Source organism: Arvicanthis niloticus, chromosome 30 (genome assembly GCF_011762505.2).
Source record: "Arvicanthis niloticus isolate mArvNil1 chromosome 30, mArvNil1.pat.X, whole genome shotgun sequence".
Taxonomy (NCBI): domain Eukaryota; kingdom Metazoa; phylum Chordata; class Mammalia; order Rodentia; family Muridae; genus Arvicanthis; species Arvicanthis niloticus.
In genome coordinates, this window is record NC_133438.1 from 7,018,755 (window position 1) to 7,127,679 (window position 108,925).

General features: G+C 48.2%; 9 protein-coding genes and 1 long non-coding RNA gene across 26 annotated transcripts; 6 read left to right on the plus strand and 4 right to left on the minus strand.

Annotated features, from left to right (window-relative positions):
- Positions 1 to 1,655: 1,655 nt before the first annotated feature.
- On the minus strand, positions 1,656 to 9,783 carry Tsen34 (tRNA splicing endonuclease subunit 34). 4 transcript variants are annotated; one of them, XM_076927808.1, is made up of 5 exons: positions 9,652 to 9,783; positions 7,946 to 8,192; positions 7,555 to 7,804; positions 7,163 to 7,420; positions 1,656 to 2,144 (listed from the first exon to the last, which is right to left on the minus strand). In XM_076927808.1, the coding sequence occupies exons 2-5, from the start codon at positions 8,186 to 8,188 to the stop codon at positions 1,957 to 1,959; spliced, it is 939 nt and encodes a 312-aa protein (XP_076783923.1). In that variant the 5' UTR covers positions 8,189 to 8,192; positions 9,652 to 9,783; the 3' UTR covers positions 1,656 to 1,956. The 4 variants fall into 4 exon arrangements, with proteins under 4 accessions (XP_076783923.1, XP_076783921.1, XP_076783924.1 ...); XM_076927806.1 differs by lacking the exon at positions 9,652 to 9,783 and adding an exon at positions 8,863 to 9,152; XM_076927809.1 differs by lacking the exon at positions 9,652 to 9,783 and adding an exon at positions 8,887 to 9,044.
- On the plus strand, positions 9,783 to 23,839 carry Mboat7 (membrane bound acylglycerophosphatidylinositol O-acyltransferase MBOAT7). Of its 2 annotated transcripts, none has more exons than XM_076927804.1 (8): positions 9,783 to 10,066; positions 10,688 to 10,766; positions 10,871 to 11,000; positions 11,480 to 11,606; positions 14,628 to 14,787; positions 16,842 to 17,202; positions 18,979 to 19,155; positions 22,818 to 23,839. In XM_076927804.1, the coding sequence occupies exons 2-8, from the start codon at positions 10,691 to 10,693 to the stop codon at positions 23,206 to 23,208; spliced, it is 1,422 nt and encodes a 473-aa protein (XP_076783919.1). In that variant the 5' UTR covers positions 9,783 to 10,066; positions 10,688 to 10,690; the 3' UTR covers positions 23,209 to 23,839. The 2 variants fall into 2 exon arrangements, with proteins under 2 accessions (XP_076783919.1, XP_076783920.1); XM_076927805.1 differs by having other exon boundaries at positions 9,798 to 10,076.
- A 200-nt stretch (positions 23,840 to 24,039) lies between these two features.
- Tmc4 (transmembrane channel like 4) lies at positions 24,040 to 35,804 on the plus strand. The gene is made up of 15 exons (XM_076927798.1): positions 24,040 to 24,196; positions 24,858 to 25,059; positions 25,988 to 26,133; positions 26,762 to 26,994; positions 27,136 to 27,257; positions 30,435 to 30,582; positions 31,108 to 31,275; positions 31,492 to 31,655; positions 32,260 to 32,386; positions 32,625 to 32,722; positions 33,938 to 34,121; positions 34,436 to 34,566; positions 34,659 to 34,814; positions 35,392 to 35,470; positions 35,571 to 35,804. The coding sequence occupies exons 1-15, from the start codon at positions 24,127 to 24,129 to the stop codon at positions 35,637 to 35,639; spliced, it is 2,097 nt and encodes a 698-aa protein (XP_076783913.1). The 5' UTR covers positions 24,040 to 24,126; the 3' UTR covers positions 35,640 to 35,804.
- A 153-nt stretch (positions 35,805 to 35,957) lies between these two features.
- Leng1 (leukocyte receptor cluster member 1) lies at positions 35,958 to 40,020 on the plus strand. The gene is made up of 4 exons (XM_076927811.1): positions 35,958 to 36,287; positions 37,351 to 37,530; positions 38,180 to 38,430; positions 39,718 to 40,020. The coding sequence occupies exons 1-4, from the start codon at positions 36,156 to 36,158 to the stop codon at positions 39,935 to 39,937; spliced, it is 783 nt and encodes a 260-aa protein (XP_076783926.1). The 5' UTR covers positions 35,958 to 36,155; the 3' UTR covers positions 39,938 to 40,020.
- Positions 39,978 to 55,800, minus strand: Cnot3 (CCR4-NOT transcription complex subunit 3). 8 transcript variants are annotated; one of them, XM_076927794.1, is made up of 19 exons: positions 55,461 to 55,798; positions 54,987 to 55,060; positions 50,214 to 50,288; positions 50,040 to 50,107; positions 49,749 to 49,823; positions 49,518 to 49,607; positions 49,164 to 49,292; positions 48,971 to 49,066; positions 47,646 to 47,868; positions 47,422 to 47,555; positions 46,822 to 46,878; positions 45,048 to 45,429; positions 44,844 to 44,967; positions 44,023 to 44,221; positions 42,953 to 43,052; positions 42,661 to 42,859; positions 42,311 to 42,443; positions 41,575 to 41,700; positions 39,978 to 40,351 (listed from the first exon to the last, which is right to left on the minus strand). In XM_076927794.1, the coding sequence occupies exons 3-19, from the start codon at positions 50,236 to 50,238 to the stop codon at positions 40,253 to 40,255; spliced, it is 2,259 nt and encodes a 752-aa protein (XP_076783909.1). In that variant the 5' UTR covers positions 50,239 to 50,288; positions 54,987 to 55,060; positions 55,461 to 55,798; the 3' UTR covers positions 39,978 to 40,252. The 8 variants fall into 8 exon arrangements, 7 of the variants coding, with proteins under 7 accessions (XP_076783909.1, XP_076783912.1, XP_076783910.1 ...); XR_013108225.1 differs by lacking the exon at positions 54,987 to 55,060 and having other exon boundaries at positions 42,228 to 42,443; positions 55,472 to 55,799; XM_076927797.1 differs by lacking the exon at positions 54,987 to 55,060 and having other exon boundaries at positions 39,978 to 40,402; positions 55,472 to 55,800.
- Positions 55,801 to 56,447: 647 nt separating this feature from the next.
- On the plus strand, positions 56,448 to 58,942 carry LOC143440898 (uncharacterized). The gene is made up of 2 exons (XR_013108227.1): positions 56,448 to 56,826; positions 57,029 to 58,942. It is a non-coding gene; the product is annotated as an uncharacterized LOC143440898 (long non-coding RNA).
- Positions 58,943 to 60,990: 2,048 nt separating this feature from the next.
- Positions 60,991 to 72,407, minus strand: Prpf31 (pre-mRNA processing factor 31). Of its 4 annotated transcripts, none has more exons than XM_076927800.1 (14): positions 72,271 to 72,407; positions 71,582 to 71,766; positions 71,393 to 71,453; positions 69,673 to 69,756; positions 69,017 to 69,114; positions 68,204 to 68,310; positions 67,752 to 67,921; positions 66,136 to 66,293; positions 65,744 to 65,833; positions 63,289 to 63,416; positions 63,120 to 63,192; positions 62,444 to 62,572; positions 62,261 to 62,359; positions 60,991 to 61,408 (listed from the first exon to the last, which is right to left on the minus strand). In XM_076927800.1, exons 2-14 carry the CDS (start codon positions 71,756 to 71,758, stop codon positions 61,283 to 61,285), a joined length of 1,500 nt encoding a protein of 499 aa, XP_076783915.1. In that variant the 5' UTR covers positions 71,759 to 71,766; positions 72,271 to 72,407; the 3' UTR covers positions 60,991 to 61,282. The 4 variants fall into 4 exon arrangements, with proteins under 4 accessions (XP_076783915.1, XP_076783917.1, XP_076783918.1 ...); XM_076927802.1 differs by lacking the exon at positions 72,271 to 72,407 and adding an exon at positions 72,184 to 72,264; XM_076927803.1 differs by lacking the exon at positions 72,271 to 72,407 and adding an exon at positions 72,029 to 72,173.
- Positions 72,408 to 72,603: 196 nt separating this feature from the next.
- Tfpt (TCF3 fusion partner) lies at positions 72,604 to 82,964 on the plus strand. 2 transcript variants are annotated; one of them, XM_076927812.1, is made up of 6 exons: positions 72,604 to 72,765; positions 73,203 to 73,461; positions 77,771 to 77,841; positions 82,140 to 82,209; positions 82,290 to 82,526; positions 82,808 to 82,964. In XM_076927812.1, exons 1-6 carry the CDS (start codon positions 72,743 to 72,745, stop codon positions 82,925 to 82,927), a joined length of 780 nt encoding a protein of 259 aa, XP_076783927.1. In that variant the 5' UTR covers positions 72,604 to 72,742; the 3' UTR covers positions 82,928 to 82,964. The 2 variants fall into 2 exon arrangements, with proteins under 2 accessions (XP_076783927.1, XP_076783928.1); XM_076927813.1 differs by having other exon boundaries at positions 82,290 to 82,496.
- A 290-nt stretch (positions 82,965 to 83,254) lies between these two features.
- Ndufa3 (NADH:ubiquinone oxidoreductase subunit A3) lies at positions 83,255 to 86,067 on the minus strand. Of its 2 annotated transcripts, none has more exons than XM_076927816.1 (4): positions 85,922 to 86,061; positions 85,646 to 85,720; positions 83,721 to 83,798; positions 83,255 to 83,418 (listed from the first exon to the last, which is right to left on the minus strand). In XM_076927816.1, the coding sequence occupies exons 1-4, from the start codon at positions 85,929 to 85,931 to the stop codon at positions 83,327 to 83,329; spliced, it is 255 nt and encodes an 84-aa protein (XP_076783931.1). In that variant the 5' UTR covers positions 85,932 to 86,061; the 3' UTR covers positions 83,255 to 83,326. The 2 variants fall into 2 exon arrangements, with proteins under 2 accessions (XP_076783931.1, XP_076783930.1); XM_076927815.1 differs by lacking the exon at positions 83,255 to 83,418 and adding an exon at positions 83,434 to 83,586 and having other exon boundaries at positions 85,922 to 86,067.
- A 1,045-nt stretch (positions 86,068 to 87,112) lies between these two features.
- Oscar (osteoclast associated Ig-like receptor) lies at positions 87,113 to 93,238 on the plus strand. Its single transcript, XM_076927810.1, has 5 exons — positions 87,113 to 87,269; positions 87,822 to 87,854; positions 91,112 to 91,411; positions 91,659 to 91,940; positions 92,102 to 93,238. Exons 1-5 carry the CDS (start codon positions 87,233 to 87,235, stop codon positions 92,251 to 92,253), a joined length of 804 nt encoding a protein of 267 aa, XP_076783925.1. The 5' UTR covers positions 87,113 to 87,232; the 3' UTR covers positions 92,254 to 93,238.
- The last annotated feature ends 15,687 nt before the right edge of the window (positions 93,239 to 108,925 follow it).

Consider the following 108,925-nt stretch of genomic DNA (forward strand, 5'->3'; position numbering starts at 1 on the left):
CTCCTAATCTATTTATTGTTTTTGATTCAGGGTTTCCTATCAAATGACTATCAATTCTTGATCCTTCTGCCTATACCTCCCGAGTCCTGGAATTACAATCTACTTTCATGCAACTGATATTTGTTTTTTGAGACAGGATCTTTCCTCTTAGTCCTGGCTGTCCTGGAGCTTCCTAGTCAAACTCAGAGATCCGCCTGGCTCTGTCTCCCAAGAGCTGGGATTAAAGACATGCACTACCATGCCCAGCCTTGTGTATATTTCATATTTTATAATTTTTTTTATTGAGGGGAAACGGAGTCTATGAGCCCTGTCTATCCTGGAACTAAGAACTATGTAGTCAGGCTGACCTCAGACTCATAGGCATAATGTCCTTGCCTCTGTCTTTGAATAGTAGGACAGGCCTATACCACTAGGCCTAGCTCAGATATTTTTATTTTAACCAGTGTGATTGGTAAGAACTTACACTTGCATTTGCATACTCAAAGGGCAAAGATCTTGCTCATTTAGTCTGGGAAGACTGACTGATAGAGACAGGGAGTCTTATTAGCCTACTTTCTGTGTCAAACATGTGCTTTTTAATTTTTAAAAATGACTTATTTAATGTATACAAGTATTTTTCCTGTCTATATCCACACACATACCCCATATGTGTACCTAGGACCTTCAAAGGTCTTAAGGGGTTGGATGCCCAAAGACTGGAGTTGTGAGCCCTGTATGTGCTGTGAACAAAACTTAGGTCCTCTGTAAGAACACCAAGTACTCTTACCCACTGAGCCACCTCTCCAGCCCTTATTTGTTGACTTATTTGAGACAGGCCTGGAACTTGTCATGTAGACCAGGCTATCCTTGATCTCAGAGAACCCCTGCCTCTCCCACCTGAACACTGGGATTAAACGTATAAACTATCACATCAAGTTTATTTTTTAAAAGTATGTGTATGTTTGGGTGAGTATATATACTTGAGTGCAGTTGCGCTTAGAGGACAGAAGAGGGCACCAAATTCCCTGAAGGTGGAGTTGCAAGCACTTAGGAGCTGTGCTCTTATGTGTTAGGAACTGAAAGTAGCCTCTTTGGAAAAAGTCAACTGAGCCTCTACAACCCCACAAATGTAGCCCAGGCAGGCCTCAAACTCCTGATCTTCCTGCCTTCGCCTCTTCCGCATATCTTTCTGGACTGGTTTACACCACCACGACCAGCTCATGCAACACTTTAGTTATAACCTTTACATCATGCATCTAAAATAGTTTGTAGTAATCTCAAGGGACCAGTAAGATGGCTCAGCCCTTAAAGACTCTTGATAGCAAGCCTGATAACCTAAGCTCCTTCGCTGAGACCCACATGGTAAAAAGAGAACAGGCTCTCTGAAGTTGTCCTCTGACCTCCACGTAAGTCCCATGACATATGCATGCTCACATACATACACAGGTATACTTACAATAAATAAACGTCATACGAAAATATCTTCAAGGCAACCCTTAGTGCAATGCGGAAGAGGCAGATTCCTGAATCACAAAGACCAGGTATAAAGGCCCAGGACCAGTACTTGTCAATTTTGTGACCCTGGTCAAGTCATTTCCCCTTCACTTTTCACATCTGAATATAGGAATGAGAGCCTCACATTTCAAGGATTGTTGTAAGGACTCAAAATACAAACATTTATTCAACAAATTTATTGAGAACTGCTAGGACCTAAGTCCCGCAAGAAACAGAAGAACCAAACAATAACAGTCGCCATTCTCAACAAGCTCAGTTTGGAAACAAAAATACAGAACAACACAGGTAGCAATCGCCTTAAAACAGGAAAAAAACAAAACACAAACAAAGGCTGTAGTGTTCAAAACCCTGGAATCAGAACTAACCGGGCAGGGCAGGCGAGCACAAGCCTCCACGCAATGAGCTGGGGTGACATGGAGGAGGGTTCTTGCCACACACAGCACATCCCCCTCAGTCTCCAGCTCACTGCAGGCTGGCCCACTGCAGGGAAGTATAGACCACCTTCCCATCAGGCTGAGGGGAGCAGAGAAGCAGGGTCTTTCTGACACTGGTTCCCAGGCGGCCTGCAGAGACCAGGTCCTGAAGTGGGATGGGGTCCTCCGCAGACCAGCACTGAGCGATGTAGTGAGCATGGAAACGCAGCGGGTCACCTGGAAGAAAGACAGATGCATAGCAGTTCCCATCTGCAGGGGCTGGGATGGGATCTGGCATGGGATCCTGGGGCTTACTGCACTTTTGTTTCCTTTGTAGTGCTGGGTATGGAAGCCAGGGCCTTGTGTAAATAAGTATTCCACTGCCTTTTTACTTATTTATTCACTTTTTAAAGTATATGTTTTCTTCCCTGCATGTGGACCATGTGTGGCTGGTGCCTAAGTAGGCCAGAAGAGGGCATTAGGACCCATAGACCTGGGGTTACAGATGGTTGTGAGCTACCATGTGGGTGCTAGGAACCATACCTGGTCCTCTGCAAGAGCACCTAGAGCTCTTAACCATTGAGCCATCTCTCTAGCACTCTTTTTACTTTTGGAGACAGGATCTACAGTGTCCTTACTGGTCTTGAAATTGCCCTGTAGCTCACACTGACCCTAACCTTGGCATTCTCATTCTCCTGTCTTAGCCTTCTGAGTAGCGGGTATCATAGGCTACATGGACATTTCAGCTTTCGGCACACACTGAGTATTTTGAAACCCATATCCTTGGACCCAACTACTTTTTTTTTTTTTTTTTTTGAGACAGGGTCTCTGTAGCTCTGGATGCACTGAATGCTCTGGAACTCACTATATACAGCAGACTGGCCTCAAGCCTACAGAAATCTACCAGTCTCTGTTTCCTGAGTGCTAGGAGTAACAATGTATACCATTACACCTTAGACAGCTACTCTATTCCCAAGGACTGTCTATCTTCTCCTTTTCCTTTTTTGAGACAGAGATTTCATGTGGCCCAGGTTGGTTTGCATGACTCAAGATGGCTTCATAATTGCTAAGAAACAGAACAGAAAACACAGAATGATTGCTTCCATGGTACAAGATACATCTAAAAGACTAAACAATAAACAGCTATCATGATTAAAAGATGTGGTGAGATGCACTTGTACCCTCAAGCAATGAGGAGGTTTGGGGTGGGGGTGGGGGGGGGACACAACACAATAATTAAGACCAACCTGGGCACCATAAAGAAATTTTACCAAAAAAATAAAATGAAAGAAAGAAAGGAAGGAAGGAAGGAAGGAAGGAAGGAAGGAAGGAAGGAAGGAAGGAAAGAAGGCAGGCAGGCAGGCAGGCAGGCAGGCAGGCAGGCAGGCAGGCAGACAGACAGTCAAGGTTTTTTTTTGAAAGCCACAAGTACTGGGATGCCACTGACCAGTAGACCACTTATGGAGCACAAGCACAAGCAAGGTCTGATCCCCAGTACTGCAGTCATAAAACAAAAACGGAATCAGTCTGATACTCTAATAGGCTAGAGAAAGAAAAGGTTCTATACTAGGAGAGTGCAAAAATTAAAAGCCCATTGTGGTGGCAAATGTCTTTAATCCCAGCACTGGGGAGGCAGAGGTAGGCAGATCTCTGTGTGTTAAAAGTCAGCCCGGTCTACAGAGTGAGTTTAGGAACAGCTAGGACTGCTAGACAGAGAAACACTTCAGAGAGAGAGAGAGAGAGAGAGAGAGAGAGAGACAGACAGAGAGAGAGAGACAGACAGAGAGAGAGAGACAGAGAGAGAAACAAAAATAGTTTAATAGAATTTCCCAAAAAAGATCCAGATGATAAACACGGTTAGTTTTCTGGGCCATACTATACCGAGACTTGGCTCTGCCAGCCAAGCACAGCAGCCATAGGTGTTCTATAGTCAGAGACAGGGATGCCCTCTGATGACTTTAGTTATTGAACAGCTCACAGTCTGTCCCTGGAGAATCTGAACTAGCATGATAGGAAGCTGAATACAAGAGGAAAAATCACAGGCAATGGAAATTTAAAGTATAGAGCTGGAGAGGTGCCCAAACGATTAAGACCTCAGACTCTTCTTCCAGAGGGACCCAAGTGCTAAGTTCCCAGCACACATATCAGACAGCTCACAAGTGCCTGTCACTCCAGGTCTAGGGGAATCCAGTGCCATCTCCCAGTCTCCTTAAGACATACACACACACACACACACACACACACACACACACACACACACACACACACACATATACACACAGAAAACATAAAAAGAAAACAGAAACAAAATGGAAATCTTTAAGAGGGAGGGAGTGAGAATCTAAACCATGAGACTGTAGCGCTCTAACGGTTGGAACTGTTGCTATGTCCCTGCCTGGCAGCTGGGCTCTTGGCAGAGCCTAGGCAGTAACCAGGTTCTCTGGCTGTTACAGGGCTCCAGCCAGCTGAGAGGATACATCAAAATGCTTGAGAAACTAATCCTGTAACTGTTTTCCTGGCTTAGCAACTTTGAGGCTCAGGCAAAATTTAAAAATAAACTTAGAAGCATGAGAGTGATGGAGGCTTTAGACACTGTTTCAGAGGCAGGGATCCTCTAGGTGTCTGGACACTTAAGTGCCCCCTGTTTCAGAAATATTGACGTATCAGAATGAATGGGTCAGTGCCGGGCATGAATGCTTATGCATTTTAATCACCAGAGCACTGGCACGATGGAGGCCAGCCAGGGTTACATGCACCACCCTGTTAAAGGAAAGAAAAGAAGCGGGGGCTGGAGAGATGGAGAGTGGTTAAGAGCACTGACCGTTCTTCCAGAGGACCTGAGTTCAATTCCCAGCAACCACATGGTGGCTCACAACCATCTACAATGGGATCTGATGCCCTCTTTTGGTGTGTCTGAAGAGAGCAATGGTGTACTCATATACATTAGATAGATAGATAGATAGATAGATAGATAGATAGATAGATAGATAAATCTTTTTTTAAAAAAAAGGAAGAAAGAAGCAAGAAAAGAACAAATAGTTTAGCTTATGGTTCAACTTAGTCTAGATTAGAGCTGTGTATGGTGGCATATATTTGTCACCCTAGCACATAGAAGGCTGAAGCAAGAAGAATGCTTCTAACTGTGTCATGTGGGAAACTGGACACCCACAGACTGGGGATTCAATACTGAGACAGTACATTTAAAAAAAAAAAAAAAAAAAAAGGGACTGGAGAGCTGGTTCAGTGGTTAAGAGCTTAAGAGCACTGGCTGCTCTTTCAGAAGAATTCAATTCCCAACACCCACATGACAGTTCACAACTATCTGTAACTCCAGTCCAGGGGATCGAACACCTTACACAGACATATAACAGGCAATGCACAAAAAATTTAAAAAAATAAAGAAAAAAGAAAGAAGAAAGTCCTGATATGGTTACAGATACCTTTGATCCCAGCGCTCAAAGGCAGACAGGTAGATAGATCTCTGTGAGTCTGAGGCCAGTCAAGGTTACATAGTAGACCTTAACTCAAAAACTTCCCAGAACTTCCCAGAGATTCCCAGGCATGGTGGTGCAAGCCTTTAATCTGAGCACTTGGGAGACAGAGGCAGGCTCTTTGAGTTCTAGACTACTGTGATCTACATAGCAAGTTCTGGGTCAGCCAGAGGTACACAATGAGCCCCGTCTCAAAAATAAATAAACAAACAAGTAAGGTACATGATTAGGTAATTAACTGATTTCAAGTACTCATTTTAAGCCTCAGTGCCTGGAAACAGGAATCTCACCTATGTTCTATAGATTGCTTTTTAACTCCCACATCCACGAAATTCTGCTTCAGTTTCCCAAGTAGCTAGGGATACAGGCACTCATCAGTATACTCAGACCTAACTGGAACTTTGATGCTCAAGGCAACTTAAGTGGCATGTATGCATCTGCATGTCCATATTAATTAAAATATGGTCTACCATACATTTTCAACTACCTGACATTTTTTTTTTCATTTTTCTTTGTGCTTTTCACATACAGGACCCTAAAACTTTTTTTTTTTCTTTTTCTTTTTTTTTCCAGTCAGAGTCCTGATACCCAGCCCTGGCTGGCCTGAATTCATTATGTTGCTGATGCAGGTCTCAAACTTGTAACAATCCTTCTGTCTCGGATTCTCAAGTGCTAGGATTACAAATATGGCCATCAATGTGGCCATCTCTTTTATTTCTTTGTTGAGATGAGGTGTCGTGTAGTCAAAGCTAGCCTCAAACTGTCTATGTCTCCAATTATCTAGAGCTGAGATTAGAGACATGTACCACAACACCCAACTCTAATCCTGTACATTAATTCTTTGATAACTAATACTATTTCCCAGACAGCTAGTTTGTTTGGTTTGGTTTGTTTGATTTGATTTTTCGTAACAGGGTTTCTCTGTGTAGATCTGGCTGTCCTGGACATCAGGCTGGCCTCGAACTCACAGAGATCTGACTGCTTCAGCCTCCTGACTGCTGGGATTTAAAAACATATGCACCAGCCAGGCAGTGGTGGCGCACACCTTTAATCCCAGCACTTGGGAGGCAGAGGCAGGCGGATCTCTGAGTTCATCTAGGCCAGCCTGGTCTACAGAGTGAGTTCCAGGACAGCCAGGGCTATATAGAGAAACCCTGTCTCAAAAAAAAAAAAAAAAAAAAAATGCACCACTACTACCTGGCAACAATTGTTTGTTTGTTGTTGTTGTTTTCTGGCTTCTGTTTTGAGGCTGTCTCACTACGCAGCTTGGCTGGGATTAAAGGCATACACTATTTCTTCCAGCTTAATTTACTGTGTTTTCTTCCTAATTTATCAGTAATTTCCCTACTTTTAATCTTTCAATTCTCTGAAGAATCCTTCGGTGAATGCGCTCTTATGTTTTGTGCACATATGTAAGGATTTCTAAATCAATTTCTAGATCACAGACAGTATTTATGAAAAGTTACTACACTCAGCCAGGTGCTGTGACACAAGCCTGCAATTCCAGCACTTGGGAGACAGAGGAAGGAAGCCCTTGCATTCCAAGGCCAGCCTGTGCAGCATAGCAAATTCCAAGCTAATTCTGGCTATGGGATGAGAAGCTGTCTTTGACAAAACTGCTCTCCTCGAGTCTAAGAGAACTCTAGCATATTTGATATCCTGTTTTAGGTCCCCTGGGCGAAGAGGTGGGACAAAAGAGAAAATGTACAACAAATAAAGACTATCAGAAAAGGTACAGCCACCAGAGCCCCAACCCAAACTCACCAGGATAGACCAGGAAGTCACCACCAAACTTTCCAGCTGCGCTGAGGAAGAAGCCTCTCTCCCATAGGTCTCTGTAGATGCTGTAGCGCAGCTCGTGGGCGGGACGGCCAGCATGGGGCCAGTCTTTGGACTGCACACGCCAGTCCAGAGGCTTAGCTTTTACAGGCCGAGGCCTGGCAGTGGCCAGCTGGATAAGCAGGGCTGATCTGGGCAAGGGGGTTACCCCATTTGAAGGTCCTGGTTGGGGTGATGAAGCATCTGGGGTGGGGGAACGTACAGAGAAGAATTTACTGAGTCCTCACGGTCTTCTTATCCCCAGAAAAACCCAACTAAAATTCTCCAAAGCTTCCCTCCCTCCTGCCCCAAATCTTAACTCTAAATCGTACTCTCACCTGCTCCCTCCTGCTCCGCAGAAGCCTGGCCATCAATACTGGTCTCGCTCCCTTGGGCAGCTTCACTTCCACCGGCTTCTTGGCTTTCTTCATCTGCCCCTGAATCCTGTTCCAGCTTCTGCTTCTTGACAGCCTGGCCCTCTACGATCTTCTCTAGGAGCTCCTGACGCCGGGTCTCTCGGGCCTCGGCTGCCAAAGTGCTCTGATCCTGGAAACTCTGCTCTTGCTGGCGTTTGAACGATGCTAGGGCCTGAGAAGTAAACTTAGCTGGAACCCCAAGACACAGCCTTAGGAAGACAGAATCCTGACCCTGTTTACAACCTTCCAACAGCGTCTTTCTAGAACAGGCCCTCCCAGGCCTTCCCACTGTTAAGGGCCTTTTGTTTCTTACCAAGCCATGGTTGCGGGGATCCGGGCGCGGGGCGCTGACCAGGGTCACGGCGCCTATCTCGGCCAGGAGCCGGGCTTCTTCAGGCAGCAGCAGAAGCGGAAGGCCCAGGCGCGAGTTCTGGCGGGGCCCGCGGGGCAGGGCGCCCACCGTGCGTCCCCCGACTCCCAGGCGCTCCCGCAGCGCCTGCACGGCCTCGGCTCCCCACACCAGCGAGCGGCCATTAGCGACCTCCACCACCAGCATCTTCCTACGGAGTGGGGGTGCGTCGCGGTCACCCAAACAGCCCCACGAACCCGACTGAAGTCTTCCACGCCCTCAATGCAAGACCCCACCCCTGACTCCCCCCAGGGGGCGGAGCCAGGGCTGTCACCTGCACCCCAGGCCAAGATCTACCCAGGGACCAGTTAAGACCACGCCCCTCACCCAGGTCCCACTGTTTCGCTCCCCCTCAGCTCCAGGTGACCATCATCTCTGCCAACGCGTGCCACCACATCTAGTCGCCTCGGAGAGACCTCCCGCCATAGTGGTGCACCGCCCTTTTTGCAAAGTGGGCGTCTTCTTTCTGATGCGTCCGTCACGTCTCAGAACCTCAATGTAGGGGTGGAGGATTGCTCAAGCCACACCCTCTTCTAAATACTTGGAGCCCCAGCCCCTCCCCTTTCGAGTTTCCCAGATTTGCCTTTCCCGCCTGTTCTGAGTCGGACTTTAAAAGAAACCCAGTCCAGTCTTGCGCCAGCTGTTCGATGTTCCAGCATCCTAAATTCGGCTCCATCGGGAGCCCTGCCTATCCCGAACGCCTGCGGAGATCTCGGCTCAGTCGAATCAGCCATCCCCTCCCTCTAAGTGGCGAGAGGTTCGGCCTTCGAGCCTAGCCAGATCCCGTCATTCTTCCAGCTGTGGCCCCGCCCACTTCCTACCCAATTTAAGGAGTTCACGCCTACGATTGACTCCACAGTCGCACTCTGGGTGCAGTGCCCCCGTCGTGGCTCCCCTTTAATCTGTCGTTCTGTCCTCGGGCTGAGGCAATAAGTCAACCCCTAACCAACACCAACTCTCGATCAAGGCGGAGCTGGCCCTACGTAGCGCGTCCTCCGTCATCCCGTCAGGTCAGCAAAGCGGAAAAGGTGAGGGAGCCCTCACCGCCACCCATTGCACAAGTGGGACCTTGAGGGTCATTGCTCTGGCCTTGCCCCCAAATCTATGAATCATGTAGGCCCCGCCCCTTCGCCCTTCCGGTCTTCTGTGGCTCCGCCTTCCTCCCCCAAAACAAGACTGGATGTTTCGTTAAGATATTAGCTCTGTCTGTTATTAAGCCAAGTCTACTGACACTCAATTATTTCCAAAGTTAGGCCGAAACTTCTGCCCTCACTGGCATTTGACCGTGACCTGGAAAGCATTCAGCTATCTGAAATAAGTCCAAATATGTGACCCCGCCCACATCCCGCTAGTCTTTGACTCCCCCACCCTGCCTAATTCCGAGTATCTCCGAAGTAAACCGAAGCATGTGGTCCCGCCCACTTCGTGCTGCGTTCTTGAGCCCGCCTAACACTAAAAACCGAGTTTGGGACCCGATCATTTCCGAAGCAAGCCGAAACGCGTGGCCCCGCCTACATCCGGCCGAGTTTTTTTTTTTGATAGCATCTAATTCCGAACCGTGCCTTGAGAACTCGGCTATTTTCGAAGTAAGCCGAAGCTTGTGGTCCCACCTCCATGCCGTGAGCTGGAATGACCGAGTGTGCCCGAAGGAATCCGAAGCTGAAAGCCTGTGTCTTTCCGAACGCTGAGCTCCAGGTCCCTCCTCCTCAAGTCTCAACCGGACTCGGAGCTCTTGGCCCCGCCTCTCTGACCCGAAACCCCGCCCCTTCACGTACTGGCAGCTCTTTGCCCGGGGGCCTCCTAGAACCGTCGCGACAGGCTTCTTGCGGCAGACTGTTGTTCTGGGTTCCTTTCTTGCGGTGCTGTATCTCGTACAGCAGAGGCTCTCGGGGCCTGGACTGCGCAGCCCTGCTGGCGCCCTCCAGAACCGGCGGTGCGGGGGCGTGCTGAGCTGGGGAGGCGTGGCCCGAGCCGAGGCAGTCTGGAAAAGGGGCTCCGCAGTCTCCCGGTCCGCGGACGGTTCAGGTGGGCCCAGGTTAGGTTGTATGGCGGCGTCACGAAGATCGTAGGGTGTCGGGTGTCGGGGTGCGGGGACAGCGCCCATAGCGTGGCCAGGCTGGGTGGCGTAACCGCCTGTGGATCTACCGGGGCGGAATCGGATCCACGCTGGGCTTCGCTGCGCGGGGCTGGGCTACGGTGCCTGCAGATCTTACAGGGTCATTCATTGCCTTCTCTCCGAGGTACGGGGTTAGAGAGGAGCCCAGAGCTCGGAAGACCGGATGCTAAATGCTGGGTTTCTCCGAGCTGGGCGGGGGTGGGAGTACTGGGTTCTTGAGTCCTGTGAGACGCAGAGGAAATTGAGGGGTTCCTATGTACTCAGGAGTGTGGGGATGATATAGATTCCCGGGCTATCAGAGGAGTCTTGTGAAGGATTGTTTTTCTAGCCGGAAGGTGTGGGTCGTAAATGAGAGTAGAAGTACTTTTGATTTCAACATTGGCAAAGGGGTGGGGTGGGGGCTTGATTGTTGGATCCTGGAAGGAGGAGTAAGCTGGAGGCCTGGGTTCTCAAAAGTAGGGTATTGTACTGTCTTCAAAAGAGGAAGAGACTGGAATACTGGTTCTCACTGTGAGTCCTTCCTCCCCCAGACCATGACACCCGAAGAATGGACATATCTCATGGTCCTTCTTATCTCCATCCCTGTTGGCTTCCTCTTTAAGAAAGCTGGTGAGTCAGGTTCCGTGTCTAGTGGGAAATTAGGGTGAGGGAGCTGGGGTGGGGAATCAACCCTCCCGAAGGTTCTAGGCTTATATTTTACCTTTTCCTTTCAGGACCTGGGCTGAAGAAATGGGGGGCGGCAGCTGTGGGCCTGGGGCTCACCTTATTCACCTGTGGCCCCCACAGTTTGCACTCTTTGATCACCATCTTGGGAACCTGGGCCCTCATTCAAGCCCAGCCTTGGTGAGAACTAGGTGGTGAGAAAGGAAAGGCGATGCAGAGAAACAGCAACCTGTTTCCTCCTCGGGCCTTCCACTTCTTCTCCTTTTGTCTCTTGCTGTCTCCTGTTAATCTCATGTGTCTCTATGCCTTGGCCGTTTTTTCTTCCTCTCCCACCTTGTTCTATACCTTCTTGCCCCTGCATCTTTGCCCCAGTCCTCCATATCCATGTGACAGACTTTCATAACCCAGTCGTGAGCTCTGGATCTTAGAGAGGGCTGAAATACCTTCTTCGAGAAGCCTCTCTTAATGCCCCTCATTCTTTTCTAATTTCTGGCTGTGCCTCTTCTGTCTCTCTCATCCACCAGTCCTCTCACCTGTTGTTCTTTTCTGTCTGAATGGAGGGTGGGACGGGGAGTGAGATAATGAAGCCAGACTCAGGAGAAGGAAACAGAGGCTAAGGTCCCTGTACCCAACACTATGACTTCCCACCTCTGTCCTAGCTCCTGCCATGCACTGGCTCTTGCCTGGACCTTCTCCTATCTCCTCTTCTTCCGAGCCCTCAGCCTGCTGGGCCTGCCCACTCCCACGCCCTTCACCAATGCTGTCCAGCTGCTGTTGACACTGAAGGTGAGACTTGGGGAACACTCCTTCCTTTAGTCTCCCTGGGAGCTGGGGAGCCTCTTGCTTTCTCCCAGACTTTCTCAGAGTTGGGGGGTGGAGGGTATGGAGTTTTATTTTTCACAAACCCTAAGCTTGGGACTTCACTTCTCCCTGGGGACAGAATTCACCTCTCACATCCTCTGGAGCAGGTCTTCACCTTTCCACTCATTACAGGGTACGGAGATAACCTGAGTGCTCTATCACAAGCCATTTGCCACACCTAAAACACCTTTCCAGTGTGTTTGCTAACATGCTCTGCTTGAGTCTGTTGCAAACAATTCTCCAAGGAGGAAAATTATTCTGGAGAGAAGGTATCTGGCCCAAGGGCACAAAGCTGGGACAGTGCAGTTCTGGTTTCTCATTTTTGAAACAGAGACTTGTGTAGCACCCTATGTTGGCCTCAAACAAAGAAAAGATAATGTTGAACTTTTGATTCCGCCTCCAGCTCCTAAGTGCCAGGATTGTTGGCATACACTGCTGTACCTGGTTTATTATAGTTCTAGGGACTCAAACCAAGGACCTCAGCACACTAGGCAAGCACTTGACCAAATGAACTACATTCTTAACCATGGGTCTGAATCTTGATCACCTAAGAAAAGGGCAAGAAGTGACTGGTCCTCAGTCCCTAGCCTGGACCACAACTATCGTGAGCTCTTGCTATGTTCTAGGCTCCAGCAACAAAGCCATGGACAGTCCAGCCACATTGAAAACTGTTTTCTCCAGAGTTCTTTGTTCTTATGGCAAACACAATATTAGGCAGAGATTAGTCAGCTGTGCATTGGAAGAAGATCCTTTTGGGTGTGTATGGACCTGCACATGTAGATAGGAGCAGACTGGGCATTGCAAACTACGCTTGCCATGGCCACCCACTTTTTGAATAACGTGTGGTTGCATGGGCAACAGAAGCCAGGCTACAAGGGACTTTGTTGCCCATGGTAAATATGGACTTTTTCCTATAGAGGGCTGAGATCCCTCAGGAAGAAGTCTGTTTGTTTTTGACTTCTAGGCCAGGAGACAGGACACAACAAATTTGCCTCTTTGATAATAATTTGCCATGGGTGCTGAGAGAATTGAATGGAATGAAATGGGTTGAGATGGGATCCTTTTATCAAAATAACAATGGGGCCAGAGAGATGGCTTAGAGGTTTAAGAGCACTGGTCCTGAGTTCAGTTCCCAGCACCCATATGGTGGCTCATAACCATCTGTAATGTGATCTGGTGCCCCCTTCTGGTGTACAGACACAGGTGCAAGCAGAATACTATATGTAAACAATAAATAAATCTTTTTTTAAAAAAATAGTAAAGCACAGTAGCACGTGGATGTCATCCCAGCATAAAAAGATGCCTCCAAGATGAGCATGGCAGTACATGCCTTTAACCCCAGGACTTGGGACACAGAGACAGAGCTCTGTGAGTTGAGGCCAGTTTGGTATACAAAGAGAGTTCCAGGACAGCCAGGGCTATTTAGACAGACCCCGTCTCCAAAAATAAAAAGACCCCTCCCCTCAAAATCAAAAACCGGCTGGAGAGAGAAATCAGTGGTTGGGAACACAGCTCTTCCACAGGACCTAAGTTTGGATCCTGACACCCAGACTGAGTGGCTCTTAAATAACAGTAACTCCAGCTCCAGGGGATCTGACACCCTCTTCTGGCCTCTGGACATCTTCACACATAAACCATACACCCAGAGATACAAAATGAAAAGGACAAAAAACAAACAAGCGAAAAGAAAAACCCAAAAGGCTAGCGTGGTGGTGCACAGCGGTAATCCCAGCAGCACGTGGGAAGTGAAGGCTGGAGGATGAGGAGTTTGAGAATAGTTAGGATTACATAAGACCCTGTCTGGAAAAACAAAGTCTAGGTGACTCTGAAAGCAGCTTGATGTATACACACTGTGGCTATAGGCAGGTGACTCAGAGTCACGTGGGACATGGTGCTTTGAGGATGAGTAGAGGGTTTTGGTTTATGACAATGGCTTGGTGAAAAGACACGACTCTTAAAAAAAAAAATGGTGGACCAATAGGTGGGTCAACTGTATGTTGTGGAACCTAAAAGGTAAAAGTGTATTTAAAACCCCATCCTACCCCTGGAAACCATCTTGCAGGAGAAGCTCTGGCTTTGTTCTCTTGCCTCTCTCCATCTGCTGGGGCTCTGTCCACAGAGACTAACATGAAGCAGGATGACACAGATGTGGCCTTTTAAGAGTTTTGCCCCTGGCTAAAATGGGTTGAGTAGATCTGGAAAGGCAGTCGGGACATCTTGATCCCCTACCCCTGCCCAGTGGAGTCAGAAAGGAACATAATCTCAGCTCTCCTAAAGGGGAGCTGGGAGGATCAGAAGTTCAAGGCCAGCCTTAACAACTTAAGCATCTTTGTTTCAAAATATGAAAGGGGGAAGAGAGACCTGGGATGTGGCTCAGTGGTACAGCACATGCATAGCATATTCAAGGCCCTGTGTCTGAGTCCTAGTACAAGAAGGAAGGAAGGCAACCAAGCAAGCTGTAAAATTGTATGAAAGCAGAAAGGAGAGAGAGAGGGAGGAAGAAGAGGAAGAAGATGATGATGATTCTGGCAGCTCTCAGAGACTGAGCCACTATCCAAAGAGTATGCATGAGCTGGATTGAATCCCCCAGCACATAGGGCTTCCTTATCTGGCCACAGTGGGAGAGGAAGCACCTAACCCTGTAGACACTTGATGTGCTGGAGGAGGGAGGCACCCTCTTAGAGGAGAAGGGTTTGGGGTGGGGAGGGACTGGGAGAGAGGACAGTGTTTAGGATGTAAATAAATAATTTTTAAAAAGAAGAAGAAGAAAAGAAGGTCTAGAACTGAACCCTGGGGATAGCCACCAACTAAAGGTTCCTTCTACCACTCTTGATAATGCAGTGCCATCCATGAGGTAGGACCTCAGCCTTACTTATAGGCTGAAATGGATGGATGTCAAGGTGGCCTAGGGACTCCAGTCACTCTCCTTCCTCTCTCTTCCCATAGTTGGTGAGCCTGGCCAGTGAAGTCCAGGATCTGCATCTGGCCCAGAGAAAGGAAATAGCTTCTGGCTTCAGCAAGGAGCCTACCCTGGGCCTCCTGCCTGATGTCCCCTCTCTGATGGAGACACTCAGCTATAGCTACTGTTACGTGGGAATCATGACAGGTAAGTAGCCTGCCCAGCACTTCTGGGTCATCCTCTGCTTCACTCTACCCAGAGTTCTGTTCCTGTTTTATGTCCCCAGCTCTGTCTAGGCTACCTGTACTCTGTCAGCTACTGTCCTGTCAGGGCACATCTGTCTGCTGTGGGAACTGACCCTGAAGGATTGCTTTTTCTCCTGCTAGGGAGCCAATAGGAGAGTTAAAGGAGATGGGCCTATGTAAGCCTGAGGTTTCCGCCATCCATGGAGCAAATATTCACAACTCGGGATCTTTCAAGTTTCAGAAAATACATCTTTTTCTAGGGAAGTGAGTGAATGAAAGATTGAACCTAGGACCTTGTATGTGCCAGGCAAATGCTCAAGAATTGAGTTATATCCTAGCCATTTGGTTTGGTTTGGTTTGGTTTGGTTTGGTTTGGTTTGGTTTGGTTTAGGCAGGGTCTTATTATATGTCCTATGTTATTCTAAAACTATGTAGCAGGGTGACCTCAGACTCAGAGATCTGCCTACCTCTGCCTCACAAGTAAACTCTTGACCTTTTTGTTTGTTTTGTTTTGTTTCTTTTTCGAGACAGGGTTTTTCTGTATAGCCCTGGCTGTCCTGGAACTCACTCTGTAGACCAGGCTGGCCTTGGACTTACAGGGATCATGGGCCTGCCTCTGCCTCCCGAGTGCTGGGATTTAAAGGTGTACACCAACCACCATGGTCCAGCAACTTTTTTATCTTGAGACAAGATAAAAATCTCTATAGGTAGGCCTTGACCATTTGATTGTCCTACCTCAGCTTCTTGAGGAGGTGACATTACAGGGGTATACCACCTGACCTAACTCTGAAAGTCATCATGATGGGTTTATCTGGTGCTAGGAACTAATGCCAGGGCCTTGTGCATGGCAGACAAATGCTCTGCCAGCTGAGCTACCTCATAGGTGTTGGCTTTGTTCCTTTGTTTTTCATTTTTTAAAATGTTCTCTCTCTCTCTTTCTATCTATCTATCTATCTATCTATCTATCTATCTATCTATATCTCTCTGTGTGTGTGCGCGCACGCATCTGCTTGTGTCTATGTACTCCATGTCACAGTGCCCATAGAGCCTCCCAATATAGATAATCTAGGCTGGTCTTAATTAAACTCAGGACCTGGCTCAGTCTCCCAGGGTCTCAGATTTCAGAAATACACCTCCATGCCTGCCAGATTCCTTATTTGTTTCTGTTGTTGTATGTGACACTGGGATTGAACCCAGAACCTATGCATGTTAGACAAATGTGCTACCACTGACCTATATTCCTCAACCCTGTTTTTTTTTTTGTTGTTTTTTTTTTTTTTTTTTTTTTTTTTTTTTATTACAACCTTATGGGGCTGTTATTCACATGTGCATCCATTTAAAATGCCCCAACTCACTGGCTTTTATATATCCATAGACTTGTGAAACCATCACCAGTGTGTATTTGTTTGCAGAACAATCTCGTCTTTGAAAAGGAGTCACCTAACCTGTAGTCATCAGCACCAAACCTCTTCCATCCCTGCAGACCATGATTGACTTGTGTCTATAAAGATATGTAAATGGAATCACACTCGTGGTCTGTGGTGAACATGCAAGGGCTTTAGCATCCATCCTTCATTCATTCCACAGAGATGCTTCCTGGTCTATATCCCGTCATACCTCAAGAACTTCAACTATCTCCTTTCCCTGCCTGTCTCCCCTCTACCACCTCTCAGCATCCAGAAGGAGCTGGTCAGGAACCAGCTCTTCCCTGGAGGGATATCTACACTGGTTTCCTGGTCTCTGTCTCTCCCTCTCCCCCTCACCCTCACCCTTTTCCTTTCTGTGTCTCTGTCTCTCTCTCTGTCGCCCCCTCCCTTGGTCCTCGTTTACCAGCTCTCCATGTCTCCCTTTCTCTGTGGTTTTGAGCTCTTTCTGTTCGCAGACCTACTGTCCTAAACTCCTCCTGTTACTCCCCTTCCCCCATTTCCCATCTCCATCCTCCTCCCTTCATCCCCACCTCCCCAGTAGGCTCAGAAACACAGCATCCAACCACCTGCTCCTTGCCACCCTCCACAGGCCCATTCTTCCGCTACCGCACCTACCTGGATTGGCTGGAACAGCCCTTCCCTGAAGCCGTGCCCAGCCTGAGGCCCCTGCTGCGCCGCGCCTGGCCAGCCCCGCTCTTTGGCCTGCTCTTCCTGCTGTCCTCCCATCTTTTCCCACTGGAAGCTGTGCGTGAGGACGCCTTCTACGCCCGCCCGCTGCCCACCCGCCTCTTCTACATGATCCCGGTCTTCTTCGCCTTCCGCATGCGCTTCTACGTGGCCTGGATTGCGGCCGAGTGCGGTTGCATTGCCGCGGGCTTCGGGGCCTACCCTGTGGCTGCCAAAGCCCGGGCCGGGGGCGGCCCCACCCTCCAATGCCCACCCCCTAGCAGGTCAGGCGGCGGGAGGGAGGCTGCCCAAGACCCAGCAGGCCCCACCACCAAGGGTTGGCTCTGCCCTTAGTAGGGAAGGGAGCAGGGTGTAGGGCTACCAGTAATGGTTGGCAGCATATTGCCCCCCCCCCCCCCCCCCCCCCCCCCCCCCCCCGTGACTATCACCTCCCTTCCCTGGCCACTAGGGAAACTATGTGTTCCTGGTTTCTACAGATTGCCCCTTGTTGCTAGCATTTGTCACCCCTCAGTATGGCTAATTGTCCTCTTTTGCTAGGGAAAGGAAAATGGTATCTTAGCAACCACATGCCTACCCTGTATTGCCATGGAAGAGTCACCCCAAGATCCAGGCTGTTCTCAGTTGCTAGAGATATTAGCCTTTGGTAGTGGGTCCATCATCTGTTGCTAGGGAAACAGTTCCTTAGCAATTGAACACCCATCTGCTGAGGATGCGATATCCCTAGCAAACATGGTTCCTTCCTTCCTGCCGAGAGCCCTGCTGTTTGTGGCTGTGAAATCTACCCCCTGAACTGCCTGTCTTGCTTAGAACCAGCAGCTCACCATGGGATGTTCTCACACAGCATCTCCCAGTTGCCCTATTTCTAAGGAAGTTACAACTTTAGCTGCTCTCCTCCAGCTGTGGAGAGCACCACTCTCAGCAACCACAGGTTGTCTTCTCCTGATTGCTGAGGCCTTCCCTTTACCAGTAAAGCTACCCCAACCCCCAGCAACATCATTGCTTCAAAAGTCACAAACCTAGTAACTATAAGGTTCTTACTACTTAGGAAGCACCACTGCTTTTTGATAGGGAAATGTTTTCCCTAGCAACCAGTAGTGAACTGAATCTGTTTCTAGAATTCATTGTCAGCCTTCCTGCTGGGGAATGGGATTACAGCCTCTCCTAAATTGTAGACCACTCCTTGGTAGGGTTGTATCTCCCCCTGACTGTCGTAAACTGCCATCCTGTTTGTGGTAATGGCACCCCCCCCCCATATAAACTGATTACCACTGCCCTAGTAACTATGGATGGATGGACCTCCCTCTGCTAGAGAGAGGGTGTCCGACAGTGAAGTCAGGCAGAGATAAAATGCTGTTTTAAATCTACAAGTCCCACTGGTAAAGGACGCCTTCCCTCCCATGTCCAGAAGCCATTGGATGTTCACATAGGCTAGCGTCTTTCTCTGACAGTTTTGGCCAGAGATCTGGAAACCTCTGATGTTTCTGGAGGTGACACTTCTCCAACAATCACAGGGACCAGGGAAGAGGGCCATTCTGAAAAAGAATTTTCTGAACAGCCTGGGCCTTGTTGCTAAGGAATGCCTTTTCCCTAGCAACAGAGATCATTGAAAGTCACAAGGCCTAGAATATCTCCCTAGCAACCATGAACCATCTTTTTAGAGTGGATATTTTCCTGGCAGCTGCTCTGCCCCACAGTTCAGAAGGGACCATACTTGGAAACTAGTCTCAATATTACTGATCTTGGTTGCCAGTGGACCTGATAGCTTAGCAACCATAGCTCTTCAAGGATTTTTGTGGCTGTATCAGGTCCTGCTAGTTGCCGAGAGCACCCTACTGATAGTGAATTGTGCCCCACCCACCCGACTCCCTCTGGCCTGTCCTCCCCAGTGGCCCTCAAAAGTCACAGCCAGAGAGGGAGCCATCACCTGTCCAGAACCCCCTCTTTAGCATCGGGCTGGGACAGAAGCAGGTGTCAGGAGGGGCCTGGCTGAGCTGCATGTCTGTCCCCATCCTCATCTCCACTCCCACCCCCACCCCCAGTCCGGAGATTGCAGCTTCCCTGGAGTATGACTATGAGACCATCCGTAACATCGACTGCTATGGCACAGACTTCTGCGTGCGTGTGCGGGATGGCATGCGGTACTGGAACATGACCGTGCAGTGGTGGCTGGCACAGTACATCTACAAGAGCGCACCTTTCCGCTCCTACGTTTTGAGGTGAGGGAACCCACCTGGTATCAGAGACGGTGCAACACTTTGTCTCCCAGTACATCCTGTGATAGTCTGGGGCTTCTCTAGCTGGGCCCTAAGGTCCAGGGCTTATGGAAGTTATAGTTTCTTGGGCCTTCTGGGTAAATCCTCTGGGCCTACCTCATTCAAGTGTAATCAGTAGTCAGTCTTGGATCCCAGAAATTGATGAGCTCAGGTCATCAGGCTACAGGTATCTTTACCCCTTGGGCTATTTTGACAGCTCTTGTTTGTTTTTAGACAGAGCTTCATGTAGGCTAGGCTGACCTTAACCTAGATTGGTAGCCAACTATGACTTTCAGAACTGTCTTTGTGGTGCAGGTGTGCCACAAAGGTGTGCCTGGCTTGTAGGTGTCTTGAGATAAGGTCTCATTCTGTAGCGCTGACTGGTCTCTACTTGTTATATAAACCAGACTGGTCTCAAACTTCAGCTCCCTTCCTGTCTCTGTCCCCTCAGTGTTGGGGTTTAAGGTTTGTGACACCATGCTGGCCAACTTTGTTGGGTTTTCTTTTACCTGTTTCTTTTCCATCCACCCTTTTCCCATTTTGCTCAAGTGTCTGCAGAACAGGTCTCTGCCACTCAGTGGTGCCTTCAACTCATCCAGTGGCCTGAGTGGTAGGACCTGCAGACTAGTCCTCAATCTGACCAACTTTTAAATTGTTCTCATTCTTCTCAGGTTCGTTTGTTTGTTTGTTTTTGAGGTCAATACTCAGTCCTTTCCAAACTGCCAGATGTGACCAGTGGCCACAGAGATACCATCCCCTGCTAAGTATTTAATGACAATAGTTTATGAGCTAGATTTGCCCAGCCGTGATGGGAACTGCAGTCACTCTTAGGAGCTGGAGAGGAGACTCAGTGATTAAGATTGCCTAGGCTCTTGCAGAGGACCCTAGCTCAGTTCCCAGCATCCGTATCAGGGTTAGAGCCACTTGTAACTCCAGCTACTAGACATCAGACACACTTGTTCTGCCCTGCATAGGCACTGCTCTCATCTGCGTAACTCCCACTTGTGTGAGTGTGTGCACATGGGCAAGCGTGCACGCGCACACACACGCACACACACAGTTAAAAATAAAACTTTGTTTTTTTTTTAAAAAAAAAAAAACTACTCACTCTGAATCAGGCATGGTGGCACACACTTATAATCTCAGCACTCAGGCTGAGGCAGGAAGTTCGACATCTTAAAAAAAAAAAAACCAATCAATGATGCACTGTATGACTGATGCACACCAGGCCCTGAACTCCATCTCCAGCATCATAAAGAACTAGAAACAATCTGATCTGGCTCTGTAGGGAGAATTCATGGGAGGGTGTGGGTGGCAGAGGTGAAACAGGGAGGTGAATGTGAGCCTTTGGATGTCCAGATAAGGGTAACGGAGGGAAGGGGCTCTTCAGTAAGCCTGACACTGGCTTTGAGGGGAAAAGTTGGGCCTTAGGGTACTCAGCAGAAGCAGAGAAGAAATGAAGCCTGCTTCCCAGGCAGTGGGTTGTCGAGTGACCCAGGGCACAGGAGAGCCTTTCCAGAAAAGGAAGAACCTAGCAGGAAAGAGCTGTTGGGACATGTGTAAGGAAGAAGAAGGACTTGGGTTTCATCTCATTAAAGACTATCAGATATCCTCCTTGGGATCATTACAGAGGTAGACGGTAATATGATTCTGGCACTTTAGGAAGAGGTGCTAGAAGGAGACACTGAAGCCAAGCTAGGTGGTGCTCACTGCACTGGGCAGGTGGCAAGAGGATTTTGAGTTCAAGGCCAGCCTAGATAACAAAGTGAAACACTATCTCCAAGCAACAGCAATAAAAACAAAAACAAAACAAAAACAAACAAACAAAAAAAAACCATGCTGCTGACATGGTTTAACTGGTAAAGGCACTTGCCACCAAGTAAGATCATCTCCAAGACCTACATGGGGGAAGGAGAGAACTGACTACACCAAGTTGTTCTCTGAACATAAACATAAGTCACGGCACACAGGAGCGCATACACATACACACATACATGGACAGATAAATAAATGTTAGGGTATGGGCTGGGGATGCTTAATTCCGTTGCTAGTAATTGCAAGTGGTGTATATATGTAATACTACTGATTGGAAAGTGGAGACAGGAGTTTGAGGCAAGCTGGGGCTACATGGAAACCCTGTCTTTTAAAAAAGGGCATGTGAGTGTTACCAGTTATAGATGGCACTATTAAAACCCTGAGGATCGGGGTCAAGTCAAAGCCCAGGGCACTCCAGTATCTTGATCATTTATTTTCAATCAGCAGTAATTATGCTATACCCTCAGGGGACATATGGCAACATCTGGAGGCTTTTTAAGTTTCCAGGGCCCCAGGTGGGCCAGGCAAGTGCTTCATTGCTGTCTTAGTAAGGGCTTCTATTGCCATGATCAAACACCACAATCAAAAGCAGCTTGGGAAAGAAATGGTTTCCTTTAGCTTACAGTTGTCCATCGTGGAAGGAAGTGAAAGCAGGAGCCTGGAGCTAGGAACTGAAGCAGGAGCCATGAGGAGTGCAGCTTACTGGATTGCTCTCAATGGCTTGCTTAGTTTGTACCCCAGCGCCACCTATGCAGGGGTGGCACCGCCCATAGCAGGCCGGGCTCTTCCACATCAGTAGTCAGTCAAGAAAATGTTCCACACACTTGCATACCCAGTCTGATGGGATTATTTTCTCAATTGAGATTTCCTTTTCTCAGGTCACACTAGCTGTGTCAAGTTGACTAAAATAAATAAAATTAAATTTTAAAAAACAACAATAAAACAATACAGGACAACCACTAAACTACCCCACTTCAGGAGACATTTTTTTTCCTGCTATGGCCGAGAGATTTCCTTACCATTTACAAATAGAATGAATTCAGATTGTGCAATAAACAAGGTTCATTCTGGTTAGCCTGCTGCCTCTTATCATAATCCAGTCGGCATGGTTCTGGCATTGCAGAGAGTTGGTATGTCAAGAGAGTCAAGTCTAAGCAAGAAAAGAACCCATGAGCTCATGGTCCTGCCTGAATTGCTGGTCACTGCTGCACTGGAGAGTGTAGTAGAGAGTCCTTCACTCTCTGTCCTCCTTAGCAGTGTCAGAGCCTGAATTTGTGGACTGAAAAGTTAGGGAAGTAAGTTCTGGAGAGATGGCTCAGTGGTTATGAGCACTTGCTGCTCTTACAGAGGACCTGAACTTGATTCCCAACACACACATGACAGGTCACAACTTCATCTCCAGAGGAGTCCTCTTCTGGACTCCAAGGGTTTTGAGCATGAACATGGTACGCAGACATACACGCAGGCAAAAGACCAGAGGATCTGACACCCTCTTCTGACCGCCTCAGATGCTGGCCACGCACATGGTGCAGACATGTCCATTTAAAATGTAACTATTAAGAAGCTATCTCAGCGTGCTAGGGATACAGCTTAGTGGTGCGTTATTACCTGGTGCATGCAGGGTCCTGAGTTCAGCTCCCAGTGACAATGTTAGCCTCCTTGACTTTCAGGATGTAGGAAGGAAGGGTGGGCCTGAACAATGCAGTCTGAGGGAGGAGGGCTGAGCTCTGTACTCCTGGGTTTGAGGAAGGGAGGCATGAGACAGGACTGAAGCTTAGACTTGTGTATCCTGACTCAACGTCTTCCTCCAGGAGTGCCTGGACCATGCTGCTGAGTGCCTACTGGCATGGCCTCCACCCTGGCTACTACCTAAGCTTCATGACCATCCCGCTGTGCCTGGCTGCTGAGGGCTATTTGGAGTCAGCCTTGCGGAGACATCTGAGCCCCGGGGGCCAGAAAGCCTGGGACTGGGTCCACTGGTTTCTGAAGATGCGTGCCTACGACTACATGTGCATGGGCTTTGTGCTTCTTTCCATGGGTGACACACTCCGGTACTGGGCCTCCATCTACTTCTGGGTCCACTTTCTAGCCCTGGCCTGCCTGGGGCTGGGGCTGGTTTTGGGTGGGGGCAGCCCCAGCAAGAGGAAGACACCATCCCAGGCCACCACCAGCCAAGCCAAGGAAAAGCTCCGGGAAGAGTGAGCTGTGCAGTATTGGCCTGCTCTCCAGTTTAAGCTTTTTTTTGGAAATTCTGTGAACCAGGCTATTTTTTCCTTTAGCCAGCAAGAGTCCCTTGTTTGGCTAAGAGCCTGGAGAGGATTCCTTCTTCCCAGCTAATTCCTCTGCTTCCTATTTAAAGCTAGGGGTACCCTTCTCCTGGGTTCTCCCTGCATCTTGACATTTTCAAACCTCCCTCTGCTAACATCAGGGTATTACTGTCCACTCTTGGCCCTATTATCTCTGCAACAATCTTCAGATGTTCAAAAAGCCACACTTCATAAAATGCCCTCGCAGGGACCAGTGGTCATCTGACATCTTAGACTCCCAGTAGGTCCCCAGTATTGGGGCAGGAACTTCTGGGAGAGAGGAGGGATTCCCTTCTTGTTTTCCTTCGTTTTTATCATCAAACTAGTGTTTCAAAGACCATGGTCTTACACATCCCGAAGGAGGAACTGAAATGTGCAAGTGAAAAGCCCCAGGGGAACATGCTCTTAACAGTCGCTTCTGTCTGAGCCATTTCTGGACTCCCCATACAACCTACCACCCAGTGTCATCCTTGGCCTGTGACAGGTCAGAATGTATAAATCTTTCCCAATAAAGTGTTACACATGCATCTGTTTGTGAGTATAACTGTGGGCGACAGACCAAAGACACTTACTTAACCCAGAATGCCACTGTGGCATATTGAAGTCCCAGCTGCCACAAAGTGTGCAGGCTCAGGAGGCTGTAAGGACTTCAATTCCCAGGAGACCTTTATAGGAAGTGTACGGTAGTCACCCAGGCCACCTTGTGGCCAGGTGCAGACCTGCAGCAGGCCCCTCCCTCACCTAGGGCAGTCCCCGCCCTGGGGGCCTCTAGAGACGGAAACAACTGTGCAGAAAATACAGTTCATCCACAAACATGGAAGAAAGTCCCAGGGAAGCCTGGGGCCAATCCCCAGCCTGGTCTAGCTCCCGGAAAGCCAGAACAGGTAGGAGAGAGTCCTGAAAAGTCAAGTCCATTCATAAAAGAGGAAGCCGAGTTCCTGAACCTGAGAACAGAAGCGGTATTTCATTTCCTAGATTTCCTGAGAAGGAAACTCAGATCTCCCGAAGAAGAACAGTACAGAGACCTAGTTACATGTAGTCTTGGAGGAAAGAGTCAGGGATTGGGTCCCTAATATCAGACATGTGAGGGGCCAGGGTTCCAAGCTCATCAGTAAGAGAAGAGGAAGTTGTTGAAGTTTGGGTTCACACTTAGGGTAGAAGGGATATGGGAGTTCATACCTAGAAACTTTGGGAGGAGAGTCTAGGGCCTTGAACCCCAATTTGAACGAGAAATGAGATCTATAGCCCTGGGTCTGAGGAAAGAGTCTGGACTCCTGGGTCTCAGGGAGGTGGCCTGAGGCCTGTATCCCTGCTTCTGAGAGAATGGGCTGGGGCCTGGAGCCCTGTATCTGAAGAAGAAGGCTGGGGCATGGGCTCCTGGGCCTGAGGAAGAAGGCTGGGGCCTGGATCCAGAGTCAGGGAGATGGCCTGAGGCCTGTACCCTTCGTCTGAGAAAGGCTAGGCTGGGGCCTGGACTCTGGGTCTGAGGAGAAAGGATTGTAGCCTGGACTCCTCTGTCTTCCAATTCTTTGTTTTCATGCCCAGGCCCATCACTGGCCTCTGTGCTGAATGATCTCCCCAGTGCTGCTACGCTTCGATACCGTGGTCCTGGTGTGCTCCCTTGGGGGACACTGGATGAAGATGATGATGGAGGAAGAAGCCTTCAGGCCTTTGCGGAAACTGCCCAAATGGAATCTCACCCTTCCCGGGAACTTCCCTGGCCTATGCAGGCAAGGCGGGCACACAGGTGAGCACCTCTTTTCTGACACACCCTCCTATCGGGTAACTTCTTTCCTGATTCCAGTGGGTTTTCCTCTTTACTGCCTTGCCACCAGCCCGGTAGGGTTGGCCTGGGCCTGCTCTAAACCTTGTATTAAGAGGTCCAGGAAGACATAATCATTTTTTATTTGTGTTCCTTCCCCTTCTCCCAAACTTCCTTCTTGGTGTTCTGTTTTATCTGTTTTTTCTTTTCTACGTGTGTGTGTGTGTCTGTGTGTGTGTGTGTGTGTGTGTGTGTGTGTGTGTGTGTGTGTATGTGTCCCTAAGAGCATGCGTGCGTGTGGCACAGTTTTCTGTGAAGCTCAGGGCACAACTTGAAGGAGTCAGTTCTCTCTCTACCATCTGAGTCTCAGGGATCACACTCGAGTTTTGAGTTGGTCACAAATGCCCTTACTTGCCAGCCATTTTGTTTTGTTTTGTTAAGACAAAAACAGAGTGAGGGTCGCACTCTGTAACCCAGGCAGGTGAAAAGCACTATTTATCCCATATTTATCCCAAGCTGACCTCTAATTTGCACTAATCCTTCTGACCTCTTCTCCCACTTGAGGGGACTACAATCAATAATGGTGCACCACACTAGACTCCTTCCTTTTCTTTCAAAAGCATGTCACTAATCTGCCAGCCTGTCCTGGGACTCTCAGTTCCCCTGCCTCAGCCTCACTGTTGGGATTACAAGCATATACTACTATACAGGGCTTTATCATTATTTTATGTCTGGCTTCTTATGTGTAATTAGATTTGATTTCCTTTTAATTGCTAAAGAGTATTCCACTTTATGGATACAGTATGCCACAATGTCTGTCTCATTATATCGAGTTGTTTCTGTCTTTGGGTGGTTCCCAGTTTGTAGTTTCCAAGCCCTTCATTTTCTGACTCTGACTCTGCTTTCTTTCCAGGAAGAGCCAGGCTAGAGAGCAGGTAGCTCCTGGCTCTGAATCTAGGGCTGCCTACTGGACCCGACAGCTTTCCAGGACCAAGGGGAAAATGAAAGAAGGCTTTCAAACTATACAGCCCTGGGCGTGGACACTGAAGAAAATTGGGGGTGTGCTGGGCTTTAAAGGAAGAGGCCTGGGGCCTGGACTCCTGGGGTCCAAGGCTAGAGTGTGGTTTCCTGGGTCTAACAGGAGGTGGGGTGGAGATTACCCCTGGGCCTTAGGGAAAAGAACTGGGTCCTGCACCCCTGGTCTGGAGGATGAAGGCTCTGAATCAGGAAGAGGGCTGGAGTCTGGGATTCTGGGTCTGAAGAAGGGGGCTGGTTCCTGGACTCTAGGATCAGGCCAAGTGACGGCTGTTATATAGACTCCTGGGTCTGAGGGAGGAGGGTTGGGTCTGAGGAAGGAGGATTGGGTCTGAGGGAGGAGGGTTGGGTCTGAGGGAGGAGGGTTGGGTCTGAGGGAGGAGGATTGGGTCTGAGGGAGGAGGGTTGGATCTGAGGGAGGAGGATTGGGTCTGAGGGAGGAGGGTTGGGTCTGAGGGAGGAGGGTTGGGTCTGAGGGAGGAGGGTTGGGTCTGAGGGAGGAGGATTGGGTCTGAGGGAGGAGGGTTGGGTCTGAGGGAGGAGGGTTGGGTCTGAGGGAGGAGGGTTGGGTCTGAGAGGAGGGCTGAGACCAGGACTCTGGGTCAGAACTGCGCTGGTGAGGAACCTGAGGCCACTCTGCTGCCCTCTGCAGGCCAGTTTGGAGCAGGCACTGAGTCCTACTTCTCCCTGCTGCGCTTCCTGCTCTTTCTCAACCTGGTGGCATCTGTGATTGAAGTCTGCATGAAGTTGATCCCCGCCTGGTTGGAAGGGGCTCCCCCAGGTCCCCCTGGCCCTAACATCTCCTCACCCTGTGGTTCCTATATTCCACACACTCACGGCCTGGTGGCCTTCCCCACCCAGCTCTTCAACTTACTCTCTGGAGAGGTGGGTGCCATGGTCCCCAGAGGAACCGCCTTACTTTTGAAGCCTGGTGTCCTGGATGACACGTTGTACAGATGAACTAGCTCCCTGATCTTTACCTCTGCCAGCCCCACTATGACCTGTGCTCTGCCTCTTCCTCCCCAGGGTTACCTAGAGTGGTCCCCTCTGTTCTATGGGTTCTACCCACCCCGATCGAACCTGGCCATCACCTACCTGTGCTCCGTCTTTGCCATCGGCCTCATCTACTTGCTGTTCATCCTACACCGGTTAGTGATGCCCACATCCTGATTCTGATAGGAAGCAGGGGAGACTGGAGGTGGTAGAGGCCCCTCCCCCAGGAGTTATTTCTTCAACATTGATCTGTTTTAAAGCCAGGTATGGAGGTCCAAGCCTTCAGTCTCCTCACTCAGGAGGCTGAGGCAGGATGATTATTGTGAGTTCGAGATCAGCCTAGGCTACAGAGTAAGTTGAAGGCTGCCCTGAGCTACACAGAAAGATCTTGTCTGGCTGAGCATTCCTTGGTAGAGGTGGTAGATTTCTGAGTTCAGTGCCAGCCTGATCTACATAGAGAGACCCTATCTCAAAAAGAAAAGGAAGGAAGGAAGGGAGGGAGGAAGGAAGGAAGAAAGGAAGGAAAGAGTGAGTGACTGAGTGAACATAAAACAAGAAGTCCCCTGCCTCCAGCTTATCTAGTTGTAGCCCAAAGTGGGGCGGTTTAATAAGCACATGAAAGCCTGTTTAGAAGGTGTGTAATTATCATCCTGGTGCTTGGGAAGCGGAGGCCGGCAGGTTACTCAAGGCTCCATCTCAAAATAGCCAATGATATCAAGAACACCAGGAACACTAGGCTGGCAAGATTTTGCAGTGGATGGGGACATTTTCTGCCATGCCTGAGAAGCTGAGTTCCTTTCCCAGAACCCCCCATAGTAAGGGAAGGAAGCCAACTCCTCCACAGGTTCTGTTCCGAGCACCGCGCACACGGCATGGCACACTGATGTCATCACGCAGACACACAAGCGCTCCAAACAAGTAAATGTAAAAAGAGAACAGAGAATTAGCATGCTAAGCCTACTGGCATGGTTCCTGTCTATAATCCCAGAACTTGGGAGGTGGGGGCCGGAGGAACAGGAACTCTAGATGATCCTTGGCTGCAGAGTGAGCTCGAGGCTAACTTGGGTTATGTGAAACCTTGTGTCCTGCTTTTGCCCTTTACATAAATGGAGGGTCTGAGTATATTGTGAGGGAGAGCACCGGGGAATTCTTATCAGCTATGGGAGGGCTGTAGAAGATAGAAGTTAAGACTCACCCCCTGTGGAGGACTGTTGTTGTTGTTTGTTTTGATAGAAGCATGCTGTAGTTTAGGCTGACCTCAAATCTGTCCTGTTGGTTCGACTGGGCTTAAACTCAGCAATCCTCCTGCCTCAGCCTCCTGAGGATTACAGACATATACCTGTGTGCCTGTGGTGTGTGTGTAGGGGGGCGGGTGCTGGGGATGGAATCTGGGGTCCTCATGTATGCTAGGCAATTGCTCTACCACAGAACTACTCCCACACCCCCAGGCTCTGAGGTAACTTTTAGATAGATGTACAAAGGAAATACGGAGCGAGTATTTATTTGGGGATGTGGACACTGCAAAGGGTGAACACTAGAGAGAGATTGTCTCCCTCATGCTCTCGCAGATGGGGATGGAATCCAGGGATTTCAAGCTTGCTAGGCAAGAGCTCGGCCACTGAGCTAAATCCCTAACACTGAGAACGGGATTTGAACTGGCATTCAGATATGACTGGGAGATCCCCAAGGAGGGAAACCAAGTATTTTAAAGGGTGTTAGAGGTGAGGGCTGTGGATGTAAAACTGGATGGGGCCATGCTCCCAAACTGTGAAAAGCTATTTTAAAAATTGTCTCCTGATTGCCAGGCATTTTTTTCAGCTTGCAACCCTGAAGGAGGACACAAGCTATAAGATAGACTATTTAATAATGAACAGAAATAAATTATGAACAAGTATAAAACATGAATAAAAGGACCTGGGAGCCCAGGCCTATACTAGGTAGGCAGGCATTATGATTTTGAGGCTAGCTTTACCCTCATAGTGAGACTTTGTCTCAAAAAATAAAGCAGCCAGGCAGTGGCTTTATTCCCAGCACTTGAGAGGCAGGTGGATCTCTGATTCGAGGCTAGCCTGGTCTACAGAATGAGTTCCAGGAAGCCCATGGAAGATCTGGGTATGACAACAATACACATCTGAAGCCCCAGCTCTGGGGGCTAGGGGAAGGCAACAGAAACAAGAGGATCCAGGGACTCACTGGCCAGCCAGTCTATCCTAAAGGGTGAATTCCACGTTCAGTGAACTAGTTCATTTGAAAAACAAAATGGAGAATGACAGAGGAGGACACCTAGTGTATATCTCTGGCCTCCAAACACACACACACACACACACACACACACACAATCTCACCATGTACTTATGCATACAGCACACGCACACACATATTCCCAGGGTACTTATACACTCATGCATACACTAAACACGCACGTACCTTGCTGGCTGGTTGTCAGGAAGATACTTAAATATTGGGAGCTGGGCCAGGCAATGGTGGTGCATGCCTTTAATCCCAGCACTTGGGAGGCAGAGGCAGGCGGATTTCTGAGTTCAAGGCCAGCCTGGTCTACAGAGTGAGTTCCAGGATAGCCAGGACTACACAGAGAAACCCTGTCTTGAAAAAACAAAACAAAACAAAACAAAAAAAATATTGGGAGCTGGGAGAAGCTCTAGGATAGTTTCTTTTAAATATAAAAATTCCTTCTGATTTGCATGAAAAGGATGTTGCTTCGGGTTCACATACTGAGACTAGAATCTCTAAAGATGCAGAGGTCAGGTAGGAGCACTCCCTACTTGTCCAGGGGAGCAAGGAGACGTTACTGAAGGTAGACATGGTCTCTCTGTCCATTTGTAGTTTTCTCTTCTTTTTGTTCTCATCCTTCCCTCCTACCCAATCAGTCTCTCTAGGTCTTTGCCCACCTCTCAAACACTTGTCTGAATGGGCAGTTCCAGGCAGTCACTATGTTACCCTGTACACCTCCCTGTGTATCCAGGAGGACCCTTGAACTTGCAGAAATCCTCCTGACTCAGCTTCTTTTGTGCGGGGATTTTAAGTGCATGCTGTTAGGCCAGCTCACCTCTTCTCTACAATGTATTTTTCGTTCGTTCTTCTCTTGTCTCTTCTTCCTAGGCCTCTTTCCTCTGGGGATCTGGCAGTGTCTCCTGAGTTCTTCTGTCCCTTTAGGGTGTCCGCTTCCCAGATCTCTTAGCCTTTGGTTCCAAAGACTTTGTATGTGTAACTATCTGAATTCAGCGGGTGGCACCTGGTCACAGGATTTTGGGTTTGTGTTCCATAAGTAAGGTTGCCCCCACCAACACTTCTCCGGTGCTCTGTTCTTTCAGCTCGGCGTCCGGGTTGAAGGAGACACTGTTAGCCGAGTCAGACATTCTGACCAGCTACAGTCACCGAGTGTTCTCAGCTTGGAATTTTGGCCTCTGCGGGGACGTCCACGTGCGGCTCCGTCAGCGCATCATTTTGTATGAACTGCAGGTGTGCTCGGGGAGGCAGCGCTACCACTAACTGAGGACCAGACAAGACCCAACTAAGATGAGGAGCAAGGCATTGCTAAGAGACAGAGCTAAGCAGAAGCCAGGCTGGGAATGTCTGCCGTGGAGGGGACTGAGGGGGTGGGAAAGTCGGGGACTGGGACGTGGAATTTGTTTAGGAAAGGAATGGAACCTAAGACCGATCCCAAGTGAAGTGGGGGCGTGGCTTCAAAACGGCGAACTAGCTGGGAGTCTCAGAGGAGGAGGATCCGGGGGTTCTATGTTGGGCTAAAAAAGAGTAGGCCTTGGACAGAAGGCAGGGCGAGGTTTGAAGTTCTGGGTTGAACTAAGGAGTGGCTGACCTGGGATGCAAGTCCAGACTTCGGAGGGCCAGGGGCCAAGAACTAAATGGTTCCACCCACGGACAGCCCTGGAGAGTATGGAACAAGGAGAGGGCTAGATCGGTTTAATCTGAAGAAAAGTCAAGCCTGAAGGAATGAATCCCAGCAGCAGTCCCTATTGGCCTTAGGTGGACTTAGAAGAAGCAGTAGTCCGGCGCCGTGCTGCGGAGCAGACGCTGGGCCAGCGAGCCAAGGTGTGGTCGGTGAGGGCGCTGCTCAACGTGCTGGTCCTCGCGCTCCTCGGGGCAGCCTTCTATGGCATCTACTGGGCCACAGAGTTCACCTTGACACTGCAGGTGCAGAGGGTCTTGGAGGAGGAGGGTCTTTGGGTCCTAGACCTCACATCTCCACAGGTGAAGAAGCCCTGTGGGAGTGAACTGGGGTCTAGAATTCCTGGGATTTTAAGTGGCTTGGGAAAGGGAAGGTATTGAGCCTAGGATTTTAGGGTCTTTTAAGATAAGAAGAGGTGGACTCTCAGCTCGCTTCTTTCCTTCTTCCATACTCCCTTTCAGGAGACACCCCTTGTCCAACAGACTCCACTGTTCAAGCTTCTGGTGAATTATCTTCCATCTATCTTCATTTCCGTGTTCAACTTTGTGCTGCCTCCTGTGTTCAAGTTCATTGCCTCACTAGAGGGCTACACCCGCAGCCATCAGATCGTCATGATCCTGCTTAGGTTCTGGACTCATGGGATGGGGTGGGGTGGGGTGGGGTGGGGTGGGATGGGGTGGGGTGGAGTGGGATGGGGTGGGGTGGGGTAGGGTGGGGTGGGGTGGGATGGGGTGGGGTGGGATGGGGTGGGATGGGGTGGGATGGGGTGGGGTAGGGTGGGGTGGGGTGGGGTGGGATGGGGTGGGGTGGGATGGGAGTGCAGGGAGAAGGGGGAAAAGAACAGGCAGAGAAGTAAGCTGGTGAGATGCCTCAGAGGACAAAGGTGCTTACTGTGCAAGTCTGGTGACCTGAGTTCATCCCCGGAACCAGTGTAAAGGCAAAAGGAGAAAAACGACTGCACTATGGCACATATGTCATATTTGTCACTTATTTACACACACACACACACACACACACACACACACACGCGAGTGAGACAGGGAAGTCCCATGCATATGAAATCCAGGGAGTTCTGGTTTCAAACCCTGACTCTCAGACTCAGTTCCTTCCTCTGTGAAAAGTGTGTGTGTGGGGGGGGTGGGGGGGTAGGGAAAACATAAAGTGGGGGAGATCATGAGTGTGTATCCAGAAGGAGGCACTCCATCAGTGTGAGTCCCTTCATCTTGCAGGACTGTGTTTTTGCGTCTGGCCTCCCTGGTGTTCCTTCTGTTCTCTCTGTGGAATCAGATCACGTGTGGGGGAAACAGGGAGGCAGAAGGATGCAAGGCTTGTGGCTACAATTACAAAGAAATTCCGGTGAGAATGCTGTGGGTGTACAGGTAGCCATCTTGGGCCTAGAGGTAGGGATCACTGAACTGGGTGGACCGTTCCTTGGTTGGAAAGACGCTGCACATGGCGTGAATGCTCATAGACGGTGAGGTGCCCACCCACACAATTCATGAGTGGGGTTCTGATGTTTGCTGCCAATTTGGAGCCTCGGATGCTTGAGCCTCCAGGCAGGAGAGGCTGATCTACCAATTTCTTACTTCTTCAGTGCTGGGAAACTCGGCTGGGCCAGGAGATGTACAAACTTGTGCTCTTTGATCTGCTGATGGGCCTGTTGGTCACGCTGTTGGTCCAGTTTCCTAGGAAGTAAGTGTCCTGCCCTTCTTGGTAGTCCTGCCCCTATTAGAGCAGCCCCACTCCTGTGGAATTGTTCTTATATTTTGCTCCACCTGTTTTCTTTTCTTTTTAACTGAGGTCTTTGCATAAGCAAGGCAGTTTGTCACTGAGCTAGATACCCCCAGCCGTCTTTATAATCTTGTTTCTCTTATTTATTGGTGTGCGTGTATGTCTTTTTGTGAACATATGTTCTGTGCTTGTGGGGGGGGGTGTCAGAAGAACGCTTTGTATGTCTTCCTCTATCATTCTCTGCCTATTCCTTTGAGACAGGGTCTCTCTCCCTGAACCTGGAACTCACAGCCAAAAAGCCGCAGCAATCTTATCTCTGGTCTTCTTGGTACTGGGGTTACGAGTATGCCAGGATGTCTGAATTCTGGGATTTTTAAATCTGGTTCTCCTGATTGTCCAGCAAATGCTCTTAACTGCTGAGCCATCTCTGTGAGTGAGTGTGTGTGTGTGTGTGTGTGTGTGTGTGTGTGTGTGTGTAAAGACAGGGTCTCTACACAGCCCTGGCTGTCCTGGAACTGACTCTGGCCTTGAACTCACAAAGATCCTTGTGCCTCTGTCTCCCAAGTGCTGGAAATAAAGGTGTGTGCCACCATGTCTGCCTCAGTAAGGCTCTTAACCACAGATCATCTCTCCCATCCCCTCTTTGTCTTCCCCAGACACTGGCTGACTGTAGTTTAGGCTGGCCTGGAACTGGTGATCTAGCCTCCCTAGGACTCTGATTACCAGTACAAGCCATCACATCACATCCAGCCTCCCACCCACTTTTTAAACCCAGTTCTTCCTTTGTCCTTATGTAATCCCACCCCCTATTTTTTGGTTACTTCTCCCTAACTCAATTCCTACCATCTTTGTTTGTTTGTTACCAAGACAGGGTTTGGTAACCTGTGAAGCCCTTGGCTATCCTGGAACTCACTCTGTAGACCAGGCTAGCCTCAAACTCAGAGATCCAATCTACCTCTGCCTCCTGAGTGCTGGGATTAAAGGCTTGCACCACTACCACCCAGTATCTTACTGTTTCAGGCCAGCTAACTATAAGATCAGGCTTGTCCTGGAACATATCTCACAGACTTAAAAACTTCAGCTAGCTCCTCAAAAGCCTTTTCAAAAGAATGGGCTGGGTGGTAGGGTTAGGGAAACCAAAAGGCAGGCCTATGACTGTCCCACCCTGCCCTTCAGGATACTCTGTGGCCTCTGTCCTGGGGCATTGGGTCGTCTGTCGGGAACTCTGGAGTTCCAGGTGCCCGACGAGGTGCTGGGACTCATCTATGCTCAGACCGTGGTCTGGGTAGGAAGCTTTTTCTGCCCTTTACTACCTTTGATCAACACCGCCAAGTTCCTCATACTTTTCTGTCTGAAGAAGGTGAGTCTGAGGAGTTCCTAGGGTCTGAGCTGACAGGTGTTGGAGGCTGTACTCCTGGGCTAGGGAAAGGAGGATAGATACCAGGGCCTCTGATTACTATGCCCTGAGGGAGGAAGGAGGGAGCTGGAAGTCGGAGTCCTAGGTTTAGAGGAGGAGGAATCTGGGATATTCTGATTTTTAAGACTAAAAACAGGTGTCCCAGAGATCTGGGCCTTGCCCCCAAAGGAGGCCAAAGGTCCAAGATCGAAAACAAGGAAAAGCAAAGAATTGACTCTCTTGAGTCTCAACTCTATTTCCTCACCTCTCCCCACCAGATAACGCTCTTCTCCATCTACTCACCGGCTTCCCACACCTTCCGAGCATCCACAGCCAACTTCTTCTTCCCCCTGGTACTTCTCGTGGGTCTGGCAATCTCTGCCGTTCCTGTACTTTACAGCATCTTCCTGTAAGTATGAGAGACTTCTGTTTCCCTTTGCATTCACCCACGGTTCTCACTATGACCCTACTTGATGGCATCAAATGTGTCTCCCCCTACAGGATCCCACCTTCTAAGCTGTGTGGCCCCTTCAGAGGGAAGTTGTCCATTTGGGCCCAGATCCCTGAGTCCATTGAGAGCCTTCCTCAGAGTGCCCAGAATTTTCTCTATTTTCTGGGAACCCAGGCTTTTACTGTACCCCTTCTGATCTTCTCTAGGTGAGCGGTCAGAGTTTGACTGTGTGTGATTTAGTGTTTGAAGCAGAAAGGAGTTGGGTGCCGGGCACCTGAGTGTTAGAGAGGATGGCTGGATGCCTGTGTACAGAGGAGGAGAAGTGGGGCTAGCCTGGATGCCTAGATCAAGAGCAAGAGAGTTGGAGTGTGAATGCTTAGGGTCTAAGAAAAGACATCTGGGTTTGGACTCCTAGGTCTGAGGAAGGAGGGTTAAAGGGTCTGAACTCTTGGGTCTGAGGTGAGAGGATAAAAACTGGCGTTCAGAGTCTCAAGAAGGATTTTAAGGGATTTGAGGATCCTGATATTGGTTCCTTTAATTTACTTATTCATTTAATTTTTATGTGTGTTGGTATTTGGACACTGTGTATGTCTGTGTGAAGTAATGAACTTGAATTACAATTGTAAACTGCCATGTGGGTGCTGGGAATTGAACCTGGGTCCTTTGGGTGCAGCCAATGCTTGGGTTACGAGCCATCTCTCCAGCCTCCTGATCCTGGTTTCTAAGGAGCCATATGATGAAGATGTTTTTTTCTAGAGTGATTTTCATTCCTGTCTTCCTTAGCATCCTGATGATGTATACCGTAGCCCTGGCTAACTGTTATGGACGCCTCATCTCTGAGCTGAAACGCCAGATAGAGATGGTGAGCCAGGCTGATTTCCCTGGGGAAGGGCTCTATGAGAACATGAAAGGGGAACATTGGTGAAGAGGTGTGCTTCACTTTCACTCCTTTTTGCCCACAGGAAGTGCAGAATAAAGTCTTCCTGGCCCAGCGAGCTGTGGCTCTGAGCTCAACGAATGGAGCTTCCTGATTAGTCTGGCTGGACCTTCAGCCCCTCAGACCCATCGTAAGCTTCAGTGACTTCATATATCAAGCGATGTGGCCCACTCATCTCTGGAACCAAATCCCACACCCTCTGCCACTCGAATGCCACACTCTCAATAACCGTATTAATAAACAACAGTCAAGGCCGCTATGCGTTTTGAAACCTCGTTCTGAAGCCGTGGATGGGGCTTGGGGAGGGGCCAGGTCCATGTCGGCCAGAAGAGCTTGGTTGAGTCTGCGTAAAGGGATAGACAGGCAAGGCAGGTCATCAACAGCTTCATCGGGCAGCGTCCGGGGTGGAGCAACTCAGGTTACAAATGCTTAGGATTGGCTAAGATGGGAGGTTTCTCAGCCAATCATCTCCAACCAAGGCTAATAGGGGCGTGACAATTGGCCCAGAACCAATGCACGAGCAAGGGTGGAACCATGGGGCGGGAGCATCCTCGAGCCAATCGGAAGTGCTGAAGAGTGGACCTGGCAGTCGGAGGTCGGCACTGGAGCCATGAATATCTTGCCCAAGAAGAGCTGGCACGTCCGGAACAAGGACAATGTTGCCCGCGTGCGGCGCGACGAGGCTCAGGCCCGGGAGGAGGAGAAGGAACGTGAGCGGAGGGTGCTACTCGCTCAGCAAGAGGTAAGCCTGGGGCGGGCCCGGAAGCGGGGCGGGCCTGCCTGTCACTCGGTGTCGGATGCGGGTCTGTGTGTTCGTCGATGTTTCTCTGAAAATCCTGTGCTAACTTCCATGAAACCTTCCTAGATTTCCCCACTGGTGTTGAAGGAACCAGAAACTAGCACACTGTAAGAGTTGGACAAATAATCTGATTACTTTATAGGTTGCCCGCACTGATCACCCACTGCTCCCCAAGACAAGCACGTTCTTTATTTGAAACAGGGTCTGTGTAGCCGCAGCTGTCCTGGAACTGGCTATGCAGACAAGCTCAGAGATCCGCTTGCCTCTGCCACCTGAACGCTAATATTGAAGTCCGCACAGACTTTAATAATTACTCGATCAGTGTGGTTTACACTTAAGTCCCTTGGCCAATCTGATCACGAATCAGTGTGGGCTTTAAAAATAATATACACCTTTTAAAAAGCTGAAGCTTGTAATTAATCCCAGATACTAAGGCTGCAGAGAGGGGAGAAATGTGAATCGGAGACTATCCCTATCTGGGGTCGGGTTGTATTTGGACCCATACTTTGGTTTCAGACTCTTTGTCCAGAAAGCAATGTTTGGCTATCTTACAAGTTTGGGAGTACGCTTATACTTGTGCTGGAGACTGAACTTCGAACTGCACACACTAAGCAGGGGCTCTATGGCTGAACAAGCCACCTCTATCCTATACCTGAGTGGATTTTTCTTTCATCACTCCAGGCTGGGAAGTCTTCTGTTTTGGCCAGGGATCTTCTCCCAACTATCTCTGATAGCCCAGTTTGCTGTTTAAAAACACCAGTTCTCCAAGTTAGAAATGGTGTCACTTTCATTGCCCTGGATTTTTCGAGACAGGGTTTCTCTGTGTAGTCCTGGAACTAACTCACTCTGTAGACCAGGCTGGCCTTGAACTCAGAGATCCACCTGCGCCTGCCTACAGAGTGCTAGGATCAAAGGTGTGTTCTACCACTGCCCTCCCTGCCCATGGACCCTTCTTGTATCCTCAGCACTTCTGGGTTCTGAATGTCCTGCCTATAACCCTTCATAGGCCCGTACAGAATTCCTACGGAAGAAAACCAGGCAACGAAACTCACTGCCTGAGCTGGAAGCAGCAGACCCAGGAGCTCCAAGTCCTGGCCCTGTGGATCTGTTTAGGGAGCTGCTGGAAGAAGGGAAAGGAGTGCCCAGAGTCAATAAAGAGCATGAGGAAGAGAAGCGACAGGAAAAGGTAAGCTGGCCTCAATTTTTGGTGGAATCATGGGGGGGGGACGGACTGGATGTGACTGTTAGAATATGGTGTGGCGAGCACAGAAAATTTAGAATGTGACTGAGAGGTATCACCTATAAGTTGGTTACTGCTGTACAGTACTTAAACTAGCTAACCTTTTTTTTTATGGGACTAAAATAAGTCTTAAGCTATTTTGAGATGAGATCACAACTACACAGACCAGGGTGCCTTCCAGTTCTCAATCCCCCTATCCTGGCCTCCTGGGCCAAGAGTTGAGATCATAGGCACACACCTCTAGACATTTGTGCTTTTCAAACGGACTTGTACTGTGGCTCTCCTACAGCTCTCATCCAACTTTGAAGGTGCTGTCTCCCACTGAAAATCACTCCTCCGTTTTGCTTTTCCGCAAGTTTTTCCTTAACTATTCCCAAAGTAAGCTTCTCCCATCTCCCATCACTGCACAGGCCACTGCCCTCCTTTTCTTCCTCCTCCTGCAGGTCAAACCCCTGGTGCTTTGCAAAGCCAGTCCCTGGTGGTCTTGTGATTTCCCTTGTGAAATGACTTCCTACCAGTCCCTGTCTCCAGAATTCTATTGCTACATCTAGGGCTCCCAGAGGGATTGAAAAGAGTTATTTTGTTCCCCCTGCAGGAGAGGCAAGAGAAAGCTCTAGGCATCCTGACCTATTTGGGCCAGAGTGCAGCAGAAGCCCAAACTCAACCTCCTTGGTACCAGCTCCCCCCAGGGCAAAAGGGCTGCCCTCCAGGCCCAAGCCCAGATGAGAAGATCAAGAACCGATTGGATCCTTTGAGGGAGATGCAGAAGCACTTGGCAAAGAAAAGGCACCGCAGCGAAAGCCATCCTTCCAGAGAGGATCGGCCTCAGAAACACCGGCCCAGAGAGTAAGACCAGACACTCAGCTCACAGTAGAGCAGAGTGAGACTTTTAAGATCCTAGCAGCCAGGGTACCACAAAAAGGCTCAGCAGGGCAGACAGGATGAAGTGGTTCTTGGTATGTTATCTAGGGATCTCTGTGGAGACAGACTTACTTTAGGATTTGTAAGAACATCATCGCCTCTTATGGCTAAGGGTATGTACAGATGCTTGTATACAAAATTTCTCATAGTTTTTTTAAATATGCATGGGTGTGGCTACATTTGTGTACCACATAAAGGCTGATGCCTTCATACTAGATGGCATTGGGTCCCTGAAACTGAACACAGTTGTGTTCAGAATCTCCATGTAGGTTGCTAGAAATCAAAACCAAGTCAGTGTTCTTAACCACTGAACCATCTCTCCAGCCCTTCAGTTGTCTTTTCTTTGGGACAGGTTATTACTATGTCACTCTGGCCAACCTCTGCTTCACAAGTCCTGGCTAGGATCAAGGGTCTGTGCCACCACACTCAGCTCAGTTTTCATTACTAGTTCAGTATAGTTAGATACAACCCACCTTAAAAGATCTTTGTGGCCCTCAGCTTTATGGTTTTTTTTTAAAAGTATTTTTTAAAACTAAGGGTTTATTTTGTTTTGTTGTTTCAATATTACACTGGCTGTAATATTGTACACTATGTAAAACCAGGCTGGCCCTCCCTGAACTCGGGTCTGTCTCTGCCTCTTGAGTGCTGGGATTAGAATGTGCTGCAGCCATCCATTACACTCTTTTTATAGTCACTCAAGAGAAGCTTTTTATGAAACCTCCATTGCCACAGTGGAAGGCAACCCACAGTAAAGAGCCTATTTGACTTTGGTCCTCAGGTTTTTGTTAGTGGTTCTCTATAGACCAGGCAGGCTAGCCCTGAACTTGGGGATCCACCTGCCTCCACCTGCAGTGCTGGGATTAAAGGTGTGTACCACCACTGCCCGACAAAGATTTACTTTTATGTGCATTAACGTTTTCTCTGCAGGTATGTCTGAGTGAGGGTGCCAGATCTCTTGGAACTGGAGTCACAGTTGTGAGCCGCTTTATATGGGTTTTGGGGATTGAGCCCAGCCACCAATTCTCTCTCACTTTTTAAAAGGGATTTTGAGACCAAAGTTTAAGAATTATTGGGGTTGGAAGACAAAAACACATTATTTGAAAATGGTACGAAGGGCCCAGGACAGTGCTCAGTGTGCTTCCTTGCTCATGTGACCCAGGACCAGGTAGGTGGCATCTCTCAAACTTTCTGTTCTTGCTTTCCTCCCTGCAGGCCACCTTCTCTAGAAAAGCTCCGTGCTGAGCGTCTTCAGAGGGAAGCAGCTGAGAGAGCTCGAGCAGAGGCCCTGCTGGCCCGGGTACAAGGCCAGGGATTCCAGCAAAGTCAGGTGGAAGCAGAAGAGACAGATGAACGCAGGCGGCGGTACAACTCCCAGTTCAACCCCCAGCTGGCCCGGCAACCCCGCCAGCAGAACCCAACTTCTGCCCACTGAACTCTCTTGGGGGGATAGGGGAGGCCACAGCTGCCAGCCGTCATATAAAACTATTTATTCATAAATATTTTCCAAAATGAAAATAGGTTTACCAAAAAATGTCCCTCACTGGGGAGGGGAGGAGGGGGCAGCCCTTGCCCCCAGGCCCCCAGGGTAGGGCAGAGAGGAAGAGAAAACCTCCCTATCCCTTCCCTGCTTCCTGGGGGGGAGGGTGTCCCATGGCCTTGGGCCTCCCCCAGTCTTCCAGGGCAGGGCCCTCACCTGGGCAGGGGGGGATCAGCATGCGGGGAAGGGGGAGGGTAGAGGGGGCCGGTGTCACTGGAGGTCCCGGTCCTCCAGGTAGCGGTACTCAAAGGTGAAGCCTTCCTTCTTCCGCTGGCCCCACTTCTCGTAGTCAAAGTAGATGTAGGTGCCCTGGCCGGGGAAGAAGGTGGTCAGTGAGTGGACGAAGAGGGGGGCTGAGATCTGGGCCAGACAGATGAGCAAGAGGCAGTTGTCAGGGGCATGGAGGTACCAAGCCGATTGTCCTATCACACTCCACCCTTGGTGGTAAGTGAAGAAGGGGGCCAAGCCTGGCCTTTGCCCCACATGGGCCTGCAGGTGCAAACATGAGGCCTAAGCTTAAGTGAAGTGACACTGAGGAGTGGGGACCAACAGGTGGCCTACAGTGCAACATATGCACCATCTACATCTAACACCTAAGTGTGCTGCAGAGATACACTTCACTGTAACCGATTCTGAGGGACTCAACGCCCTGAGACATACTCATGTCAAGGACCAAACCAGGGCAGGATAGGAAGGCTGAAGTCAAGGTTGGAGAGCATACAGCAAGAAAGCAGCTAGGTCAAGTGTCTGAAATGCTTCAAAGTGGTCTGGAAGAATGTAGGGACAGAACAGATTTCTGTGAGAATGGGGATCAATGAGGCCCAGCTTGGTATCTGGAAGTGTAGGTAGGGAAAATGTGTATGGGGAAAGCCACTGTGAAACGCACCAACTGAAAGCAATAAAGAAAAATTCATGACACTCACTGTATAGCAGGCACCATTAGTACTTACATGTCATTAACTCATTTAATCCTTGTAACAACTGCATGAGGTGGGTGCTCTTACTCCCGTTTTTTTTACAGATAGGGGAACAAACAGAGAGGCTTGATTGACTTGCCCAAGGTCACCTAACGGGATGGGCTCAAACCCAGATCAGCTGGCTTCAGGATATTTAGGGAGAGTGGAGTTTCCAATCAACTAATAATGGTTGAGACTCAAGAAGGCTGTCTAAACAGACTTCAAACAGACTCAGCCCCTCCTCTGCTGTTTGCCAGGAAATGAAGGAGAAGGGGCCATGGAGGTTACGTTTGGGAAATGTCAACTAGAAAATCCCATGCTCTCAATTTAAGTACCCAGAGCTGCGTGGTAGAGGCAGTTAGCAGCTCCAGGAAGGCTTCTCTCTGGAAGCAGTAACAATGGCTCAGAACTAAAGCACTGAGAAATTGACAAATGGAGAGGACATTATCTCAGGCTAGGTGAACAACTTAGGGAACCACCTTGGTCAGTTTACAGGACTGTTCTTGAAGGAGAAAGGCCAGCAAGGACTGAGGGCTGGGACTGGGAACACTAGCCATCCTCCAATGGGACCCTCACCTGCTCAAACTCATCTGTGATGGTCTTGGGCTCCTCGTGCCTCTGGAACCACATCATATACTTGGTGTGGAATCGCCAGGACTGCTTCTTTAGGGCCTTGGCTGCCAAGTACTGTGCCTTGGTTCCCTGGGAAAGAAAATGCCGAGCAGAGATCAGAAGGTATCCAAACTGGGTAGTTGCAGGGGGACAGGGCAGGGCATCAGGGCTGGACCCAGACCCCCCACCACAGACCAGCTGAGGTGGAGAGTCCACTTGGAAACAGTGCTGGGAGCACAAAACATACCATGGTCAGAAGAAAATGAGACAGGAGGTGAGAATTGCTTTCAGAAAAGCTTTGAGAAAGAAGAGAAACTAATGCATAATGAAAGACGAAGTAGAAAACTCGAGGGGAGAGGAGGAGGGGCTGACCCACTGCAGTCAAGAGGTCAGACAGTTCTGCAGAGGTCTCTAAGGAGGCCTTGGGAGTGTCTACTACACTTCAGCAGCTATCCTAAAGGGCTTCCCAGTTTGGCAGGTACATGGCCTAGGGCCTGCAGCCTCTTCCTGAATCTTAGCAATTAGAATGTTTTGGGACTGGGTCAGGTTTGATTTGAGGGGGCCCAGGACTGGGATAGGGAGGGGTGCGGTCCCAGTGGCCGCAGTGGGACACCCACCTCGCCCCTCCAGCCCGAGGGGGGATGGCAGCGGTGGCGGCGGAGCTGGGGGGCCCGAGGCTGCCCCGGGGGCCCTGCTGTACCTCCAGATAGTAGAAGATGAAGAAGAGCGTCTCAGTTGACAGGCGCTGGTAGAACTCCACAGTGTCCGAGTGTGGGGGTGGCATCTGGTGGTGGTAGGGGGGTGTCGGGCAAGGGTTCCGGGGGAGGTATTGCCTGTGAACCAGTGAGGATTTAGTGCCAAGTGGCTTTGAGCTCCTGCCCTGCCTTCAGGAGGGTGTTCAAAAGCACACTTCAACCTGCTTTAGGGAGCCCCAAGCCAAGTCCTCAGCACTTTGAGACGAGTACTCTACCTAGTCTCTCAGGACCCAGGAACCAGCTCCTCCCTCAGACTGGGGAGTCCCGGTCCCCAGCCCCTTCTGCAGCCCCTCACCGAATGCGCTCGGAGTCAGAGGGGTGGGGCATGTGGTGCCAGGCGGCCTCTTCCATGGCCTGTTGGTATAGCTGCTCCTTGGTGAGGGACACTGGCCCCAGTGGACAGACGCCCAGTGACAATGGTATGTTCACCTCTGACAGCTGCAGGGGTGGCTGGGATGAGGTGGGTGGTGCTGATGTGCTGCTCAGAATGATGTCTGTAAGGGATGGGCCATTAGGCCCTTCAATGATGAGGATGGGGGTCAGCTCCTTTTTGGCCTTTGCCCTCCCCACCATCCCATGACTGTCACCTCGATCAGTTAGGTGTAACGTTGGCACAGGGTCCTCAATACCAGAGCTGATAGCTGCCCGTTCTGCCATGGATTTCAGAGAGCTCAGAGGTTCAGGGGCCTGGAAAGAGAAAGGGGCCAAGCCTTAGGACCTGAGCAGAGACTAAGCTGCATAAAAATGAACAGCCTAGGAGCTAGAGCAGTCAGTGGTCAAGAGCACGGACTGCTATTCCAGAGGTCTGTAATGGGATCCAATGCCCTCTTCTGGTGAAGGTAGCAAGCGTACTCACATATACAAAATAAATAAATCTTAAATTAAAAAAAAAAAAAAAAAAGAAACCCACAGCCTGATATGCTCTGTATACTCTGCGTAATCTGCTGTTGTCAGGTCCCTGTCTGCAAGATCTAACCATATAATTCTAAAACATGGCTAGAGGGAAGCTGCAAATCTGAAGTCACCAATCACCATCAGATTTATAAGAGTTCACTCTCCTCTGTGCAGGGTCCATAACACATTCCAGAGGAAATACGACCCTACAAAGTGCAGCAGACATGCACACACTTCCATAGACATCACATGCTGGTGGAACACCCCCTGGACTGCCACAGTAGTATGGCATCTTGAGGGAGATGGCTGGCAGAACTGTAGGCTCTCCTGTTGCCTCAAGAGTGTCGGCCATCCCTTGGGTATTCAGTCTCCTTGGGAACATCAGTGGGTTAGGCCTGCAGCCCCCACACTGCTTTCCCTGGGGAAACAGCATAGGGCTGGCTCTTCTGTCCACTCTGTACAACTCTTCTATCACTAAAGCCCACCCACAGACCTACACCCCAGCTCTCTTGGAGGGACTCATTCTGCACTAGTCATAGCCAATAAGGCTGAGTCCTTCATGGTACTCTTCCCCCATCCCACCTACAGCCTTCCAGAAGTCTCTCTACAAGGTGTCACTTTGCTTCTCCTCCCCTCAAAACCATACTAAAGCTATCACCCACTCAGGAGAACTTCTAAGATAATGTTTTCGCCCTAAGAAAGTGCACTGTCATTGGGTTTCCTGTCCCAGGATGAGCTTAGTGCTCACATCTGAGGAACTCACCTTGATTTCTGGGGTGGTACTGAACTGTGGAGGACCATTGAGCAGGGTGCCAGCTGCCTTGGCTTCACTGAAGCTGGGCGTTGGAGAACTGGGGGGATTTACAGGTAGTGGCACCAAGAGGCTGGGTCCCCCTGAGTTGTTCCCTGAGCCTGAAGCCACACTCCCGGCCCCCGATGGGGCTGCCGTACTGGATTCCTTTCTGGGTAAAGAATGGAGGAGAATCAAATTAAGGTCTTTGAAGACAGATAGGCACAGACTATGGGATCTAAAAGGGGGAGCTGAAAGTGAGAGCTGGAACATGCAGAAATGAATCCAATCTCTGGAATCCTCTTTAGTATAGCAGAAGTACTGAGGTGTGCAGACAGAATTTTAGGATCCAACAGCTTATGAAGCTAAACGACGGGATGGGATAGTTCTAGAACTGTCACTGAAGCAGATCCGGAATAAATACAAGTTTCCACCATAGAACACAGATTGCACGGATGCACATGGGACAATCCCACTGGGGCTGGTAACGAGGCTGGCAAGGCAGCAGATCCTTCATTAGTAATCTGATGTCAGGCTGAACATCAGGGAGCCTCAGAGCAAAGAACAGAAACGGGAAGACAGCACAGTCTGAAACCCAGAGTAAAACATAAAAGGGAAGGCGAAGCTGGGAACTAATGTGCTTATGTCCCAGTTGGTAAGAAGCAGGGACAAAACCCGTTGCTGAGGTGAAGAAAGGATACATTGGATACTACCCAAGAAGGGTAGAATTTGGAACTCTAAAACCAAGAGTGGCATGATAGCCTATGCCCACACACTGCCACCCCACAACTCACGAGGTGCTGGGAGCTGGGTTGTGAGGGCCTGAAGTGGGCCCCAGGGCTTGGCTGCTGGCACTGCTGCCCCCACTGCTACTCAGGGCCACCTCTGCAGGGCTATCTGCCACAACTGAACTATAGCCTGGGGAAAGAAGGGCAAGTGTAAACAGGCTGTCAGCTACTGCCCACCTTGCCCTGTCCCCCAAACTGGCCTCCACTTACTGGTGGCACCGTTCTGCTTGCCAGCCCCTCCGCCTGTGCCACTGTTACTATTGCTGCTGCTCCCTCCGCTGCCACCACCACTTCCCCCGCTCGGCTGGGCACTGGGGGGTCGGGGCTGGGCATTGCTGGGCCCGCTGGCATTGGGTGGGGCCACAGCCTGGGCATAGGGGGCAGGAGTACCCGAGTTGTGGCTGGGAGCTGGACTGGCCTTAGGGCCCAGGGCACTTGGAGGTGCTGCTGGGGTAGAGGCCCCATTGTTGCCAGGGGTGGAGCTCAAGGCAGAAGTGGCAGGTGGGGGGCCAGAGGGGTAGGTGGGCGGCACAGCTGGGGACTGGGGATGCTGGTTGCTGTGGACAGGCTTGGAGCCATTTTTGGCTGGAGACTGCAGGAAAGAAAAAACAAGAAGGTCAGGTACTAGACCAGCCTGTCCCCTACCCACCACCCTTTTGTCTTCCTGCCCCGCCTCTGACCTGCTATCAACTGTCCACATTCTCTGGGGCACCTAGGAGACTTCAATCACCTTTATGTTTAAGGTCTATTTATTTCCAGCCCACTCAGCTGCCCCAAGTCCTCCCTGGACATTGTCCCTATAGCCCACGTGAATCTGACAGAGGTTAGGTTGTTAAGACGAGACCAAGAGAAACTCTCAAATACCCTGAACTTGAGACCTGAAGTGGTGGCACATGCCTTTGATCCTAGCACTTGAGAGAGAGACAGAGACAGAGACAGGCAGATCTCTGTAAATTTGAGATTAGTCTTGTCTATTTGGAGAGCTCAGACCAGCATAGGCTACACAGTGAGATGCTCTTGCAAAACAAACAACAAAAACAAAACCCAACCTCAATTTGTGATTAGTTGGATCAGCCTAAATGTTTAAGAGTAAGGGAACGGAGCAACCAGAAACTTCTGAATGTCAGCTCATCATGGAACTAAAATGCAGTGCTCCAGAACATGACGACCAGGGCATCCCTACCATCCCTACTTCAACTGTTCCAACATCCGGGCTGCCATGCCAAACTGCCCAGGCCTTCTGACCACCACAAAAAAATCTCACCAAGTACCAAAGAAAACTAGCCATTTACTTTTTTCCTGGGACCACTGCTTGACAGTCAAGGGGCCTGATAAAGTGGCAGAGTTAGGCCCACCCCAGGATTGCCTGCCCTGCCTCCTCACTCCATTACTCCTGTTGCTCCCAGCCCTGGCCCCTGCATTAGCTTCATTACTGTGCACTTAGGTCCTCCCACCAGAGACTGTCCCTTCTATCAGCCTGGAGGGGCTCTGGGCTCTTTCAACAACATTCTTGTCTCCTAAGATAGGAACATATCTTAGGAGAAATTGACAGAGCTAAGAGTTCATTTCCTAGGATCTAAAGAAATTCAGAAGTGTCACATACTGCCTTCCTCTCTCAGGAACTACTTCCTGCAGTCAGCACAGCACAAGCAGTCTGACTTTCTGATCATTTCTCAGGGTGTTTGGTTCCTTCAGAGACCAAAGAGTCCTCAGTCCAACAGCCCACCTCTCACACTTCCCAACTTCTTGCTACAGTTCCCTGTGTGACCTGCTGCTGCCCACACTACCACCCAGTCTTCCTCTATAGGCCAGACAACAGGCCACCTCAACCACACCACCAGTCATCACCCTGCCCCCAGGGTGGCACTGTTTCTGGCACACCTGTCCCAAGAGCCCAGCATTGTGGCCAGCCCTCCAGTGTCAGTAATCCTGGAGACCACTCAATAAACAAGTTACAAACCATCAGATTTAGACTGGGACCCACCTGGCTGACTTCACTATCTGTCGAACGGCCTCTCTTCTTATCATCTTCAGAGTTTTCCTGAGGCAGGGGAAGTGAAGTCAAAAACTCTGTGATTTCCAGGGTCCCAAAACAGGGCAATCCTTTAGGGACACAGGAGGGCCCTTACTACTCTTAATCTCTCACAGACCCATTGACTAGCCTTGTGCTCCAGAGCTGTTCCAATGCTCAGCCTGAAACTTTGGCTAACATCTAAAAATCTGAGCTCCGTAGTACCAGCTTCTGAGAGTCAGCACTCATTCCCATCTGTGAAGTACCCAAGACTTCCTTCCTTCAGACTTCAACCCTGGATCCCTGTCAGAAGGGAACTACCCAGCTGCGCAGCTCCTCTGGCATTCCACACTCCAGCTCCTCCTGACTACCACCACCGAAGACCCACACGCACCCTAAACCTGAGTGGAAACCCAGGGTCTATCTTTTGGCTTTTTATATCCATTCCACACTAGGAAGGACCTCAGAGCACAAACAGCCTAGAGCTCACTTCCTGAGCTGCCGTCTCTAAGGCAAGCCTGGGCTTCTGAGTCGTCCATGACCGCCGTGCTATTAATAATCTTGCACACTTACCGTAGTGCAGTTGGCTGGGCTGGGTGGGATGGGAGAGCTGGAGGTTGTGGAGGTGGGTGTACTGCTCGACTGGTTGAAGATCTCATCCTCCATGTGGCTGTGGCTGGGGGGGGAGGTGGCGACCAGCGCCTGTGCTGTGGGGGTGGGAGAGCATGTTTAGCTGGCACCCTGGGCTGCCTCCCGCCCTCAGCCTCTATGCCACGAAGGTCAGCCCAGGGCCTCACGAATGTCCTCGAGGTCCAGGTCGTCATAGAGGAATTCGTTCTCTTCGAAGTCGGGGTCCTGGGATGAGTCCACGTAGTACTCCACATCGTCCTTGATCTTGCGGATGGCGTCAACCAGGATGGAGTCGTTGTCCAGCATGCGCAGGATGGTCTCCAGCATACGCACATGGTAACGGTGCTTCTCGATGTGCCGCTTCAAGCCCTCGATCCGGTCCTGCTTCTGCTGGCGAGCCCAGGGCCAGGCTCAGGGGCTGCAGAGCACCTGGCCAGCCCTCCTGCCCCCACAGAACCTGTCCTCAGTCCCCCATCACTAAGGTACCCCAAAGGCACCTCTGCTCCAGCCCCTCCCAGCATGACCCAGTGAGACGTCTGCCCACCCTCTGTCCCAGTGAGGACCAATCTGAGGTTTCGGACATCTCAAGGATCCATTTCTCTCTCCTCAAACCCCTTTGGGCTCTAGAGATCCCTAGAAACCTATATGATACCTGTGCTACCCTACAACGTGGCCTCTACCCGGCTTACCTGTCAGCAAGTCTTACCCAGGCCTCCCACCATTCTGACCTCTGCAAGAAATATTCATCCTATCTCACTGCAACAGTAATGACAGTAATAAAGATAGAGCCCAGGGGAAGGAAACTTGTCAATTTACCATGGCAGCCACAGAGAGCTCCTTCTCTTCTCAAAGTTCCAATTCCCTTTACAACTTAACACCTTAGTGCTAGCTCCAAATTCCTCCTTTTGTTAAAGGTCTACTCTTTTCCCTCCAGGTGACATCTCTCTCACTTTCCATCCCATCAGAACTTTCTACCCTGGTGACACCATTAAGGAGACATAGTTGGCATCCCTTTGAACTCACACCCTTACAGTCCTAGAGGTGTAAGATTCGGAATCCTGACATATGACTTTGGCCCAAATCACTTCCAGGTTTCCTACAGCAACTGTTCCTTAGAGACACACAATCTCCGCCCACCCCCCCACCCCCAAGCCCCGTAAAGAACCTAGGGGATCTTGGCAGTGCTATGTACCTTCCCAATTTGGTTCTTCCTTCAGGTCTCACTCTGTGGTCCCAGCTGAAGCTAGGTCTACCTTCACCCAAACTGCCCCTAACAATGGCTATACTGTCTACCCAAATATCCCAATATCCCATCTCAACTCCTCCCTACACTGTAACTCAGCCAGATAAGCTGCCTCATCCTGCCTTTCCAATCTCTACCCCAGGTGTATCTTGGGCATCCAGGACCAGACTCCTACAAACCTCCAGATGCCCTCTGTTCATATGCCACCTCCACCCCTACCCTGTGGGTGATGATGCCCCCACCACTCACATCCTTGTCGCCTTTCTTCTTGCGTGTCTGTACCGACAGTGACTCCACCTCACTCTCAAACTGGTCCACCTGCATATTTAAGGTGTCAATGGTGTTCTGGGGGAAGAGAAGGGAAGAGGGGTTTGTCCTAAAAGCCCTGGTATATATTTAAATCTGGGCCCAAGTGCTTACTTTCTCCTCTGTCCCAACTCACCGTGAGCCACTGGCCAACCTCTTCCTTCTCCTTCTGGGCAGGGTCCACCTTCTGAGCCAGACCCAGACCCTCCTTGCTATAAGCTTTGGTTTTGGTCTCTCGTTCCACAACTTTGAACCGTTCCATTTGCTGTTGAAAGTATAGTTGACAGAGAGTGCTCAAAGGTGGGATAGGGCATGCTATAAGGGCCAGCAATGCTAGAAACAGTCTGAGCCCTCATCTCTGCCCTTCCCTTACTTATGGAAACATTACTCCTCCGAGGACTCTGCAGTGACTGCCCCACCTCTGCCTTCTCAGGTCCCTAGAGCCTGACCATATCCCCACCCCAGAAAACCCCAGCCTCTGGATTCCTACCGTTTCAATGAGCTTGCGGTTTTCAATAAGCTGCCTTTTGTCCTTGATCTCATTGGACGCTACCCATGTCTTGATCTGGTCCCTCAGCCGCTGAAAGGAGAAGCAGCAGGTAATTAGGCTGCAGACCTGAAAACTGAGGCCCTCAATGACCTTTTCTCCCTGGGACCCAGCAGTCCACTGTCCCCATCCCTCCTCCCATAGGACACAAGAGTCCATCCCCAGCCCCCTCACTTGTAGCTTCTTAATCTCCTTCTTTAGGTCAGCCTCATACTTTTCTTTCTGGTTCGCGTTGGCTGCATTGTGGAGCTGAGGGATGAAGAATTCAGCAGTCAATGTGAAAGTGGCTGCCCAGAACTCGCCATAGCAGTAAAGGTCCAGTCTCTTTCTTCCTCGGCTGGGAAATCTAGGACCCCCTCCCCACAGTCGATCTCAGAGATACTTCCCTGGTCAAGACCCCAAGACCCTGAACTTCTTGATTCTTCGCCCAACAGACAAGAAATTTTGAAGTTCCTAGGCTCATACCTTTTGCCAAATATCTTCAAACTGCTCCACGCCTTCGGACACCTTCTTGAGGCAGCGATCAATCTCACCTGGCCAGGGAGCAAAACTGTTAGGACCCTGCCAAGACTGCACATATCCAGAGAAATTCCCAGAAGAAAGGGCATGTGGCCATATGAAAAGTAGACAGTCTATTACCTTGGAGTTTGCGCTTGTCCGCCATCTTCCCTGCCCTACAGACGCACTCTCTTCATACTCTCTTGGAAACGGACGCTGCTGGGAAAAATTGGGAAAGACTTAACATCCATTCCTTGGCTGGTCCAAACTCAAGCAGAGTCACGGATATGGTAGGAAATCATGGGGTGGGTAGGATGGTAGAGAGAAGAAACATTCACTTGCCCTTCCCATCTGGCAGACCTTAGGGTCTTGCACATACAAGCACTTTCATCTAGCTACATCCCCAGCTACATTTCCTATTTAACAAGGGAGATCTGGCCTATTCTCATGACTTAGGAAGTAGAAAATTTCTAAAATACGGAGTATCTGTGCTCTAGGTGACACTAGAGCACATGCAGCAAACAGGTAGACTGCTGGCACTGGACGCATTAGCCCTAGAAATAACACTGAAGGGCTGGGATAAGAGGTGACTGGGAGAGGCTACCCTAGGTAAGTCACAGAATACATGAGGCTGGCGGCTCCTGGAAAGGCTAAGAGGTGTGATCTGAAGGCGAAGAGACATATGAAGATCAAGACCCATTCATACAGGACAAGGCAGTACATCAAACAAGAGGGTCTTACACTTCCAAAAAATTTATTCCACAGCAGAAGCCTGACACTAAAAATGGCTATAGAAACTTGGGAGCAGGAAGCAGCACCTCAAGGAAGGCTATGAGAAGATAGAAATCTCAAAAAGATAAGAAAGTGAAGAAGAACCTTAGCTATGAGTGAACAGATCTGCACACATGGAGGAATTCCACATCAGATAGAGGGACAATTTAGACTCAGAAACATGAATCCATCAGGGCAGAAACCAAAATGTACAAAGAGACACCTTTTTTATTCTGAAGGAAGCAAAGTTTAATTCAGGGCAGCCTGAGGACAAAGGATGGAAGAGGGGAGGTCTGTCAGCAGGGAAATCCACACTACAACGTTAACACTGAAACAGGGCATCCTAGAGAAGAAGGACCCTAAGAGGGTTTTCGAGCTCTTAGCACAAGCTGTAACCCTCTCCTCCATGGGTATAACAAGCAAGGCTCTGAGAACTAGACTGACACAGGACAAGGGTAGCCCAATATAGCTCTCAGCTATAAAGGCAGAAACAGCTCCACTCCCAGAAACAAGAGTTTCAACCTGGAGGGTAGCCAGATTGAGGGTCCTTAATACCAAGGAAACGGAAATACCCAGAGCAGTCTTAACAAAAGGTGTGATGTGGAGAATGTTTCAGCCAGCCACCTCATGTACTATAACTAGCACAGCAGAAAAAATAAAATCTTTCCTTTTCAAGACAGGGTCTTAGTATATAACTCAGGATAACTTTGAACTCACATTCTTACATTGTCCTCCCAAATGCTGAGGTTACAGGAGTGGACTGCCATGCCTGGCTCAGTATTTTCACTTGTACTAATCACAGCATGGGACACTGCATTAAGGAGATTTAGAAAAAAGAGGCCTAGAGTGGATGGGGCTGGTGCCTTCTCTGAAAAGGAATTTAAGAAATTAACTCTACGGTTCCACTCTGTAGGGAAGTAGCTATGGGTGGCACCTCAGACCGTGGGGACTAAAATATCTTTAGTAAAGGACCTATCAAAAAGAGCAAGCAAGCACACACAGCACTCTCAATTGAGGACTGATTAGCTGACACACCATACTACAGGAATCTCCAGGAAGATGAAGCAACCAAAGGAACTCAGCAAAGAGCCCCACAGAAGAGACTGAAGTAGGATAAGTTCCTCTGATCTAGGGACCTTGCCTGGACACCAGCAGGAGGTATTCAGGATCCTGACCAGGAATGAGTCTTGGCTCTAATATCCATCAGCACAGAGAAGCTTCTTTTTATACCAGGGAAGGAAGGAATGTTGAACAAGAGCTTATTACACTACCCACTTTGTCCCAAGAGCCTGCAGGAGGGTTCTGGGCAGGCACAGCAACCTGGGCAAGGCACTCCCACCTTAAGGAGGTGAGGCCCTATCCTAGCTCCACCCTGAAGTGGTTGGGACTGCAGCAAGAGGAATGAACCATGGCGACAAAAAAGTGACAGGGCCAGAAGCAAGGCACCAAAGAACGGGACAACAAGGGACCAGTGAGTAGGTTCGGCATATTTTCTTGCCACCAAGTCTGACTAAATTCAATTTCCAGGATTTACAAGGTAAAAAAAGAAAACCAACTCTCAAAAGGTGTCCTCTACCTCCCACATGCATGTTCCTGGCATGTATACATGTGCAAAAGTACCTGCATAAACACATAAACACACACACACACACTTCTTTAACAACCTAATAAACAAACAAATAAATGTATGTTGGTCCAGCACTTTTAATCACAGCACTTTCAAGGCAGAGGCAGAGAGACCTCTGTGAGTTCAAGGCCAGCTTGGTCTACATAATGAGTTCCAGGCCATCCAGAACTAAATACTCAAAAAATAAATTAAATAAATAAATAAATGTAATAAAAAATAATTAAGGGCCAGTGAGACAGCTGAATAGGTAAAGGTGGATGCTATGAAGACTGGTGATCTGGATTCAACCCCTGGGTCCCAAATAGTGAAAATAAGAATCAACTTCTCAAAGTTTTTCTCTGACCCCCACATACCTGCCAAGGCATGCTTAAACATACAAAAAACAAGATTATATATATATAATATATGTATACATATATTATATATATAATATGCATATATATTTATTTAAAAAGAGTTTTAGGGGCTAGAGGGGACTCAGAGGTTAAACGCACTTGTTCTTGTAGACACCCAGGGTCATTTACTAGCACCTACAAGAAAGCTCACAACTCTTTATAACTACAGTTCCAGGGGGACCAATAGCCTTCTCAGGTACAGCACCCATACAGCGTACTTACATGCGTGCAGGCAAAATACAAGTAGATTAAAAATAAACTTAAAAATGAAAATAAAAAAGCAGATGTAATACTTCAGCCATCAATATGGGCACAGCTGTGGTTAAAGACGACAATATCTGACTGGCAGAAGGCTGCTGCTCCAGAGTAGGGCAAGGCCCACAGACCAAGAAATTTGTGTTTTAGAGGCTGTAGCCTCTGCCAGAGTGGAGGCAATATCTTCTCTCCACATAAAACAAAGCAAAACAAAACAAAACCCACTTCACACAGAGGATTCACATACCTCAGAAGCTCAGCAGACAGACAGAAAGGGAGCTGTTGCTGGAGCCTCAAAGTAGAGGTGCCACCACAGAAGACTCTCCATCCCATTTTCCAAGACCTGCTCTAGGAGGTCACCACTACAGGGCCCCTTTGAGGTAGGCAAGCACCTTCACACAGAATATATACACAGATGGTGAAGGGTCTCAACTCAGCAGCATAGAGAAAGCTGGGTGTCTGGTGGGAGCTAAATCATTAGGATCCTGTCCACAGATGTAGCGAATCCTCAAATCAAGACTCAAAATAGCCAACAACAAAACAATCTACAGAACTTTTCACTACAGGTGCCAATGCATCATACAGAGACCCGATGAAAGGGTACCACCTTAATTTTGAAACCTGGTACTGCTGAGTGGCCACACAAGCAATCTTGGAGCACAGCACAGGCAGCTAGGAGACTCACACAGAAGCCAGGAATGGTGGCAAGCAGCACTGAAAGTAGAACTTGAAGCCAGTGGAGGATGCTGGCACAGGCACATGAGGATTCTGAGGTGAAAAAAGTAGATCCAGGTTAGAAGTAACTGTTGCCCCTGGAGAGGCCCAACAGGTAAGGAGTGAGGAACCCAAACCTTGAGAAGTCACCCCTCAGAATCTTTAGTCCCAAGCAAAGTGACTACAGTGGTCTCTCACCCAGGTCTCAGACAGCACAAGAAACCATCACTTCAGATGCATAGAAAAACCACAAAGGGGGTGCAGGGAGTCACACTAGCCAGGGGCATCCATACCGAAGAGTATCCTAGCCTCACAGTGGGTACATAGGTGATGGCCATCTCAAATCAAGAAAGGGGATGATGCCAACAGCAAAGAAAACAGGAACTTTACCTGGCAGGTGACAACACTACTCCACAAAGACAACACAACTGCAGGGAGAAAGGCTACCCGCCTTGCACAGCTAAAGACTCAGGCAAGGAAAGCTGGCAGTACTACAGGGTGCCAGTTGGGTTGAGATGGACCATTCTAGCTCTGAAACAACGCTTTTACCCAGTGGATTTCAATTATACATGATCACATATTCACACAGGCTGGGCAGATGAGAATGAAAATACAGAGAGATGGCAGTCCATCTCTCTGGCAGGGAAGGGAGACAGTGAGGAAACCCCCAGTCAGAAAGGCGGAAAGCTAATCCTAAAATGAAATGACAGTCCCAGAACCGAGATACAGCTGTTCAGAAGAGGTGCTTCAACTGTCCCAAAAGGAGAGCACTAACAACCGAGAGCAAGGGACCTCACATTCCACTGACACTCATCTAGGAAAGCTAAGCGGCCCTCACCACACACAGCAATACCAGCAGACTTAACCACTAGGAAGCTTCATCCACGGAGGCAGGCACTGTGCATCTTAGTGGAGCTTGCATCCTCAAAGCTAGAGGCCGCTGATACCCCACCTCAAAGATGTAAAAGACGTGAAGCCAGGAAGCGAGCAATACGGTGCAGTCCTGAATCCAAGGTCTGGGGAGGGAGTGTTAAAACAAAACAACCCAAACAACATGCTCCCTTAAAAAGATTGGTGGCACGGGACCTCTAGGAGACTTCACTGCTAGAGCTGTGGGGACTAGGTGAAACTTTAGCTTAGGCTCCAACTCACAACGGGAACTGCACCCTCGGGGTCTTGGGGACTTTTTCCTCCACAAGATCCATCTCTTCCAAAGAGGCTTCCCCCTATCAAGACACCAACAAGCTGGAGCTTTCGGGTGCACCGAGGCAACGCTCCCAAACCGAGCTCCCGGGGAAGGCATGATTGCAGGAGCGGCCCCCGCGCTCACAGCAGAAAGACCCCCTCCGCGGCCCGCTGCGCGCCCACCGCTCCTAGCCCAGCCAGACGCGGAGGAGGAGGAGGGCAGGACCTCGCACCCGGGGCCGGCGCTCTGCCACGCGGGAGTCCGGACGCGGGAGGACAGAGAGGGGGGTCCCCGCCCGCCCGAGCCGAAGCCGGGCCCGAGCGCGCGGCCAGGGCCCGGCGGGAGCCGAGGCCGTGTCGCGACAGGCGGCAGGGTCGCGGAGCAAGAAGTCGGCCGATGGAGCTGAGGGGAGAAGGGGAAGGGGTCCGGCCCAGTCGAACCTGACGCTCACCGCAGGAGCTGGCGCCGCCGCTGCGGAGCGTATCGCGACAGGCGAGGAGGGGGGGACAGAGAAGCGAGCGCCCGCCCGCCGCCTTTTTTTTTTTTTTTTCCTCCTCTTTCCTCGCGCCCCGAGCCCGGGCGCTATCGCGATAAGAGGGCGCGAAAGCCGGAAGTGGGGTTGGGTTGTTGATAGAGGAAGTGGGCCCGGGATTGTTCTAGACGACCGAGTAGGGGATTCAAGGATCAAGGAAAGGCCCGGCAGCGGCTGCCGACGGCTCCACGGAAGCTGAACGGGCCCGGTCCAAGATGGCGGCGGCGGAGGAGGCCTCCCCTCCTCTCTTCTCGTCTCTGGCGCCGGCCCGCCCCCGAGCACCGAATATAGGTCCGTCATTGCTCCCGCAGCACGTCGCTCTGCGCCGTTAGGCTCGTCCCATTGGTTCCTAGCGAGAATGAGGCCCGTCCCCTTGTTAGGATTGGTTGCTCTCTGCAGGGCGCGCCGTTCGATTGGCCTCCCGCTCAACTTGCTTGGATTGGCTCGGGTTTTTCTTCCCGGCTCCTCCTCCTCCTCCCCTCCTCAGAGCACAACACGCCAGCGCGAGGATCGGGGTGTCAATCACGAGGCCTATGTCATGCTGATTGGATGTGTCCGCCCCCTTCGCCTAAATCAATTGGCCACGGGGAGGAGTCAGGGTGAGGGGCGGGAAGTTGCTCGTCAAGTTTAAAGGCAGCTGTAATTGGCTGTGAGGAATATTCTACCCTAAACTCATTGGTTGATCATGAAGGTGGGTAGGGAAAAACGACAGAAGGCGTGGAGCTTGAGTGTTAAAAGCAGCTTATCTAGTGGGAGAAAGAGAGGTGCCTGGGGGTTGAGGAGATTAGACCCAAGTCATCTACCAATCAAAAGAGCCTCCAGGCTTAGGGGGAGGAGCTAGACAAACGCCCCGCCCCTTCCCTTGGTTGGCCAATAGGGTAGCTATTAACGGAGAGACCTGCCGACAGGTGTGGCTGTCGGAGCATCCTTCCTTTGCCATCTAAGCTGTTTTCTGATCCTCATAGTTTTTCCCCAAGCGTCTCTGCTTGGTATATCTCTAAAACTCAGTGCTTTCTAAAAGATGGAAGAAGGAAAGAAAGAATCAGGGACATTGCAAAAGCGACTGAGAAACACAAAACAGCGTGGAACTGTCGTGTCCCTGGGTTTCTTTGAGTTTTTTCAAGTTTGAGCAGACTGGGACGCTCTCCTGTATTTGCACTACAGAGGAAACTGCGCTTTGCCCTACGTCGGTTACATCTGTAATGGATACTCACTAGAGTTCTGTTATGCTTCTTAAGGACTAAACTTCCCTGACTACTCTTCCGAGTGCTTAGGTGAGCCTCTTTGGTTTAATTTTGTTCGATTCCTGCCGTCTTTACACTTACTTGCGTCTCCCTCTCTGGATTTCTCGGTGTTTAGCACCCATAAAGCACTCTATAGCCTTTTGCTGAATTAGTGAATGAATAGTCTGAGCAACTTTGAAAACGTGAGCACCACGTTTTTCATGAATTGGGAAAGTCGATCTATCTCTTCCAGGTAGGAGGAAAAGAAGATAAATCCACACTCGAAGAGAACGTGCACGTGCATTTCACCGCATCAGAATGGCGAGAAGCAAGAGAGGTTTAAAAAAAAAAAATACTTATAAAAAAGCATATTTCTTTGGCTGGGAAGATGGCTCAGCAGTTAAGAACATTTTCTGCAGAGGATCAGTATCCACACATTCTGACTCTCTCATCTGGCATCTGCTGGTGCACTTAAGCTCACATATTTACATAATTTTAAAATGTATATTCTTAGGGTCACATAGACTTAAGAAAGCGAAACATAGGGACCTGTGTTTTTCCAGATTTTAAAAACAGCTTCTACACTCTTTCGAGTTTGCTATTCATGCAGTTTTGCTCTTTCATATGGTCCCCAAGAATGTGGAACTGCTTCTAACTTTATCAGGAATCATCCGCCAAATTAAGATGCAGCTTCTTATCTAGGTGGTCACCAATTCTGCATTTTCTAACAAGCTCCCAGGATATACTAATGGCCCTAAGAACACAATGATGATTCTCAGGCTTAGCTGCACTTTAGAATCACCTGGGGAGTTGGTAGAGGTAGAATACAGACACTTACACTTATGCTAGAACAATTACATCAACATCTGGAGTTGGGAACCAGTTATTCTTTCCCTGAAATGATGCCATGGAAATTCTTTTTTCTTTCCAGCAGGGAGATGTGAAACCAGGACTTAACATGCTAGGGAGAAAGACGACTATTGAGCTGTTGCCAGTCGATTCTTGGCTTCTCTTTTTTGACAGGATTTCATATAGGACAGGCAGGACAGGCTTTGTAACAGAATGACCTTGAACTTCTAGTCTTCCTGCTTCCATTTCTCAAGTACTGGATTACAGGTATGTGCTTACCACCATGTGGCTGCTTCTTCAACCTTTTAAGGACCTGGAACTCACTGTGTAGACTAGGTTGACCTCCAACTCACAGAATTCTGGTCTCTACCTGGGAAACCCATACAGGTCCACTATTACAGGCTGGAAGTAGGGGACTCTGAAACCTCTGTCATCAAGACTGACGAGGATTAACCCCTAACTTACGAGCTAAGCCAGATAGTCAAAGACGGGTAAGAGAGCATACCAAGACCCTAGCCCCTAAAAGAAGGGAGGCCTCACCATCCTAAGACAGGAGCTCAACCAATGGCTGTTGAGTATCCAAGGACGGGAAAGGGAGGCTGGGGTCCTTTGTTCCAACCTAGGACAGACACAGTTTCCGTAAGTTTTCCCAGCCTTCCCTTTTGAAAAAAAAAAAAAATTAAAAAGGGGGACCTGTTGGGGGCCGACTTTTAGCAGAAAGCGGCTATCGGCTTTGCAGCCATCTTGAGCCATATACCCTGACATGAGACTTAGATTACAATAGCCTACAACAGCTGAGCAAACTCTGATAATCTTTTTTTTTTTTTTTTTTTTTTTTGGTTTTTCAAGACAGGGTTTCTCTGTGTATCCCTGGCTGTCCTGGAACTCTGTAGACCAGGCTGGCCTCGAACTCAGAAATCCGCCTGCCTCTGCCTCCCAAGTGCTGGGATTAAAGGCATGCGCCACCACCGCCCGGCACACTCTGATAATCTTGGTTTAGATACCTTGGCTGTGTGAGATTAAAGGTGTGTGAGATTAAAGGTGTGTAACTTACCAGGGTGACTTAGAAGTGTAGAGATCAGATTTAGAGACAAGACCTAAAGGCATGATTAAAGGTGTGACCAAAAGGCATGGCTTAAAAGTGAGACAGATAAAAGGCAGAGGCAGAGAATCAGACACAGCAGAGAGGAGACAGAGAAGCAGGCACTTGGGAGAGAACTTGGAAGTAACTTGGAACTTGGAGGCACTAGGAACTAGGAACTCAAGACTTGGGACTTAGACCAGGAAGAGAGACTGAAGAATAAATGGGATTGAATCATGCTCTGTCTGGTCTCCATTCTTCGAGTCCTCACTCTCTGTCTCTTGCTGAACCCCGACCCGAGGACCAGAGCAGCAGCTTGGACCAGGATACAGTGGCCCCCAAACGCAGGGCAGCCTGGGCCTCAACATTTTGCTCAGGCCGTGACATTTTTTGGTGCCCAACGTGGGGCTAGTGTGGTTCTCAACACAAAGTGAGTACCACCACACCTGGAAGCCCTTTGAAAACATTTGAGGGCCTAGACACTGCTAGACAAGCACCCTGCTTTGAATTATATTCCTGGCCCTTTAAAAACTTTTATTGTGTATGTATAGGTGTCTAGCTTATGTATGTCTGCAACACATGTGCACCTGGTGCCCAAGGAGACTGGAAAAGGATGTCATATCCTCTGGGACTAGAGTTATAGACCATTGTAGGCTGACATATGGGTGCTGGGAATCAAACCCCAGTCCTCTGGAAGAGCAGCCAATGTTCTTAATCACTGGGCATCTCTCCAGCCAACTCCCCCCTAAAGTTGTTTGTGTGTATACATATGAATGTATTGTGTGAAGATACACATGCATGTGCCTGTGAAAGTCAACACCAGCAGCTCCTTTTTGTTGTTGCTGTTTTTAAGGTGGTTTTGCTTTGTTTTAGATAGGCCACTCACCAGGGCCACACACCCCCGGGAGGACACCTTTGTCCACCTTCTCAGCACTGGGATGGCAAACACATGCTACACCTCCTTGCCTTTATATGGGTGCCAAGTATGGCACTCATGTTTGTATGCTGGTGTTTTTGGTTTGGGGGGTTTTTCAAGACAGGATTTCTCTGTGTGTCCCTCAATGTCCTGGAACTTGCTCTACAGACCAAGCTATCCTTAGACTCAGAGATCTGCCTGCTTCTGCCTCCCAAGGTTCCCATGTTTTTATAAAATGCACTTTACCAACAGTGCTATCTTGCCAAATCCAGACTTCTCCCCAGCTTCCAGCTAGCTAGCTTGCTTGCTTTCTTTCTTTCTTGACACCAGCTTTTCCTATAGCCTAGGCTGACCTAGGCTGATCTTGAACTCAACTATGTAGCCTAAGTACTTCCAACCCTCCTGCCTCAAAAGTCTCCTGAGTAGCTAGGATTACAGGCTGAAATACATTTTTTAGCTCTATTTTAGCAAAAGTGAATCAAATTTGCAACTAGCAACCATATCTTAGTGAACCCTCAAGACATTCTGAAGCATGTTGAATTCTGAGACTTACATGTTCATATTTCACTCCAGTCAACACTGGCCATGTGAGAATCAAGTCAGGCCAGGGACAGAGTAGAGACTAAAGGAAGTAACAGACAAGGGGCATTCCCCAACAGACCCACAGGGGACCAGGGTTACGGTAGTGTGCAGACAAGTGAAAGCCTAGAGAGAGGAACAGAGACCAGGAAGCCCAAGATAGAAAGCCCTGACCTCACCAGCTACATCTCTGTTCAGACCAACATAGCTAAGCTCAAGCAGAAAAAATGGAGCTCAGATGCCATTCTCCCTCACCTATAGAACTAGATTCCTAACACACCAAACACAGTTCTTACTGTTCTGCTTTTTCCCTTGATGAAGCCCCAGTTTGCAAGTCAGACTGGGTAGTGTGCACTTGTTTTGCTTACCTGGCATTGGTACCTCCCATGGGGTACCCACCTGCCTCACCCCTGCTGAGAACAGAGGTGTGGCCCCCCTCAGTAAACATGAATTAAAACAATAGGCTCCACCATGAATGAAGAACTGAGTGGGTGTTTTCTGTCACACTTCCCAAGCCTTTTAGGTGCTTCATTTTGTGTGGGTGTATCTTGGACCAAGGAGGTTTCTAGCCTGAGGGACAATAATCTTACTGGGTCCTGGAGTTTGTGGTGGTCATACTGTTTGTCCATGATGCTGATGTTCTCATGGGGCTGGTAGTGGTGTTAAAGAGAGACATGGTTTTTCTTAGATTCCAGGACAAGAGCAGAAGAGAGCTGGGTCCATGCTACTCACACTGGAAGCCTCAGTGCCCTGAGTCCTTTGGTTCTTTCATAAACAATCACACCCTCCGTTTAGAGCCCAACACGGCATTTAATTGTACTCATTCTAAAAAAGCACTTCCTTTCCCCCTGTAAGTAAAAAGGCTGAGTGTGAGGAAGACCTCTCTGCCCATCTGGGGCGGCAACAGAATGGGTGTTGGGGGAGGCAGGCGAGGTGCTTCATCCTTGTCCTTGCATGCTGTGGCCTTGGGCAAGGACAGAGCATGGAAGGCTGCCTCTACTACACCACAGCTTCCTGGCTGCAAATCTGTCACTCCAGTCCTTTATGTCCTTTCAGTGGATGGCCACCTGGGGTGTGGCCCTTCAGGTAGACATGGTGCCGCCTTTCTCACCCTTGACCTTGAGGAACTCGGCCATGCTAGAAAAGTACTTCTGGTTGGCCTCTGCCACCTTCTTCTCAGCCGCCTGTGGGTTCACGATCTCCAGACCCTGTGTTGGAAAGGAAGAGGGTGACAGGTGAAATGAGGCAGCGCAGGCCTCCCTCTAATGTGAGAACCAGATATATCAGAGTCTCCCAGACACTCTTGTGGACATGGAAACATTTACAGTCCCTCAGTTTGGGAGATTTTTGCACCAGTGGGTGTAGGGGCAGGTCTTGGATCTCAGTACTGCTAACCTCCTCAGGTGATGTTAAAATCACCACTCCTTTCTGGTTCTGGATAAGGAAACTGAATCCCAGACGGATGTGGCCAGCCAGTTTCAAGCAAATCCCACACCATCACAGTGATGACAATGCCGGCACTACACTGAATGTTTCCAATCCTCTTGGCTGGACTTTCCCTGGCCCCATCACCTTTTACTCCTGCTTCTTCCTGGCACCCATGCCTTCTAATACATTGTGTACTAGATTCAATCATCTGTCCCCTCCAGCCTAAGACTCCCCTCTCCACACAAATGCAAAGCTTGTCTCTTTTGTCTCTATGCCTGAAGACTGGAATGTGGTAGACAGGTGCTCAGGAGGCACTCCTGGCAAGCTAGGGAGCTCTTTAGTTCCTTGTGGCATTATGGGACATACTTGTCTATCTCTGTGTAAGTAACCTGAGCCCATGCTGCTTCACACTGCTCAGTGCTACTGGGCTGGTGTGAGACTCAAGCCCACCCTGATCATGGGGCTATCTTAAAGCAAAGACTGGGAAGCTCAGAGAGTATCTGGATTACATGGGCAGGGTCCTAGGCCTGGTTCCAAAGTTGGTCTGGGCTTGTCACAACTATCACTGTGCGACTGTGGACTTAAGCTCATGTGCTAGCTCAACAGACCCCCACAGCAGCCTTATCTCATACCTGGAGGGGTGTGAAGGCCACACTGGAGGCAGTCCCTGAGGATCGGTCACGAATTGTTGACTTCCCACCATATACCACGCTCTGTTTCTGTAAGGTCCGCTGTAGGGAAAGGGGAGGCTGTGGTCCAGGCTTTCTGACCTCCATGTCCCACTTGCCTCCCATCTTCATGAGCCCAGTCCATACCTGCAAAGTCTTGGAAATCCTGGCCTTGGTGGCCTCATTCACCTGTGTCTGCCGTACACGCCCACTGCCGGATTTGCCCAAATGGCCCAGGCTAAAGCCTAGATCTTCTTGATAGGCATCCTCCTCAATCTGGTGAGATGGGAGTAACCTGTTGTTAAGAAGCTGGGTACATTCAGCCAGTTCCCTAGTCAGTCCACTGGGAACCCCCAGATTCTCCAATCAGCCAGTCTCATGGACACTACCTGGTTAGCCAGGGGACTGGCTACACTAAGTGACCTTGTAAAAGCCTACCCCAACTCTGCTTGGGTATAGCTAGGAACCCTGGGAAGAACTGGTTCCTGACCTGAGTAGTCGTTTGTTCTCTACATTGAGATTAGGTTGCCAAGAATTGGGATGCGATGAACTACTGAGGTGACACCTAAGTGGATTCTTTCAGGACCACCTAGATGATCGTCAGATATAGGTACAGCCTGGGGAACTGCATGGGAAGACAGCCAGCTCAGAGCTGCAAACATCACCATGGAGAAGGTAGTTTGAGAAGAGAGGCTAGCCAGGAGGGAGGAGGCTGTGGTAGTCTCAGATCTCTCGGATTACAGGGTGGGGAGGAGGGATGGCAACAGGATGTGCGGAGAGAAGACCCTCCAAGGTCCTAGTGGTACTGTGGATGGAGCCTGACCTCTCCGAAGCTCATGCGGTTCGCCTGCTTCCGGATCTCCGTCAGTCCTAGCCGCTCCTTCATCTTGCGGTACCTAGGGCAAGTGGGTGTCAAAAGGATATAGGAAGCTGCCTGGGAAGCAGCTTCCCTTCCCCACTTCCAAACATCTAACCCCATCAGAACTCCTTACCTTCGGCCCCCTCGCTTCTTCCGCTGCCCATCAAGGGGTGCAGGCAGGGGTTTCACTTGCTTCACAGGTGGTGGCTCCTGCCACTTGTCAAACTTGCGCTCAATCTCATCCTTTAGTTCATAGCCCACCTAGCAGAGAGTTGAGAAGCTGTGGCCAGCCATGTAGACTGTCCCCTCAGCCACACATCTATGTATTGTCAACCCATCTATTGTGTACCTGACCACCTGACAGTGTGCCCTCCCCAAGACATGTTCTTCCCCTTTGTCCAGGGATGGTGTTTTGTGGGTTCCAGCACCTAGTACCCCTTGAACTTGTAGCTCAGGTTCAGCCTTCACATCTAAGCTCTGCACCTTCTGGATAACTGCCTGTCTTGAGTCCTTTAAACATAAATGGACCAGGCAGAATCCCTGTATTGGCTAGTCAACAGACGGCATGTCATCTTCACTGTCTTACTCCCACACCACAGATTGCCCTGGCCTCTTACAACAGATCTCAGCTCGCTTGCTTTTCAGTGCCTCCACAGCAGCCGGAGCCCCTCAGAGGTTGTGTATTATCTGCTCCTAGGTGCAGCAGGCTCCTCTCCCTGCTGGGTTCACCTAACTCTGGCCTCAAGTTCTTTGTACTCACTATTCACTCTGTCTGGAACACTCTTCCAGGTGGATATAGCACAAGTATCCACACTCTGACTGTAACTTCACTCAGGCCCATACTAAGGCGTCCTCAAAGCTCTTCACATCCTATCAGTCAGAATCTAAGCTTCCTCACACCACAATTCCCTTTCTTGTCCCTGGTACTCACACACCACTACTGGACCCACTATAGATTTTTCAGGACTACTGCCTAGTTGTTTTCATCCCAGCTAGAACATAAATGCTGTATGACACACCAACCTCCAATCCTAGCTACTAGGGAAGCTGGGGCAGGAGGATCAAAAATCCTTCAAGACTTTCCTGGACTAGAAATAAGACCTGTCTCAAAAAGGGGTGGGGGTGAGCTGAGGATATAGTTCAGTGGTAGATCAGTTGTCTACTATGTGTAGAGTCCTAGGTTCAATTCTAATAATACCCACCACACACACAGACAAAAAACATGGAGGCAGACCTCTGACATCTATGTAATCACCTGCAGTACTGCCTTATTTAGCATGTGGCAAAAGGCAAAGAAAGAGACTGAACCCCTGACCTGGGCTATGATGTAATTTCTAGCAGGGAAATGCACACAGCACTCAGTATTTGTATCTTAAGCCTACCCATGTCCCTGCTAGCACAGGATAGGTCCTACTGTGGTGGGCAAAACACTGTCCCCTGTAACACAGGGCTCCACCTTGGTGTCAGGTGTCCTGGTCTCTAGGATATGTGACTACAGTTCACATGGCAGAGGATCTTTGCAGGTGTGCTTAGGTTGAGAACTGAGAGATGACCGTACTTTGTATTGTCAATGAGCTCAATGTCCTACGAGGGACTCCAAACCAGTAGAGTCAGAGGCTAGAGATTCTGCCTTGCCTGGTGGCCTCTGGTACTGACAGGGGCAGGAACATTTCTTCCCAGGAGCGGCCAAATGGGAACTGCCCATCTAACTCCCTGATGTTAATCCAGTGAAACTGTGTGTGCTCACATGCACACATGTGCACAAAAGGCCAGAGATTTGGTATCATGGCTTCTATACTAACTCCTCACCTTATTTTTTTTTAATTTATTTTTGTTGTATGAGCATGTTTTTGTCTGCCTGTATGTTTGTGTGAAGGTATTGGATCCATGGAGTTACAGACAGTTGAGAGCTGCCACACGGGTGCTGGGAATTGAACCTGGGTGCTTTGGAAGATCAGTCAGTGCTCTTAACTGCTAAGCCATCTCTCCAGCCCCCTCACCTTACTTCTTTAGACAGGGTCTCTCACTGAATCTGGAGCTTACTGATTTGGTTGACAGGCCCACAAGCTCCAAATGCCCTTCCGCCTCCACCCTCCCAGCACTGGGGTTACAGTTACTGGCATGTACTACTGTGCCCGGCTTATTTTTTTTGTTTTGTTTTAACATGAGTGTTAGGAACTGAACTCAAGTCTTCATGCTTGCATGCAGGAAGTTAAGTGATAGAGCCACCTCTCCAGCCCTGTGCTTTTTTCTTTTTCAAAGACAGAATGTCACTATGCAGTCTAGTCTGGCCTGAAATTTACATAAGCCAGACTGCCTCAAACTAGTTATCTTCCCGCCTCTGCCTACCAAGTACTGATGTTACAGATATGAGCTAGCAGGCCCAGCAAACTCTTATATGAAGCCACTCTGTGTATAGTGAGTTGTCATAGCTGTTCTATAACTGATGCACAGAGCTGAGAATGTGATGACCTCAGTGGAGGTTGTAGACACACACATTCATCTGCTAGTCCGGAGAGCTCTCTGAAATAGCATCTTCCCATGAAAAGACCCCAAGAATCAGGGACAGATGCCTGTCCTCTCCTCACCTTCCCTTCTGTGCTCTCATGGAAGCTGTCCACACGAGCTGCCAGTGTACACTTGGCAGCCACTAGGCGGGCTGCCTTCCGCCGGAGATCCTGGAGCAATGGGAAGGGGAAAGGAAACTGAACCTCCAGAGGTGAAGGTAACAATGGTCATGACAATAATCACTTCTCATCTAGGGCCAGCCATACTCCAGACTCCTCCTCTTAAGGAGTATGCTCTAGCTGCCCCTGGCTTCTAGCCACCCAACCACCCTCACTGTCAAGTGGTGGCTCCAGAATGGTACCCTCACTCTTCTAACCCATGTCGCCTCATCCTCCAGGAGCCTAAGGTCTATTGCCAGCCAAGCCAGATAAGGCCTGGAGGCTGGGGGCAGGGAACAAGGTGAAAGGCTCACTGGGGGTAGAGACTGCACAATGTCACTGTGGTAGATGTAGCCAGTATGAGGCAGCACAGAGGTAGAAGAAAAGCCAGATAGTGTCTTGCGCTGGGCTCCCAACAGCATGATGTTGCAGGCAGGCATCTTAGAGAGGTTGGTCAACCCTCCAGCTACACCTGCAACAAGAAGTAAGGTCAGAAAACAGGGCTTACATCCGGAAGCTCATGTCCACCTTTGTGGTTTGAGTTAAGAATGTCTCCCATAGGCTCATACAGTCACCACAAAGTGAAACTCATTGAATAGATTAGAAGGATGAAAGCATGGCCTTGTTGGAAGAAGTGTGCCACTGGGCATGGGCTTTGAGATTTCAAAAGCCCATGCCAGGTCCAATGTCTGTCCCTCTGTCTCTCTCTCTCTGTCTCTCTCTGTCTTTCTCTGTTTGCGGATCAGGATATAGCTCTTAGCCACATCTCCAGCACTATGCCTGCCTGCTGCTGTGTTCCCTGCCATGATAATAATGGCTTATGCCTCTAGAAATGTAAATAAGCCCATAGTTGTCTCTTCACAGCACTAGAACAGTGACTAAGACAACTTTGCACCTTCATTTGTTGGCTGGTTTGATAGAGTATTTCACTCTGTAGCCAAGGCTGGCCTCAAACTCAAAGCATTCCTCCTGCCTCAGCCTTCCAAATACTAGAGTTACTAGTATGAGCCACTGCATCCATCAGGACACAGGATTTTTTTTTTATTGGGGGAGGGGGGATTTTACTTTTATTATTTTATGTGTATAAGTACAGTGTGTACATGGAGATCAGAAGACACTTATGGGACTTAGCTCTCCCCCCTTGTATGTGGGTTTGGGGAATCACCACGCTCAGGTTGTCAAGCCTGGGTGGTGAGTTTTTCTACCAGCTGAGCCATCTTTCTAGCCCAGGACACAGAATCTTTAAGGAGGGAGATAGCTAGGGTAAAATGAGGTCTTATGGATCTTGACTTTATCTGACTCATGTTCTTGTAAGAAAAGGAGATAAGGATACAGATACAAGTGGTGTGGCTACATGGAGACACAGAAGACATGTATGAGCCAAGCAGAGGCCTCTGGAAAGGTCTCACAGCACCCTGGTCTCAGACTTGCCAGCTCTGAAAAGCAGCCTCAGGAGTATAAGCATCCTGCCCTGTGGGGCTCAAGACTGAAGCTAAGTGAACAAAGATGATGGTTTTTCCCATATTCCCTTTGCAAGCATCTCTCTGCTAGGAAGGAAGGAAGGGAGGGAGGGAGGAAGGGAGGGAGGGACTCTGCTACAGGAGCTTCCAGGAGGAAGAGCACAGCACATGGCAGGATCTGCTGCCCCATTGAATAGGACAGCCTGAGCTGACTTCAGTACTCTGTGCTGCTCCAGCGTCTAATGGGCCTATTGGCAGGAAGAGGCTAGCCTGCCATTTGTGCAACGTGATTGAGCCAGGCAGCTCAACCTCAAAGAGGGTTGCTATGTCTCTAATGTATGTATGTGCCAAGCTGACTGACCTTAGTCTTCGGGGACAACACAATAGAGCTCCGAAGGCCAAACCCCACTTCCCCAAAGCAACCTAACCTATCAGCAGACTCCACCGAAGGGACCCAGCTGGGACCTCACCCATGATCTTGGCAGCCGTGGATGCTCCAATGATGATGGACAAGTTGGGTGCAATGAAGGACATTCGGGACTCCACATACTCATAGATGCGGTGCTTGGAGGCATTCAGCTCCAGTGCCATGTCACAGGCCTCCTCTAGCCGCTCTAGCTCCTCATCCGACAGCTGCTGCCTGCATTGTGAAGCAGGTGAGGGTTGGGGGCAGACCCCAGTTTTGTTAGGTATATTTCTAACTGATGTTCAGCCCCATCCACCCTCTCAACTGTATATGCATGTACACACATGCATATACAGTTGTGTAGCTCTGGATTATCCCAAATTCCATCCATCTAGGGGCCTACCTACCTATAATTCTCAGCACTACCCTGACCATGACCCCCATTCTGCTTTTTCTGTCTCTCCTGTTAACTGTGCTGTGGTAGGCCTGCAGCACCTTACAATATGGCATGCATACCCCTGGGTCGTTGAGGCAGTGACACTAACAACCATGATGGTGGCATTGGTCAGGATCTGCTGGAGGTTTTCATTGTTCTTGCACTTATCCAGGCTGTTGCCCAGCTCCTGGGGTAGGGAGGGGAGAGAGAAATTGTTGTAATCTCCAAAAGACCCTAGAAGCTCTTTTCCTACAACACTAACAAAGGTCTCCCCTTGAGGAAGCTGGGAAAGCTAAGGTCCATATACTGGAGACCTCTCTTGCCTTTTAGTTTTACAACGTCACTGCCTAAAGCATCAGTGCTGCCTGCTGTGCTCTGCTGATGCAGGAGAACCTGGGCTAAGCAGTCTCCAAGGAGGACATGCTACACTAAGAGGCCTTCAAAAGCGCACTTTCTTCCTCAGACAGACTTCCTCTGCCAACATCCCCATCTCTTGGACAGAGGCAGGACCCCTGCTCTTTCACCTCCACCTCTCCCATCACTTCTAGAGGAGGCAACACCTTCCGTGTCTAATGTCCTCGGACCTTTCTGACCTGTCCAAGCTTCCCTCCCTGCCCTCTGACTTCATCCTTGCCTGTTCCCACTCAGGGTCTTGGCTCTTATCCAGCTGTGGCCTCTGCCAGTTCAAAGTACACCTGCTCCAACTGCAGCCAGTGGTAACGGCCAGGTCAGTGGTTATCCTTTCACAAAACCAAGGGGATGAGTATGACACATCCACTCCAGTATCTGTCCCTCACCACTGAGCCCCATTCATGACACTCCATTATTGCTAGACTTGAGGCCTCCTGGTCTAGTGGCCCCAGTTCTTCCCAAGCCAAACTCTCGCCACTCACCTTGACTGTGCGGATGTAATCCAGAGCATTGGGCACCAAGGATTCTAGCTCAGGAAATCTCTTCGAGTATTTATCCCGGATGAACTTATGGATAATGTCTAAATGGGACATCGAGGGCAGGTGTCCACTGAGGGGACGCAGACTCTGCTGCTATCCCTAACACCCACTTCCACTCTCTAATAACCAACCCCAAATCATGCGTGGGTACATGGATGCCAGCATGAAGTCTACATCTCCTAGCTGTCCCCAGTGCTATGTGCAGGTGGCGTCTGTTCTACAAAGGTCTACAAAATATGAACTGAAGTGACAATTTTCGACTTCCAGATTATGGCCTTAAGGAAACAACCATACCCCATCTTCCCTCCACATTTGCTGGTAGGGATGGATGTGGGGAATCATCCTGGAGCATGCAACTGGTAGCAGAACCTGGCTGCTGAAGGGGTCAAAGGGTGACTCCAGACCTGCTCTGCTTATTCAGACTTCGATGAAGGAGGAGAATGCAATTTCTCTTTATGAACCTAATCAGGGGAGTATTTTTGCCCAAGAAAGGCAAACAAAAGAGGTCCAGGCTCAGTTCATGCCTGTTCTTCCCTTTGGGTCAGCAAGAGTGAAGAGCACAGGATAAGGGCGTCTCCGTGGCCCTTCCCATCACTCACTCAGCTCGTTTTCTATCTCCACAGTCAGGTTGTTGGCATCCACAATGACTCGGTACTCAGGGGCTGCTTCCACTGGTCCCATCACTACAAAGAAGAAAAGGTGTGGACTGGGGAGGGATAGAGCTGGGGACTGGGGCGGAGGCTGGATGCAATCAGAAAGGAGCTGAGGGACTACATAAGGGGTTGAAGCATTCACTGGGGCTTGTAATACTCCCCCGGGACTCTATTCCTACCTTTCATCTTTCTCCTACAGTCTATCCTCAGGGCCAATCTGGTCTTGACCTCATCTTGCTCCAAAACTAAACCTTCCTATGGGTCTCTTAGACTTGAGACTAGGTAGCAAGATCCTCAGACTGGCATTCAAGGTCTCCCATACAGACAGAGGTCCATGGTCCCCACACCTCCACCCTTGGTGCACACAGCACAAGAGTCCGCTCAGTGAGATCCGCTGACTCATACAGCATTATCCTTTCTGCTTTTCTGCTTCATTCTCTCAGCCACCCAGCACTCGAGGCTATTTCACTTCTCCTGGCCTTCACGAGTACTGTTCCATCCCCCTGGAACATTCCTTCCTTAAGTCTGTTTCTAGAAACCACACTTTATGCATAGACAATTATATCGGCATTGAGTAATGTGGCCTTAAATGTCTCTTTAGGTCATTAAAACTCAGAGGGCAGTAAGGACACCTCCTCCCACCCCTTTAGAAGGGCAACTCTCTCTGTATGAATTGAGCCACCTGTGCTAGACTTGCTTTGTGTTCACTCCGCCCAGATTCATCAGCCCTGACATCAGGAAATGTCACTTTCTGTGACCTTCTTTGGCTTTATGGAACAAGAAGCTTCTCAGCCTGCCACTTGGAATTCCTGTAGAAGCGGGCTGGAAGAATCCCACCACTCAGTGACTTGGGACAGCCCTTGCTCCTTCCCCAGGGTCAGCACAAGCACTCAAATTCCAACAGGAGGCACTTTTTCCCAGACCCAATGCATGGTCAGTCAGTCCCTTCTGTAGGGGTTACAGAATGGGCATAGTTGCTTCTACCTCACACTCAGGAGGCTGACAAAGGATGTTTGCAGAGAGTTCAAGGCCACTATAGGCTACCTAGTAAAAGCCCTATAGTTCAGGGAACCCAGAGATAGTCCTCTCACAACTAGAAAACACAAAGCGCTTAACTATCAGTCTTATAGTGCAACATGTATATTTATTTTTCTTTCTTCCTTTTTTTTTAATAAGTGCTGTTTCACTTTCTTCTAAAAAAGTTTATGTGTATTTTGCCTGATGTGCATAATGTATATATGATGCCCATGGAGACCAGAACGTGTCAGATCCCTAAGAACTGGAGTTACAGATACTTGCGACCCACGTGATGCTAAGGAGCAAACCAAAGGCCTCTAGAAGAACAGCAAATACCCTTAACCATCTCTCCAGCTCCATGAATGTACGTATTTCTGAGATAGGGTTTTGCCCAGGCTGACTCTGACTCTGACCTCATTCATGCACCTGCTGCCTCAGTCTCCCAAGTGGTGAGATAAAAGCACACATCATGCCTGGGTATGATGCAGTATGTTTTCAGGGGTCAGTAACTGGGTAACTGAATAAAAAAAAGAGAGTGAGTGCTCTGAGGAAAGCTGAAAAGGGAGAGACACTCGGTGTTAAAAACCACGAGGAGCAAGAGTCACGGGGTCAGGAGAATGGACAGAGGAAAGTGAGGCTGAGGAGGTACCTTCTGAAGCTTTGGCCTGCTTGCTGATATACTCCTCAATCTTCATCATGATCTCAGCAAACTGAAGAGGAAGGAGAGCACAGTCAGAAACTAGGACTCTCAAAATAAGAATTGATCTTCCCGCCCCTCCTCCTCCTCCTCCTCTTCCTCTTCTTCCTAAGAACACTGATTTAAAAGGTACCACCTCACCATCTTGCTATCCCATAGCTTGGCAATGCTCTTGACTGAATCTCCAGAAAGATCCAGTTGTGTCTCCTCCTGTACATCTTCAATTGCTGGCTCCTCCTCTTCTTCTCCATAGCTTCCTCCTTCCTCTTCTTCTGCAGCCTCCTCAAGGTCAGCCAAGAGCTCATCTGCCAGAGACATCCCAAGGCCTATAGGAAAGTGAGAATGGGGTTCCCTAATACTGCATCTTGACTCTGTCCAGTCACATCACCAGAAGGTGCACTTTCTCCCCGACCCCCTGAAGTTTTCCCTTCATCAGCTCCGGTAGTAGCATGTAGGCTCCACAGCTTGCTTAGTTCATGGAGGTTGTCTCCTGTTCCTACGCACACAGAACACAGCACATCCCTCAGGTACCACAAGACCTGGCAACTTTTCTCCACACCTCTTTGGGTCTTTGTGCAACCAATTTACCTTTGCCCAATGCGGCTCTTTCCCTCACCCTGCCTTCAGTTTTCTCATTCCACCCGTCTGGGCCACATGCCCTATTCCAGCCTAAAGTAAGTTATGCTGTGATCCACGCACGACCTAAGTATTAGTTCTAAGGCGCTTCATACGTTTATTATTACTTAGATTATGACTTAAGTCGCCCACTACACGTTCTCCTCCGGACCCAGTAGCTTAGCTTCCCACTCTCCCTTCTCCATCATACTCACCGCTTCGATCCTCCCACGATCGTTTCTAAGAAATCCGCTTCTCCAGAGCTTTCGGCGCTCTTTGATGACGTTTTACTTGTCGCCGATAAATCTGCATTTTGATTGGGCGCGCCACGACATTTCCGGCAGCGTTTGTTCAACAACTTTATCAGCAGCTGCCTCGTGGGACGGGACAGGGAGAGCTGGGGTGTCGGGCCAGGGGAACTGATAGGCCGCCGTGGATTGAGCCTGCGAAACAGAGACTCTCTTTGGCTCGTCGACACTGCGACAAGACAGGAATAAAGAAGATGACAACGTAGAAGATCGCTGGAGGCGCTAAAGACTTCAAACTGCAGTTTAGAGCTGAGTGCAAACGAAGGCGGGATAGGAAACTATAATTCCCAGGTTTCCTGTGTCGCAAGGCCTGATGGGACAGGTAGTTTTGCACACGGCTCCACCTCTCTGAGGCTTGAGGTGTCTCCAGACCAGAGAAATGGAGTTGGAACAGCGAGAGGGGTGAGTAGCTGAGCTTTGTGTAAAAGCTCCAAAAACAGCAACGATCGACCTTAGTACTCCCAGGGACGGAGGGGATTGAAGTTCGTGCAGTTGCTTTCTTTTAGAATCTATGGGGGTACCGGAAGCAGTATTGGAGCATCCCAGGGGAGGTTAGGAATTTGGCGTTCTCATGGATCTGAGAGCAAGGAGATTGGAGTGTGGGCTCCAAGGTCTGAGAGAGAAGGCTAGGGTCTGATTCCTGGGTCTTATACCTGGCAGTGACGGAGGAGTGCTAGGGTCTGAGCTCCTTGGTGTTAGAGAGGAGAGCTAGAGTCTAGGCTGCTGGGAATAGTGGAGAGGGCTAGGGTCCGGGCTCCAGGCTGGGGCCTGGACCTGAGCGTCTGGGGAGGGACTCGGAGAGCCAGAATGTAGGTTCCTGAAACTTCTTGGCCCTACAGGACCATGGCAGCCGTGGGCTTTGAAGAGTTCTCAGCTCCACCAGGCTCAGAGCTGGCTCTGCCTCCCCTGTTTGGTGGCCACATCCTAGAAAGTGAGCTAGAGACAGAAGTGGAATTTGTGTCCGGTGGTCTGGGCGATTCAGAACTCCAGGAGCGGGATGAAGAGGAAGAGGCCGCCCGGGGTCGCAGGCGTCGCCAACGAGAACTAAATCGAAGAAAGTACCAGGCACTTGGTCGGCGCTGCCGAGAGATCGAGCAGGTAGGTAAGTGTGGATTCCCACTTGGGGGTCCTCTGGTCTGAACTTCCACTCCACTACCCACTCCACTACCCACTCCACCACCGGCGCGCCGCTTTTTTCTTCTCCTTCTCCTTCTTTTTCTCTTCCTCCTCCTCTTCCTCCTCCTCTTTTTCCTCTTCCTCCTCCTTTTTCCCCCTCCTTCTTTTCCCATTTTCTCTTGTACTTGAACAAATGAACAGATCCATGTGAGTCTAGTTCTGTGCCAGGCACCCTAAGTGTTCTCTTCCAGAATATCTGTATTCATTACTTTTCTTGTTGTTAAAAAATACCTGGGAAAAGCATCCTTAGGGGAGAGGCTTACTTTGGCTTAGAGTTTAAGGATCCGGCATGACAGAGAAGACACAGTGTCAAGAGCATGAGACAGTTGGTTATGTTGCATCCGTAGGCAAGAAGCAGGAGAGATGGATAGATGAATATTGGCGCTCAGCTTGACTTTTCCTTATTCAGTTCCAGGTTCCAGCCCATGATATGATGCTGCCCACATTTAGAGCAGATCTTCCTACCTCAGTTTAACCAATCTGGAAACCCCCACAGATATGCATAGGGTCTTGTCTCTTAGGTGATTTTTAGCTCCTGACAAGTTGACAAATCAATAATAACCATCACAGCATCAAATACTTGGCTCTGATCTGGTATGTCACAGATGACTCTCACATACTTCACTCACCAGAGCCTCTCACCTAAGGCACCCCTAGGCTCACCTACCCTTCCTCTTGAACCTCACGTGGGTCCTTCTTTTCTCAGATTAACTCATCACATGAGTGTTAACTTCACCTCCCTAGTAAGAAGGAGGAAGGAGCAGTGGGCAGAATGTAGGTCTTAGTCAGGCAGGAACACCAGGCAAGAAGTTTGGAATTTGCCCTTTGAATGAATGGGAGCTGGCAAGGAGTTTGAAACTAGTGTACACACATGGGAGGTGGAGGGGAGATGATGAGACACAGCACACCTGCAGGGGGACAGAGGCAGGTCTGAACACTTGAAAGTCTCTGCAAGTGATTGTGCCCAGTGTGCTCTGGCTACTGCGACAAAGGATCACAGACTGGTAGGTGAACAAGATATTCACTCCTTGTCAGCTTTAGAGACGTGGTTAAGGTGTCAGCAGGGCTTATGAAGACTGACAGAGAAGCAGTCCAGGCTTTTTTCCAAGCTTCTGCAGTTGCCAGAAGTCTTTGGTGTGCAGAGGTGCTATTCCATTTCGTGTCTTCATCTTCTCACAGCTTCTGTGGTGGGAGGGAGTGTCAGTGTCTCAGTTTCTCCTTCTCGTGAGGACAAAGGTCCAGTGACTTTATTTGAACAATGCACCAATGACCTCTGTTGAACTATGGCTGCTTCTGGGATAACTCTGTTTTCAAGATACTCACTTTCTGAAGTATTGGGTTAGGATTCCAACAAATCTTTATGGGTTTTGGGGGTGACATTTTCTGTAACAAAGTGTGTACAAGTCCTGGAAAAGGAGAAGCTGGAGATGAGGAGATTGAGAAGAGACTGTAAAAACGTTTAGCAAGTGGGTACAAAGTGTGTACTAACAGAGTTTAGAAAGGAGCATTGGATCTTGTAGAGCTGGAGTTACAGGTGTTTGTAAGCTACCGAGTATGGATGCTGAGATCTGAAATCTGGTCTTCTGAGAGAGAGCAGCAAGCTCTCTCTTCTCCATACATTATATGTGTTTATTTATGTATACATATGTGTTTGTATATATGTGTGTGTATACAGTATACATACATACACACAAACACAGGCACACAGACACATTTTATGTTTATGAGAAATTGCCTGCATGTATGTCTGTATACCATGTGCATGCTTGGTACCCACAGAGCCTGGACTACTGCATTAGACTCCCTGGAATTATAGTTACAGTTGGTTGTTAGCTACTGTGTGGGTGCTGTGAATTGAATCTGGGTCTTCTGGAAGAGCAACCAGTGGTCTTTATGGATGAGCCATCTCTCTAGCACCAGAAATTCCCCCAAGCAAGCATTCCTAACTGCTGAACTGTTGCTCCATCCCCTAAGCTTCCATTCTTAATCCACCCCACTAAGATCAGATTCTACATGCAGAAACCCAACGTTCAGTTGAGTAACTTGGAAGAATCCACACAGCAGAGCCTGGAAAATGCAGGTCTCTCTGATTAGAAAGAACATATACTTTAGCCTGTGCCCTAGGCACTGTTTGCCTGAGTCCTGTCCTTTCCTTTCCATGTCTAGACTAGGGCCTTCAAAAACTTCAAGGGCTATTCCCTGATTCTAGAATGTTCTCTTCCTGATTTGCTTCTCATTCGTCTCTTGCATATATCATTCAGGTGTTGGCTTAAAGATCTTCTGATGGCCCTAATTTCAGTGGCCATCTTCTGGTCTAATACTTGACATACAGACTGTTTGTGTCTCCCAAATACTTTGGTGCTTGTATTTACATTCCTGTGACCCCAGCACCCAACAAAAGCAACTTAAGGGAGGGAAGACTTATTTCAGTTCATGGTTTCAGCCCATTGTGGCGAGGATGCTTGGTGGAACGGCTCCTTCTGTGTCAGCTGGAACATGTGAAAGGGTTTTTTTATATCATCATGTACTAGGAAGCAGAGGGGGAGGCAGGAACCACAGACCAGGCATAACCAGCCCTATTAATTGATTTCTGCTAGGCAGCCACCAATTCCTGAACTTTCCCAAGCATCCTAACAACAGCCAAGGGCCACGCTTTGAAAACTTGAGCCTGTGAGGTGGTTGAATGAGAACAGCCCTCATAACCTCAGATGTTGGAATGTTTAATCTCCAGTTGGTGAACTACTTGGGAAGGATTTTGATTTGTGATCTTATTGGACTTGGTGCGTCTTTGGGGGTACAGTTTGAGGTTTCAAAAGCCATTGCCAGGCCCAGTCTCTCTCTGTGCTTGCTGCCTGTGGATCAGAATGTAAAGCTCTCAGCTACTGCTCCAGACCTATGCCTGTCTGTTTCCTACCACAGTGGTTACGGATTAACCCTTTAAAACTGTTAGCAAGCCCCTAGTTAAATGCTTTCTTTGATAAGATTTGCCCTGGTCATTCATGGTGTCTCTTCACAGCAATAGAATAGTAACTAAGAAAGAGGGAGAGTTCAGATTGAAAGTGAAAAGTTGTATAATCTTTCATTCAGCATGATTTGACTGGGGTATTACCAGGCAGGCTGTGCTAAGGCCTGGGGACACAGACACATTGCTGTCACTGGAGAACTTGTATTGTGGGTGGGTAGGTGGTCAGCAAACCAAGTAAAGAAGATGTGAGTGTTAAGAAAAAAGAAAGGGGAGGCAGAGCTCTGCGAGTTCCAGGTCAACCATAGCTACTTTTGATTGATGTTAGGTTCCACAGTACAGAGAGAAGCTCACCTATGCCTTCATTTTCCAAAGGAGCAGAGGGGTACTACCTCTTGGGGAAGATTGACACTCAGCTTTTTCACACCAGTTACTTTATTCAAACATTATACAAGGTTAATTGGGGCTGAGAAATGTCCCATCTACCAAAGTTATCTTGCCCTTTGCTGCTTATGAGAGCAGACAACCCACTCAAATCTCAGTCCCTTTAGACCTTGGCTACCCATAATCAAAAGTAAGAACTCCAGGTTTGCCAGGAGTGTCTTAGAATTCATGCAGCTGCAAGCTCTCACGTAGCACCGAGTGCAGACTTTCCAGAGAGAGACAACATTTCTTCAAGGTTCAAGCAGTTGCATAACAATTTCTCAGCCCCTACTGATTGGCCCAAACAGAGAAAAGGCTTTGCTGAAACATTTCACTCAAAGACAGACATAAAGACTTTACTATACATATTACTACACTTGATGGGCAGGAGAAAGGAGTAAATTAAGTAGGGCCTTGGCCCTAGAATGTCTCCATAAAGTCAGGTACATGGAAAGCAAGCCATTAGAAGCAATGAATGAATGAATGAACGGGAGAGTGGATGAAGTCCAGCTGTCCTGGGCTTTATATTAGTTACTTTTCTGTTGCTGTCATAAAATACATGGCCAAGACAAGAGTTTTGGCTTAAGAAAGAATTTATTTTGGCTTAGGGTTCCAGAGCATTCAAGTCCATAATGGTGGAGCAAAGGCATTAGGAAGCCAAGAGCTCACATCTTGAACAGGACTGGGAGGAGTGTGAGGCTCTTGAAACCGCAGAGCCTGCTGCCCCAGTGATGTACTTCACACCTCCTAGACGTCCCCAGAACCACTGGGAGCCAAGTGTTCAATGCTGGAGCCTTTGGATGCCAGAGCATCCAAACCATTGCCGTTTCTTCTGCCTTCCTGCAGGTGAACGAGCGAGTCTTGAACAGGCTCCATCAGGTGCAAAGGATAACTCGGAGACTCCAGCAGGAGCGCAGGTATTGTTCTGCATACTCTGTGGGCCCAGCCCCTTTGCTCCCACATGTTTCCACCACCTTTCACCCACTGTGCCATTGTATCTCATCTTCCCGGCCTTCACAAGGCACAGGGACAAAACTGAGAAGGGTCCAGAGTGAGAGAAGTAGAGGAGTGGAATTGGGTCTTGGAATGAAGAGCTGGCCCCGGGACTGGGGTAAGGGGTAGGACAGAGTGTTTGCCCACTGTAAGTAGAGAGGATATCCAGAAGGAAGCAGCACAGCCCTTACTTGCTGTGTCTCGGAGCTGCATCCTCCAACACTAAGAATAGCAACAGCCACTGCTATCACCATGACTGAAGGCGTGTGAGCTCTGTAGCCGGATGCCCCTGCTATGTCCACTAACCCAGGAACACACTTATGATTCAGAGTATGTGAGGCCAAGTCCACCCAGCTCTTCTCAGCTCAATAACTTGGTACATCTCAGCCTGTGGGCCCTCCCTTAGAACACTCTCCTAGTGTCTTGGTCCTCCTAGGTTGTTCCCTCTCGGGTATCTCTGCTGATCAGTCTTCATGCCCCTCCCACTTCCTCACCCAGTAGTCAGTTCCCCAGGATTCACTGTCCGGTATGGAAGCTGCTCCCACATCCTCACCCAGTAGTCAGTTCCCCGGGATTCATTGTCGGGTATGGAAGCTGCTCCCACATCCTCACCCAGTAGTCAGTTCCCCAGGATTCATTGTCGGGTATAGAAGCTGCTCCCACATCCTCACCCAGTAGTCAGTTCCCCAGGATTCACTGTCGGGTATGGAAGCTGCTATCTATAGACAGTTAACTTTGCTTATATTTGGTAAATTAAAATTGAAATTTAGAAACTGGAGAGGTGAATTGGTGGTGACGAGTGCTTACTGTTCTTGCAGAGGACCCAGGTTCAATTTACACAACCCACGTGGTAGCCCACAACTGTCTGTATCTCCAATCTAGGGGATCCAACCCCCCTCTTCTGGCCTCTGTGGGCATCAGGCGTGTGCATGGTATGCATATGTATTCATATGCAAATATCTACACATAAAACTAAATCAAGTTTAAATTTAGAAAAGGGGGGTTGCTGAGGGTATAGTTCAGAGGTGATAACATGCTTCCATAGGATCCTCTAGTGAGGGCCTGGAGTGGCTCCTTAGTAGGTCACCTGCCTAGAGTCCCCAGGAAGTACTGCACATGTGGCCCAGCAGTAGAGCATTTGCCTAGCATCTGCAAGGCCCCGAGTTCAATCTCTCTATCCTTTTAAACCTTTTATTGCATATGGGTGCCTGTGTGCCTGTGCACCACACTAGTGAGGTAGACCAGGAGGTCAGAAGGAAGCATTGGATCCCCTGGGTTACAGAAGGTTGTAACCTGCCATTTGGGTGCCAGGTCTCAAACCTGGAAGGGCATCCCATGCTCTAACAGCTGAGCCATCCCTCTAACCCCTGGGTTCAATCTCTAGTACTGTGAAAGGAAACTGGGACTGGAGAGGTGGATCACTGGGAGAGAGCCCTTGCTGCTCTTCCAGAGTTTATTTCCCAGTGCCCTTCTCAGGCAGCTCACAACCTCCTTTAATTCCCACTCTAGAGAATCTGCCATCTTCTGGCCTTCTCAGGCACAGCTCTACATGACATACACACATCTATATAAATAAAAATATCTTCTAAAAATTTCCATTTCTTGAGTTGTACTGGCCACACTGCATGTGCTTAGCAGCCACAGGGAAGTAACTAATTTAAAATAATTGCCATTGAGCAGTTATTTTAACAATTGAATTAAAAGTCACCTTCACAGTGTGCCAAAGGTAGTCGTGCCTGCTCTGTTTGATAGCATGGGTCCCATACATTGGGAAGAAAGGGTTGAATATGGGTGTGTATATCACAGTGTACATGTGAAGGTTAGAGGACAGCTTTTGAAAGTCTGTTCCCTCCTTCCTCCATGAGTTCTGAAGATCGTACATAGATTGTCAGGTTTCCATGACAACTACTTTTACCCGCTGAGACATTTTGCCAGCTTGTTGTTTGTTATTTCACGTATCCCCAGGCTGCCCCTGAGCTTGAGATCTTTTCTTTGTCCTCCACAGTGCTGGGAATTTAGGCATGTTCCACTGTGTTCAGTTTTATGTGATACTGGGGATTGAACCAAGGCTCTCTGCATGCTAGACAAATTCTCCACTAACTGAGGCACATCTCTAGGTTTTTCTTGTTGTTAAGGCTTTATTTCTTACTTATGTGTTCATGTCCACATGTACATGTGCATACAGACACCGGGAGACGCCATCACATCTGCTGGAGCTGGAGTCAAACAGGTCGTTGTGAATCACTCAGTGAGGGTGCTGGGAACTGAACTCAGGTCTTTGGGAAGAGCAGCATGCACCCATCCTCCAGCTCTTGTTTCTCTTTTGTTTGTTTGTTTGTTTTTCGTTTTTTAGTTGTCAAGACAAGGTTTTTCTGTGTAGCCCTGGCTGTCCTGGAACTTGATCTATAACCAAGCTGGCCTCAAACTCGGAGATCCACCCACCCATCTCTGCCTCCAGAGTGCTGGGATTAAAGGCGTGTGCCACCAGGCATAGCTGTTCGTTTGCTTTTAATTGGTTTACATTTAAGAGATTATTTGTTTCTGTGTGTGATTGTTTGTGTGCGCATATGTGGGTGGTACTTGTGGAGACCACACAAGAGCCTTGAAGCTAAAAAGAGTTTGTGAACTATCTAGCGTGGGTACCGGGATCTCGTGATGGAGCAGCAAGTGCTCTTAACAGCTAGGCCATCTCTCCAGAACTTTTTTTTTTTTTTTTTTTTTTTTTGGCTTGAGAGCTTGAGAGCATGGCTCCCCTGTGTATTGCAGGCTGGCCTCAGTCCGACAGTCCTCTTTTGTTTCCTCCTGAATGCTGGGTTTATAGGGATACTCATTCCCCTGGCCACCTACAGTAGGATCAGGGGACTTGACTGTAGGGGTGATCGGCCTTCGTAGATAAAACAGGAAGTTGAGAAATTAGCCACCCAATCTGAAGGAACTTCTCTGACAATTCAGTAAGACTCATGGTGCCTTTGAGCTCTCACAGCTGCGTCCTCATGGGGCCTCTGGACCAAGTGTCACACCCTACCAGGGGTCTTGTTACCAGCTCAGATTCCCAGCCCCACCCCAGACAGACAAGCCAGGTTGTGGTAGTGGGCACCTTTAATCCCAGCAGGCGGTTCTCTGAGTTTGAGGCTAGCCTGGTCTACAGAGCAAGTTCCAAGACAACTAGGAGTACACAGAGAAACCCTGAGTTGAAAAGCGTATAAAAGCGCCAGTGCACACACCTGTACTAACACACACTCTCACTTACACACGCACACACCAGCCTGTCCCTCTGATCATAGCCTTTTCCCTTACTGGCACAGTAAAGTACCTTCATGACAGCCAGTGAGGCCTGACTTGGGTTGCCTTGCCTCCTTGCTTTATGTGGAACTCAACATCCTAGAGCACTTCAGGGCCTTGACAGGGGCTCCTGCTCTCACAAGTTTTCTGCTGCCACACCCTCTGTTCAGTTAGTTTTCCAACACCTCACAGTCCTCATCTCAGGCAGGGTCTCCTGTAGCCCAAGGTCTCAAACTAACCTTCAGTTTATGACCCTCCTACCTGACTGCAATTCTTGCTGGGATTACAGGTGTTGGCTACGCTGTTTATTTGGTGCTAAGTATTGCAGTGTCTCAAAAATAAAATCCTTTAATCCAAACACTCGGGAAGCAGAGGTTTATCTCTGTGAGTTCAAGGCTAGCCAGGGATAGATAGATAGATAGATAGATAGATAGATAGATAGATAGATAGATCTATATCTATGTATATAGTGAGATACTGTCACAAAACAAAGTTTGGAGTTGGGAATGGAGGCAGACCGTTACCTGGGTGTTTGAGGCCAGTCTGGTCTAAAAATTGACTTTCCAGACAACCAAGGCACAAAGACACCCTGTTTCAAAAAAAGGGGGAGCAGGAACAATAGTAGTAGCAGCTGTAGCTTAGGACTCGAGCTCAGCGGTGCAGTGCTTGTGAAGCACGCTCAAGCATGTTCAGTCTTCACTGCCAGTCTATGGAATGTACCTTCACAGCACTTAGTCCAGTAAAGGACGTCACCTATCCTTCACTGTGTAGGAAGGAGCCTTGGGGTCAAACTGGTTCTCGGGCTGGGATCTCAGACTACAGAGGTCTAAATCTTTCTAGTTCAGGTCAACTTTAGATTGAAGAGACCTGGACTTTATGATCTTTTACTTTATTCCCCCGGAAGATAAGATTTTCAGTGCCTGCATCTCTGTCCACACAGGTTCCTCATGAGGGTCCTGGACTCCTATGGTGATGACTACCGGGATAGCCAGTTCACCATTGTGTTGGAGGTGAGCTCTGGTCTCCAAGTAGATTGGGAGAATGGGGGGTCCAGGAGTCTTTAACTCGCCAACATATTGCATCTTACCAGGATGATGGCAGCCAAGGCACAGATGTCCCTACCCCAGGCAATGCTGAGAATGAACCTCCAGAGAAAGAGGGACTTTCCCCACCCCAAAGGACAACTGCAACCTTAGACCCCAGCAGCCCAGCCCCTGGCGAAGGGACCAGTGGGCGGAAGAGGCGGCGGGCACCACGGGTGGGGGCTTCATTGACTCCAGAACTGGCCCCAGTGCAGGTGGGAGCCGAGGGCTGGGGCCAAGGCGTGGTGAGAATCCTGGGCTGGGCTTTGGGGGATCTGGGACTGGGGAGGACTGGGCAGACTGGCAACAATGGGTTGATATCAGATAGGATAGAGGAGTTGGAAGATCAGGCTAGTGCTTGAAGAAAATGGCAACAGGAGAGGAAGTCAGCTGAGGGATGCTTATCAGTGCTGCCTGACCGTGGGAAGTGTAACCTAGGAAACCGGTGCCCATAGGCTGATCGCTGTTTGGTGGGCAGGCTCCTAGGTCTCCATATCCACTCACATCTTGTTTCTTGTCTTTTCAGATTAAGGTTGAGGAAGACTTTGGCTTTGAAGCAGATGAGGCCTTGGATTCGAGTTGGGTTTCCCGAGGGCCAGACAAATTGCTACCCTACCCTACCCTAGCCAGCCCACCCTTTGACTAACCCTCTCTCCCCAATAAACAGATTGATTCCCCATGTACACTTGTCTAGCCCACTGTCTATTGCTCCCACCTCTGATCATACTCAGGTTCCAGGGCTGGAGGCCACCCTGGCTATACACTGAATTCCAGGTCACCCTATGCTACATATATGAGACAAAAGAAACCTGGGGCTGGAGAGATGGCTCAGTGGTTAAGAGCACCATCTGCTCTTCCAGAGGTCCTGAGTTCAGTTGCCAGCAACCACATGGTGAAATCTGATGCCCTCTTCTGGTGTGTCTGAAGACAGTGACTATGTACTCATATAAATAAGTAAACCTTTAGGTAAAGATTGTGGGGTTATTAGTTTTCACATTTTTATTGGAGAGCAACAGGGAAGGGGCCTCTTCCATCAGCTAAGCATTCATAAGTTCTTCAGCCATTCCAAGCTTGGACCCTGAGGATCCTGTGGGTGGCTGGGCACATCAGGCATGTTCCCATTATCTCTCAGAGGTACTGCAAAACAGAAGGATGAGCCACTAAGACCAGCAGATCTCCAGGGTCCTGTAGAAAACAGCTGGTTTGTCTATATTCCAGGTGAGAATGGAAAGTAAGGGCCAGAGATTGAGCAGAAGCAAAGACACAGGGAAATGAGGGCGATATCTCCAACAGGGAGAGAGGAACCTGGAGAAGAACAGAAATCTGGAGAAACTCAAAACCTGTTATGGTAAAAGTGTGGGCAAAGAACATTTCAATGCATCAAGGACTCTCCTACACAGATATGTCTGCCCCTCCCCCCAACACAGGTCCCTGCTCACCTGGGTAGTTGTAGGGCGTGGCCCTGTTGATCATGCTAGCATACTTGGTGTAGGGGCTAATCATGGGCATAATTATGGCTGTGGAGAAAGACAAACAGAAGACCCCAGGATGAAGACGCTGTCCAGGGGTGGGGAAGGGGTAGAAACAGCCCTGGCAAAAGGGAGTGGGAAAAGGCCAGCACAACCAGTAGGGCCCTTTGTTGGGTCCTTAGCTTCCCACCATCCCCACTTAACATAGGTCAATATAAATCCTGAGAGTGGGGAGTAGCATAGAGGTTGGAGACAAGCACTCAGGAACACATGAGGCCCAAAGGCTGGTCACAGATTGACAGCTTTTAGATTAGCCCATGTGGACAAGAGTCTTCGGGAGTGGAGGGGGGATGTAACGGGCTAGTGTTGCCGAAATAAGTTAATAGCCACATGTTAAATTCACATTTCAACTACACATGTTAAGGGGCTAGTGAAGGCTCAGTAGTTAAGAACACTTGCTGCTTTGCAGAGTTTGGCTCCTAGCACCTAGGCTGAATGGCTCCCAACTTCCTGTAACTTTAACTCCAGTTCTGGCTTTTGTGAGCATTCCCACATACGCGGATACAGAAACACACATACATAAACTTATTTGCAAAAGCTGAGGGGGCTGGGAGATGGCCTTTCAGTTAAGAGTACTTGCTAATCTTCCAGAAGACTTGAATTCAATTCCCAGCAGCCATGTCAGACAGCTCATAAATGCCTATATCTCTGACTCCCAAGGAAAAGGAGCCCATGTCCTCTTCGTGCCTCCATAAGCACAGCACACACACATGTACACATGCACAGCAGGGGTGGTGGCTCAGGCCTGTAATATCAACACATGAGAACCCAAGCACACTGCTGTGAGTTTGAGGCCCACCTGAGCTAAGTAAATTGTATTCTATTTAAAAAAAAAAAAAACTGAAAAGGTAAAAAAAGTCAGTTCAAGGAAGTATAAACCTTAGAGTTGTGAGAGGGCCCAGTAGTTACAATTACCTGCTGCCAAGACTGTTCAATCACTAGAACTCAGAATGAACTGAAGGTGAGCACTGACTCCAGTAAGTTGTCCTCTGACGCCCCCCAAAAACCAACTAGTAGCGCGCGCACACACACACACACACACACACACACACACACACACACACACACACACACACAAACATCTTTAAAAAAATGTAGGGGCTGGAGAAATGGCTCCGTGGTTAAGAGCACTCACTGCTCTTCCTGCTCCTGAGTTCAATTCCCAGCAACCACATGGTGGCTCACAACCATCTATAATGGAATCTGATGCCCTCTTCCGGTGTGTCTGAAGACAGTTCTAGTGTACTCATATACATAAGATAAATAAATTTATTTTTAAAAATGTAATTTTAACTTTAAGAAACGAACCGAGTATACTTTAAATCATTATTTTGATATATGCAACATACAATCAATTAAAACCACACATACATTAGAGCATTCTAGGTCTTTGAAAGTCAGGGTGGTAGATAGCTGATGGGTTTTGGAACTACACCGTCACACTCCGGGCCAGCAATGCTGACAACTTTGGGGCTATGATGACTGCCAAATCCAAGCCCACAACCCAGACTTTCAGAATTAAAATCTGATTAGCAGGTCACCCCCATGTCCCAAGGTTTCAATGCACCAGAACTGTGAATAGCCCTGTCCCACTGCAAGTTCTTCACCAGGGAGGCTTGCTGAGGGATTTGTGTAAGTCAGACTTCGCCGATGAGTTCTGCACTACAAAGTACAAGCTGGGTTGAGCGTGCACCTCTTCTGTAGGTGTATGTGGTGAGGGAAGAGCGACAGTGATGTCAGGATGTGGCTGGCAAGGGGATGCGAGGTGAACTGTGGAATGCTGATGACTTCAGGGTGGAGGATGCACGTTCGCGCCGGGAGATGGGGGTACTCACCGAGTCCCCAGACAGTGAAGGACACCACCAGCACCGGCTCCTTCGCCCAGGCATTCTTGAGGAAGGTGGAGATTCCTAAAAGTGGAAAAACAGTCACCCTTGGGGACTGCTGCGGTGACCTCTAACACTCTCGTATCACCCATGTTCTGCATCCTCCGCGCCTCTCTTCTAGGACGGCTCAGACTGCTCCCCAAGGCTCCACTGACCCTCAGCCACGGGTCAGCCCACGGTTTTCTGGAACTACTTGATCCCCGCGCCCCAAGAACCTGTACTTACGCCCGGCCATCTTGGTCTTGGCGGCGACAAGGGCGCAGAGCTCTCTGGGAGTTGTGGTTCTTTTCCTTTCACGTGGTCCCGCCCCTTGGACAAGGACCTGGCGTCTTTCGGGAGTTGTAGTTCTGGAGTGAGGCGTAGGAGCCCTGAAAGATTTAAACCACTTCGCACACCTGCTGGTCTCACCTTTTTCTTCTAGCTTAGAAAATTCACCGGAGAAGTAACATCAAGTTCTTCTGCAAGAAAGTCAGCTTTACATTGAGATCTCATCTAGACATGAGATCATTCTGGAAGTTCTAAATTGATCCCGAACAGATTAAGGACGTCTGTGCTTTGTTACTTGCATGCAGATCATGGCTTCCCCTCCCCGCCCCCCCTTCGCCCCTCAGTGCTGAAAACTAAAACCAGGACAGGCTAGGCTACCCATCTACGACTGAGCCACTGCTCCAACCACTTGCTGGTAGATTCTATGACCCCAGGCCCCGGCTGGTGGATTCTAGGCATATATATATTTAAATAAAAAAATCCATACATATGTAAATATATATATATAATATATATATATATTTATTTACTGTTGAGCGACATTTTTTCAGCCTTTTCATTACTTTTACTTTGAGACAGGGCATTAAATGGCTCAGGTTGGCCCTGCAATCTTTGAACTTGGCATCCTCTTCCCTTGGTTTTCCAAGCAGGTGGGATTACAAGCCTGAGCCTCCAACACCGTGCACATCACTTAAAAATTAAAATATCTAGCCTGGTCTACCGAGTGAGTTCCAGGACAGCCAAGGCTATACAGAGAAACCCTGTCTCGAAAAACAAAAAAAAAAAAAAAAAAAAAAAAAAAAAAAAAATTAAAATATCTGAACTGAACAATGAGAGCAGTAATGGAGTCTGAGCCTTCTCTTTATTACCAGTACAGTACATATTGTACACCAAGCTTCTTTTTCCCTTTTGTTTTGGTTTTTGTTGTTTCTTCTCTTCCATTTCTCTCCCTTCCTCCTGCTCCCTTTCTTTCTCTCCTCAGTGCCAAGGCTAGAAAACACTGGACAAGCAGTCTCCCACCTAGCTACGACATCCTCAGCCCTCCTCCCCTACTTTTAAATCGAGTTAGAGAACACCAGAGGCTATGACTGTCCTGTCTTGCAACTTTTTCCAAGACACTGAGGCTATGACACAGTTACCCAGGAGCCTCCACCTGACTCCTCTGTTCCCTAAACAGGACTCTCACGTGGCTTTCTGGTGTTGCTTCATTTCTTCAGACAGTAAAAGGCAGAGTCAGCCTTTTCCCCAGCTCCAAGGAGAGTGCCCACCATGGTCCTGTCACTGATACTCCAGCTGTCGACTCTCTGTGAGCTGTCCCTCCCCTGTGTGTGGGGTCCTTGCCTGGGCTGAGGGCTATATCTGATCATCTGGAATTCAACATCCAATTTAGAAAAAGGAGGCAGGACTGGTACCAGATACCTGAGTTCTAAATGGGGGAAGACAGATTGCTGGGGCTGGGGTGAGCATAGGTTTCTCTGGATCTCCAGGCAGAGGAGAGTAAGGAATATCTGGGGGTCAAAGAATGTACTCAGTTCTCATGGCAAATGGGCAGGACTAGTGTGCTGGAGGGAGGAGGGCATCTAGACATCTAAACCCCAAGGCAGAGAAGCCCCAAGGAACAGAGTGTTGGTCGTAGGAGAGTTGGAGAACAGAGGCCTGTCCTCTTGGATCAGACAGCAGGCTTCATACGTATGGGGAATGGAAGGCTGGAGTTTCTCTTGATCCTAAAGACGACAGGGGCAGGAGTATTATTTTTCAGAGGAAAAAGAAACACTGTAATCAGAGTCTAGGGCTCCCAAGGAGGGGAGGCTGGGAGTCACAAAAGGCTTTGTAAAAACTGGCTCCTCACCTTCTGCAGGGCCGGTGTGTCATGCCGTCTTCACATCCAGAGGTGAGTGCTTTACTCCAAATGCTTTTTTATACTGCTCATGCCTCGCCTCCAACAGCTCATTTTATTTTGATGCCTAGCTTCACCTCAGATTCCCTCATTCCCCTCTCTTCCTCTTTTCTTCCATCCCTTCCTCCCCTGCATACCTTGCTTCTTTTCCTTCTCCTGTCCCCTTCCCTCCCCCTCACCTCCATACCCTTCCTTTCCTCCCTCCTCCATTCCCTCCTCCTTGCCCCCTACCCGTTCCTCTCTTCTCCCTTCCCTTGGTCCCTCATCTAGTAACTGTTATACGTGAGTAGAAAAGACCATGAATGTGTGTGTTAAGGAGACCTTTACATGTTCTTGAACAAACCAGGCGTCTTGATGTCTCGATTTCCTTAGGAAAATTGGCTGCAGTGAGGACTTCATGTAATTATATATAGGTAAACTATAGGCTCAGATCCTGGCATATTTCAGGGCTTCAGACACAGGAATTCCTCAAGGCCAAGTATACCAGCTTCTCTTACTAGGGCCCGCTTTCCACAAAAGAAAGGTTCCCCCACTCCAAGATGGTTTCTTCCTGGGTTTTCTGATGGAGGAGATATTTCTTTTCTCTTCAACTTTCTCCCACTATACTTCAATTTCCAGTAAGAATCACTGGGAAGCCCTTCATGCCTGAATTGTCAGCTAATTTAATTTTATGTGTAAGAGTGTTTTGCCTGCATGAATATATGTAAACCACATGCGTTCGAGTGCTTGCAGAGCTCAGAAGGCAGGAGGATCCTCTGAAACTGGAGTTACATTGCTTGTGAGCCACCATGTGGTGCTGGGAACCCTACCCCAATCTTTTACAAGGGCCACAAGTACTCTTATCTGCTAAGCCATTTCTCCAGCACCTTAATTTTAAATCTATTTAAATGATAAAGTATAATAATGATATATATATATCATTATTTATATATAATATATAAATTATATATATAATAATGATAAATGATAAAGCCAGTAGGTACTCAAGGTTATAAAGACTCGGTCTTTAGCAAAAGATGCAACAATCTTCCTCTTCCCCCTCCCGAGTTCCTGAATTCTTCCCAAAGCTTTCCAAGCAGTCACACATTCACACACTTCCTCCTTTTCTTACCAGATCAAAATTAGTATTTCATGATTCATTCTGTTCTGGGTCTCCAGTGTTAAACTTATGTTCTGTCTTAGAGATATTTCCCAATTGTTAAATAGTTAGTTTTCCCTTTTAAATTTATTTACAAATAAGAATTGCCTACGGTGATAGGCAGTGATGGGACACACCTTTAATCCCAGCATTAGGAAGACAGAGGCAAGAAGATTTCTTAGAGTTCAAGGCCAGCCTGATCTACATAATGAGACCTTGCCTCAAAAAACAAACAAACAAACACAACCCAAAACAACAGCCAACCAGTGCCAGCGCATGCCTTTAATTCTAGTACTAGTGAGGCAGGCAGGCACAAATGGATCACTGAGTCCAAGGCCAGCCTGGTCTACAGAGCAAGTTCCAAGACAGTCAGGACTACATAGAGAAACCGTATCTCAAAAAAAAAAAAAAAAAAAAAAAAAAAAAAAAAAAAAAAAAGCAAAACAAAGAAAACAACAAACAAACAATCAAACAAACAAGCTCTTGCCCATTGTGAAGCAGTGGAGGTATTGGGTAATTGACTGTTATGGTTTTGCTGTTTGGCTATGTATTAGGCATGGATTGAAACAATGGTCGTGTGCATAGTGGGCTAGTGCTCTCTCTCACTAAGCAACACTTCCAGTTCCCCACTGAGGCATTGTAGGCAGGTGCTCTACCACTGAGCTCACCCCAGTCCCTCACTGGGGGATGATACAGGTACATCACTACACCTGGTGTTCTGTTCCATAACCTTGTGTCTGGACAGGCGTAGACGGACACAGGTGCAGGTACCTGTAGAAGTCAGAGGTATAAAGATCCCCCTGGAACTGGAATTACAAGTAGTTATGAGTTGCCAATACGGGTGCTAGAAGCCACATCTAGGTCCTCTGCAAAAGCAGTAAATGCTCTTAACTGTAAAGTCATCTTCAGCCCCACCCTACCCCCATTCTCCTACCTGTTAAGGACCCACCTTTCAACATTGTTATATTAAAAATTAAGCTGAAGTGCTTGTTCAAACCATAGCAATAATTACTGACTTGTTGCAAACTATAACTGCTTCTATCAAGGTGTGGTGCTACAGATCTGTCATCTCAGCTCTTGGAAAAGCTAAGGCAGAAAGAAGAACTACAAGTTTGAAGCCAGCCTGCGCCATTAATGGGCTTGAGGACAAAATGAATTACACAGTGAAGCTTTGCTTCAAAAACAAAACAGTTAACAGCAGGTTAAAACAAAGTAACCAGGGCTGGAAAGATAGCTCAGTGGTTACTAGTACTGGCTGCTCTTCCTGAATCCTGAGTTCAATTCCCAACAACCACATGGTGGCTTGTAGCCATCGATAATGAGATCTGGTGCCCCCTTCTGGCCTTCAAGCATACATGCAGGCAGAACAATTTCTGGTATGACTTTTTTTTTTTTTTTTTTTTTTTTTGGTTTTTCAAGACAGGGTTTCTCTGTGTAGCCCTGGCTGTCCTGGAACTCACTCTGTAGACCAGGTTGGCCTCGAACTCAGGAAATCCACTTGCCTCTGCCTCCCAAGTGCTGGGATTAAAGGCGTGCGCCACCACCGCCCGGCCTGGTATGACATTTTTGAAGCTATGCCTTAAAATTGTGGAGAAGGGGTTGGGGACGTAGCTCAGTTGGTAGATTGGTCGCCTAGTAGTAGGACCTCACTTCGGCATCGATGGGGGGAGAAGTGGTGGTCTTGATGGTAGCACAGGTTTATAATCCAGGAGGATGAGGCAGCACCGGCTTAGAATCAGAATCCAAAGTCGTATTTCATGACACAGCAAGTTCAAGGCTGGTCAAGGGTACACAAGACCTTGTCTCAAAACAAACAACCAAAAAACAAACAAAACAACAACAACAAAACAGAGGAGGTTTGAGTCTACATCTTAGTGGTAGAGTGAGTGATTACCCACAATGCATAAGGCCTAGATTCAACCCTTAGCACAAATAACTATGGGGAAAACTCAAAGTTAAAAAGAGTACTACTCCAGTGATTGTCAGCTTATTCGGGCCAGCTGTGATTGTATTCCAGGCCCTCCCCTTCTTTATAGAGATTCGTGGTGTCCGACTTCTGCTTAGGCTCCTGGGGCTTCTGAGTTGGAGGTCCTAAGCACTCTTCTTTATTAAGCGCCCCTAGCCTCATACCCCGAGCCACGGCTGAGGGCTCACCCTGCTGCAGTTGTGACTCCTGGAATCAACGTAACCTTGATTTGCCATGCACCCCAACCTGCCTGGCGGTTTGCACTCTTCAAAACTGGCCTTGTCACCCCTCTGCTCCTCCGGGATGTATCCATTGAGCTGGCTGAGTTCTTCCTGGAAGAGGTGACTCCGGCCCAGGAGGGCAGTTATCACTGCCGCTACCGCAAGACAGACTGGGGGCCGGGTGTCTGGTCTCAGCCCAGTAATGTTCTGGAACTACTGGTAACAGGTGAGGTCCAGGAAGAAATGGGAGAAGGGCAGAGGAGTGAGATAAAGACAGAGGGTAGGAGAGGATGGAAAAGGAACACAAGGAGAGAGGCAATGGGAAGGTGGATTGTGAGATTCTTAAACTTACTGAGTAAGAGGAAGGTGAGTTTGGGGGATGGGAAGGGAGGCAGAAGAGAAAGGAGGAGGAGAGGGAGGATGATTAGAGACAGATAGGCCAGCCTATCTAAGACCTTGCCTGTGTTCTACAGATCAGCTACCCAGACCATCACTGGTGGCAATGCCTGGGCCTGTTGTGGCCTCAGGAACCAATGTAAGCCTGCGCTGTGCAGGCCGCATACCAGGCATGAGTTTTGCGCTGTACCGCGTGGGTGTGGCAACCCCTTTGCAGTACATTGACTCTGTGCAGCCCTGGGCCGACTTCCTTCTGATCGGCACGCAAGCACCTGGCACCTACTGTTGCTATTACCACACACCCTCCGCCCCCTATGTGCTATCACAGCGCAGCCAGCCACTGGTCATCAGTTACGAAGGTAGATGCTCTGGTTCTCCTCCTTCAGACCCAGGGGATCTGGGGACATCAACTCCGTTTAACTTAGAAATAACGCCATCTGTGTGTCAGAAACACAGAAGAGCACCAGGACTCTGGGATACGGGACCAACAAACACCCTGTCTCCTCTCTTTGACTCACAGGTTCTGCCTCCTTGGACTATACCCAGGGAAACCTCATCCGTTTGGGGCTGGCAGGACTGGTCCTCATCTGCTTGGGCATCATAGTTACTTTTGACTGGCACAGCAGGAACTCTGCTTCTGGTGGTTTCCTGCCCCAGCAAAACTGGGTATAGGCCCGTGGGATGAGAAGAGACTACCTGGAGATGGACAGAGAAGTTGGAATCCTTGGTGACCAGCCCCTCTGGAACACTCTAGGCCTCCAGACTCCACTGGATTAATCATCCTTCACCACATTATTAGGCTTCTTGAAGGATTAAAGGAAGTGACAGGCCTGTGGTAAATGATGTTCAGTTAATGTTAGAGACTTTATCCTCCCTTGAAAACCTCTATGTCCTTCATATGCCTTATTTCCTGTCCCCCAAACCTCTCCGTTATCTTTCTTTCTGGCTATGTTGGGATCATAGGTTCACTCTACTACACCCAGCAAAAATTTATATTATAATTTTTAAATTAAATTATAATATAATTTATAATATAATATTATATTATAATATTACATATTTTAAGGGGTGATACGAATACCTCAGCATGTGTGTAGAGGTGAAAGGACAACGTTCAGGAATCGATTTTCTCTGTCCATCCTGTAAGTTTCAGGGTTTGAACTCAGGCTGTCAGAACTTTACCCACTGAGTCATCTGGCTGGCTCCTGGTGATTTATTTCTTTATGAATATGAGTGTTTTGCCTGTATGCATGGTGTCACTTGCGGGCCCCAAGGAAGTCAGAAGAGGCATCTGATCTCTTGGAATTAGAGTTACAGATGGTGTGAGCCACCATGTGGGTGCCAGGAGCTCCAACCAAGGTCCCCTGGAAGAGCAGCCAGTACTCTTAACTGTTAAATCATCTGTCCAGGCCCCCAAATCTATAGGATTAAAGTACTCAATCTTTCTTCTCTCCCAATATTTTGGGTTTTTTTGTTTGTTTTTTAGTGCAAGGTATTGATCCCATGTCCTTTTACATGCTAGGCAAGTACTTTACCCCTATGCTTCAACACCATCTTCCTGGTAATGTTTAAAAATTAATACTTTTTTTGTGTTTTGGAAACAATATTATTTTGTAACTTAAGATGACTTGAACTTGAATAAATGTTCCTGCCTCGGCCTCTTGAGTACCAGAATTACAGGTATGAGCCATGGTACTCAGCTGGAAGTCTTTTTTTTTTTTTTTTTTTTTTTGAAGGGTGTTTACTATACTGGAATTTACATTGAGGTTGTCCGTGTTTGTTATGCACATAATACTCTCAGCCTGGATTAGGGAGCAGGGGGCTATGTTGGTCCAGACCTGACCTGACACTGTCTGGACAGTGAGAATCTCCAGAAGTGAAGATGCATCACTTTTGTATCACTTCAGTCCCACACCTGACAGAAGAAAACGAGAACTATTCATCTGGGGCTCTGGTTTCAGAAGATTCTGTCCCTAGTCACGTGGCTCCATGTTTCTGGGCAGCCCATGAAGTAGAACCACATGGCGGAGAAGCTTCTTCATGACAGGCAGGAAGCAGACGCTCCATCATCTCCTTCATGATGCCTTCCCTTTCTAACTCCTCCCCCCACCTTGCCCCGAAGCAGACCAAACGGAGACCAAACAGCGCTCCCACCTCAACTACAGGCACATTTACAAGCTCTAATAGAACCATCATTACATTACCTCCAATGGGGATCTGTTGCCAGGGCAACAGTAAACAGACCCCACGTAGTAGAACTTTGACCTGGAAGCTAGCTTGGTCTGCTTCCCGCTAGGCTCTTGGCTGCCCTCGCTGTTGTGAAAATAACACAAACCGTTCTTGCAGCCTGTTTTCTCAACTTGTTATGTCTCTTACCTACCGAAGCATGGCTGCCTTCCAGTATCTCCTGACTGTATTAATTTAACTTTTCCCTTTCATCTGACCAAACAATGCTTGGCCACTATTAGACACACAAATCTGGAAGCAATTCCTACCACTCGACATTCCTGCTGACTTCTGTTTCGATTCTGGCGGCGTGCATACCCGATCCTGCCTTTATGATTCTCTACCTCCTCCTCTTCTCTTTCTACTTAATGAAGATTCAGATTTGTGGAGGTTGTTTGTTTGGTTTACTTTTCCGAGACAGGGTTTCTCTGTGTAGCCCTGGCTGTCCTGGCACTCACTCGGTAGACCAGGTTGGCCTTGAACTAACTCCTTTTTTTTCCTTCTTCCCCATTCTTGCTCCCTTCCTTCCTTCTTTTAAAAATATTTTAATATTTACTTTTGGACAGGGACAGAGTAAGGACAAAGCTTATATCACAACCCAATATACAAAGTTCTGCATATGGGGGCTGAAGAGATGTCTCTAGGGTTAATTACTGGTACCGTATTTGCAAAGGATTCAAGGTTAGTTCCCTTAAAAATACAAATCTCATATACTGTGTGTGTGTAAAACCAAGAAGTACACATACATACATACATATATATATATATGTATGTATATATATACATATATATATATATAATGAATATGTTCATGTTTTATTATCTAAAATTTAGTTGTACATCTTATACAGAATGGTTTATCTTATTTAAAATGCTACTCGTGGGACTGAAGAGATGGCTCCCTCCGTGTAAGAGCACGAACTGCTCTTACAGAGGACCCAAGTTCAGTCTAGGCACCCACACGTGGTAGCTTACAACTGCCTGTAACTCCAGCTCAAGGAAAAAAATTACTAGAATTCAAAAGAAAAAAAGCCCCAGAACAGGCAAGCTCTAAATCCCCGCAGCTGCTCAGAGGAAAATGGAGAAGAGAAGAGAAACCAGGCCATGCTGCTTGAATTATGTCATCATGGACGTTGGCTATACAGTGGGAAGGGGAGCTTTAGAGGGGAAGCAAGGAACCCCAAGGTACCAGGGAAAGCATACTCAAATGCTAGTTTAAGAAAAAGAATAGAAAGAGTCAGGCATTCAGATAGGTGAGCAGACCCAGCTGAACCTCAGAGTAGCTTATAGGGACTCTGTTGGAGCAAAAATTCTGGGGATGCAAAGTGCACAATCGCCTTAAAGGATTAATCATTATCCCTACTCCTTTAAGGTGGACCCACCTTCCTCAGGGGTGGACCCTTGGTCTGATAGGCTTGCTCAACTTGAGTGCCTCTTAAGGGAGAGATGGTGTCAAGTCTCCACCTAGTGGTAGATTCCATTCTTCACTATCACACCAGAGCATGTATGTGTGGAGGTCAGAGGAGAACTTTGAGGAATTGATTTTCTCCGTCACCTCAGAAGATCCCACAGATAGACTTCATGTTGTTGGTGTTGGTGGCAAGCACCTGTCTTAGTTACTGTTCTTTTGTGAAGAGACACCATGACCATAGCAAATCTTATGAAAGGAAGCACTTTGGTTTGCTTACAATTTCAGAGTGTTAGTCCATTGTCATGAATAGGTTTTTCTGATGACAAAATGAGCCAGCTCAAGCCAAATCAAGCGTACAAAGCCAGGTTTATTGAGGGGCTCTTGGGTGAGTTAACCAATCTCACAGATGAAGGTCAATAGAGTCAAAAGCCTGAGCAAGGGGGGTTTGTGGGTCTTGGGCATGGGGTGATGACATGTGAACTAGGAGCTGGGTTTGTACACCTAGCGAATATTACTGTATAAGATAAAAAGCTGAGACCCTGGGAATGCGCTCGTGGGTGGGTTGCTGGAAATGAGGAGACAAGTAGAGATGATATGTTAGCCTGGAGTTTTCTTGCAAGCTGGGTTGAGAGAAGAAGAAGAGCAAACAGGGTTTCTTAGTTATACAGGAGATGAAACTAGGGTTCCTCCCAAACGATCACCATGGCGGGGAGAACGGCAGCGTACATGGAGCTGGAGCAGTAGTCAAAAGCTGCATCCAGACTGAGTGAAACACTGCACCTGGTCTGAGCTTTGTGAAATCTCCGAGCCTAGGCCCAGGAGACACACTTCCTCCAACAAAACCACCCCTACACCAACAAGGCCACACCTCCTAATCCTGATCCTTCTCACATAGTTCCACTCCCAGGTGACTAATCATTCAAATATATGAGCCTGTGAGGTACATCCTGTGGTGTACATTTTTATTTAAACCAACACAGAACCTTTACCCTCACTGAGCCATTTTGCAAGGCCCCAGGATGGTCCTTTTGTGAGCCTGTTGCAATGGGTAAGAAGCCAGAGAGTAGAGCCACAAATTTCACGGTTGTGTTTTTTTGTCTTAGTTAGAGTTTCTATTGCTGCAATGAAACACCATGACCAGAAACAATTTGGGAAGAAAAGTATTCATTTCACTAACACCTCCCATATAACAATTTATCACCACAAGCAATAAGGGCAGGAACTCACGCAGGGAAGGAACCTGGAGGCAGGAGCTGATGCAGAGGCTTATTGGTTTGCTCCTCATGACGTGTGTGAAAATCAGAACAGAAGCCACATTGTTACTAAGTCTCCATACCTTACAAGGATAAATTTCTGTCTCCTAAGCCTAATGTATCTCAGCCTGTGCTGAACTTGTCACCCCATGATGTGTACCCACCCTTTGCCTTGCTGAACTCCCCGAACACCCATGGTATATGATTACCCTTCTGCCTAATGAAGATGTGTTTTCCCAGTTACCTTGATGATGCCCCTTCCACATGACATATTTTTGCATTTATTTATCCCACAGGCAGCCTTGAGCTCCGAGTCCCTGCCTCTTCTACCCAAGTACTAGCATCTAATTATGTCAGGTCTTTTCTATCAGCCCCGGCCCTTCCTCACAACGGAGACCCCCAAAACCAGTGAGGGCTGCTTTCTGAAATCACCGCTTTGGGAGAAGCAGCCAGCTGACCACTTTATTTTATTTATTTATTTATTTATTTATTTATTTATTTATTTATTTATTGGTTTTTTGAGACAGGGTTTTTCTGTTTAGCCCTGGCTGTCCTGGAACTCACTCTGTAGACCAGGCTGGCCTCGAACTCAGAAATCCGCCCACCTCTGCCTCCCAAGTGCTGGGATTACAGGCGTGCGCCACCACCGCCCGGCTCTTCCACTAATTTTGTAGTACACATTCAACTTTTTTTTTTTAAATTTAGGGAATATTTATTATTTATTATCAGTGTGTGTGTGTGCGTGTGCATGTGTACATGCCAAATCACATGTGGAAGTCAGAGGACAACTGTGTGAATCCGTTTTCTTCTTTCTTTACATGGGATCTAACAATAAGACTCGGGCTGCCAGGTTTGCGGAGCAAGCACCCTTACCCACTTAGCTCTGTTACTGGTCCCCCAGTATCTGTGTTTTATATTTATTTGTGTATTTATGTATTTACTTCTTTATTGGGGGGGTGTGTGCATGTACCGGTGTTTACATGCATGTCATAATTCTCACGTAAAGAACAGAGGTAAACTTGAGGGAGTCAGTCAACTCTTGGCTGAAATGTCCTAGCTCACCCTAATGGTAACAGGAAAGAGCCTTTGACCCTTTGACTAATTCTTTAGATTGGTTCCTCCCTCACTTGCCTGTTTCCTCCAACCAAGAGCAGCTTCTGCACAAACCTGTCAAAACTGCATGCAAGTTAAAGTGTCAGCATGCTACTGCCACCTGGTGGCTGATTGCGAGACTTCAGGCCATCACATGCATGAGATTAGGACTCTAGTTGTTGGCTGTCTATTCTGGACAAGGGGTTATGATGGGTGGTGATACCATTCTCACAATAGAGCATCTAATTGAAAACCTTCCATGCCGGCTGTCCCAGGCCCCGGGTACGGGTATGGTGACAGGCAGTGTCTATCATGTGTGTGTGTCTGAATGCGGAGGGGTACAGTGTCCTGTTAGTGATCTCAGCAGGGTTGTGCTCTTCGGAGAACAATCAACATCATCATTAGATCTGCTGTGTTTACTTGTGTCAATCACAATCAGGCCCATGGACCACTGACATTCCCTCATGGAAGGAGAGGGTCATTGACCCCTCACTTATTTATTTGCTCCTACCAGGCATTTTGTATGCAATTCTGCCATAACTGATGTGTGGACTGGGGTGGGTGTCTCATGGAGAGGCTATACAGAATGGGGTGTGCTCCATCTTCGAAGCCACGAAGGAGCCATCATTTAGGCTACGTGCAGACATTCCAGTGCTGCCTTGCCTCTGCCTGCACCCACTCACTTGTGGCTTGTTAGAAAGCATGATAATTCAATGGTTTCCCAGATCATCTTTGGAGAAATTGTATTTTGGCTTATTGCTGGGATCATTGGGAAAGAGTAGTAGACATTGTTTATATCTCCCCAGGGAAGGGATTTTCACAGGACACAGACTCTCACTTCTGCAGGGCTCAAGTCTTCCTCCTAGCAGTTAAATATTAGTATTATTATTTTTGCATTTGTGCATTCATCCCAGTCTGCCATATGCATCATAGACAGTGGTCCAAGGTCTGGGTATCTTTCTGGCAACATGAAGTTCTGGTGAGGGCTATTCTTCCTTTGTAGATGGCTGGCTGCCTTCTTGTTGTAGAAAGGATAGAGGCAAGGATAGAGAGGGAGAGAGTATCTTTGTTAGCATTCTGTCTAAGCTCTGCCCCACAGTGACCTAGCAACAGTCAGGGAGGCCTGACCCACTATAAAAGGGGCTGCTTGCCCCCTCCTCATTCTCTTGCCTTCTTGCTCCTGCTCTATCCCCTCGAACCCTTCCTCCCATTCCTTCCCCCCCCCTTTCTCCATGTGCTCATGGCTGGCCTCTATTCTATACTATACCATGTGGCTGGTCCCTCAGGGGGAAGGGATGCCATGGCATAGGCCCACTGAGGCACTCCCTTCCCCCTACATCTCACCACACCTCCACAGAACATATTTCTTCTCTCTTTACTTTTTTTATAAACACAACCATCTTTCTTCCATTTTTTGAGACCAAGTTTCACGTATGTTAGGATGTTACTGGGGTTATAGCTCAGTTAATAAAGTTCATGCCCAGTTTGATGAAAGCCCTGGGTTGGATCCCTAGCATCTCATAAAATTGTGTTTGGTGGTATATGCCTGTAATCCCAGCATTTGGGAGACAGAAGCAAGAGAATCAGGAGTTCAGGTAATTCTAGAGTACATAAATAATTCAAGGCCAGCTTGGACTGTCTAACACTTTATCTTAAAAGCAAGCAAGCAAGCAAGCAAGCAAGCAAGCAAGCAAGCAAGCAAACAAACAAACAAAAAAACAGGACTCTAGAAAGAACTCAGTGCCCAGGACACCAGGGTCATTGGATTCCCCTGGAGCCAGAGTTACAGACACTTGTGAGTCACCCAAATGTGTGCTGGGAACTGAACTCTCATGCCCTGTGAGATCAATAAGGACTTTTAACCACTGAGGCATGTTTCCAGCCCCAGTACCCAGGGGTTTAAAAAAAAAAACAGACTTATTTATTTACTTACTTTTATATTTATTAGTGTGCATGTATGTATATGTGTGGGAGCACATGTGAAAGTTGGTTCTTTCCTTCTACCATGTGGGTTTAGGGTTTAGGTATCACACTTAGGTCATTAGGCTTGGTGTCAAGTACCTTTACCTGCGATCCATCTCTCCAGCTCCAGAACCTAGGGTCAGGGTCCTTTTTTTTTTTTTTTTTTTTTTTTTTTTTTTTTTTTTGGTTTTGGTTTTGGTTTTTCGAGACAGTGGTTCAGGGGTTCTCTGTGTAGCCCTGGCTGTCCTGGAGCTCACTCTGTAGACCAGGCTGGCCTCGAACTCAGAAATCCGCCTGCCTCTGCCTCCCAAGTGCTGGGATTAAAGGCGTGCGCCACCACTGCCCGGCAGAACCTAGGGTCTTATACTAGGCAAATACTCTACTTCTGAATTACATCCCCAACCATTTTAAACATTTTTATTTTGAGACAGAGTTTCCCTAAATTTTTTGGGCTGGCATTGAATTCACTTTGTACCCTGGGCGAGCCTTGAATATGCATGCTTCTGCCTTAACCTCCTGAGTAGCTGGCACCTACAGGCATGAACCACCAGGCTGACCTATCCTTATTTATTTATTCTAGACTCTGGCAATGTCATGTCATTGTCTTCATTAGGGTTTCCATTGTTATGAAGATACACCATTACCACAACAACTCTTATAAAGGTGAACGTTTAATTGGGGCTGGCTTACAGTTTCAGAGGTTCAGTCCATTATCATCATAGCAGGCAGACATGGTGCTGGAGAAGGAGCTGAGAGTTCTGCATCTTGATCAGAGGGCAACCAGGAGAGACTTGACATCCTCAGGCAGCAAGCAGAAACCTTCTCCTGTGATGGGTGGAGCCCAAGCATGAGGAGACTCCAAATCCCACCCCCACAGGGACACATTTCCCCCAACAAAGCCACATCTCCTAACAATACCACTCCAAGCATATTCAAACCACCACAGATGTACTTGTATATAACGCATTTTAGTCATTGTTGCCCTCCCTCACCCCATCCCCACTCCTACCTTCTCTCATCACCCTGCCATTCCCACAGAACCCCGGAGTTTATTTTCTATACTAAACTATAATAGTAAGGAGAGTGTTTTCTAGAGGTCTCCTAACCCTAACCCTAAGATGACAAGGGGTCATGGGATTTGTAGTCAAGTTATGCAGAAGTGTGAACAACAGGGAGAGCCACCACTTATAACTGACATTAGATACAGGCCTGGGGGACAGCGCCCTCAACTGGTGGGTCTGAGTCCAGGGAGCTAGTGTCAGAACCAAGTCTAATTTTTGGACCCTTAAGTCAGTGCCTACAGAGAACGAGAGTCTCTCCTGATCTGGAGAGGTGAATGTTGCACATTTAGTGTCAGAGTCACTGTGGTTAGAGAAACAGTTTTCCTTGCCCTTCCTACCACCCACAAGACTGTCACAAGGCCATCCCATGCTTCCTGTTTCTGATTTATTGCACACTGGAGCTGCAAGAATGTAGAAATGCCATCTAGATAAAGCACTTTGGCAGTAAGGTCTACAAAGTGGGCTGTAGACACTGGGCTCTGTATTTGTGTGTGTGTGTGTGTGTGTGTCTTGTTTGTTTTGTTTGTTGCTATTTGAAGTGCTGATGGTGCTTTTTTTGAGACAGGGTTTCTCTGTTGCGCCCCCACTTGACCAGCAAGGAAGACGCAAACAACAGGATCCTTCCCAACACCTTTATTGAAGTGCTTCACTCATCATTTTACCCTGGAACCTTGAACACCCGGAGCGAGCTGCTTATATGCCCAGCCCTGGTGGGAGGGTGCGCGTGGAGGAGCACGATTGGTCAGAATTGCAGTCCTTCATTTACATATCCCACTCGGGAGGGGTTGGTGCCAAAACTGAGTTGGCCCAAGGATGACCGCATGCGCAGTGCACTTGTTTACCAGTAGATCATACCAGAAGCCAGCACCATCTTTACCAGCCGAGTCAGGTCAGCGGCCTACATCTCTCTGTGTGTAACCCTGGCTGTCTTGGAACTTATTCTGTAACGAGGCAGCTCTCAAACTCAGAGAGATCTACCTGCTTCTGCCTCCTGAGTGCTGGGTTTAAAGAACCATGCCATCATTGCCTGGCTGTGTTTGGTTTGTTTGTTTGTTTTTGTTTTTGTTTTTTTTGTTGTTGTTTTTTTTTTTTTGTTTTTTTTTTTTTTGAGACAGGGTCTCTATTTAGCTCTGACTATCCTGGCTGTTCCAGGCTGACCTTGAACTCACTATGTAGACCAGGCTGATCTCAAACTCACAGAGATCTCCCTGCCTCTCTGCCTATGGCTTCCATTTCATGGTGTATTTTTGTGAGCCGGGACTAACAGGGAGCTGACAGCCTTGACTTGCTCTTCTGTTTGCTCTTTGGGTCTACATAATACCCCATTTAGGGCTGGGTGTGGCTCAGTGATAGAACAGCACTTGTCTCGAATACACAGGCCCTGGTTTCCAAAAAGTTCAAATCTCTATTCCTGGTACGGTAGCATATGTCTGTAATCTTCTATCTCTTGGGATAGTGGAGGCAGGACAATCTCAAGGTCTGCCTGGAAGACAGGATTTCTCTGTGTGGCTCTGGCTATCCTGAACTCATTCTGTAGAGCAGGCTGACTTTGTACTCGGAAGTCAGTCTGCCTCTGTCTCCCAGCTCCTGGGATTAAAGTTGTGTGCTGCCACCACCTGGCTCTTTTTTTTTTTTTTTTTTTTTTTTTTTTTTTTTTTTTTTTTTTTTTTTTTTTTTTCCGAGACAGGGTTTCTTGGGTTTCTCTGTTTAGCCCTGGCTGTCCTGGAACTCACTCTGTAGACCAGGCTGGCCTCGAACTCAGAAATCCGCCTGCCTCTGCCTCCCAAGTGCTGGGACTAAAGGCGTGCGCCACCACTGCCCTGCAACCTGGCTCTTTTCAAGTCTTTGTATCTAGCTGCAATTAGTTCAAGGAACATGAGCTAGGGAGATGGCTCACTGGGGAAATTGCTGTCAAGTCTGATGATGACCTGAGCCTGAGTTCCAGGAACCATGTGGTGGAAAGAGAGAACCAGAGCCTATAAATTGTTTTCAGACCTCTTCTCTCTCTCTCTCTCTCTCTCTCTCTCTCTCTCTCTCTCTCTCTCTCTCTCTCATGTCTGTACTAAACAAATGTAATACTATTAATAAAATAAAGCATAAGGAAGAGACTAAGAAGAAATTGTTGCTTGGAATTTATTAAAATTAAGTTTATGGTGTATGTGTCCGTGTGTGTGTGTATGTGTGTATGTATGTGTGTGTGCCTGTGTGTGTGTACGTGTGTGCACGCACACCTGTGTGATAGTTCAGAGGACAACCCTCGAGTATCAGTTCTCTCCTTCTACCAAGTGGGCCAAGAAGCTCAAACTCAGGCCGTCAGACTTGGCACCAAAGGCCTCTCCCTTCTAAGCTATCTCTCCTCCCTCAGTTCTCCAACTAAGGGGAGGGAGGACGAAAGAAGAGGAGAGGGGAGCAGAGGAGGAGAGGGCAGGGGAGGAGAAAGGAGGAGAGGGCTGAAGATAAAGAAATAAAATCTCAAGCCATGGAAGTATAACTCTAGTCCAATTTGATAAAATGTTAAACTGAAAATATTCAAAAGACTATAAATGTGTTTGGTAATCCCACGTAGTGTGGAGAGCTATGGGAGTTAATTATGGTTGTCAATGCATTACCTTCTTCGGTTCTATGGCTCTGTCCTTTAAAGTATAATTCCCACAAAATAACCTTGCAGGCATTCAAAAGCATTAGACATGGTGGTCTCCCTTGATCCTCTGTTGCCCTGGTAACTATGTTATAATTGACATCTCTGAATTTCCAAGCACCATAAAGTCTGGTAAAAACACTTCTGTCAGGTCTGAAGGCACTCATTAGCACACCATGTTGTTTTTCCTCCCACACTTATGAAGTGGAAAGATTAAAAGACTCAAGACAATGCCAGAGTCTTTTCCCTTTCTGTTTTCCATTGTGGGAATTGAACTAAGGGCCTCATGCATGCTAGTCAAATGCTCTCACACTGCACTCAACCCCCAGCCCCAGTGTGTTTCAGTTTAGTGAAAGAACCAATGACCACATCAAACTGAAGTGAGTTACCCTTTGTTGTAGCTGTTGTGAAGAATAGTTCAGAAAGGCATTAAAAAACAGTGGTAGCCTTAACTACAGTTAAAGTAAGTCAAGTGGTGCATGCTTGTAATCCTGGCATTTTGGAGGTGGGAGAAGACAGATCAAGAGTTCAAGTTCAACCTCCCTGTATATAAAGTTTGAGACATGTCTGAACTATCTGAGCCCTTGTCTCAAAACAGAAACACAAAACAAACAAACATTCAGTAAGCACCGTAGTATCAGCGAAGTCTTTACTCAAGAAATAGTATTCTCTCTCTCTCTCTCTCAAATTTCTCTCTCTTTCGTGTGTGCTCTTTAAAATTTTAAATTCCATGTTATTTATTTCATTTTATTTACGTATTTGTGTGTGTGTCTGGCACACATGCATGTGCCATGATGCACATGTGGAAGTCAGAGGACAACTTGCAGGAGTCAGTTCTGTTCTTCTGCCATGTGAGTCCCAGGGATTGATCTTGGGTGGTCAGACTTGGCAGTAAGCACTTTTATCTGCTGGTCCATCTTACCAACCCATGAATTAATTTCTTTCTTTCTTTCTTTCTTTCTTTCTTTCTTTCTTTCTTTCTTTCTTGAGTCAGACTCTCTCCATCTATGTAGCTCAGATCATCCTTGAACTAGAGAGTCTCATGCTTTGAGCTCCTAAAGTACTAAAAGCCTTAGCAATCCTAAAGATTACAGGTGTGTTATACCACACTTAGGTGAGAAAAATATCTTAACTGATTTCTGGAAGAAGCATAAACAAACTCAATCAAACAGAGTTAAGTGGGGAAACTACAGGTGGAGGAAATAGCCTATCTGAAAGCCTGAGACAAGGAAGTGGCGTGGTTCACTCTGTGGTGCTCAAGCATGCTGGGCCCAGGAGTCTCCTAAGAACATTTAGAATCTATGGTGAGATGCTCAGGTCTCATAGTTTGCCCCTTGTTAAAAACTATGATTACAGGGCGTGTACCTTGGGACTCAAGAGCTGGTTCAGCAGTTAATAGTGCTTTCTGAGACAGGGCATCAAGTAGAAGTTGCCATCCCACAATCAAAAACTCTGACCTAGAATTGTTCCTGTCTAAAAGAACTGCAGGGACAAAAATCGAGAAGAAACTAAAGGAAAGGAGGTCCAGTGAGAGGCCCAACTTGGGGTCTATTTCAAGGGGAGGCTCCAAGGCCTGACACTATTACTGATATTATGCTGTGCTTACAGACAGGAGCCTAGCATGGCTGCCCTCAGAGAGGCCCAACAAGCATCTGACCAATATAGACACAGATACTATGTCCAACCAATGCACTGTGGTTGAATTAGGGGAAAGCTGGAAGAAGCTGAGGAGGGTGACCCCATAGGAAGACTGCAGTCTCAACTAACCTGGACCCCAGAGATCTCTCAGACATTGTGCCACCAACAAGGCAGAATATAGTACAAGACCCTCAACACATATACAGCAGAGGACTGCCTGGTCTGGCCTCGGTGAGAGAAGCACCTAACCTTCGAGAGACTTGAGGTTCCAGGGAGTGGGAAGACCTGGTTGTGTGGGGTGGGGACATCCTCTTGGAGACAGGGGAGGAAGAATGGGACGAGGAACTGTTGGAGGGCAGACTGGGAGTGGGGATAACTCAACTGTAAAAAAGATTAAAGATAATTAGAGAGAGAGAGAGAGAGAGAGAGAGAGAGAGAGAGAGAAGAGGATAGCTTTCTGTTCTTTCTGTTCTTACAGAGGAGCCAAGTGGCTCACACCTGCATGTCATTCTAGCGATGGAAGAATCTAGCACCCTCTCCTGGGCTCCATGGGCACTGCACTCACATGCACATACCCACATCCAGATGCATACACATATACATAATTAAAATTCTTGAAAAGGATATGAAGGCAAGCCAGTAAAAAAAGTAAAATAAAAAGGGTTGGGCTGGAGAGAAATGGTTCAGCAGTTAAGAGAACTGCCTGCTCTTCCAGAGATCCTGAGTTCAATTCCCAGTAACCACAAAGTGGCTCACAACCATCGGCAATGGGATCTGATGCCCTCTTCTGGTGTGTCTGAAAACACTACAGTTTACTCATAAACATTAAAAAAAAAAAAAAAAAAAAAAAAAAAAAAAAAAAAAAAAAAAAAAAGAGTTTCCTTGGACCTTTTAAAAAAATCTGCCAAGTGAAGGTATCACTCACATTTGGAGTGAATCTTTCTACTTCAAATACCTGGTCAAAAAAACCTCTTTTTTTTTTTTTTTTTTTTTTTGGTTTTTCGAGACAGGGTTTCTCTGTGTAGTCCTGGCTGTCCTGGAACTCACTCTGTAGACCAGGCTGGCCTCGAACTCAGAAATCCGCCTGCCTCTGCCTCCCCAAAAAACCTCTTAAACATGTGCCCTGCAGCTTTTCTCTTAGATGATCCAGTGAATCTGACAGCCAAGATATAAAGCTATGAAGTAAAGTGTGCCCTTATAGAATGAAAAAATGGCCGTATGTATTTTTCTTCTTCCTTCTCACCATGTCCTGGTGCTATACACACCTATATGTCCCTATTGGATACAGTGTACAAAGGACAAGGTTAACAGTATTTAAATAAAGCCAGCCACAGGTAAGATGCATGCCTATAGTCCTAGTGTTCCTGCAGCAAGACGGCAGGAAGAGACCAGAGAATCTCTGGAAGCTCATGGACTTGAGATCCTGCCTTCAATAAGGTAGAAGGTGGGGCCAAGGGATGGTTCAGTTGTTAAGCGTGCTTGCTGCTCAGATGACCTGAGTGCAGTCCCAGCACCCATACCAGGTGGCTCACTCTTGCATGTAACTCCAGATCCAGGGGACCTGACACTCTCTTACAGCCTCTGTGGTCACCTGCACATACGTAGTATACATTCAAATGTATGTAAATAAAAATGAACCTTAAAAAAAAAAACCCACAAGGCTGAAGAAGGTAAAGATCAATATATTAGATCATTCAGTGATTTCCACATGTGCACGGTGGCAATTATATATATGATTGCACTTGGGTGCACACACACCTGAGAGACATGAGAGCGTGCACACACACACACACACACACAGACAGGGAGAAAGAGAAAGAGAGAGAGAGAGACATAGAGAAACAGAGATAAAGAGAGAGAGACAGAGACAGAGAGGCAAAAGAAATGTTAAGAAGCAATACACTTTTGGGAGGCAGAGGCAAGTGAATTTCTGAGTTCAAGGCCAGCCTGGTCTATAGAGTGAGTTCCAGGACCACTAGGGCTACACAGAGAAACTCTGTCTCAAAAAACTTAAAAAAATAAAAATGACATATTTTTTCTTATTATTGCATCAAGGAGAAAGACTGTTTTTCTGAGTCACAAAGCTAATTTAAGGAATTGATTTGATAAGGTGTTGAGTTGAGAACATTCCCAAGAATATCAATCTTGGTTTTTTTGGTACAATATGGAGAATGACATGAATATTCATGACGTGTCTAAATTACTTCTTTCTCAGTTGAGTAAATCTATACACAGACACGTGGAATACAAGGTCTTGTGGGTGTGTCAGGCCTTTAAAGATTTACTGCCTCATCTGATGAAAATGACTTTCAAGGAAACACCTGTAGTTATAATTGGTTTTATTCCCTGATAATTCTTTGCTTCGATGATTTTTTTTTCTGTATCCCAAAGAAGTAAGACAATTCAGCTCCATCAAGGCAAAAGACCCTGAGGGGCATTTTTCTCTTCTTCCCCATACAAGCTAGGAAAAAAAGCAATTAAAATCTATGACTCACTTGATTTCTTATTTTAACAAGAAGCCTGGGGATTGTTTTCTTTTGAATTAGCATATCTGGGCTTGCGACATAACTCGATTGGTAAAGTGCTCCCACTGCATACTCGAGGCCCTGAGTTTGATCCACAACAACCTTGCCTTAAATCAGCATATTTCTTCAGAGAAATTTGTGACATTCACTTGAATGTCCATTTTATTCATGTGTTATAGCTTATTCTAGATTTATTTTTATTTATACTATGTGTATGCACGTTCTGCCTGCACATATGTATGTATACTGTGTCCATGCCTGGTGCCAGAAGTGGTCAGAAGGCATTGGATCTCCTGGAACTGGGGCCACCTCGTGGGTGCTGGGTGATAGGGTTTATTGGGAAGCTGCTCTCGGGTGGGTTCACTGGTCCCAAGGAACAAGGCCAGGGAAGTTGGTGTGGGGAGGGAGTCAAAAGGGAGGGGGAAGAGAGAGATTATACTAATGCAGAGAGAGAGAAAATGGAGAGAGATAGAGAGAGAGAGAGAGAGAGAGAGCGAGAGAGAGAGAGAGAGACCAAAATGTCTGGATTATATGGAAAGAAATTCTGGGGAGGGGAGGCCTAACTCCTGGAATGACAATTTCAGGACAGAGGGCAGGGTATGCCAGCCATGCCCTGTAACAGGTAGGGGCTAAGGGATGCTGGGAGAACCTGGAGGCAGCTCTGCTTTGGTATATAAAATATGCATTTCAACCATTTGTCTGGGTCTGAATCCCAACACTAGAAACTGAACTTCTGTCCTTTGCAAGAACAAGGGCTCTTAACTGCTGAGCCATCTCTCTCCAGCCCACAGCTAATCTTTTTTTTTTTTTTTTTTTTTTTTTTTTTTTGGACAGGAACTCTGTTTCAGTTACTTTTTGATTGTTGTGACAAGACACTATGTCTAAGGCAGTTTATAGAAGAAAGTATTTAATTTGGGGCTCACAGTACATGCTCATCATCACTGTCATGTTCAAAGGAAAATCTCTTTCCAATTTCCAAATTCTGTCAGGCAAAAGCCTGCATTCCCCAGGAACTTGTAAAGCCAGTTCCCTTCTGCCTAACGGAGCCATTCCTCTTACACTGGCAGAAGGGACCAATGGCTGTCCATGGAGCCTATTAGCACACCAAAGTGCGTGCTGGCCTTCAGGCTCCCTCAGTAAAACCTGCTACCCATTTTAGAGTTCATTCTATCTCTCCTCAGCTCTTCTGCCCTGCCCTCCTAAACTTCTCCCAGCTCGGGAGTTTTCTTCCCACCAGTTACTCTTTCTACCTTTAAGTATTCTGCTATCTCAGCTATGTATTCACTCTCTTCCCCACGCTCTTCACCTCTCTCCTACTCACTCTCTCTCTCTCCTCAGCTGTCCGCTCTGCTCCTGCTTCTCTCATATCCAGGGCCAGTCTTCTGGCCATGTTCAGTCTACTACTTTCTCTCTCCACTCTGGACTCTTCCAGATGACTCTGGGTATTCGTTCCCTCATCTCTACAATAAAAACCTTCCCTTTAATGATAGATACCACGGACTGGCCACGTCATTGGTTTATACACATGGTATTAGCAA

Coding starts and splice junctions, on each gene's coding strand:
- Tsen34 (XM_076927808.1), bottom strand. CDS start 8,188: ATGCTGGTGGTGGAGGTCGCTAATGGCCGCTCGCTGGTGTGGGGAGCC. Junction 7,805..7,945: donor ATCCCCGCAACCATGGCTTG/GTAAGAAACAAA, acceptor TTTACTTCTCAG/GCCCTAGCATCGTTCAAACG. Junction 2,145..7,162: donor TGACTTCCTGGTCTATCCTG/GTGAGTTTGGGT, acceptor TCTTTCTTCCAG/GTGACCCGCTGCGTTTCCAT.
- Mboat7 (XM_076927804.1), top strand. CDS start 10,691: ATGACACCCGAAGAATGGACATATCTCATGGTCCTTCTTATCTCCATC. Junction 11,001..11,479: donor CTCATTCAAGCCCAGCCTTG/GTGAGAACTAGG, acceptor CCTCTGTCCTAG/CTCCTGCCATGCACTGGCTC. Junction 19,156..22,817: donor TTCCGCTCCTACGTTTTGAG/GTGAGGGAACCC, acceptor GTCTTCCTCCAG/GAGTGCCTGGACCATGCTGC.
- Tmc4 (XM_076927798.1), top strand. CDS start 24,127: ATGGAAGAAAGTCCCAGGGAAGCCTGGGGCCAATCCCCAGCCTGGTCT. Junction 31,276..31,491: donor AGTTCACCTTGACACTGCAG/GTGCAGAGGGTC, acceptor ACTCCCTTTCAG/GAGACACCCCTTGTCCAACA. Junction 34,122..34,435: donor TACTTTTCTGTCTGAAGAAG/GTGAGTCTGAGG, acceptor TCTCCCCACCAG/ATAACGCTCTTCTCCATCTA.
- Leng1 (XM_076927811.1), top strand. CDS start 36,156: ATGAATATCTTGCCCAAGAAGAGCTGGCACGTCCGGAACAAGGACAAT. Junction 36,288..37,350: donor TGCTACTCGCTCAGCAAGAG/GTAAGCCTGGGG, acceptor AACCCTTCATAG/GCCCGTACAGAATTCCTACG. Junction 37,531..38,179: donor AAGAGAAGCGACAGGAAAAG/GTAAGCTGGCCT, acceptor TTCCCCCTGCAG/GAGAGGCAAGAGAAAGCTCT.
- Cnot3 (XM_076927797.1), bottom strand. CDS start 50,238: ATGGCGGACAAGCGCAAACTCCAAG. Junction 49,824..50,039: donor TTGAAGATATTTGGCAAAAG/GTATGAGCCTAG, acceptor TTCATCCCTCAG/CTCCACAATGCAGCCAACGC. Junction 49,067..49,163: donor AGGTTGGCCAGTGGCTCACG/GTGAGTTGGGAC, acceptor CTCTTCCCCCAG/AACACCATTGACACCTTAAA.
- Prpf31 (XM_076927800.1), bottom strand. CDS start 71,758: ATGTCTCTGGCAGATGAGCTCTTGGCTGACCTTGAGGAGGCTGCAGAA. Junction 69,115..69,672: donor GGAGATAGAAAACGAGCTGA/GTGAGTGATGGG, acceptor TGTCCCATTTAG/ACATTATCCATAAGTTCATC. Junction 62,573..63,119: donor ACCGCATGAGCTTCGGAGAG/GTCAGGCTCCAT, acceptor CCATCTCACCAG/ATTGAGGAGGATGCCTATCA.
- Tfpt (XM_076927812.1), top strand. CDS start 72,743: ATGGAGTTGGAACAGCGAGAGGG. Junction 82,210..82,289: donor AGTTCACCATTGTGTTGGAG/GTGAGCTCTGGT, acceptor GCATCTTACCAG/GATGATGGCAGCCAAGGCAC. Junction 82,527..82,807: donor AGGGCTGGGGCCAAGGCGTG/GTGAGAATCCTG, acceptor TTGTCTTTTCAG/ATTAAGGTTGAGGAAGACTT.
- Ndufa3 (XM_076927815.1), bottom strand. Junction 83,799..85,645: donor CTTCACTGTCTGGGGACTCG/GTGAGTACCCCC, acceptor CTTTCTCCACAG/CCATAATTATGCCCATGATT. Junction 83,587..83,720: donor CACGCCCTACAACTACCCAG/GTGAGCAGGGAC, acceptor GTTCTTCTCCAG/GTTCCTCTCTCCCTGTTGGA.
- Oscar (XM_076927810.1), top strand. CDS start 87,233: ATGGTCCTGTCACTGATACTCCAGCTGTCGACTCTCT. Junction 87,270..87,821: donor ACTCCAGCTGTCGACTCTCT/GTGAGCTGTCCC, acceptor CACCTTCTGCAG/GGCCGGTGTGTCATGCCGTC. Junction 91,412..91,658: donor TCTGGAACTACTGGTAACAG/GTGAGGTCCAGG, acceptor TGTGTTCTACAG/ATCAGCTACCCAGACCATCA.